Genomic DNA, 140,123 nt, shown 5'->3' with positions numbered 1-140,123 from the left:
AGCCCTGGCTGCCTTCCAGCCAGAGGAGGAATGCGGCAGAGGGGCCCCAGTTCGGATCCGGATGTATTCAGACCGTTGCTTTATCTGAGGAAACTTCCAGAAGGATCCAAGTCCCCCAGACCCATCACTGTCAAACCCTACTCCTAACGCTGATGCCAGAGTTCAGGCACTTGGTGTTCTTCAGGTTATTAGCTCACTATCTGCTAGGATGAACGAGGTTTGTGCTAGAAAAGCTTAGATTTGTTACTACTCCAGAAAATTAGCCTGCTTTTCCCGAATGCCAAAAAGCCTTAGGGAAGTACTCGGTGGCAATGAAGACTCAGCAGGACTTGGCCCTTCAGGTAAAGAGATGGAGAGTCTGATGGGGTGAGCTTTAAGGCAACGTGGTGGACTTCGCCAAGTCTAACCACTTACTGGAGGACAAAACTATTGTGTTCCCTTTCCTGAGTGTTTTTCCCATTTTTTACATAAGCCACGACCCGCTGAGCTGAGGATCCAGACAGTCAGCTGCTGATTACTGTTATTAAATTACAATCTTCTTCGGGAGATCTTAAATCCTGATTCAGCCCCTTGCAAAGCAAATGTAGATGACTTACAGACTCAGTCCCAGGGTAAGGCATTGTGGGAGCCTTGCACCGAGATCTTTCCCTGTCCCACGTCTGACTTGAGATGGTAGCAGGGGTTATCAGTTGCCGTTATAGGGATGATACCAGAGGGAGGGAGCAGCGATAGAGATGGATAAGGTTTCCCAACCAGTATCACTGCGGGAACTGGGAAGAAAAGACAAAAACAAACCCAGGTCATCCAAGCACCATCCCAGCAACTTGGTAACGAAGGCCAGCCTCCCCCTGAGCACCCTGTTGCCATCCTGTCCTCAGCCCTCAGCCACGGTAGGGAGCAGATGTTCCCCCTAGGCAGAGCAGCACGTCTACCTTGAAGAGGAAGACAATGAGGAGAGGAAGACAAAAAGCAGAGAGGGATCAGTAAAAACAAACATCCCCACAAACGGGGTGGTTTTGCAAACTGCGCTACGGATAGTTTAGGAGTTGCACAAAACCTCAGGGGCTCTCTCTCTCTCTCTCAGCCCTAATGAAAACCTTATGAAACCCAGCGAATTCCAGCACGCTTTGGTCAGGGTCATCAAGCAGAGCCTCTGCGATTTCCAGTGTCAGCTGAATCCAGCAGAAAGGAGACATTTGGCAGCACAGGCTGCGCGGGCAGGGGAGGCTCAGCCGCGCCAGCACTGGTTAATGGGTGTATGAGCCTGGCAAAGGTTGTCCCACAGCAGCCCGTGGGCAATGGAGTAACTCACTCGTGCCAAGGTGGTGACCCCCCCTGAGGTCCAGGCTCCTTGGGACTGACTGTCCTTTCATGGGAATCACACCATGAGCAAAGCGAGATGAGGGATTAATGTCCTGTTTTGATGCTGGAGCTCAAGCGGAGGGAGGTTATTTATGCTTTTTTGGCCAAGATTACATGGAACGTCCGCGCATGAACCAGAAAGTCAACTCAGGTCCCCAGCAGCTCACCCCCATTCTACAGGAGATGTGACCCAGGTTTGTCTCCTGTGGGCACAAGGCTGTTCCTTTAGCACCTGGTGAAACCAGCTGGTCCCAATGGATTTAGTGGGAGTTAAAGTCACTGGATGCTGAAAGGTGTAGTTGCAGGACATGCTGGCTTCAGTGACGAAGGCTGCTGGAGCTCTCACCCTCGCTATTTATTTATTTTTAGCATTCAGGCAGACAAGCAGCTTTCACAACTGTGGGAAACCTGATTGCTCAGGCTGGTGACCATACCTGAGTGCTCACAGAATAACTCCATCCTCCTTTGCAAACTTAATTTTTAACCCATCTCGTTTCAGTGACCCGGCAGCACGTCTGACTACACAAAGTCGCTCTGCTGAGGGCTGGGGTGGAGGATGAAATCCTGAAGCCCTGCCCTGCTGCCACCACACACGAGCCTCTCCCCCCAAAATTCGTGTCACAGAAGCTGCCAGGCTGTGGTGCCCAGATGTGGAAAGTGTGGAGGACGTCCATGCACCAGGTCAGATGGGAACTGTGTCCTGGGAGAGGATCTGGATTCTTCTCAGGGACTTTGGGGTTTGTTCCCCAAGTCTTTGCCTGAAAAAGAGCAAAAATTTCCCCAGGACAGACAGGTAGTCTGGTAGCTGAGATGGGTTTACCAATGCCTGTTGTTCGCACCTGCTAAACAGAGCTAACGAATTTCAAATTTTAGGAGGTGAAGGGGTGTGAGGACAAATCACGCAAGCTGCTGAGCCCGGGGACGTGCAGGCAGAGCCAGGATCGTGCCCGCAGGACTCGGGGTACAGCAGGTAGCCAGGGCTGGGGACGGCCTGGCGGCGAGCTATTGTTTGCAGGAATGCAGCCCTGCCTGTGCCAACCAGGAAGGAGCAAGAAATATCAATCGCCTTAAAGGCTGAGAAGTTGTCGTCCTGCTAAATGCTGCCCCTCCCTGTTTTTCAGGGTCCCCAAAGGGTGCAGAGCAGCGTCTGTGCCTGACGTGGGCGCTTGGTCCATTACCCCCACCCGTCAGACGCGCTGCCAAGAGCAGAAGGGCACCGATACTCATCGCCACCTCGGGTCAGCTGATGATGGAAGATCAGGCACTTTGCTGGGTGCTGTACGCGCTTCCTCACGTGGTCTTCAGCCTTCTGCATGTCATCTCCACCTACTTCTAGACCAGCCCAAGGATCACATGTAGGAGGTGGCATGGAGGGTGGGATGGCTCGGGCTGGGTCAGCTGGGACCCACAAAGCTTCTCTGAGGTGGGAAGATGAAGGACTATTTGAGGGAAACAACTTTTTTGTTGTTGTTGTTGTTGTTGTTGTTGTTATCACAGATATTTCAATGATTAAAGAATTCATGCAGCCACTTTTTTAGGCAACATCACAGTCTAAAGAGCTAAGTCGCCTTATCAGAAATGATTTTGAGAAAGTCAAAGCCAGAGCTGAAACCCAGCTGTCTTGTACCCCCTGTATTACCCACTGTCCCGTACATCACTAGCGTGTTGCATTTAGACCTAAAAAGCCAGCTATGGGTGCTGGCTTGGGTGCCAACAAGCAATGGTGACCTCCAGCTGCCATCAAGCTCTGCATGAGAGGCCGGTGAGGAACAGTGGTGCTCCCCAAAACCCTCTCATTTTCAGGAAAAATGTCACCCTGAGGCTGATACACCCAATTCCTCTCAAGAGCCTTTTTGGTGTGAACACCGACACTGCCCACCATCAATGGGTTGGAGCAATGACACCGGCGAGGAGCTCCCATGAGCCGAGAGCCTTTTTCCGGGCAGTTCTGGTTACTGTGTTTGAACACCAAACAAGAATCACAGAATCAGAATCATAGAATCAATGTGTTGGGTTGGAAGGGACCTCTAAAGGTCATCTAGTCCAACCCCCCTGCAGTAAGCAGGGACATATTCAACTAGAGCAGAAACCCGTGTTATTTCTGTGTGGGACAGGACTTTTTCTAATACAAGCAAGAAGTCATGCTTGGGGCACCCTTGTGCTGTTCCCCAACAGAATTTGGCCAGTTTAGTGTTTCTCCTTACTATGATTCCTGGCTTTTCCGAACAGCAGCACTTGCATAAAGAGCCCATCCTGCAAAGGGCACTATTATCTTAGCGTTTTTTAGCATGAAGGGAAAGCATCAGAAGTCACAGTGCTACACCCAGGGGCTTGGCTTATTTGGATTAAACATATTATCCAACAGAGCGAATGGACAACAGCTCTGCCTGTAGGCATCCGCACAACGCAAGGAGAAATTCCACTTCGTACCAAAACTGCTCGGAGACAGACGATAACAAGATGGCAGGGTTATCGTGCATTGCCGTGCGCTCACACGAGGGCTTTCTGGTCATGTTTGCAGGGGTTTTGTCTCACCCAGAGCCAGAAGCATCGCTCCCTTTGCAAACAGGGGGGAGGAGGAGGGTGATACTGAGACTCACCAGCCCTGGGAGGAGGAAAGGGCAGGGCACTCGCACCCCGAGCAGGAACCGAGTCCTGGCTCTGGGGGCGGATCTGCTGCACCCACCTTCGGTTTTAGGATGTTTCCTCTCCCGAGCGAAGATTTGGATGAGACCAGGACTTGAGGATCTGGATGAGACCGGGACTCCTCTTTGCTCAAAGATTTACTGGGGAGGACTTTTCCAGACCACATTCCTTCCATACAGAAATCCAGCTCCAGAAGAGTGTTTTGGGGGAGGACCGCAAAGGATGCCTCCAGGGTTGCATTCCTGGGCTGGTGGATGAATCATTTTCCAGACCCACAAGGGAAAAGCCCATCTTTAACGCAATGAAGAAGGCCAGGAACCGGGAGGGGATTAGAACAGGATGGACTGGTTTCCAAGTTTCGGGCGGTGGGAGTGGAGGAGAGCAGTTAGCACCGAGCAATGTGCGTGTTTGCACCTCTCTGCTGGTGGTGGCAGCTGCTGTCCTTGCCTGGTCCTTGCCCTCCCCGGGGAGGCCACCTGCAGCACGGGGACTCTGCTCCCATCACCCGCCTGGGGAGGAAAGGACCTGCCACTTTAACGGGACTGCACTTTGCACGTAGGAATTGCATGGTCCAGGGTTGCTTTTTTACATGAACAACTCACAATTTAGAATTTTCACAGGAACATTTTCCACTTTACCCAGAAAGTGATGATTATTCAATAAAAACCCACACCCCAGCTCTCAGCCACTTCAGCCAAATGCTTCAAACCTCCGATGATGCAGGCTTGAAGCTATTTCCTTCCATCCCCTTTCTCCTCTCCTAAACCAGCCTTCCCAGCAGGATTATGCTTCCCAAAGATGCCTCTAACGGTCCTTCACTGGGGTGCTTTGCATCTCAAGCTCCCCAAAAGCAAAGCAGCAGCAGGTCAGTGTCCTGCCTGGCCACTGGGAGCTTTCACAACACTTGCTTTTGAAGATGGGTCCAGATTCGTTCATGCCACAAAATCCCAGCTGCAGACGCCTGCCTACAGAAATGCCCAGTGCCTGGTGGTGCCAGCGGCTCTGGGGTGGGCAAGGGAAAGAAGCATCACCTGCAGCGTGGTGATGGTGGCAGGGTGCTCAACTTTGTTTGTCCAGATGAGGGGTGTCCCCACTTACACAAGGCAAATATGAAGTGTGAAAGACCCTGAAGAGGCCACACAGCTCATGCCTGGCCATGCTTGGAGTCTGCAGACTTGTACGTGGCCGAAGTCTGGTGGCTGGATTTGTTGTTTAATACCTCCAATAAAGGGAGTTCACAGCTCCTCCGGGTATCCTGCCTCAGTGTTCATATTTGACAGGAAGGGAAGGGAAGGGAAGGGAAGGGAAGGGAAGGGAAGGGAAGGGAAGGGAAGGGAAGGGAAGGGAAGGGAAGGGAAGGGAAGGGAAGGGAAGAGAAGAGAAGAGAAGAGAAGAGAAGAGAAGAGAAGAGAAGAGAAGAGAAGAGAAGAGAAGAGAAGAGAAGAGAAGAGAAGAGAAGAGAAGAGAAGAGAAGAGAAGAGAAGAGAAGAGAGAAGAGAAGAGAGAAGAGAAGAGAAGAGAAGAGAAGAGAAGAGAAGAGAAGAGAAGAGAAGAGAAGAGAAGAGAAGAGAAGAGAAGAGAAGGGAAGAGATTTCAGCTGGAAGGGATCCACAATGATCATCTTGTCCAATCACATCATGTGCCCTTAAGCTAGGAGGTAGCTGCATGGTAGTCATGATACATTGTTGAAATCATTTTGTTGTTGAAAATTAAGCTGTCTTCCAGACACGACACGAATCTGACATCCTGCTGAAAACCAGGCATTTATCCTGACAGCAACCTTCTCTCTCTCTTCGAGAAGGACCTCCCTGTGCGTGGCTTTCCTACGCGCCATGCTTTCCATACTCTCCCTTCTGTGGCTCTGCCAGCCCACTTTATCTACAATTTCTGCCATAGAGCAAGTTGGCACTGACCACAGCTCCCATCAAAGTCTCTCTGGCATCCAGTAGAGCAGCAGCAATTATTTCCCAGATTTTACATAACTCTCCTTTTGAATACATTCCTCGAATGAGAGTTGGTTTTTTTTTTTGTTGGTTTTTTTTTTTTTTTTTTTGGCAAGGGTTTGTTTTTATAAACTTGTGGTTGTTTTTTCTTCCGAAGCACGGCATAAGTGATCCAGACCTTGTCATCCACCGCGTCTCCTCACTCTCTTTCTGCAGCACGGCTCCCTACCATGCAGTCTGGTCTCTACTCATGTACTTGATCTGCTTGGATTTATCACGCAGGGATACCTCCCTGCTCGCATCTCTAATTTTAATCATCACCGGGAAAACGCACCTCTACTCCTCATGGTGTTTGAACCACAGGTCGCTTCTCCATGGCTTCAGAGACCCATCATCTGCACTGCTTCCTTGGTTTGGCTGGGAGATCATCAGTCAGGTGGGACTGTACCCACAGCCCCACTGACAACAATGTAATTTTGCATGGAGTTTCCCTAAAATAACGGCGGTGTTTAAAATAGTGCCTCTCTTGTCTTCCTCTAGCACAATAATTCGATTTGCTCAAGGCAGTAACCAAAACCATGCGGGAAAGGGTTCTCCCTGTGGGAAACTGCATTAGGAAATGATCTTTGGAAAGCCTCACCGAGCTTAAGTAGATAACTTTGAGACAGGGGGGTTTAGTTCTTTCCACGGGGCTTTGGGCATGACTAAAGCAATTTTTGCCCAAATTTCCTGTAAGCAATGCGCTTCGGATCAGGCTGGGGGAGCTGCAGGATGAACAAAGCCACGTTACGTACCTCTGGACAGGCAACTAATGGAGACAAACATTGGTAACAGCAGGAAAAACATCGACCTCAAGAGGATACAACGTTTTGGCCATTGACACCCAATGGCTTGGGCTAACCTGTGATGAGGAAGACTCCTCCCACGCCTGTTTTTCCCAGCAAAAAGCATCTGACATCATTTTTCCCAAGCCTGCATGTTTTCCAACTCAGAGAGCTAGTGTTTTGTTGCAGTGCTTTGAAGTTGCTGCCTCTGCTGTAGATCTGAAAGGAGCTCTGGTACCTGAGAGCTTGGGCTTCCCATCCTCCCATCTACCTTAGCCCCATCAAGCCATTCTCCCCTCCCACCTTGCCCCCGCGCAGTTTTAAAGAGAGCATCAGGGTAAGCTCCGAGCAGACATTTAGGAAAACAGGACGGTGCCTTCGCACAATTTATAGGCTTGGATTGGGACCGTTTAGAAATCGGCATCTGTCTCCACTTCTTTTCCTTGAATAGTGGTTTAGGCCAGCTACATGTTAAAATTTAATGTATGGAGGGCAAGCAGGGCTCCCCGGGACTGCAGCAGCCCTTGTTTTCCCATATCTGTGTTTCTTTCATTACAGTAGTGTAGCTTATTTATAACAGCCCTTAGATCAGGCTGTTAGAAGATAAAATTAATTAGGCCATAGCTGCAGCTCATTTAAGGCAAAAATGGGTAATAATAATCACAGAACTGTTTTGAACTTTGAAAACGCTATTAAAAAAATGTGATATTTTTTCATTGCTCTACAGCCGGCCATAAAACAGGAGAGGTAAGCGGGAAGTTCATAGGAATTGACAACTCTGTGGTTTGTTTTGCTAAAAGACTGGCGTTTAAAAAAGCAACTCGGAGCACTTCCACCCAGCTCTAATTGCCGTCGTTAGGGAAGAACCAGCTCTCCAGAGCAGGGAGTGCAGCACTGGGAGGACACAGCACAGAAAACCCTGCTCGGCGCCACACCTTTCCTGGCTGGGTTTCCCTGCAGTGCCACGGCAGGCGGGATCTCTTCGCCTACAGAGAAACCTCTGACGTCCCAGCATGAAGTTAGGAGTCTCTAGGAGCAAACACGCGTCCCTCCTCCACCAGAATGACCCGCTAGCGCTCACCACACACTTGTTAGTCCTCTCCTCTTGCCGGAGAGATGCTTCCCCACAGCAAGTTTCACCTTAACTACCATATTGAATCAAGACAATTTCCTAAGCCATAGCCAGTGCTCAACCATGACCTGAGTTTACTCCAGAGGCTGCACTGCCGCTCCAGATTGCCAACTTCTGCTGAAAATAATTCATCAAGAGAAGAGCAATACCCAACCACGAGGCAAGAGAGGGGCCACCTCGAGGTGATGTGCTGCATCTGGAGTCGGTGCCTGCGGGGAAGCAGAGACAGGAGATGGTTTGTGGTTTTATACCAGGGTGCAAAGAATTTATTTTCATCAGCGAACACAAATCGTCCAAGCACTTGGCTGGGTGAGCACAGCCTGGGTGACTCAGATCCAAACCAAAGCTGATGCAATGGCAGGATATAGACACAAGCAAGATTAGGCTTTTAAGACTACTCTTCCCTCTTCAGTCCTTCAGCATTAGCAAGGCAAAGGCCACTGCATTGGATGTGGTTTCTTGTAGCCAGTCTGGCCCCACACCACAGCAAACATTGCGGGGGCTGGAGAGGTGTGCCGCAGAGTCGAGAGGGTGATGATCTCCTATGGAGATGGAGAAGGGTTGGAGGTGTCCTTCCTCCCCCAGCCAGGGTGAGGTGGTTTGGGCTGCAAGCCTGTATGGACCAGTAAATGGTAGAATGGTTTGGGTTAGAAGGGACCTTAAAGACCACCTAGTTCCAACCACTCTGCCATGGGCAGGGACACCTCCCACTAGACCAGGCTGCTCAAAGCCCCATCCAGCCTGGCCTTGAACACCTCCAGGGATGGGGCATCAAATCAAACATGCCTCAGTCCAGTAAAAACTGACAGTATTTCATCACCAACAGCCCATGTAGCTGTGAGTACCTGGGTGGTGAACACGTGGGCTCACAAGGTACTTGGGGGAACAACGTTGTGAACCACGGAGTGAAACACACAGGACCCAGAGCCAACGTCCAAGCTCTGCCACAGGTCACTTATGTGATCTGGGATGGCCTCTCCTTTTCCTTCCTACACCTCCACTTCCCATCTGTAAAACGGGTACATGTCCCCTCAATGGAGCACTCCCCCTTCTGCCACCATGTTTCTTACAAAGCTGCTGAGGATCATGAAGCGGTGACTACTTTCTTCTGCTCGGAAGGCAGAGACACCTATAAACCACTTCGATTTCTCATCCCACCGACCATCTCGGCAGCTAACCAGTGTTTCACTTTGCCTCTGGGTTAAGTTTCATCAGATCCTGAACCTCTTCACTTGCTGGAGCGCTTCTATACATTTATCAAACCACTCGTCTCGCTGGAGGATGAGCTGCCATTCTCTTTAATTACAGAGGTTCATCATGATCTGATTTCTGCTTCGCTAACATCAAGCAATAGTTCTCGGGGGATATCTGCTCTAAAGCTGAAAAAGATATTAGGGAAGGGCACCTGCTATTATAACTAATTAGTCACTCTGCTCCAACACTTCTGTCTCCAGGATGGAGCTGATACTCGTTTTGGTGGTGAGATCCCTAAAAATGCGTGAGAGCATACGGAAGTGGTGACTCTGCAACCCAGCCCGTCAGAGAACACATAAATTCAGTGTTTAAAAAACATACCAAGAAAGCATCAGAGCTGACAACCTGGTTACAAAGAAGTTAAAAGACGAGCTTGATTTTTCTGAAAAGCTGAAATTTAGAAAATCTAAAGCAGCCAGAAAAACCGGTTCCCTTTGCTGCCCGTAGATGACTCACCACAGGCAGATGAAAAGCGTTTCTCCCCCGGCTCCCAAGGCATGGATTTTCAGGAGAGCCAGAGTGATACAGAATCAAATGAGACAAGGCTACAGCCTTTACAGAAGATATAAGAAAATATATTATTTGTGAATTGTTTTTTACCCCATAGACAATGGGAACTCAGACAATTTCCTTCCTTTCCATCGGAGTGAAGGCGAGAAGCGCCTGTACCCCAACAGCATCCAAGCAACTGAAACGATTCAAGGAGAAACAGGTTCTTGGAGAGATTGGAGCTGCATTTAACATCAAGTCATTCTCCGGAGCCTGACCTTTTCCCTGGCGTTTGGTATTGACTGGAAAGGTTGGGAGATGCCTCGCAAGGAATTTCTCTCCTTTTAATTTATATTCTCCATATTGGCTGGGTTGCGTTGATGAAGTTGCACCTTCCTTCTGCAACTCATGGGGAACACAGAATCACAGATAATCTGGTTTTTGGTGCGCAGAGGACATCACTGCTTTGCCAGCAGAGATGCAGGCATTATCGGCAGGAGCATCCCCTCACCTCCGGCACCCCAGGGCCCCGTGCTGCTGGAGGCTGCCCATGGCGGCAAAGATGTCACCTAGAAAAGACAGGAATTTGGCCCAGGCATGTATCCCACCCTGGGATTTAATTTTTCAAGGCAGCTTCCCCCTCAGCACGGGAAGGCAGGAAAACCTGCTTATTTAAATCCACAAGAATGACCTTTTCTGCTCTTTGCAGGGGCATCGATTAACAAACACACCCATTCGAGGCTAGAGCTGTGTCTTGTCGAAATATTCAAACAGCTCTACGGGGATGAATGAACCTTCACGTTAAACACAAGCGATTCACCCTGCGGTGCACCGTGTTCCCCAGTGAAGCCAGACGGGGTTCGCTTCTCCCGTACGCACCTGGAAACACCCATCGGCACCTCTTGGCGCCACGTTGTCTATTCGGTGATGCTCAGCTTCCCTTTTAGTAACACCGTTTCTCGAAATCAAACAACAATACATGCAAAATAATATTCTAAGAAGAGCAGCTTTGCTCCCCAGAGTTGACAAGGAGCAGGATGGAAAGGGTTTAGTGTGAACTTCCAATCCAGATGTTTTGCACTTGGAGAAGTAAAACAACCAACACTCAGGGAAATCTGTTCCTTCTTCTAAAAGAAGAAGGAACAACCAAGCCAGAAGCGAGCAGCGTGTCCAAGGTTATCTGGAAGGCTTGTAGCAGAGCTGGGGTGATACCCCCCATCAGATGAATCCTCATCTGCTGCTGAAGCCGCAGAGCTCTCCTCCTTCACCAGCAGAGGTGGCCACCCCGTTCCTGGGGACAGCCCAGTCGAGAGGTGGAAGAAGACACATGGGAATCATAAAATCACAGAACAGCCCAGGTTGGAAGGAACCTCAAAAGATCATCTGGTCCAACCTTTCATGGGAAGGGGAACCTAGATGAGGTTATCCAGCGCCCTGTTCAATGTCATCTCAAAAACCTCCAGCGATGGTGACCCTACCACGGAGTTGTTGGAGGGGACCTTGTTCCAGTGATTGACTGTTCTCACTGTAAAAAATGTCTCTTATGTCAAAGTAAAACTGCTCCCAGTGCAACTTGTACCCGTTGCCCCATGTCTTCTCCATGATTCCTTATGAAGAGAGCGCATCTGTCCTCTTTGTGGCCACCTTCTAAGGACTGGAATACTATGATGAGGTCCACTCCGAGCCTTGCCTTCTCCAGGGAGGAAAGACCCAACTCCTTCAGCCTTCCCTCATAGGCCAGGTTCTCCAGGTTCTTCCAGGTGGGAAGGAGCAGGCAACTGAAAATGCAAAGGGAGCAGAAAGCCAGAGAGATGGGCTGCAAGGGGGGCTTACCGGTTGCAAAACCACCTTCTTGCAGCAAACACGAGTCTTTGGCAGGTGAAACCAGACGCTACACCAACGGGGAGACACAGCCCTGCAAGCGTGGTCCATTCCTGGGCAGATGCTGCCTTTCTGGCCTGGCCTTGAACCGTCCCCTGGCCCGGCCACTGTCCCCCCTCGCCCCCGCGCTGGCTCGGGTCTCGGCCACACCGTGAGCATCCGCACTGGTGCCGGCGGGGAAGCGGAAGAGGCACAGGGAGCGATGCCTTGTTACACACCTGCCAGCTTGGCATTGGGTTGCTTTCTTCTTTTTTCCTCCCCCCTCCTGGAGACACAACATTTGTCCACAGTCCCAGTGACGTACTTCAGCCAAATGCCAAACAGTTTAAAATGACGTTGCTTTAAAAATAAAAGGAAAAGGTTAGCAGCGAAGCTTTGGGAGGAAAAAAGATTTACCAATACTAGGGAAGGTGTAACATCGTTTGGAACTCAATTATGGGAGAAATGGTGATTTCCCTCTTTGTTTTTCATGCACTGATCATACGATTCCGTGTTTTAATAGAAGAAGAAATAAATCAGTAACTAAAATTAACACCAATACTCACCTCTCCTGTGTTCAGTTGTGGAGACACCAGTTCCTTTTGCACAGGAAACCGAGCGTTCATTGGGCAAATGAAGACTGGAATGAAATTGCCTCTGAAATACTAAGAGGGATTTTTAACTGCAGGAAGACGTTATCTGTTGGTGGACCTGTGGAATGCAGCCCTGGCAGGAGATTCATCTGCCAAAGCTGTGGTGATGCTTTTACTTGAGATAAGGTCTTTTAAATTTCCTTTATGGCGCCTTTAAAAGCCAACGCTGCACAGCTGCACCATCTCGTGGTGCGACCAAGCCCTGCACAGCCCAAGCCTTTAAAACCCTCTTTGTTTTCCTAAAGACTTTGGCCATGGATGCGTAAAAGCCAAGTGCACCCATGGCCAGACCATGCTGCAGCTCGGCCCACCCCAGTCCAGTGCCGCAAAATCATAGAATCATAGAATCATTTATGTTGGAAAAGACCCTTGGGATCATCGAGTCCAACCATCAACTCCACTCTACAAAGTTCTCCCCTACGCCACATCCCCCAACACCACATCTAAACGAGCCTTAAACACATCCAGGGATGGTGACTCCACCACCTCCCTGGGCAGCCTATTCCAGTGTCTGACCACTCTTTCTGTGAAGAATTTTTTCCTAATGTCCGGCCTAAACCTACCCTGATGCAGCTTGAACCCATTCCCTCTTGTTCTATGGCTAATTACCTGTGAGAAGAGACCAGCACCAACCTCTCTACAGTATCCTTTCAAGTAGTTGTAGAGAGTGATTAGATCACCCCGGACCTCCCCCAGCTCCCATCCTCTCTGTCTCCTCATCCTCCTCTCTGGGATGCAACAGCCCAACTGTTTTCCGACCGCGACCATCATCATCCCAAATATTTGCTCACATCCCTCCAGTTATTATTTCGAGATCCATTCAGGCGAGGAGGGACCAGGGCTGGTGAGCTATTGATTCATCTGAACCTGCCTTAACTGCATGGCTAAGATGCGTTATGGAGGATTCAGATGAGATCAAGACTCTACGTATCATTTAGAGAAAATATCAAAAGGAAGATTAAGGATGACAGAGCTACATACCCCCGTGGTGCAGAACCGAAGACAGGACCTTGAATGCTCGGTCTTAGCCCTACTCTTACGCAGCACGCGGCCCCACTAAAGTAGAAATGGGCTCAGGTCTCGACAAATACCTTCCTCTCAACAAAATGGCCCAAGACACCAGGTATTATGGCCAAAACTTTCAGGTGCCTAAAAACACGCATAGACTTTACATTTATCTCTGGTTCTCAGCCTCTCATGGTATGACATTTGGTGACCAGATCATTAGGTAGAGATTAGAAAAAAATCCTAAAAACATTCACAAAAGGATTTTCCTATTAAAAACACACATGAAAATATGTCAGACTTCCATATTGCTGTGGGCTAATCTTCCCACACATGCTTCATTTACACCAAACTTCTTCAGCACGATACTTACTCACATGCTACCATCTGACTTAACTCGGGGACACGTGCCAGGTGAAACGCAGCTTCACACGGTCACCTTGAACCAAGTCAACTCAAGCAAAAGGCAGCTCTCCCAGTTCCCTCCAGTTTGCTTAGGGTATAAATGCCGTTTGACTGTAGACTGGTCGTCACTGGTTAACTCAAGACCCAATATCAGGTTGCCTGCTTGAAGGCACCACCGATGGATGTGTTCACGAGAGGCATTGCCAAGCGCTGGAGTGACGATGCCACCGTAGCCTGGAAGAAAATGGGGTGACTTGGCTCCAGATCCACACTCGGGCCGCCCCTGACCTGTGCAACCCCAGAGCAGGCAGGTGAGGGACCAACCTTCTGCTTCTCGGGGTGCCCTTCAACGCAATACGAGGGATGCTGCACGCAACACAAACGAGTTGTAGAGGAAGCCCCACCAGTCCACACCAGTTGGTTTCTCCTAGCACCTTCTTCCCTCCCCCCCCGCCCAGAATCCAGGATTTGCTTCTTTCTCATCTCCAGCTTACGTACAGGCTTTGATAGCAGCGAGATTGTTCAATTCAGATCTCAGCAGGTTAACGAAAGACAAGAGGAACTGAACCTGCCTGCCAAATACGCTGCTGGAGGAAGAAGCCCTTGATGTTTAGCACTCAAGGCTTTAATCTTTATTAAAGCCCATCAAGTCTAAAGAGTTGGGACAGGAACGAAACAAGAACTTTCTGCCCTAATTCTATCAAGTCTTTGTTTCCCCCTCCCCTTCCCCCCGATATTTCCCCCAAGGAGAAGGGAATGCAGAGGGGAGAAGGGGATTTCTGGAGGCGGACCTCAACTATATGCGTTATCAGACATGGAGAGAATGAAAAAAATAACAGAGATAGTTTATTGTCAAACATAATCAAAGCATGAAAAAAAAAATCATCACAAAGTTACACTGTAAAGAAATTTGGTTTTAATCACAAAAGCTCATTAAAATCTGATAAAGAAAACAACCCATTGTCAAGCCAGTAACTCCTCCAACAACCCTCAGACTCTTCAAGCGCAACGTTTATTGAAATGCTGGGAACTCACAGGTGGTGTACATGGCGTTTGTACCAACAACGCAGTCAGCCCTCATTCTCTAGAAGAAGAGTGGATCTCAGAGGGGGTGACAGGTTTCTGGCTTAACGGTGACTCCTCCATTCGCCTTCAAGTAGCAACAGCCTTCTCCTGGCTGGAGTCCAGCCCGCGACGATGGCCGAGGCTGACGGGGACCAGCTGCATTCCATTTCTTTGTCCAGCGTTTTCCTGCAATTTACATCCCGATCGAACGCGTCTACATGAGTAAATTAAAAGGCGGTTGCAAAATTAAACGATGGCAGTCGCACAGAGAAGAGCAGTGGGAGGGACGACAGCAGCACAGGGTCCACCCAGGTGAAACAGCCGTCACCCCAAGATTTCCCTTTGCTGCCGATTTAAGCAACGACCAAATCTAACCTTTTCAAGTTGCGGCGTGGGAAGGTAACTGCAGACACAGACCTACTTTACTGAGTCAAATCAATCTCTATTAAGTCCAAGATGTTCGTGTATGTCCTGTGCTTCAGAAATGCTGATTAAGGTGGCATGGGGCAATTAGAGGACAACCTGCTCCTCAGCGCAGCTCCTTTTAAATACCACTTGAGAAGGCTTTAAACAAAACGCGGCTGGAAGCTTTTCAAGTTTGAGTTTGCCAACCTGTCCAAACCAATTTATTACCCAAAGATCATTTCTTTTTTTCCAGTAGCTCCAGCAGAACCAACAGAGGAGAGTCCAGGAGAACATTGCCTGGTCTCCTGCCAGCAGAGCTGGGTTGGTTGGAAGTCTGTATGGGGAAGGTCGCTTGCCAGGACAACTGCTGGAGGTGGCCTGCCAGGACAACTGCTCTTCCCACCTGGAAGAGCCCTAACCCATCTTGCAGGGAATTTCGGAGCAGTTGATTTTCCTTCTGAGTCAGAATGCACAAAAAAAAAAAAAGGGCAAAATAAAATAATATTGGAAGGCGTATGCAGGGAGGTACATTTATAGACTGTGGTGGATTCAATTTTGCAAACACTTGCTCTCAATCAGCTCGGATGGAACAGTATCCTTCTCACCACTATAAACGAGCCGTTTTATGAATTTTGACATGCTTGTTTTACTGAGTGAAAGAAAGGCATCTTTATTCTAAGTAGCAGCTAAGGAGATTGGTAAAACTAAAAAGAAAACCACCAAAAACCCTAAAAAAAAATAAAATATGAAAAACCCGAACCCACCAGGACAAAGTAGAGGCAGTCTGGGTCATTCTAACTGATCACAGGAATAACTAAAAAATATTTTTAATTGCAACTAATGTGCTATCTTCCGCCAGCTGCATATTCGATCAGGCCTGAGGTTTTTTTCTGCTCGTAAAGCACTAATAATATGTGCCTTTTCCTAGAAAGGAAGGCCCTGCCGAAGTCTTACTGTGTCAGATGAAAAGTCCCAAAATAGACTTTCCAACCAAATAAAGTGTTTTATTCAGATATTCATTTGGATACGGCAGCGATGTTAAGAACAGCTATTCAAGTAGCTGCAGTAAAGCCCTTCAAAAAGGAGTCACACAGCTCTGAGCCTCGAACAAATTATTGTATGATCTCATCCACGAGATCTAAATAGCTGGAACATCTGCCAGAGCCCACCCTCCCGCCCCCCCAATTTATTTCGCCGAGTTCATCAGTAGTTCAGCAGCTCTGTTTGCACGAGCAGGTGCCAGGGCAGTCCACGAGGAGCCCTTCGCACGACTTCGCAGAGGAGAGGAAGAGGAGGGTGGAACAGAGATGGGTGATTTTACTATCACGGATGTGCGTTAGCAGGAATCAAGTCCCTGTCGAACTCAGGCAGTGACTGTTGCTGAAGGAGAAGTGCAGAAATTCTTTCTTTTCCCCCAGAGAAGTATTACATGCACGAGTAACTATATTGTTAAAGTTTTTGGTTTTTTTTTTTTTATTTGTGACAGTAAAGAAACCATTCAATACCTGATTGACAACACTTCTCTCTCCTGAAAACACTCATATGGTATCTGTAGTGTTTCTCAAGTATCGCTGGATTGTTCATTGCATTAAAGTGTAAACAACTCCATTATTAGAAAAGAAAAAAAAAAGAAAAAAGAAAAAGAAACATTTCCATCGCTTACTCCTCTGTTAAGAGCTTCCCAATAGATCTTTAACAAGAAACAAACAAAAAAAAAAAGTCAGCTGGATTTCTTACAATATGTGAAACAGAAAACTGACAGCTGGTTTTGCATAGTTAGCCCAGAGATTTTTTTTTTTTTTTTTTTTTTTTTTTTTTAAAGCAATTGCCCCACGCAAACCTCACCTGCCCTCCTGGCCCCACAAAGGCATAAATCACAGCACCTTGGAAATCAGAGGCACAAACTTGTTTTTGTTTTACAAATAGGGCTGTGCGGTACTGTGTTTTATTAGTTTAAAAAGAATCTGTAAAACATAGGATTACGTGTTTGTAAATTACATAGCTACAGATTATTATTATTATTTTTTTTTTTTTTACACTGAAATTTCAAAAGCTGCAACATCAGTACACACCAGTGTCATTTAGATACTTTATTGTCCCCAACCAGTCTAATCAAAACCATGCTGTGATAAAGTGATTGCGTACACCGACAACCAAATCTCTTCAGGTGTTGAGCTTCTTCCATGTATAACTTTGCTGCTTAAAGAAGATTAAAGGGCAAAACAAATAAGACAAATTATCCTTCCAAAGCTACCTCAATGAACACAGCAATATTGTACATTTGCTACCATCTTCCGTCCCAAACCTGCCACGCTTCCTGGTGGTGAACAAGGATTCTGCGCACAGCCCTAGTTTACAAATGGCAATTTAATCGTAACACTTCAGTTGAATTTCAAGAATCTAAGGCATTCTGCCTTACAGCTTTAATTTAAAAATACCTATACAGGCAAAAACCCTTTTTTAACCCGACATAAAAAGGACAACGGAACTTCAGGCCAGGCAGCGTTTCTTCAGCTGAACAGAATGACCGACTGGAAAAGGCTTTTTAATACTTCCATAATACCCAGAAATAGAATTGAAGCCCAGGGTTTATAACAGCCCTGGCGACCTGCATGCATTAACTGCACTTCAAAATACGCAAGAGATTTAGGAAACAAGTATTTCTTCCTATTGTAATTTTTAAAATCTTGTATTTAAAATACAATCAAATACCCGTATTGCAAATTTTACAAACATTCCACTCATTGTCTGACTTTATGGACAGAACTATATTGCTTTGTTAAAATCTAGAAACTCTAAATACACAGCGCCATGTATATCCACGCAAACTTGACACTTGAAATTTCAAGTACGATGACAGCGTCAAAATAAACAACTGGGATAGTTTGATCCCTTTGGCCAAATTTGAATACCCAGGGAAGTCCAAACCTGACCGCAGAGCACTCCAAGTTCTATTTCAATGGGAACGAGTTAAAAAAAAAAATAATAAAAAAATTCATCAGAAGTTACAGAAAATACTCTTAAGATACTAACAGAGATCAAAACCGTTGCTAAGTTTTTCACGTTTGTATTGTCAGCAAGCGTTGTTTTAATGCTGTACTAACTTAAAATAAGGTGGGTTTTTTTTTTTTTAATTTGTGGATATCAACAGCCAAAATAAACACTACGGAACAAGTACAGTTGTACAGAACATCATCAGAACCGTTCTTCCAGAGCCTGGTGCAGAAGTTCCGTTGTCCATTATATGTGGATTTTAAAACAATACAAGACACTTTAATAATCAACATTCATTCACAGACTTAAGGCAACTGGTTCATGAAATCGCTGCTCTCATAAACGCAAACTAATGACATGGTTCGTCTCACCTACAACAGGTCACAACCGCTAAATGGCAATGTCTCGGTGGGGTTACTTATTGTCTAATTGGAAGATTGTTTGGTCTAGTGCTAGCGAGAAAGTCTTTGAATATTTTCAGCCATTCCTATCATACCTGCACAACTAACTACAACCTGAATACTTCCCTGCAAACCGTGTTTGAAGCCCAGCAGCCACCAACACAGTTGAAAATACTGCTCAGAGAACAACTTTTTTGGCAGCTTACAGTTTCATTACTCTGAAGTCAGATACAAAAAAATTAAACAATCTTAAACTGAAAGTAAACGTTAATGGACTAACCAGAATCCATACGTCTTTTTTTTTTTTTTTTTTTTTAAAAACGATGTAGGTTGTATTTGTTTTTTTTTTTTTTTAATAAGTTTGACAGTTTTGTCTTTTGTTGTGGCACAGAATTATACAGTACTAAGGGTAATGCCAACCGGTAGGAAAACAAAACGGTGATGCCGTACAGACTCACGAGCGTGACGGGGCTGCCTCTGCCATCCCTCGCGACGAGACCGAGCTGCGCTGCAAGGGGGGGGGCACGTCCTCTCTCGGTTTGACACTGCCCCTCCGACAACCTACTCACTGCCTGCGTAGGCTGGCCTGCCCGTCTATGAATGAATTTGTTAAGCTGCTTCACCCGTGCTATAGACAAGGATGACAATATCCCAGTCCATCGCAAAAAAACTCCCCCCCCCCCAAAGTCATCAAGACTTGTCAAGAAAAACAGAGAAGGCCAAGGGGGATTTACCATTCAGAATTTAGCACTCGGCTAATTAGAAGCACCAACTACTCCATTTAGTTTCCTCTGATGACAGCCAAACATAGCTGCAATTTTTAACGTTTGTAGATTTCTGGTGTGGAAAATAATTAAAAGGTGACACTGGAAAGGAAACAAAATAAATAAGTAGGTGTGCCTTGTTCTTCAAAGGCTTAAAATATTTAAAAGTTATTCTTTAAAAAGGGCACCAGTGACACTACAGAAGATGCTAAGGAGGTTCTCAGATTCAGAGATGAGACTTACTCAACTCCAAAGCCAGAGGACCACTTTTAGTCTAGGCTGGCAACTTCTGCCCTTCCAGCAAGACTCGATAAAGCTGTGCCTTACGCCTTGAGGAGGAAGAAATATAAATCAGAGATGTGGGAAAAATACTGTTTTTGCATTTTTATATAGCAAAGAAAGGAAAGAGCTTCATCCCAGTATAAAAAACAAACCAAAACAAAAAAAAACCCAATAAAATTTCCTTTGCAGGTCACCTTTAACTGAGTTTTCTGGTATATCAGATACCGTAGGATTAATACATGGGGGTGGGTTATGAAGCCTGCCTTTTGTTTATTGCCCAAGTTTGCAGCTTACAGAAAATGTTTCATAGCACAGGCACAGTGGCAAAAACAGTATAACAGCCGATGGTCAACTCCATTTGGTGAGTATACAGTAGCAGCAATTAAAAGAAAAAAGTACTCCAAACAGCTCAATACAGATCCAGCTTACCCAGATGGGTTTGGGTTTTTTTTTTTTTGTGTGGTTTTTTTTGTTTGTGTGTTTTTTTTTTTTTTTTTTTTTTTTAAGAAAGGAATCTTAAACTAATAAATAGATCTCCTCCACATTCTCCCAAGATAATAACTGGTTTTCCAAAAAATGAGAGGCATGGCAGTTGTGCGTAAGCAGAGACAATAGAACTTAATCTGTCTAGAATAAAAGGTGCTTTAGATCTATTAGCCACCTTATTTTCTCAACGCCATCATTCCCTAATACTTCAACAACTGCAGATATGTTCAAAACCGTGCCCAAAATCATATCAGTGAAACAACCACGTAATTAACCCAAATCACCCCTCCCACAACCGCTTAAACCTTCTGAGCATGACAAAATGTAATACATCTTAATGTCACTGTGGAGACAGGAACCCAGCATCTTTGTTTCAACTTTTTCCTTTGTTATATATTACAGTGCTCTATAAAATTTTTCCTTTTTCCTTTTAAAGCATTTAGACAATACAAGACTAAAAGATGTCTGGAAATACGTCTTATACAAAAATGAATTTTTTATCTTAAAATAACATTCAAAAAGGCACTTCATTCTGTAAGAAAAAATTCAGAGTCAGGTCAACTGCTCTAAGCAGGGGGGTAAAATTGTCTGCATAGTGGGAGGGGAAGAAAGGGAGAGAAATTCAACTGCTGAAATACAAGCTTCTTTTTTTGGCATGTTTTAAGAAAAGCTGATCCAGTAAAAGATGTCCATTTATGAAATTCATTAAAAGAGTCCCATTTAAAATAGCTTCTTTTTTTTTTTTTTTTTTCCTTTAAAAAAGTAGTCTGAACACATGACCTTAGGAGTCAGGCTTCTGAAGGCTTAATAGCATCACTCGTGATTGTCCTTCGTGTCCAATGTAACAGGAAGATCAAGAGTAGCACTTCTGACAGGGGTGACCTCCCCAAAGCTTACATTTGAAAGAGCTGAAAAAGATGGAGACAGCCTCTAGCAACTGCAATCTAGTAGCAGAAGTCAGTCAAAGTTAAGGGCTACCTGTTGCAGAGTTTATGAAGCATACTGTAAACTTCTTCCTCTTTGCTTAGTCCTTCAAAGAAAGGAATAAGATCTAGCAGCTCTGTGTCTGTCATGTCATCAAACCAGGACTGCACAGGCACCTGAAACGAAGCAACCGATAAATATTAAGATGACTTCATGACGTGAAGAACGCGTGAGCCTATGTAGATGTCCTGTAATACTCTTTGCCATCACAGTAAGGCCAAGTGCTCGTCATTAGCATGATTAGCAGAGAACAAGGTTCAAAGTCCACGTTCTCTAGTATGCAACATGAACCCCAAATCCAACCATAAAACAGTTGACCTTCCAAATCCAACTGTAGAAGAGTTGACATGCAGCTTATCTTCTCCTACGTGTCCAGGTAACCTACATGACCCACCACTGGGCAGTTCAATTTGCTCTGCCTCCTTGATACTCAGAATAGACTGGAAGGAAGATACGAGTTATGAAGCTGTACTGACACTTTATTTACGGGCAAGTCGTCTTTTCCCCTCTAAGTATTATGAGCGTGAGTCACTAAACATGGGCATGCAGCAACAGCCCCTGCTGGCATGAGGTTGCGGAGGAAATATTTAAACAACGAGTACAGAACAGTTCTCTGATAAAAATGTAAGACCTTGAGAGCGGGTTCAAAAAATAATGCATATAACAACACTTCTTAAATATGTGGGCTTGATTTGGGGAAGGAGTTCTGTGTATCTTCACTATGGAAGTGCACTGAGGTCTTTTAAAGACTATTTTGGATCTTGTTACAAGCTCTGCTTTCTGCAGAGACTCAAATATCAGTTAGCTAACAGCACTTTTCTATACATGATTAAACCACACTGACAAGGCCCTTAATTTCATTTCCCAAATCTACAGCTCATTATTTTCTTGGCAGCGAATTCCGAGATACCAAATGACGATCTGGATCAGGTTTTTAATTTTAACCATGAACATAAATTAGAGCTACAGCTCCTGGTCATTATAAATAGCAACTTTAACCCATGTGTGGCACCAACCAGAAAAATGTTTTCACCCAGTCATTTAGGGCATCTCAGGATCAGCATCTGATCTTAAAAGCCGACTGCTGTGAGATAAATAGCTCACGTAAAAAAGAGAAAGCTATTCCAGAGAGGCGGGACCATGCAAAACAGCGTCCCTAATAAAAATTTCCTATGTTAACAGTTCACAAAAAAGGCAGCCTAAAACCACCAAAGAACACATTGCACAGCCTGGTTGTTCAAAAGTCAGTAGATCTGAGGGGAGTTCCAGCTTGCTATCCTGGCAGCTACAGAACAGATGTGAGCATCTGTACTGACTGCAGCAACGGACGGAGCCAGTGCCAGACCATCCCATCACAGCTCCTGGAGCGGACACGAGAACACGCCGTGAAAATGCGCGTTGCTCCTAATTATTCACCCTTGAAGTACTGTTGCCTGCCTTTTGTCCTTAGTCCTAAAGCTCACTGAACTGATTAACTAACATGTCTAATTATGAAGCCAGTTATCACAAGAACACTTAAAGCAGAACACAACAGGATCTTGATTTTTTTTTTTCCTTCCCCTTAGCTACAAATACAGAACTCAGATTGTAACCAGTAAAACATTAACTATCTTGTCTAATAAATATTTTTGTTCACACAATGAAAAAAGCTGGAGCACCAAAAGCAGTTCAAGTAAACCATCCTTTCCGTAATCCCCGCTCCAAAGAACAAAAACCATGCCGGAGGGCAGCTTCACTTTTTAGAGTTAGGTTATTCAGGTTCTCTACCGCTCGGTATTTCTCAGAACTACCGGACTTCGTGCCAAAAGCTAAAACTGAACGCAGATGAACAGTCACGACTACGACACACTGTCAAGATCAGTTTGCCCTAGTCCTTCGCCATTCGGCAGCGAATACTAGAACCTACCCACCTGCGGTCTAGGAAAATACAGAAACTCATACGGTTAGCATGCTGAAAGGCTACTTTCTGAATCAGAAAGTCTGGGCAAGGACCAGAAAGATAAAGTTACGCTCGAGTACTTCGAATACTAAGAATACTTACTGCATTTTCAGGATGGAAGATGTAAGATGCAGGAGAATTATCTACTATAATAACTTTACTCAGCTCACGTCCCAGTCGACTCAGATCCTTCACATAATTTCCTCGGTGGAAAACACAGGATTCTCTAAAGAGCCTTGCCCTGAACACACCCCAGCGATCCAGTAAGTCGGCTACTGGGTCTGCATACTTAAAAACAGAAGTTAGAAACATGAAGTTAGCAATGTGCAAATACGGCTAATTCACAGAACCATACAAAGAAGGGACACAAAATCACTTCACATAAAATGCCCTTTCTTCATTTTCTTCCTGCTCCTCGTTAATTAACTTACATGCCTGCAAACCTGAAGTGATTAATAGAGAGATAACGCAAAAGTAGGACGCTTATCTTTCTATGGAAGGCTAACTTGCCCTCTAATGTTTTCTGTGATTTATCAATTAGCTTTTATTCTTGGGGCCAACTTACAGTTACCCTAGAAGTTGATGGATCCGGCGATCTCACCTAACATTACCATAAACCCAACCAACGCTAACAGAAAATCTATAGAAAGCCATTTGCACAGCTGATTCATTTCCACGTGCCTCAGAAAATAAACTGCCATGAAGGCATCTGAGCTTGATGAAGCTTTTTCAAATGATGCCCATGGAGCCACCGGGTCAGTAGGAATCTTAAAATTACCAAATTGCACAATTGGGCCATAAAAGATCAAACAAAGCTGTTAGTAGGAAAAGCACCCATCTGCAATACTAGGAAATTCTCATTTTATATATGATACTTTAAGCAAAGAACAGCTTAGATTCCCACAATTGATACAAACTGTCTAAGGAAAAGTATCCAGAGAAATCAGAATGTGAAATAGGCACGTACTTGAAAATGGCTTAAGTTACAACTTATTTTTGCAGGACAGGAGTTACCATTACCTATATTTTAAACTGAGAAACAAAATTGATGTCAAAATCAATCATCTCTTGACTACGAAAACTGCTAGACATCTAACTGCAGTATGAAATTGGTCCATTATTTAGGATTTTCACAGCGTGACTGAACTGAACACGGTAAACGGAGTGCTGGGAAGGATTCTCCGCTAAGGCAGCACTACATCAGACCAAAGGGGGTCCTGTCCCCTTCCACCATCTCTACATTAGGTTGGAGTAAAAGCTTACTATGCTAGAGTACTATTTAGAAATAAACAATATAATTTTACAAACAAGACACCACAATTACAATACACCAAAAGAAGTGAAGAACTTAAGATGTCTACTACTGTAACATCTACCACAAAACTACCCACGAGGTACTACTGCTACTGGAGACCAGAGGGCACAAAATATTCCTGTTGACGTTTCAAGCTTTACAGAGCATCCGATTTTCTAACTCCAGATTGCAACTGCACCTTGACAGAACAAAAACGTCTTCCGAATTTCCCTACGCAGTAAATTTCTGAATCATCAGTTGATCGTGTAGATAGTGTTAAATACAGTGTCTTTTATTTCATGCCCAGCTTTAATACACTGCTTTACTTGCACGCTATTTGTTCTAATTTCTCACTATAACCATGGTAACTTGTAAGCCTTTCATATTGGCATTATGAGCAATGCATGGAGGCTACATTATGAGACAAGCCCATATGTGATGGTGTTACCATGGAAACACTTACCCACACACTAGCAGACAAAGTACACACTGTCAGACAAAGAAGCAGAAAAGAAGGGGAAAAATTAAGATAGTACCAACTGTGGAAATATTTATCCATAGAAAACCCAACCAAAAGTCCACTGACCAGCATCGTAAGGCATAACGAGATGAAGAGAGGAACAAACCTTGGCTAGACTGGCTGTGAAGAGTACACATTCAAAGAGCTCTCCCATCCTCTGAAGAAACTCATCCACGTGTGGTCGTTTCAATACATAAACCTGGAACGACAATGACTATTTAGGTCAAATGGTGCTGAAGGTAAAAGGAAAGGAAAAAAAAAAAAACCCCAACAAAACCCAAACACTCCTGTAATCCTAGCACTTGAAGAAACAAAAGTTAACATGGAAGCAGTTCAAATGAAATGCTGCAAGGGAAAAAGAAAAAGTATACAAGATAAAAGTAGACATCCAGTAATGAGAGATTTGAACGCGTGTGCTGCCAAGACTCATGCTGATTATGCAATTGCAAATACTGTGCATCATCTGGAGCGATGCTTCTTGAAAAATCTCATTAAAGGCAAAGACAGACAGTAGGGCTTCTCGAGAAGCCAGGATTCAGATCTCTCAACCGTAACGATTTTGGTGCTGGTGTCTTTAGTCCTGAAGAGCTTTACAGAAGGAATAAATCTGATGAAACCTCTATGATGACAGGAATTGCACAATAGGGAACTGTTTTCTTCCTGTGGCTAATTCTTTCATTTTTCAAATTCCAGGCGCTAAGTACCATATCTCACCAGGGATAGTTATCAGTCATCTGGCTCCGCAGAGAGCTTTCACCAAAAATTTTCATAGCACCATGCAGAATGTCTAGCAAATGGCTGCTTTCAAAACTTGGTGGCAAAGTCCACAGCATCTTCTGTCGTGACCTCGCCATAAAGACGGTAAACGCTCAGGATCTCTCTCCTCTCGAGCAGCTTGGTTTCAGCATCGCTATCGCGCCTTTTTGCACCGACAACCCTAGAGGCAGCTCGGCTGCCTACTGTCAGCAACCCGATTAATAGATACAAGAGCCTCCCTGCCTCTCTTTTCAGAGCAAGCAAGACGATTTGCCTTCACAGAGAACACCAAGATAAGATAACGGCTGCTCAGAAAGCTTACAAGTAGTTCAACAATCTACCGGGAAGCTGGAGAAGGGAGTCTGCTTGAAAAATATTTATCCATCTTGTTTGCAGTTAGATTACAAGTTTGAGAGAAAACACTGGCAGCACTTTATCTCCTTCGTTTGGCAAATAATCCTTAATACTGGAAATTTCAAGAGGAGAAGCCTGGCGTAGAACTGAGTTCAGGAAGAATTGCAAGACCGATGCCATTTCAGGAATTTCTTTCTTTGACATCGAGAAGTAGATTAACTGTATGTATTTTACTAGATTCATATTAATAGAGAGGTAAAAACATAAGGCATCCAGAGAAAAAAAGGCCGAAGGAGAAAAATATGGAAATGCCAGCTTGAACTGAAGTGGACCAATCAAAGCCTTTAGCAAAAGAAGACAAAAAAGTTGCATAATAGGGACTTGAAATGGAAAACCTAAACCTGAAAGCAAACTTTTATTAAAAACATATATGATGGAGCTGTACCTTAATGACTATGGAGCAGAAATGTTAATTACTTTTCCACTTTACGCAGCATATCGCTCATAGTAAGAAGACTTGCTCTGCTCTAAGTTACGCTATGAAGTTTACCTAAACTATTTCTGGCCCCTCAAATTCAAACAATACAGTCAAACTCTGATACAGATAACAATTTATAACCCAGATTATTTTTATTTTTTTTAAACAACCGCAGCAGCACCTAACCAATCAAATAAACGTGACATTTTATGAATTAGAGACAGTTAACAGATGCCCTTCAACGCCGCTCTCTTTCCAGATAATTACAGCAAAGTTTCCTGTATTTCATTAGGCACAAGCCAAGTAATTTCCTCTCCCGCAACAATGCAATTAATTTTGCACTTAAATACTACTCCACAAAGTTATGCTGTAGTATTTTCTTTCCAAAGTACATCTTCTATAAAGACACAGGTAGAAAGACAGTTGCAGTCCCTGTGTGTTTGGGTACCCAGAAAGAGCCTGACTTGCCAGTTTTAAGAGGAAAGACAGCAGGAAGCAAGTTACTCCTTAACTCTACAGTTCATTATGAAGTTTTTAATTCTTTAACCTTTAATTATATTCCTACACTTATTTTTGAGCGCACAAAAAGGACACCCCAGTGTCTTAAAGTCATTCTCGGACAGCAAGTGCTGGAATTTAGTATTAATTTTCCCTTTTAAAACCTAGTGTTTTCAGCCACAGCAAAAGAAGTCTCCTCTTCACTCTCCGTCCCTATCTACGCCCGTGTCGGTGAAGTATTTCCACTTGGAATGTAATTACAAACTCCAAGCCAAGGATACGTATGAACTTTGCTGCTTGCAACATAACCCACCTCCTCCATAAAGAGAGCATACAGTAAATCAACCCCGCAGCCACAGACCGAGAGCTCCTTAACCACAGGCTTGTGGACAGGAATGGGCTCAGAAATGCAAGTATTTGCAATATGCGCTCTTTTGGCAATTTCTAGGTCTCCTAATACTGCAACTAATCAGCATTAGCTGTAAATACACCGCGTTTTAAGTTGTATTGTCTCCCTTCTGCAGTTTAGATCTCCTGATCCACCACGAAGCACCCTCAGCCTCCTCTACTTGAGTTTTCTCTTGCTGTTTTGCCTCAAATCCTACCTACTGGGCTCTGGCCACCAGATTCGCTCCTCATGTTAAATGCCTTATTAATAATAAATGCGATCTCTTAGGATGAGGTCTCACCAAATGTTTCCCTTAATTCTTTCCATATCTAAACAATTCCTTCGCCTTTTTTTTTTTTTTTTTTAAAAGTTTTCTGTTTTTTTTTTTTTTTTTCTTTTTTTTTTTCAGAACAACATATCTCAGTACTCTGCACAGTTACTCCCCTTGAAGTTGTTGTTTTTTTGAGAAGTCCTACTTCGATCCTGGAAGCAACTGCAAGCGTACTGGTATCCTGGGCTACAAAATCTCTTTGGTTTACTTCACATAGAAAGCTTTCTTCAGCTGACAGCGCAGCTCTTTTCTCCTCTTTCTCCTCATTTGGAATTTTTTCCCCCTTTACTTTGTTAGCGGCTGGACTTGCATCTCAATGCCGCATGGTTATTTGTGGCTTGGCTTTTTCCTCCTTTCCCCGATGTCTTCAGTTTAAGTCTGTAGACTAACTGGCTCCTGGCATTTTTCTGAGATTTATATACTGTCTTCAGGGCATTAAAAAAACAACCCACCAATCCTCCAGTTTTTCTGAATTGTATGCTCACTAATTTCTTCCTTATCACTGTAAGAAATTAGGGGAATACAGTCATTTTTTATTTTTTTTTTTGATTTAAAATGAACCTTGCTCTTAAAATGTTAAGGCACAAATCAGGCACTAGACATGTTTTCACAAGATTCTGTACTTACAGCTGCTAATGGCACAACACAAGTAATTAACCTTAATTGTTTTCAAGAATCTGGTATTTCCACGTACATTTTCTATACCTCAAAGCAGTCTTAACCTAAAAAAGACTCAGTATTTGTAAACCAGAAGAGAAACCCAGCTCAATTTTAATCAACTAATTAGGACACACAGAATTGCCTTTCAAAATCAGCTTTACATTAATGAAATCTTCAAGCAATGACCAAGAAATGTGTCAACGACAACTCGAGCTCCTGTTATCTCCTGTTTTGTGGGCTGGGTGCTTCTTCATTACAGCAAGCAGAAAATAACACGCGTCCTTGAGCCTCGTCTCTCTGGTTCTTGCAGTTGTGGTCGCCTCCCAGTGCAAGTAACCAAGAATAGGCCAGCTAGAACGGATACAGCCTATCCTGGATTACTTGAACCAGGCCGCGGCCTGCTGCGGGAGAATTAAGGAATTCAGTCCTTTGTGGAAAGAAAGTTCATTATTCGAACAGCGTTTTCCCCCACCAATAAAAATAACATTTTGTACATTACATTCAAAGTATACATCTCAAACACTTCCTTAGCTTTCAACAACTAAAAATAAGCAACTATTAATTTAATTAAAAACAAAACAAAAACAAAACCAAACACTTAAAATCTTTTTTTCCCTCAACACACAAATTACATTCAAGAATGAAATTCCAAGTAACACCGAATCAAACTCTTCCTGGCCGCCCGCTTTACTCTTTGACACCGACAGCAAGGCACGAAGGCACTGCAAGTCGATTTGGATAAAAGACGAAAGACCACCATACCCTAAAAACCTTTACCCCTTGGGGATTCAAGCTATATTTAACGCACAGTTTCTAATCTTGTTAAATGGGAAACACGCTCCGAAAGAGAGGATGTGTTCTCGCAGAAGTTACGCCAAGGGTACCAAACAGGTTGAACAGCTTTTCTCCAGCCACTACTTCCATCCTCAATAAACTTCCTCCAAAGCGTGTTCTCAGCGGCAACGCATTTCACGGGACTTCCCCCAGTTTCTCACTTACAATTTGGTAGAGGAGGGGACCAGCTCTGCTTTCCTTTTATTCAGAGCAGCAGAGGGAAAGGAGAGAACCGGCCAGGAGAGTGTCAGCTTGCGTTAGAGCTGCCCTTTTGTGTCCGTGCCATCGTTGCCAACACAAAGCGGGGGATTCATCTCCCGTCACTTCAGCTGCCCTGTAGACGGGCACAGTCTCTGCAGGCATCTAAGACCCACAACAGAAGGAAAAGAGAGGAACCTCCACACGAGTTATTTCCTTGTAAAATAAAAATGACAGATTCTTTCTAAAGAGCAGATAAATTAAACCAGAGGAAGAAAGACGGGAGAGGGACAAGGGGTGTTCAGAAAAGCTATTTTTTAATCTAGGGAAGCTGGTTTACCCAAGCACCCTTTAAGATGATGATCCGAATTGTCCTCTCTGTAGAAGAACAAGAGTTTCTCTGACCTTTGGATTATAAATAACATAAGGGAAAACAAACTCCCCAAACCAAAGGCAGCCTTTTCTGAATACCTCTGTTGCACAACAAAAAATTGCAACATTTACCACAAACAAAACCCGTTAGATAAGTCGTCGGTCTCAAAACTCTTTCAAGCGTGCAGCAACTGAATTTGCCACAGCTTGTATTTGTGGTATACGAGATCTGACGCATCTCGTGTAATTTCAAATTTCTTTCTGAATGGGCACTTCTGAAATGGTGTTTTCCATCTGTTTTCCACGGGGTTCTGTCTAAGGCAGAGTTCAAGTACAACAATGCTCTGTCAAGACAATCTCCTGCTGGATAAGACACCAGGCTTACGGACAAAGCAGGCAGGGATACCAACATTTCACATGTCCTGCAATATTTTAAACAGGTGGAAGTGCTTCCCAATGCCAATAATTAATCTCTGAGTATATAAACTGCTTAAGAAAATGGACTGGCATTATGCACGTGACAAATCCTGACAGATAACAAACAGTTGTTATCTGCTCAAGTTCGTGCTCTAAGTGAATAAAAAAATTACAGGTCTGAAGTGGGAAGCGGTTGTCAAAGCTTTACAGCATGTGTGAACACTCAGACTACGCCAGAATGTCTGCTTTTGCCCTTCAGATTATCACAGTTAAATTATAAAGACTGGTGGACGACAGTACATTACTTTGCCTGCAGAAGCATTACAAACACAGGCACCCAAGACTGTGCCTGTTCTGCACAGCGTATAAATTACCTTTACTTCAAAGATTACAAATTCCTGACAATTAACTTCACTTCAACCACCCAGATCCGACTCAGATTTTTAGTTATTTTACAGATTGAGAACTTGAAATACAAAGAGATTAAGCAATTTCCTTGAAAATTATGCAGGAAGTCTCCAGCAAAGCACAGTCAGTCTCTGACTTCACTTGACCTTCTCTGTCAAGCGCAGCCTTCCTCCCATTCACGTTTAGGGTATGGACAAATCTGCGCCCTTTCACCACTTGTTTTTGTGTTTTTTTTTTTTTTTTTCTCCTTTTTTTTTCTCCCCCCATGCCTAACTGCATTACGTTTGGTGAAGAATCTCAAAGTCTGCAGCGGGGAACGGAAAAGCAACAGGCTTTTGAAGTGCTCGACTGTAAAACCCAAATAGTACTTTATTGGGTTTTGTTTCAGAATGTAAGTATATAATCTTGACAAGCTAAGCGATGGCAATCCTAAACCATTCAAAATTGTTAAGCAACCGATTTTACTCCCTTTCAAAAGCATTCTAGCAAGTTTTAGGAGAGCAAATGTCCGTGTTACAGCACCAAACCCAACTAAAACCCCATCAAAAGAGGGCAGACGATATCACAACATAAACCACCCCCAAAACTCTCACGTGTTTTAAGCACTCAGCTCTGGTGAACATTACAGGTTTAAGTACCCTAGGTATTGAATTTTGCTACACAAAACAGGCACAGTGTAGAAACTGTCAAACAATTATCACTTTAAAACACATTTCAGTCCACTGACATTATTTAGTAATCAGTTAAAAAGTGACAATCACGCGGACGGTTTTCATAAAAGGAAATCAAACAAAACTATGAACTAACTTTATGATCTATCAATTGTTCCAAGATCAAAATATGAAACTACTTCTCCAAGTAAAAGTAATCCATACAAAAGACAACATTTCAAAAATTAAAGTATTTAAAACCCCCATTAAATTACATCCAGGGAAGATCTGCAACTCAATAATTGTATTATCTTTAACTTACAACAACCAATGAAAAAACTTTCAAACAATTTGCAAGATTCGTACATCAGAAAGGTTCAACTTCACATTAACCAGTTAAACCCATCTCCAGCAAGAACTTTAATGTCTGTCTGAAGAGGAAAATTTACGGCGCTGTAATTTATTTCATTTAACGTTTTCAGAAACAACCACTGATTAACGGCGCTAAGATACATGAAGGGGACTGATTGTCAAATTATGGGTGGCTGGCATTCACTGAAAACCATTTCACAGAGTCTTAAGTGAAGCTCTTAAAGAATAAGAGATAAAAATTAAGTCTCCTTGCAATTTTGTCGAGACCTTTTAAAGATGCTGAAGCGTATAGAAAGTCCTATCAGAGGAACTTAAACTACTTGCCGAGAGAAGAGAGGACAGAACTTAAACACAGATTGCCACAAAAACTGAAGAAATGTCTGTACTTCCTTAATACTTTTCTAAAGCTTTGTGCATACGAACTACCAACAGACACTAAAGCCAACTTATGTCCTGTTTGTCTGTGGAGGGAATGAGAAATGCAATACTGAAGTAGATTTTTCTGGGCCCAGCAACCTTTGAAAACCCATGCTTAGGTCCCGTTTGAAAGCGTTTTAAAATTGACAAAGTGTCAAGTATTGAAGTCGTGGGAGAGAGATTCTAGAGAACTGAAAAAAGTTAAAACGGAGACTTAGGAGTTAGAAAGGACAAACCGGCTCAAACAGGGATGCCTGCCTGGATGATCCATTCCTGAGCACACGGCTTTTGTATTTTGCAAAAGGACAAGTTATCGAATGTAAAGCGGCAAATGGAGAAAGACAACGCTCTGGGACACTGAGGACAGTGCCACTACTAGAACAAGGAACGCCAGCGCTTACCTGATGTATGGTTCCATCAATCTCAACAGGAACGATGAAATCAGCGTTGCTAATTGGCTAGAAAGAACGACAAGGAAATAAATCAACATTAAAAATACTATCATTAGAGGGAAAGTTTCAGAGGCGTAACAGAGAAGAGTACTTACTTCTCAGGAACAACTTAATAAGCATTATTAATTACAGAAATCCACTCTGCGTGTGTGCCCTTTACACACACGTCAGAAGCCTTACACAGCCTTATTCACCGGGTATTGCATTTCCCTGTTCCCTCATCTTTTCCATCTTCATACAACGCAAAACGCTTTACTGCTTGAATAACCCCCACTACCAGGATAAAAATCTGTTTCGATAACTCTCTCATCAAGCCTGTGTGGATGATGACAAAGAAATTCAGCTATGTGCTTCGCATATTCTGCTCTGGGTCATCAATAAACAATTAATTAAAAATAGAGACAGTGGTAAAAGTAATACCTGAAGTTTATATTTGAATCAGGAGCTGCAACAAGACACAAGTCATATAGTTAAAGATGTGACACCTCAAAAGAACATGCTATACCAATCAAATTAATCATGTAAAACTGCATTTTAATTCAAAAGGGAAGAGCAGGAGCAGTCTGTCCAGGTCCTTGAATCCATTTTTCTAGCCTGTTGAACACAACTTGTTTCTCAAGAGTTCACCGAGAAAAACTGTTGGTCAGGTGCAATTATTTTGGCAAGCAGGAAAGTGTCCTTGGAGGCAGCTGAAGAGTACATAGTCTATATCTTGGCCAGGCAGCAGCGGTAGCTGGGGAACACGCTGCTAGCAGCGTTCACGAGTTCAAATGGACATCACACTTGGCAGAATCCTTTGGTACGGTCATGCATGACATCCGAGATGAAAAAAAATATAATGCAAACATGCCCAGCTGAAGTCTGTAACTCACCCAATGATCTGCAGCTTGGAAATGGCCGAAATACAGAGCTGCCAAATATAGTTTTAACAGGAGTGATGAGCAGACAACACGCTTCATGGCCAACAGCCTAAAACAAAGGCTGGGAGTAGTTTGGCCAGTAACCAGTATGGCGTTACTAAGGCTGGAAAACATCTTTGCTCAGCCCTGTCAGACTTGCACAGACCTTCCCACCTGGTTTTCTGCATCAGCCAACAGACTGATCTCAAGTACCACCAAGGAGGTGCCCCTGAAGAATCTGCAAGACTAGAAACAGTCTTCAAATCCTTTCGGGAGGATGAGGGGATGCCAAGGAAGCAGAGGAGCAGCCAAGGTAAAGAGACTGAGAAGCAGATCACAAACTGGTATGCCTGAAACAGGTGTTCCATGAAAATCAGTAGGAAAAAAGAATCCTGCAGGATGAACCTGACAGCACCACTTTGATCCCATTCCCTGGAAAAATGAGGTTCTAATTCCACTGTCAAACGACCTTCCTGCAAGGAGAGCAAAGTGACTGTATGAACTTATACAGGCAACAGCCTCCGAGTAGCGAAGAAATTAATAAGGGAGATGGTTTGGTCTGACGTCTGCAAGTCCTGTGTCAGAGAGCAAATGGGAAGCTACACTGAATCCACGGAAACCAAGCAGTACTGGCAACTAAACCTCCAGAGCAGCCAGTGCTGGAAAACTCAGAATCACAGAATCTTCATGGTTGGAAAGGACCCTTAAGATCATCGAGTCCAACGAAACAACCTACAATCTCTGCCACTAGGGCATGCCCTGAAGTGCCACATCTAGACATTTCTTAAACACCTCTAGGGATGGTGACTCAGCCCCCTCCCTGGGCAGGCTGTTCCAGTGCCCGACCACTCTGTCAGTAAAGTAATTCTTCCTAACTTCTAACCTAAACCTCCCCTGCCGCAGCTTCAGACCATTTCCTCTGGTCCTGTCATTATTCCCCTGGGAGAAGAGGCCAACACCCACCTCTCTCCAACCTCCTTTCAGGGAGTTGTAGAGGGCAATGAGGTCTCCCCTCAGCCTCCTCTTCTCCAAGCTAAACGTGCCCAGCTCCCTCAGCCTCTCCTCATATGACCTGGTCTCCAGACCCCTCACCAGCCTGGTCGCTCTCCTCTGGACACGCTCCAGCACCTCAACGTCCCTCTTGTACAGAGGGGCCCAGAACTGAACACAGTACTTGAGGCCTCACCAGTACCCAGTACAGGGGCACCATCACTTCCCTGCTCCTGCTGGCCACGCCATTCCTGATACAAGCCAGAATGCTGTTGGCCCTCTTGGCCACCTGGGCACACTGCTGGCTCATCATCATCAACTCCATCCTGCTGATGACCACTGTGCTAGCACGATCTAAAGAATTCCTCAAATGCCCGCAGATACAATCTAGATTTATTTTATTTTTTTTTAGCTGATATCAAGCAATTTCCAAGATATATCCCCCTGCTTCTGTAAAAGACAGAGGGAGGCTCCTATCTGTCACCTGCATGAAGCCCCTCGGACAGAAGATATACTGCAGCATCTCTAACAGCCACCGAACAGGTACACGGAAATGTTCTGAAGCTTCACCTTAAATGAAACCCAAATGAACTGTCAATAAGACTCAGCCACCAAAGTTTTCAACTGGGTGCCAGCGCCGTGCATGCTTTGAAGAGACTCGCACGCGCTTGAAGAACTTATATATGCATGACTCCCTTAAGCAAGGGAAATATCCTGTAGCAACAGAAAAAGAATAGGTCACTGCGAGTTGCAAAGGTTTTGAAGCCCACTGATAAAAACACAGCTACTACTGCACCTTCTTAACAGGAGCAACACCAACCGGATTCTGGTTGTCAGAGACCACCACATTCTGTTTAGACAACCTAATTTTTGCTAACAAGTAAAACTCACCCTTAGACTCTGTAACACTAACCAAGCTGCTCCTAACCACTTATTTACTTCCCCCGCTTGTACTTTAGGCGCTACGTAGTTTTCTCGTTGGTGCAAGCGATAAGGAAGAGAGCGTGGACCGGGGTTCTGTGCTTCATCATGATGGGAAGGCCGGAGAAAAGCCTGCAGCACTTTGCTGGATAAAGGCTTCGGGGGCTGCGCACGTGAAGCACGTACATGTCCCGAGTGGGAACCACAGAGAGAGCAGTCAAAGAAGTCAGTGTATTTCCATTGAAAATCTCCACTACGGTCAGAACTGTTTCTATTTAATAGAATGCTTCAGAGTTTTACATGTTCTAAAAAAGAGTTTCACAGCCAGTTTTGAATAGGACTACATTCCAGACTCGCATGTGGTTTAATTCATTTTATACAAAACCATGTTTACTTCTCTTTGATTTAATAATTTATGATTTTTGCTTCTATTATTGTTTTATGATGGGAATGATAACTATAATGTCTATCTATTCCTTTTTTACTCTTGCCAAAGCACCCCAAACTTTATTCCTTTAATATGCACTTAACATGAAAGACTAGTACCTCCTTAAAGCTTCACAAATATGCAGGGGCATAAAAAGATGAGAATTACCCTCCTTCAGATGTTGCTGCTTTCATGAAAGAGCACTTTAAATACTCTGCCTCGCTGGTTGTGTTAAAAGAAAAAAAAAAATTATCTGCATTTGAAATATGAAGCCTATTTCATAACAGAATTATGAATTCTAAAACATCACGTGTTTTAAATAAAGCCTTTTGTACTAAAAATCACAAATTTATGTATGCTTTTACAGCTTTTAAAGTAGTGCCTTGCCTGTTAAAGCACACATGTTTTAAAAGGAACAGCAAAAGTAACTTGATTATTCGGGCAAAGCACCGTGAATACAGGTGCTAAAAGCCCTGGTCTTCTGGAAACCCATCGTATTTTTGATGACCCCAACCGCCTTAGGGCAGCCGAAGTATCTGCTTTTGTGAAACAAAATCCAAAGGGCACCACTGGACAGTGCCAGGCACTAAAAACTACAGCCATTTCCTCGGCTGTCTCTTACATACTCCCATCACAAGGCTTCACCTTTAAATAACGCCATCGTAGCTGTAAGACTCCAATACTGCAGGAATTCCAACGTTCGCCTCACAGTATTTACTTCACAGAAAAAAGGACCAGTTTTCCCAACACAAAACGTTATTCAGCGTTCAAGACTAAGTAAAATAACCTTTTGATTTGTCTTAAATCTCTATTTAACACCATTTAAATACCCATTAAATGCCATTTCAATAAATGGCACGATTAAAACGAGCCCACTAAGAAAAGACTCTGCAATAAATGCAAACCTCAATCCTACAAGAAAGAATTTACACTATGTCAACCATTAAACGTGTATTCCTTGAAAATGGCTAAAAAAAAAAATTAATAACCACCTCAACTGAATCTCATTTTGTTTCAAAACCCAGAAAAAAATCACAGTACAAAGTTACCCTCAGCATTCAGAAAACAAACTTTCAGATAACACTAAGTCCGACAGTTTGTTATTTTTATGTAAATTTAACTTTCAAATTCAGCTTTCCCTTCCTATTTTTGACTTTTGTTTAATTAGGAAGGCACGGTCCCTCCCTTCCCAATCCAGCTGTTTCCAGTCCCCCTGAAAAATTCTCAAGTTCATTACGGATAGAGAAGACAAGGACCTGGCACTGAGGTTAAGAGGTTCCCGTACGCCACCACGAATTGTTATAAACCGTTAGGCACAATAAAGACAGAGCAGAATCTTAGTTTCAGTTTGAGGCACAGGAATATTTGTTCTAGCATCTCCATATAAGGTCTTCTTTAAGTCAACAAAGACAGGCCCTTGCCAAATTCTAACCACTACATGAATTATGGTTTGCATATTTAAATGCTGGCAACTAAATATTGCAGGATTAAAACGGTGAGTTTACGCTAGCAGTGAAAAATGGAGCGCTATCAAGACTGGAAGACCATAAAGTTGGTGGTATCTCTAGCTTGCTGCTAGTAAGGAAACACACCACTGATACTTATAAATTCTCCACTATCAAAAGTACAAAACTGGCTGATGCTTTATCACGTCTGACATTTGCTAAGCAGAAACACGACCAGTGCTCTGAGCCAATGTAGGTTATTTGTGTTTCTGAATTCTCCTATTCTAACTTTAGCCCTACTTAACAATAGAAAAATACCACTACTTCCACCACATGCTGAATTCTGAAGGGTTATAAAAGTTGCTTCTACAAGATGACTGACTCATCAGCAACTCCTAAATGCTATTTGCTTTCCTGTTGTGAAAGCTAAATGCTTAAAAATACCTACTGCGATCAGGACAGCAGCCTGACACGGAAAGTGATCTTCTCCGGCAACAGAGCACAGCAAACACTGGTGCCCCAAATCTACTGTTTTAAGGTACATCTACCCAGCATAAAGCTATGCTGAATTCCTAGGCTAACTACGGCATCATTTAAACATTAAAAATAAAACCATATTTTCAGAGCAACAAGTTTTGTTCCTGATGATATACAGGTTCTTGTTGGAATAATCACCATTTACAGCCTTAATTCAACCACCATTCCGGGCCTTGTCGCAGTCGGTGTGACTTTCTCAGAATCAAAAACCATAGCAGTTACTGTGTTACTCCTCTTACAGCTAAATTAGGATGAATAATCATAGGAGTAACACTGAGAACTAGCAGGCGGCCCTGGGAGAGCCTGTAAGACTGGTTGATGTGTTAAGAGGCTTAACAGTTCCTACAACACGCACTGACGGGTTCAAGCTGCAAGAGATGGCTTTTGAATTTACTTACCTTAAATGAACTGTGCACTAAAGTTTCATCTAAATCAATGACCACACACTTCTTCCCATAGTCTGATGCTGTCAGTTCTGGCAGGAGGTATTTAGCTGGTGGCTAAAAACAAGAAGAAAAGAGGAAGACAACAACAACAACAAAAAAAAAAGTAAAACTTCTATTGAAGGGGCAACTCTTCTGCCAACATTACTATTCTAGCAGTTACTGGTAACTAAAATACATGACTCGAAGTTGAATATTTTTCTGGGCTCATCGCAAGTACAGGTACGGAAATTAATGGCTCATGCAATACCCATATGGACTTCTCCCCCCCCCCCCCCCCCCCCCCCCCGCCTTTTCTAAATGAGAGACTTGTTCAGAACGATCTCTAAAGCATTGGAAATGAAAATGGTAAACCGCCACCACTAGCTAAAAAATAACAGAGGAAAATAGGACATTTGATACAACGGTATCTTTTCCAGCGAGCCTATTCCTAACGTCTCAGGTCTGGATGCTGTTTTTATCCTATTCGCAGTCAGCGCCAGTTCCAGACGTATCATACCGAGGGACATTTACACAAATCGTTATTTCTGCTTGCTACGAAAGACGCTGAAGTGGAGAAACAGACTCTGAGGGAAGACAGCGTTAATAATGTGATCTTCCAGGACATGTCTCCACTCTCATTTTTACCACTTTTGAGGGTGCTGGCCATGAGCTTTCATGTGAATTACGTTCCCAATCAAGGCAGTAAAACTGCAGTAGAGGAAGCCCTGCCAAAGCAGGCTCTCTACGTTACGCTGCCCTCCCTAAAAATGGTACCAATTACAGGAATTGACAATTTTTCTGGAAGCAATGCAGACAGTCACACAGTCGTCTGATTGCTCATTTATCACTTTAACATCCCAACCTTCAATACAGTTATGTTATGCCAGACTTCGGCACTGGCTACGTCCCGAAATATCAGAAATGGGAGAGAACGTTTCCATTTAGAGCTGAAACATTGCTGCCTCTCGCTTAAAAAAGGGGATTTTTTGATGAAGGAAATGGACTAGCTCTGTAGAAAAGTATCAATACGGAGAAGCTCGAGACTGAGAGGAAATTAAATTAATTAAGAATTGGATACAACACTCTAGCTTCATTCTGCCGCTATCTTTTTATCTGTTCAGACAACGTTGTTCTGGTGCGGATGCATCTATCACGGGTTTTGTTCTTTTCTATAGCGTTTTGCAGAGGCGCCTGCAGAGACCCCTCTGCAGCGGGGGGTGACAAACGAAGAGTCGGACCCCCCCGCACACCCTCCGGCAGCGGGGACAGATTCTTCATTAACCGCTGACTGATTTCGGACATCGTCTTAAGTTGATAGATACCGGTCAATGATGCCTAGTAAGTTCTCGTTTAAATGAAGTAACTAACAAATGAGATTCTGGACTGAAGTAAAAGTGTCTTTAGCTAAAGTATGAGTTATTGGGGAGTTTCAGGAGCGCTCAGAGTGATTTAGTTCCTTACAATTAACATTAACAGCAGCTTCCTCAGCTACCAAAATGGAAGCTGCCTTGCTTATAAGCCACTTGTCTTAATACACTGTCTCTCAGCACAAATCTAAATGACCTTTAAGGAAAAACTGCTTAATGCCTGTACATACACGTCTGTCAGAGGAACCTAAGCAGACTGAAATGTATAGGACACCCTTTCTAGGTTATAGCCCTATGTATGCATTGCTTCCACAACTGCTTGAGCTCTGCCTTTGCTTGTCTGCAACTAGGACCAGATCTACGGAATTTAGGTTTTCCCCTCCTATTTCACAACCTAAAAGATATGCAGGCGGCCCACCTCAATTGTTCATAGTAAGATCGATCCAGACTTGCAACCTAAATAGACTAAAAGCTTATTGAAAGGAAATCACATCCATTTAGAGACAATCTTCAGAACCCGCGTTCTGATACTGATTTCTTGTCTTTGAAGAGGAGGAAAAGGTAGGAACAACCCAAGAAACCTTAATTGCATTTTTTAAAGAGCAGTTCAGTTCATTTTTGTATTCTTAAGACTCTTAGTATTTAGTTTGAATTTTTGACTAAGTTAATCTGCATAAGCAGTTCAAAGCCAGCAATTTCTTCTGCTATATGAATCCTTTTTCAAACTGAAAATATCTATGTGTATGGAAAATATATGGAAATAGATCTTCCTTCATATCAAAATATGCATATGAAAAATATGAGCACTGTCACATCACGGGTATCTTTGGTTTTTACCTGGAAACTAGTACGCCTGTCATCAGGAGAAGGATGAACATATATACCCAAGGACTACAAAGTGTGAGTTCAACTCTGTGAACCCAAATTCCTTGTCCGCAGGTGAGGGCCAGCCTGTTCCCATCCTCCTCGCCCACCGCAGCTCTCTGATCTCTCAAACGCAGCGGCTGGGAGAGGAACAAGCTTACCCGCCCTATCTACACAGATGTGCTGGTGACCACATCTGTGGAGTTTCTCTCCCTTTTCAGTATTGCCTTAGGAGATAATTTGTAATTATTGACCTAACTTTACCTAACAAGACTACACCTCAAGATTTTTCCTGGGAAACGTCTCCCAGTAGGACACACCAACCTTCCTACAAGCTTTGGCTTCTTGAATTCAATCTGATCCTGTTTTCAAAGACATCTGGTCAACAGTCTGCACATTTGAAGGTTAGAAAAAATACATTTTTCCATTTAAAAACTTGTATCTCTGTTACTCTCGGCTTTGAAAACACATTTACCAGGGACAAGGAAACTATTCTGAAGCTGAAGGCACTACAAGTGGTGAGAGTGCTGAACATCTGGTGTAGGACTTTGGAGCAAGGATGACATTTTTGAGGCTTTAAGAACTTAAAGCATTTATACGACAGGTATCAGCCCATTTGTTTTGCCGTTCGAGCTTTCTGATGTAAGGCAATTTCCACATGCCAAGAGTGGCAAAGCTTTTAGGCAGAAACAAGCATTACTCAATATTGTATTTTAATTTCCTCACTAATGGAGACATACCCAAGAAGAGCTGTAATTACCAGATTTCCATCAGAGTTAACAGTGAATAGTTATGGATCTTCGATAATTCCTTTTTTTAAACATAGCAGCTTTAAAGATATCGAAGACGATTAAGAGTATTTAATTGCGGCTAACAGCAACTCATATTTACTATGTAATACTCTCCAAAAGACTGCAGACTTCCACAGAACTCAGCAGAAAAGTAACATGTGGCATCTCAGTACTGTACGTCCTAGCTTGGTCTTCAATTCCAACAAGAAATAAATTGTATACAAGTTAAAGCTTTTAAACTAGTCACTGTTTGGGATTTATGCATTCCAGCCAGGTCTCACGGCTGATCAGCTTAACAGACCTTGTAGTGAAACGACTGCTGCACTGCTTCAGTCCCGTGGAAATAGTATATTCCCTAAGACAAAAAAAAAAAGAAAAAAAAGGGGGTGGTGGTGGCAAGAAAACAGGACTTTTAGTTGAAGCATAAACAGCCGGTCAACACAAACCTTTCAGAAATTTACTGCATAAAACAACCATAACCTTTCTTCCCTGTAGGCCCGTATTTCCCACAGAGACAAGTATCGGAATTAATAAGCCCTTTCTTTGAACACTGGAAATGTTGTCTAGCGTAAGTGCGGCACATTAATTCACTCTTCATCGTCCCTTCAGGTCACACGTTGGGCTGCACTCCGCGTAGCTAACAGCTTCTCCCAGCAGTTATGCACAGAAACGCTCTAATAGAAGATAAATTATTCCCACTTAGCACACAGCTGCCAAAAGACACCAGCTCCTGTTATGAAACAGGCAGTTCACAAAATTTCTTCTAGAAAAAGCGATTACAAGAAATTGTCTAAACGTAGGTGAGGACAAGTGAAAACGCCATATCCCAGTGCCAAGATTTAACTTCTGCAGGGATGCTGCGGGCTGCTTTTGGTACCACGCCTCAGCACCGGGATTTGAAATGGAACAGAAGAAATGGACTCATTTAGGCAGGTGCATGAGCATGGCTTTGTACTTCCACCTACCTTTTCACCCAAAGGAATGAAAACAAGTGCTGAAGTCACTATGGGCCTACTTTGATTTCTAGATCACATTCCTTTCCATATTCCTGAGAAAAATCCAGGAAAGCATGGGCATTCTGAGCTACACTTACTGTATTTTTAAGTCAAATCTATCACAAAACTCCTCACGTCACTATTCTACTCAACTATCAGCTGCTATCGTTTGTTCTAGTTTTGCGTGTGTTTATTTCAGCCCTAAAACCAAATCATTTTGCAGTATTAGGAAAAAAAATCAATTACGCTGCTGTTTAATCTATGCCTTATCTGGAAACAGCTTCAGAATATGAGATACAAACAGGATGAAGTTCACCTTCAAAAAAACAAAGTCACACTGTTTCTATTTTCTGAAGAACCCAACTTGAAGCCGGAATGTTTTTTGCTGATCAGCTACCTCTATGAATATCGAAGTGAAAATTCATATTAACTCACATTTTTGAATTAAGTGCAATTAATACAGGAGAATTTTGACTCAGCAGAAGATGTACTTCACTGATACATAATCACAGAATGGTTTGGGTTGGAAGGGACCTTGAAGATCACCTAGTTCCAACCCCCTGCCCTGGGCAGGGACACCTCCCACTAGACCAGGTTGCTCAAAGCCCCGTCCAACCTGGCCTTGAACACCTCCAGGGATGGGGCACCCACAGCTCCTCTGGGCAACATATGTGCATAAAGCAATGGAAGTTTTCCAACAGGTGAAACCTCAGCAGGCTGCTAGATTTTATACACGTGTGATAAAGCTCCAGAAAAACCTCATATTTCAACCGGAGGCTTCAACTGGAAAGTTTAACGAGCAGGGAGCGGGCAGTGCTCTTCTCAGAGTCACTAAGGAATTCACTGAACACTTGAAGTGACTACATTTGCAGTGAGCCCCATAAAAAGTAAATGTCCAACTTGATTGTGACCGAGCTCATTCTGTTTAGAAGATTTTTCTCCTGGTATGTACAACCTACGCAGTTCAAACAGCCTGTTCCTCAGCCGTGACCCCATGAAGCAGAGCCTCAAGAACTTCTGCTTTAATGGGTCTTAAACACACGGTGAAGAGTTGTTGCAGCGTGAACCTCTGGGCTCCAGCCCCCAGGACAAACAGCCCTCATAAGATCGGCAAAAAAGACCGCTTTAATTTTAGGTATTTTTCAAATTTAATGCTGGCTTTGCATCTTCGTTCCTACCGCCTTCTCCACACGCAGCTCCCTTCTGTCTTTATTTAGAAGATTACGTACTAATGCTCGCCGGCTTCTACTGACACTGGGGCAGCAAATGTCACACAAGTGCCTGGGGGCCAGGGCTGCCTGACCCCCCCGTGCATGTCCCCATGGAAGACGGCATCAGATGGCACTGGAGAAGAGGAACGAGCGTGTTTAAGGTCACCCGCTCATTCAGAACTCTACATCATGACTGCAAAGTTAATTTTACTGCCTTAACAGAGCGCTGGGAATACAGGTCAGCAAAGTTAATAGTTGAGGTACCATTAAAAAAAAAAAATCCTGAAAAAAATATCCTCAAACCCTGATTCCTTTTCCTACCACTACCCAAACCTAACAGAGCACTGCTTTAACATCAGAAAGATGGTGTTCCAGCAAAGCATCTCATTCCGTGTTCGTACCTGTACTCTTTTGTCACGTCAAAATTTTGTTCTGTTTGAATTCTTATGTCATGAATACCTACACTCACTCTTAGGCAAAATTTTATTCCAGGTCAGAGCACAGCCAGAACATGTTTTACGTTCAAACAGCTACCAGTAGAGCAACTACAGTCACCAAACGAATCTGGCAGGTACGTGAAAGGAAAAGTAATTTAGGAATCAGTATTTTCACATGTTTCAAAGTTTCCTATGCCCAGACTTGCATATATACAACTTACATGCACGTACGTGTGTGTGTATACATACACACATGCACACAAACATGCATGAGCCATATTAGAAGTCATTTCCTATCAGAAATAATAGGTAAGCAATAAAGAGTAATTTCTAACAGTTCTTAAATCCAAGAAAAAGTGGTGAAGGAGGGCAGTGATCTGCACAGTTACAGCGATCTCCTCACACCACTGCACCGCAGCAGGGACAGGGTTCTTACAGGTCTTTGTAATGTTGGGCTACATGAGAAGGAAGGGAAAAAGTTAAAAAATGGTATTTCGGGGAATATTCTGGTCTTTAGGGGCTACCAAATTTCTCGAGAAAAAGAGGGCTGTGTCAGTAACTCCACACACCAGGCACTGCCATTTCCTGGAAAACTCTGCACTAATAAATCGTTATAAACAGCAAAGAGCTGGAAAATCACCGTATTTCCAGATTTTAAAAGTCTATGTCCTCATCCACATGAAAAACTAGCAGAAAAAGAGCAGCTTTTTAACCTGATTAAATTAAAAGCTTCAGTTTGAAGCGCTAGGTTTTTCTTTCTTCCTTTTATTTAGTTTTGCAAAATAACTCAGATGCCAAATGGCATTCCAAGTTTAATCCGGGCAGATAAGCAGAAATATTAAGGCCCATAAAACAGCAGCTGATACTGAGAGCATCATCTTGAACGAGTGCAGAAATGCAACTATGGTCTTTGTTTTCCTATAGCGGCTTGTTTCAAACAAATTATGCAGTTTCTAACTCTTCTCTTCGAACTGGAATATAGGGAAAAATTAGGTTTTTGTAACTGTGTCCCCCATCATGATGATGAGTCACCTTTTGTCTCTATTAAAGGAAGTAACTTCAACTTTCAGGCTACTTCACGCATTTTCAAAATGGTAAAAATTCAGAAACAAATTTAAGTGAGATGCAAGATGAAAACCATGTAAAACCCAAACCCTTCTTTTAGTCCTTGTACAACACGTGCAGTTCAGTTCATCTCTGAGTATACAACATTGCAGACAGAACATAAAATCCTTTTGTTAACATGCAACACAAAACAGACCTGTTAGACCGCAACATAAGATGAATCAAAGCAAAAGTTATGAAAATTATTAAAAGAAAAAGGGATAAAAATACATACACTTGGTATAGGCATGACCTGCATCTGGTCACCCTGGGGAAAAAGAAAAAAAAATAAATCACTGTAAGGGTAATGGCTTTTAAAGGGTAGAACAAAGGTCTGAAGCAGTAAACGTAGCACTCAAAACATTTTAAACCAAAAGTTTAAAGTATTCAAGAAACCAGGGTAAAAAAAAAAACCAAACCAAACAAAACCAGGATCTTGCATTTTAGTTGCTGAAATGATCTGTTAGTATATTGGCATTTATGACTTTTAGAAGACTGGACTGGTAAAATCCATGCTATGATTAATTAAGAGATGATAATAAGAAAGTACCTGTATTTACTGTAACTTTCTCAGCTTTAAGATCTACTAATGGGTATATTCGTCTATTTTCACTGCAGCAACAAGAGGCTCAGCCAGACCTTGGGAGCAGGGCAGAAGACCACTCCTTGAAGTTAACTCCACTTGAGACAACTGCCTCAGAAAACACAGTATTTTCGCTTTGGCAACAGCAAAAAAAGTCTGAGAAGAACACGATGATGATAAACCAACCCAAGGAATCCCGCTTGCTTCACTCAGACAGAGGCAACGCTATCAGTGATCTTCCCATGGTCTCCCTTTTGTATTGTACTTGGGAGAAGGGAAAACAGTCTTGGCCAACTTGACCTTTTCTTCTTCTCCATCCTGGGACGCGACACATGGAGACAAAGACACTTCCATTCGCAGCTTCCAAATGGAGAAGGCTGGTCACAGGGCCACCAACTCACCATGCAAGACATTTTGGGAAATAGGAACTCTTATTTTCTTATCTTTCTAATCTGTCAAAAACAAGGATTTGTTTTCTGGTGGGCACAGCACTTAAAAAAAAAAAAGGAAGCTGACCTTTCTAGTGTAGGTGTTGCTTAGGTACATGGTTTTATTCTTTAATTACTTGGACAACACAGGCTCTGACTACCAGCAGACCGACTGTCTATTGGAAGAGCTGTTTTCAACATTGGAATATCCTCTTCCAGCTGAAAAAGTCCTGTGCTCACTTGTTTTGGAGTCTAACATAGTGCTGACACATCACTCACAAACAAAAGTAACTCAATGTTATTTTTAAAGTCCTCTTTTTTTATTGCTGCGGCAGCAGAAATTTTTACTGAAGTTTGACCAAAATCCAGAGAAGCTGATGAAGGAACTAGAACGCAGCAACCACCGTGAACTATCAAGAAGTTTGACTTAGTAAAAAGTACCTGACCTCTATAAAAACAAAACACAGAAAAATTGGTAAGAATCCAAATTTTCCTCAAGATAATGGCAAAAAGAAAAAAAAAAAAAAGGACAAACAAACAAACAAAAAAAGTAATTCACCATGTCCTGTTAGTGTAATATCACCTGGAGTTTGTGGGCCATTTCAGGAAAGGGTGAATTTGAGTAGGTGCCAGTCGGATTTGCTGGCTTGAGATCAAATTGTTATCGAGGATACGGTTACGCGGGCGGAGCGCAGATTGCGAACCCGTGTTTTGTTTTGTTTTGAAAGGCATTTTCTGAATTCACTGGTAGAGAATAAAATACAACTGGAGCTTCTCTTCTGTCAACAGGTGAAAACAGTATATGAGAGGGAGAGGCATATCCACAGTTAGGGTACAAGATTATCTTACTCCTGGACACAAACATAGCCGTGTATCACATCAGGTTTTCCCACAGACTTCAAGAGGCACCACCGCGGCTTATCTTGCTTTCCATTGTGGCAATCTCTTGCAGCAAGAGCCGCAACTCTTAGGCCCGACTTTCATAGGAATCCAGAATCTAAGTTGCTAAAGGACATGCCTTACTGTTCGCTTTATTCTTCTTGTGGAATTCCTTAAATCAAAGAACAAGGGAAACACGCGAATTTCCTAAGAAGAACCCTGAAAATGCCTATGCAAAAATCAAAATGATAATGATGACAACTGGAAGAAGAAGCAGAAAGATAAATGCAAGAGTCTGCTGGTAAAGCGTATGTGTTCATGAACGGGCAAATACTTTTTAAAAACAAGGCTGCTATGGGAAACTTTTTAAAAGCGTCCTGCCTCATTTCCTGGTGCCTTGGAACAGGAAGGGATGTAGGTCATAACGCTATCGTTTGAAATAGATGACAGATGACTGCATTTGTTGAAGTAATTCCACAAACCCCTGATACTGGTAACAGGACAAAGCTGTTCCTAGAATGCCAAAATTTCCCCACTGTATGACTAAGATAACCCAGGAACCGATTTGTCCAGCCACTGAAATCAGTTTTTTTTCCACGGCACAATATATACAGATGAGACGATAAATCCTACCTTTTCCCTTAGCTACGTAATTCTAGTCTGAGAGACACAACGTTTTCAGTGCCGTGTCCGTTCATTAATGCTGTCTGTCTACGGTCGCGTATGGGATCAATGAGCATCAAGTGACAGACCACACTATTTTGCTTTTTTGAGAACAGTCTGTATTCAAAGATAAGGAGCCGTTTCATTGTAAAGAACAATCCCTTAAAAGAAACAGCTGATCAAAAGAACAGATTTATCACATTTGTTTCTTTAACAGAAAGCTGATACTAGATCGTGATAGGTTCTCTAAAAACAATAGAGTAGCTATTTGACTCTTTCATTGACTTGGATTCTCAAGCTCTGTCTCTTAATATAGAAGCCGTTTTGGGGAGGCCCAGGTCAGAATGAGTAGGCAGAGACAGAGGAACCAAACACTGCTGCGCAGAGGGTTTTTTTCTAAAAAGACCTACCATACCGCGTGCTGATGGTGACCAACAGAACCAAACACCAGAAACTGTCTTGCTCTGATCAGTAAAGGTTAAGCAGGAGAAGGAGCACTATTATTGACATTGATCTCCCTTATCTTCCTCCACACTGGGGAGCGAGACTGGCTTCCATGTCTATTTGGAAAACATGCTGTTAATAGACTCCCCATCAAAAGTCCACGTTCTTCTGGCTCCTCCAGGTCTCTTGGATGAAGGAGATGCTACTTTTGACCTCGAGAACGTGCTCCCTACAAGTTGTTTTTGTCACGCCGGTGAACCATCTTCTCGTCGGACAGATACTACCCCATCCCCTGCACTTTCAAGTGTGTGAGAAAGAGATCCCTGAAGCTGACAAAGGTGTTGGAGACATAACAATACGTCATCAAAACAGCTTTCCAGCTTCACCCTGGAAATCATAGCATCATGGGAGCAAAAAGCAGTGAGGAGAAGGAGACCTCACTTTTGTAGTGGTTAGGATGGATGAGGTGGAAACTCAAGGACTTGACCTTTCCGGCTTCATTCCTCTTAGAGGGAAAGCAGCGGGGGCAGCTGCTGCCCCCAGAATAAACCACCTTCTAATTCTGTCCTCTTCCCTGTTGAGCGTGGATCAAGACCTTCTCCTCTAATCCAAGAGGTGTAAAAAAAAAAAAAAGCCTTTCCTCATTCATGCTTCATCTTGTTGAACACGAGCCATCTGCCCGATTTGTATCTAACTGTGAAGCACAGGCAGAGATGACTCTGGTGGAAGTGGGCTGGAAGTGAAACGGCAAAGTGCCGATAGACTTGTCAGAGCTCCCTCACCCACCACAAATAAAGGCGAAAGGAAGAGAAAGCCAGTTTGCATCTAGCTTTTCTCACCTTTCTCTACCTAGATCCCTCCTTGGAGCCTGCAGATGAAACCTGTAGCTGCAAACACTTCAAAGCTCAAGTAACAAACTTACCCAGAAAAAAAAAAAAAACAAACCTTACACCCAGAAGCATGCCCAGAAAAATACACCAATTGAGTTAAGTTGCTCACTGAAGAACAGAAACTGACATTTGAATTTGTTTAGAAGAAAACAAAAAAACCCTCTTCCCTCTCCCAACACTCCGGCCTCTAAATAAAAACCCCCCAAAACTGGCTGGAAGGCCTCGGTGAGCTGCCTGCTGCTGAGGAGGCAGGAAAAAAATAGCAAGGATTTCAGGAGGCTGAACATTGTGTGCTCCCAATGACACATCTGGCTCGGCATCCAAGCTGCAGAGAGGCTGACATATACCCACTGTAATAGATATTACATCTTAGAATACATCTTTGTGCTGCATTAACAAGCTGTAGCATTTTAAGAAAAGCAAACACACAATAGTTTCAGTAAATACAAGTTATCATTGAAAAATGTTGTATTGAAACTTTAGAGACAGAACTACAGTCGTTACCAGTATTAGAGCCACACTTGGACAAGCAGCTGCTCTGTGAGTAGAAGGTTTAAAAGTGAACTCAATACTTTAAAGAAGTTTTTGGGCTTTTTCCCCCCCCCCAACGGAATAGAAATCAGTGCTGAAAAACCCCGTTTATTTAAAACCATGCTCAGTTTGGTGTTTCTTCCAATCCTATGAAGAAGTGACCTGACACTTGACTTGCCAAGAACAGTCAAGTCACGTCATTTGGTAAAATACTAAACGAAGCAGCGATTTCATCTGAAGCACTGATTTCATTTTTTCTAATACGGCAAAATAATAATGATAGAAAATTTAAAAATCACACAAGGCAATTACTCTGAGCAAAACTTCAGAACGGTGTTTTCATTTACTTTATCAAATGCTCTTCCTGCTCCCCCTCCCTTACAGCAGGTTAGGACTGAAAGAATCAAGACTCCTAACGAGAAGGAAGTCAGCGTGTCACCTCAACTGCAAGAACACGCCAGAAGCAACATAGGACACACACCGAATTCCTGTGAAACCAGCAGCAGCTTTCTCTGTTCCTGTCCTTCCCTCTGAAGTCTTTATCACCAGTTTTCATGTAACAACCCTACTGAACAGTACAGATGGAAGGGAAGTACATCCAAGCCATTTTATACTAGTTTCTAATAGTAACTATTTATCGTTATTGTGCAATTTTCTTTTTCAATTTTTGAAGGAAAGGGCCACAACACAGGAACTGACTGGGCCATGGTCAGGGGTCACCTGTGATTGTGCTAAATAATTAATACAACATACAAAAGAGAGCAGATATAAGCGAGCGACCATTTGAACAGCAGCTCAACAAAATTTAAGCTATTCTTAAGCTGGCTTTAATTAAACTGCAGAGGAGTTTAAGCAGAGTGTTGTCAGGCTTTCTCTCCTTTCCTAAAATGGGTAATTTTGTCATTCTTGGACATTTAATTTCACCAATTTAGAAACCGAGGCCCACTCTTAGATGTACTTTCCCCCAACTTACATATCCCTTCTGCATCTAGACAAGACGCTCAGCGTAACTCGGTCAAATCCAACCAGCCTGCGCGGTTCTAACACACAGCTCTCCTGGTAAAAAGCAAGTAGCCCGACAGCGCAACGATATTCACATCTATCCAAGTCTTCAATGCTGTTTTTCTTTCTTTAGAAGAATTTCCTACTTACACTAACCATAGTGGCACTGAAAATAAAAACAGCATATCAAAACACATACAAAGCTTATTCGTCTTCAATATTGCATTTCAAATAGAAATGTTAGAGACTTATTTGCACTCACTCTAGAACTACCCAAAAGCTTAGCCATACTTCATCTCTTCTACAAAGATCTCTGCACATCTTGAGTGCATTTTGTTCCGTTTTTTAAAAAAAATGCACTCTTTAATAGTTATTTTTAACATGTTCCTTGAACTCTGTCACTCAATTAAGCTATGGTCTTGGTAATGCCATGAGTTGTGGGATTTGTGTCTTCGGCTCACATACAACTTCAGAACTGCTCACTAAGGGAGCACGGAGCGAGGATGGCAACTCGTGTGCACCTACAGGCAATCACTCGCTCCAGGCAGAAGATATATTTAGAAAGTAATTAAGGGTTTTACAAAATGCCATCTGAAGACTACCGACTCCAGACCATTTAAACTCACCTTTTCTATAGGAAAAAAAACCCTTTTTGTTTTTCTTTCTAAAAAGAAGAAAAAAACCTTCTTTTTGTTTTTCTTTCTAATGAACTCCCATTTTCTCTCAGCTGCCATTTTGCCGGTAGCCTCACCTCTGCCTCCTTTACCAGCTTCCCATTCCCTTCGTTTCCCAGGGGAACGTGCGCACACATACTACGCGCTACTCAGCTTTCCCTTCGGCACTTCCAGCCTGGGTTTCCCTCATTTCAGTCAAAACGTACCTTGGCCAGCAAAAGACATCTAAAAATACACATACGATTTCTCCTCTTGGCAGAGGAATTTTCAGCGCGCTTCACCCCTGCGTGAGCAGTTTCAGCACCAACTGCTGCAGTTCAGACTCTACCCGCCCCCAATGTGTTCTTCGTCTCAGTCACTCCAATTTATTTCCCTTTCCTCTCTCTCACCGAGCAGCTCCTCTGCTCCTTCTCTTGAGCTGTTCATAATTCAGACGTAACCAGCGCATTTTAAAACAAAATAAAATGCACTGAACGTGGCAGGTAAGAAATCAGCTGCATCAAATGTGAAAAATTAGTGTGAAGAGTAGAATTTCTGCTATTCTTCCTCCATCACGGATACACCTATGCTTGCAATCCTTTAAAGTCCCGGAAAAACACGACGGGAATGGTGTTTCAATTAAGAGCGTAGCACTGGTGGAGTTTTTGAGAGTGCTGAAAAACAACACGGTACGGAAGGGGTAGTATCCCTGCGTTTGCTATATTGAACTGAAATCCTTCAGCAACATAATGCAAATCCTCTCAGTGTTGTCAGATTTGAAAAGAACATATAAAATTATGTGTGTTGTGATTTTACGAATATGGCAAACCAGTGTAATTACTAGACCTCAATGAAAGGAACACGCTGCTCTTACATACAACGCTTTGCAGTGCTAAAGGTTTTTATCAATTAATTTGACTTATTAGGTAAACAAAACTTAAATAACCTGGAAAAAGGTTATTAAGCTGATACCTCTGGACTCAGGGTGCATTAAATACAGGTGAAATGGTTAGAATAAAGGTACAAACAATTATAGTTCTCCCTCTTTTTGAACTGCGTTTACGTCACTGAAAACCCTTTCCACTGACATTCAAAACGGTTCCACTAGGCTCCCGTGGGCGCATTTTAACCTTCCTGTAGCTGGGAAAGACAACCAAAGCTAAAGACAACTCGTCGTTTGAAGTAGTATGACAAGTCCGTATTTTTTTAGTGTCTTACTCAGGTTTTAAATGTTGTTTGCTCATAAAATGTATAGTGCTAATACCCTTCAGGGAAAAGTTAGTTTTAAATTGCAGCTGAACAGATAGTATTGGCAATTCACCAGCAAAACAGTTCATTTTTTTCTGTAACTCTTAGACACGTTCCCCATGAGGGAAACCTATTAAGGCAAACCTTCAGAAGCGCACAGTTAAACTTTGGTTACAAAAGACCCATATGACAGCAAAATAAGATAAAAGCCTGACCTTCTGAAGTCCTCCATTCTCCTCCACCAAAGGAGGAAGAGCACTGGTGCTATTGGTAGATGGTGGTTCGACATTGTAGTCACGAAAGCAGCAGAATAAGGTGCTAAAGATACTTCGACTCCTCTGCTTCTTCAAGCTGATATTACATTGGGACACTAGGGGAAAAAAAACAGAGCAGAAAAATAAATTCATGTCGTACAGACCTAGTTTTCCAGACCACAATGACCGAATTTAAGATGGGCGGTTATTAGCTCAGAAGCCCTTCTCAAGTCTTAAGATAACCTCATGGAGGTTCATCATCATATTGAGACCCCCCTTTCCTTCCGTTTCAACGCATTTTTTTCCCTTGGCAAACTCCCACGGTGACATTAGCCTGTTGTTAACCAACCTGCATCTCCGCACTATCAAAGGTCTCGCCAGACTAAACCACTGCATTGAGAGTTTTCCTAGAAACATCCAAAGTAGACGCTGTGAATTACATGAAATAACTTGCTGCTAAAATACGTCTCCGTACTGATCTGAAATAGAAGAGACGCCATAAATGCCTACTGATGCCTGGGGATATTTTCTAGCCATTTAAACTCCTGCAAGGGTCAGAAAAATATCGGAGATGTTTCTGAGTTTCCTCCGCTACTGTCTGGCAGCGCTGCTGGAGGACAGGAGACACAGCGCAGGGGCAGCACTGGGAGATGCAACACCGGCTGCGGGAACAAGCCTGGAGAGGGTGTTACTAAGCGGAAAGAAGGGTCAGGACTCCCGTTTAACCTGCTTATTGGTCTAAAAGGATTCAAAAACACAAGAAAAACCAAAACAATCCCCCCCAAGAAAAACGAGTGAAAAATTACATACAGCTCAATGAAAGCCAGGGTAGTGTTTTTAGAGACTAAAAACTGTAGACAAGAGCAGCAGTTTGCAGAAAAGAAATGCACACCGGACGCCTAGTCATCTCCCTAAGATTCAAATTCCTGAAAATTAGATCTTGAACACGAAATTAAAAAAAAATACAATGTTTTAGAATATTTTAAGTAATACTCAATTTGATCACCGATTATTTTAACGATCTACCGTTAGCGAGAAGTGTTTGTTTCCTATTCCGGCATGCAATACCTGCGGGCTTAGCACTCTTCCAGGGCAGGGACAGGCACTCGCGCCCTTTTCGTCTTGTGCCTTTGGAGCAGAGCTTTTTCCCTGATGTTCATCTATAGCACCGCAACGTGTGGCACTGAACGCCATCGATACACAACTCGTTAACACCTCAGGGTACCACGATGAGACACGACCATGCCATGTGCCTCTGGTAAATAACTGCTCCACCACCACTATCCCTGTGAACACTGTACAAACCACCCCCCCGCCCCCGGAGCCCCCCCACTGCCCCACCTGCACCAGCACCGACCCCCCCTCTCCGTTTAGCAGAGGAGTATCTTTGACTAGAGGGATTCATGGCTTCCTTTTCAGCGCCAACAAGTGATTTCATTTAAAATACATGCAAACAAGCCCCAGCAAGTTATTTTTTTTGATTCTTTTTTCACGGCGATGCAGCAGCACATCTTAAAGTAGGAAACGATAAAAGGTGGATTACACTCAGAAAAAAAAGGATGCTGTGAAAGTTGCCGCACGAAGCAGATTAATAGCGATCTAGAAACCAGACAGTTTATTTGCACTCTGCATTAGAAGGAACAGAACAGTCCCCCAATTCAAAGTTAGAGGGCGGGTTAAATTCTTAGTAAGTTCCATTACACACATTAATACGTAATTCCTCATCTTTCTGTCTCTCAGATTATTAGGGAACAGCCACATACTTCTACCTTCCTCCTGATATTACAAATATATCAAGGCAACCGGCAACAGAAATACAAATAATACAATTGTTAATAGATAAAGAAAACTCCCCTGGAATAATTAAGGGATACCATCGTGCTCTGAGGTCGGAAGGCACGTGGGTACACACATGTGCTTTGACAAGAAAGCCTCGTGGTACAGATTTTGAGTGAATTTTCAGGCACTCTCTGAAAATATAAACAAAATCTTCTGATTTTCCTAGACTCAGCATAAGCTAGACATCAACATTTTCTCCTCTCAAAGCACTTCCAAGGTGTCCAACAGATCCAGCTGTAATACTCTGTTCTCCATGCAGCATGCATTTCCATATTTGCCAAAATATTTTCCCCCCTTAAGGGAGTCAGCAACGCTTGGGTGCAGTTATTAATTGCTATAAAGAGGAAAGTGTAGCGGTATCAAAACCTAAAGGGGTTTTATACAACTTCACCATTTAAAAAGTGCTCAGGTAAGAGAATAAAGTCAGAATTGTGCAGAGATTTGTGGGCATCTGTGTATTTAAGGAAGTGTTTCATTACTTTAAAGACACTTGTAAACTGAAACCCATCTAATCACTGCTTTTCAATACTCCAGTGAAACAGAAAACACATGCAATCCTCTAGCCATTGGTGGTACATGTTACAGTAAAAGGCTCATTCTCAAAATACCACATTCTGTTTGCAACAAATTTGCAGAAACAGGCGTTTAGAAACCCCCGAGTGATGCCTGTGCAGCCAGGAAGGACATTTTCAAACCAGTGCTCAAGAAAATCTGTATCGCAGGCACGAGCAAGTTTGTTGCAGTATCGCCCAGGCAAAGGCAAACTCCTTTCTGACCTGAAACACTGAAACACGCTGAAATTTGAAAGGAAGCACAACACTCTGTGTCCTGTTCCCTACAGCTACCACAACAGAAACCTTGCGAATAATTTGTATTTTGTTTTCAGTCTCCAGTTAAATACATGACCGCAATTAATCAAGTGTGAATGCTTAAAATAGAAATGCTCTTACACAGCATTTATCATAAGCTTTTGGTTTTTTCCTGGACTTCACAAGTACAAGCACAAGAACACTAAACTTCATTCTGCAAACAATTTTTATGTATAGAACAGTCCCCCAAAGCCAAGACTGCATTTTGTATAAGGTCTGGTCTACGCTGCAGGCTGGGACAGAGGTAGGTCTTCAAGAAAAGATCCATTTCTCTGAAGTTAACGAAAAGGAAGAGTGTTAAGCAAGAAAAACGAAATGTTTGCACCAGAAATGTTGCGGAGCACTGCTGAGCTTCGTCTTCAGGAGGTTAATGAATACAAACAGCACCCAAGGCAAAAATTTACCTAAACCACATCACGTTCGTCCCCAAACCTCGGAACGCTACAGGTCAGACCATGGATGGTCTGGACACACAACGTGCCGTATTAACAGGTTATAGAGGATGAAGTCCCAAATTTTCAAGAGGAATTCTGCCCAGTAACATCTACGGCGCTTAAGGGAGAGGAGCGAGAGCAGGGATGCTGCAGGGGCTCCCACCGCTCCGGCTTTATAAAGGCGCGTGTGTGGCCAGGAGATGCTGGGACTCCTCATCTCCAGCCATCCCTCCAATCAGTCTGGATCTCGCCGCTCGGAGCTGCTGTTCGGATCAAGCCTCTCAATCAGGTAGGAATTACAGAAGCATTTTTAACTTCCTAAATTCACAAGAGCCTCAGCTGCACAGCAGATCAACAGGAACAGCATAACCACCCAGGAACTGACGCTTCTGTCTTTTCTATGTACAGGACTGAAAGAGGCAGTAAACAGAGTAAACAGTCTAAATAAATATTAAAAAAAAAGTCTCAGACAAAAGCTAGCAACTTGTCCAAATCACTTAAGAATTCTTGATCAAATTATACATTTCAAATGGCCACTCCTTTTCGCTTAGTGAAATATTTGTTCTAGGCAAAAATATACCTTCATGTTGTTTTAAGCTTGGCAATTTTGCCATACATAATACAGCGGTGTTTCAAATAGGTCTTTCCACTAATTTAGCTATCATGTTAGAGACATCTGGGGTTTTTTTTTTTTTTTAATATGTTATTGAATCTCTACTGTGACTTAATAAATTATAATTTCAGATGCAGTAAGGAAGAGAAGTTCTCAAGTGCCACACAGCATTAACACATGCAGTTACGGCACACGCAGAACAGATTTGCAGCCCGTCTCCTTTGGAGCAACGACGACAGCGTCGTGCATCACAGAAACCAGCTTCTCCTTCCTTAGTTACACTGGACCAAGCGCAAGAGGTGTGCTGTTTGCTGGATTTGCTGATGCCAGCACATATAGGTAACAACTGTAACTCTGAAGATGTAAAGAAGCATTAATATTGAATCACCACTGTAAATTTAAGTATTCTGAACAAAGCCTGGTGTTCCTTAAAAGCCTACAGGCAAATCCAGGCAGTGAGGATGCTGGAGTGGTAAGCTGAATCATCCAAACTCCACATCTGAGCAGCATCCAGCATATGGAATTTAGAGGCCTTTTTTTTCCTCCCCTTCTTCTCTTAGGAGTTACAACCTTGATTTCTGGAACTGATTTCCTACGGCACCCACAGCAATATTATATTCATTACCCCTATCACCACTGAATGCTGAAGACAACTTTAAGCGACCTTTTACAATCTTAAAACACTGCGTACCAAAAAAGCCCAGGGAAACTAACTTCACAATACGAAAGCACGTTATCCATGAACGCAGAGAAGATTGCAACCAGCAGGTACCTGCAGAAAAGCTGCAGAAAGGAACCACACCAAGTCCAGAGTGATGCCTTCCCTTAACACCATCCCAGGTGTGTCGCAGCTGCAGTTTAAGGACTTCCTTACCTAAAGACATCAACTGCGTATGTAACAGTCCTCAATTAATTCCTCTTCCATGACTTCGTCCCCCATTTGGAAGCCACCCCAACTTTCAGTGCCAAAAGCGTCCTGGGGTAAGAAGGTCCACAGCTCGGCCAACAGCTTAGCTATGTTGTAACTCTGACCTTCCTTGGTTCTTATCTTTGTACCGTTTTTGAGCAGGACGAGGAGGAATTGAACCACCCACAATATCCGGGATGAAAGGAGAGCGCACCATGAATTTACACACCCACACAATGCTGTGTTCTCTTACTTTTCTAAACAATTCTCTTATTTGTGTTTTACAACAAGTGAGCATCGGGCTAATGCGATTTTTCAGAAGATCATCTTATAACATCAAGATCTCTTCATTAGTAGATATTTCAGGCATCACTGCAAATGCAAGTCAAGAACTCCTATCTCTTCCCATGAAGAAAATTTCACATGTATCTATGCTTAATTTCAGCTGCTCTTTTAGAGGCCAGCCATTCAAAATCATGTTGCTCTTCTACAACTCTTCACAGTTGTTTTAAATCTATATACAGATGCACTTATATCCGCACATGTTCATAAAGATGCACAAACAAATACGCACCCTTTTCCCTTACAATTTTTGTCGCTGAATTTCCTTTTCCATACAGCTTAAGACTACACTGAAGAGCAGACTGCACAGCTCCCTGTGTAACTTCTTCCCCAGGGATCCCACGGAGGTCTGCAAGAGCCTTCAGCAAAGCACTCTGACAAATTACCCGAGTTTCTACAAGATTATTTGCAGACAGGGTCAGAAACAGGAACACAGCTCTCCCTGCCAGAAGGGAAGTCCCTCTGATCCAGATTTCCCCCGATTTGAAAGTGCAAAGTCTCACCTATAATTTCCAGATGCTGGAAATCATCCTGCACTGTTTCTAAGGACAAGCCTCACCGTTCGTAACCTGTGTGCTACCTGCTGCCTGCCGGGAAGTTAATTCTTGAATTCCCTGCAAGTTTATGGAAGTCAAGGATCGTCCACAGAACCGTGCTTATCGAGGTCTTCTGGCAAGCCCTAACGAACCCACAGCATTACTAAGCCTGGGGAGGGATCCAACGAAAGATAAAGGCAAGTTTTGAAATAAATCCCTGCAATCACGTACGTTTAAACAGAAGACACCATACCAGGTGGTTATACAAAGAGAACAGCAAGGAAAAAATCCCCAAACCCCAACCCTAAACGTTGCAGACAAACGCTGTGGTAGAAAGTAATACAAGAGCATGCTGATAGACTCTACGGCATCTTCTCAAACCTCCTTTCACTCAAACCACCCTCTGGAGGCAGAAGGGTGGCGCTGCTGTTCTCCCACCGAGGTAGTTCCAACAGCAGCACGAGTTACACAGTAAAGAAAAAGCTTTTCCTTCCAGCACTGTATTCTAAAAGAGTTTAATTCAGGGCTTCTCCCATCAAGTTTTGCTGTAGCTGTGTGAAATTGCAGAAGTAGACTGTTGCACAGCTATCGCACAAGAAACCCCTCGCTGGGCAGACTGGAGGGCTCCTAATCCAGCCCATCCTTCTGCAGAGCATGAGTGAGCTAATTCCTGCTGAATTTTTCCTAATTAAATGAATGCAATAGCCAGTCCTCTCAAATAATATAAACTGGGTAATGAAGAGAGTTTCTGTGCGCCGACAGACGAACTTGCTAAATGCAATAAAACGAACATCTGTGTATTGTGAGCTCTCCGCTAACAAGTTTGTTTATAATACAAAATGGAAAGAGGCAAGTCAGGATAAAGTGATATTAAACAAAGCCTTTCTTCAAAAGGAAGCAGTTTCGAAATTCATACATGATTAGAGATGTGTAATTTCTCAGTCTTCTTAAGAGGCTGTATCTGATCTTATTAGGAAAATAAAATTTTACATCCTACACGACTCAAACCAGAAACAGTTAAGTAGCAGAAAACCATTAACTTTGCTTATACAGCTCCTATTTTTGTGATGTATTGACCAGGACAGAAATTATTTCAAAATACTTGGTGCCAAATCCACATGTGAGGCCCACATAACTTTGCTTTTAAATGCCAGTTCCAGTTTATCATTGAAAGGCTTAATCTTCCACGTAAGCTTTGCAGAAAATATAGCAGTAACAGCACTGTCACATACCTGAAACAACCGCCCACAACTGGTTTAACCTTCAAACATGTAGCAAATTGCCCTGTTCATATTCGGCATGATATACCCCAGAATTATCTTCATTTCAGCTGAAGCTGGCAAACCTCTCTCCTCCCAAAAAAACATAATTAAATAAACTTAAGGTTTTGGGTTTTCCATTGAAATTATTTCCTAGAAGGGAGGGATCCCAGATCAGTTTAGTGAAATAAAACAAAACAAAACAAACTTTCCAAAACATTTAACTACCCCCCACCTGCCAAAGCGTTTCCCACCCGCTGCCTTGGCAGTCTGCTCTGGATGGAGCTGATCGCGTGGCTGGGGGCCAAGAAATAAAAGCTTAAACACGTAAGACAGGTGAGGACATGGGAGGAAAAATAACCGAGTCACTTATTTTTTCTTTTGAGATAATCTTTATCTTACACTTTAATCTATCTGAAGTAGGCCACTGCACTTGGATCTGAAAAAAAGGTCAATATAATTTATGAACTTTTAGGAGTTTTAGGAAAAATTGAACATTACTCTTATTCACCCATTCCATGATGTTTTGGAAAACAAGCTCCAAAGTTGCGCCTGTACGCTAAGATCAAACGGTTACACACGAACAGCTTATCTCATTCAAAGAGAAGTTATCTAGTGTTTGCTTTCCATACCTGCGAAAGTCCTACAAAAATACACTTTCACACAGCGCCTAGGACAAAAGGAGAAAAATCACTGGGATGAATGTTAATTCAAGACAGCTAAAGCTGTACGAAGAAAAAAGACCTCTACCTAACCAAACAAAGCTTTGGGAACATTTTTGTTGCGGCAGCTTACAGCAAAAAACTTCTTTTGCCCTATGTAAGTTATTTATTGCAGTCCTCAAATCTGGGTGAATGAAATACCTGCCATTGTCGTTGGATGCTCATTTTTTAAGGATCAAAAATAGTGACATTCTGAAGGCACTTTTTAAATACACGACTGAGAACTTGGCACTGCTGTCTCTGTACAAGGCTGTGATGCACCATGAGATACAGCCAGTAAATGTTAAAACCAGCAACTGCACATGGAAGCCTCTTAACTGACAAGGAGGGATAAGAAACTGTGAAAAGGCTCAAAGCAGCATATAAACCTGACGGATCCCAAGGGAAATTCCAAAACCATAAAGGAGCTGGTTCAGTTCAGTCTGCACACTGAGGTTTTGTTGGATAGACAGACACACGATGGTATAACCTTCATATCACATGAATCAGTTTCTCGTCTAAGCCATGATTTAAAAACCCATGGTGTCTTGCAGTGTTGCAGCATTCAAAAAATTAGAAGGGTTGTTCCTAGGAAATGCTACGGTAAAGGACATGAATCTGTCAAAATCCAGCTCCTCACATTTATTCAGCTCAAAGACTCACGGCAGATCCACTGCTTCAGGGGCATCCACATTTCGTAATGAAGCTGAAAAGTTAAAAACTATTTTAACAATCTAATTAGCCGCTGAACTATGCTCTGAGTGAAATACCTTCAAGTTCAAATTAAACAGCACAGATTTTGGCCAGCTCCTTTCCCACTCCAGTGCTCGACAAGCTCGAGAGGGCTGCACTGAGACCACTTCCAATTCTGAGAAGCGGCACACGCAGATCTGTATCTCCAAAGGGTTGAAAAGTAGGTCTCCTTGTGATCCAGGAAGGAACTAATTAACACTCAGAATTTTCTTTTTTGCGCCTGTATTGCTTGCCACTGGAACAGCCAGGGACAGAAGATGGATGAGAATATGAAAGAGAAGTTAGGAGACGTCCACCGCCAGTGACGCTCCAGTAACTCCTCCAGCAAGGAGCTGCTGTTCCTTTGCCTTCTGTGTACAGAGCTGGAGAGTGTTTAAACAGGAGCTGAACGTGCCCATCCAGCCTTCCCTGGGTTCTCCTCCGAGCTAGAGGAAAGCCCGAGCCGTGCTCGGTACCTGTCCTGTGCTGGCATCCATCCGCCTGCCCAGCACGTCGCACCCTCGAGAGAGCATCAAGGACCGAGGGCGCAAAATGGGGTGCCCTCGTCTTCAGAGGCTGACCTGGGCTCACTCGCTTCCTTCTCACCTAGGACTAAGTAGCTGCTGAACACTCTAGAAAACGTGCTACAAGGATATACAACATTTTTTTAATGCCTATATGCATATACGCACATACACACAGTTCACAGTAGAACTTTTTCCTAGTATTTGCTTTTTTAGAGAAGAGCCACAGCACTTGATGTGTTCCAGAGGAGCCTATGGATACAAATTCTCAAAACATACCTCTGCTTAAAAAAATAAATACAATTAGTAAATACAATAAATAACTAGCCACACCCCACAGTCACTCTTCCATCAGTAGCCTGGGGGTCCGAAACAGTAACAGAGCTGCCACATGTACAAAGCACCAGAAAAAAAGAAAAAAAAAAATAAAAAATTACAAGAAATAAACCCTCATATCTCACTTTCATACCACACGCAAGGCAAGGTTGCAGCACTGGCGTTCAGTGTTTGCTGGCAGAAGTGACCAAACTCAAGTTTTTTTTTTTTTCTGCTTTTGTTGTAAGAAAATATTTTACTTCCGAAGTAAAATTCATGCAGTGCAAAAGCGATGCTTCAGAACAGTTTACGGGCAAATAAAATAGAGCAAATAATGCAAAAGTAGCTCCAGTGCCAAAAGATTACTACTGTTTTTAACTGGATGGAAAATGAAACTAAGTGAACCACGCAGGCAATGTTATGGAGATGTATTATGCTACAAAATAAACATAACTTTTTTTGCAGTGACATTATGGAGGCATCTCTCTGTACCTATAGCTCACCTATAGGCTTCATTAAGTCTAACGTTTTGTGTCAGGCACAGTAATCTGTACGTCGTGCAGAAGCACTATCCATAGAATCTGATACATCTAATGCACCACGAAGATTCACTTTAAAAAAAATAAAAAAATAAAAAAGGAAGCATTTCAGGAGCTGCAGCATTTCTTTGTTGTTTGAGCCGGGCCCGAGCTGCTCGATCTGGAGTTTTTCCCAGTGCCGAGGTTTGGAGCAGCAGGGGAAGAGGAAATACTGCGCGGTCTGTGCATGCATCGCATTCCTGGCCCAACAAACCGCCCTTTCTTCTAGTAAAAAGAGAGGAGGGGAAAAAAAAAAAATAGAAAAGGCAGACTGCACAAAGTTCACCAGCAGATGCAGCCCCCGAATCCAAACCGGCCTTTTCTGCTGATAAAAAGAATTCAACGCATTTGTGCAGTGGCGGTGGAACGTCACGGTTTTGTGAAGCTGGATCAGCAGAGCCCTGCAAGTTCAAAAGATGGAAAAACGTGCGACGCTGAGCAGCGAGCAGTCCCTGCGCGTATGTCAGGGGGTTTATTTTAAGAAGGTTTCGCCAGATATTAGTAGCAACTTCCAATCAAGCTGCAGCAGTTGATCAGAACTGACCCTTGTACAGCAAAAGAAGACCTATTTGCAGAAAAGGGGATTGTTTTATTTCCATTTTATGGGCAGCACTGAAGAACAAGGACTCAGCATTTCAACCCTAAAGCAGCAAATAGAAATTAGTAACTAGAAGATACGCGCGTGTATCTCGACTCTTTTGAATTGCTCCCGGTTTGGCCTCTTCAATCTTGGAAGATATTTAATAAGAATTTGTTAAATATTTGGGAGGGAAAGCAAAGGAGAAACAAGCAAATGGAAACACGAGCAGCCCACGGGGTCAAAACAGCAGCACCTCGGGGTGTGCTCCTCCCGGCCCGTGCCCTCTGGCATCGGAAGAGGGTTCGAGTCAAAACGGCAATGAAGCAAATGTAAACAAGCATGTGTTTACAGAGCAAAAGTATGTACAGCATTCGATCTGCTCCGCCTCGGATTGTGCTTACACGGAATGTGGTGGGAAAGGCAGAAAAGAACGACTCGCCCAACGCTGAGCAGCGAAAACTCGGGAAAAGCAGATAAAAGGGGCATCTGATGCCGTCATGCAGCCAAGGCAGCGCAGTTCTCCCCAAACATGAATTTAATTCAAAGCTAATAAAATAAAGAGTCATCGTATCAATGCTGATTAAAAGGAAAAGTGTGAAAAACAAGCTGAACAACAGCACTTTGCAGAGCACGTCTTCTTATCACCCATGGTCTGCCTGCACAGATGGACAGACGGACACCTCAGGCCACCTGTTCCTTGAGGACTTGCGCCATGAAACTGGTATGAAGTTACCAAAGGGACCTTCACAAGTCCCTTTTTCTGTGCTCCACGGGCACCACGCAGCGAGTGATGCACCAGGTTACCCATCTACCCCACAGATTTTACCAAATCAATTAACTTTTTCCAGTCCAAGCGTGACCCAAACCTAGAGAATAGAGCCGGGCACCATAGCTATGGGCGGCTCATTTCCTTATCAAGTTTGTTGAGTTCAATAAATAGATGTTTGCTTCGTTTTTTTTTTTTTTTTTTTTTTTTTTTTTTCCCCCCTCCCCACCAACCAAATTCACAACTTGAGGTCTGGCTCCAACACAGGTGGACTCAAAGACAGGTGACAGGTTCTGGCACTCTTTTTTTGACTTGCAAAATGAGACAAGTGATTCACCACAATAAAACGCAGAAGAAATTCTTCTACTCTGTCTCCCCTCAAAAACACTACCACACCTCCAACCACAGCCATACCAAAACCTTGCTCATTTGAAGAGAATAAGCTTAATTTACTTTTCCTAAATATAGCCGTAAGATGTTCCCATAGAGACAGCGACATTCCCAACTGTACTTTTTGCAGCAAATACTTCGGTAAGACATCAAATCTAAAGTTATCAGTCTATTTTTGCAAGCTTTCTTATCTTTTTCCTAGGAACAGCGCTTCTCCACCAGATTCACCTTGCAAGAATGCTGTTAAAGGGTGCTCCATTGCAAGGAAAAAGTTTTGTTTCTCCATTTCGCCTTATGAATTTTTCCGTAACTCCCCGGAGTTCTCCTTCCTGCTGGGAAATCACTCATCTGAAGTTTGCTCCCCGAACGATACATCATTAATAGTAAAAATCAAAGCAGGATGCTGTTGGTTTTTTTTTTTTTTTTTTAGCTCTTTGGCTGCCTATTTCCAATGTCCACTTCTTTTTCCCGACCTGTGGCTGTTTTGTGGATATTAAAAGCTGTTCTCATAAAACACCCACTCTGTGAGAAAATGCACATTTAAAACGTTTCTGGTAACATTCTATAGAACCAAAGCCATTTTAATCACGCGATTTCTGGAAAAGACTCTGTCTTAATGGAGTAAGGAACATGCCTGACTACTTATGAAACATTTACCATCTTTCTTTTGAAGAAAAAAAAAAACAAAACAAAAAAGGAGTTACATGACTTCAAAAAGACTTTGACTTTACCAGACCAATTACTGTTTTTCCCTGTTCCTCCCTGTCGTCCCCCCCATTTCTCTGTATCGTGAAATCCAGACCCAAAGGAAGAAAGAGGAACCCCGCTCCTTTGGAAAACAAAACTTTCTCTAAATCACTGTATCATCATTATCTATAAGTAACTGCTGTTTCTAACAACTAAAAACGTTCTGGAAATCAAGTTATAGCTAGCGCACAGCTAGTAGCACTTTAACAGGTTACTTGAATCCAGTGCTTCTGGGAGCAAAATTAAAACATCAGATATTGATTACAAACTTTATTCCTGCCTCATGAGTTGCAGGGATTTCTCCAGAAGCAGTCTGAGAGACACTTCTGTGTATCTGCTCGGACAGAATCTGACTTAGAGGAATTGTTGCCAAAGTAATTTCTTCTCCAGCTTTAGCTTCCATGAAGTAGATTTCACCCAAACTCAGATTACCCCACATAAATTCATATTTTCGAAGTACTTAAGTATTTAGGGACACGTAATACAAGCGCATATTACAGAAAGGAAAATGTTTGCCATCTTATTTGCTACTTTTTTTCTTCAAATTATTGCATCCACCCTCACCAGTCAAGCTACGAAGAATTCTGATGGACTTGTTTTCAGTAGGTTCTACACATACTCAGTAATTATTATTAAATCTAAAGCAATTACAACATCGACTGCCGCGGGTTTTCAATCCCGTGGAAGTATCACCTGCAGAACAGCCGCACTGCCAGGTATCTCTGACAAAAATTGTAAGCTGTAGTTTGTCTCCCTGTAACAGAGCATCTATCGTTATACTGCTAAGTAAAGAGGTAAGTAAAAAACAAAACAAAACAAAAAAAACACGGACAAAGGTGTATAGCAAATTCTCATTAATAATTTGCTAAAAAACCTAGCATTGGTGAAGCACGAGCCCTCTCCCCTTGGCTTTCAAACTCCTCTTCCCTGCGGTGTATTTAAAAAGGACAGTAGGATACACGCTGTCATTTTTGAAAGCCAAGAGTAACGTGCTCATATTAAATTTAAAATATCTAAATGTTTATCTGAATCCTGATCAACTAGGAAAAAAAACCAAACCAACCGAACTGCAGAGGAAGGAACAGGCAAAACCAATATACACCTGACATTATTTTAAAATGTTTAGGAGTCTGATGCTGAGGTTTTTTATTTCCTTACTGGCTGGGTATGTATGTTGTACCAAAACACGAAGCTGAACTAAATATCAACAATCACCTTTAAGGAAACGTTCACCTTACCTCATTCAGCAAGTCTGTAATTTATATTAAAAAAAAAAAAAAATAAATGTAATATTTCACATTAAAGATTAAAAAGCCTGAAATGGTAATTATCATGGGTCTACAAGGTAATTCAGCCAATGCCAGCGATGGCTGTGACAGCACAGACTGCAAGTACTGCTAAATATTGAGTGTATTTTCAACTGATCCCAAGAAATCAATTGGAAAAATACTCATCCCTAGCTCTCCTGACATTGTACTTTGGACTCAAGACTATTTTACCCGTTCAGCGTTCCCAAACCATTAAAAGCTGCACATTCCCACCTGGAAATACGATATTCAGCAAGCTAAAACTAGACTAAGAAAGAAACACAAGACACAGGAAACTGCAAGCTTTGTATGAGAAAGTTACTACAGTTCTGACAAAAAAAAACAACAGTGAAACTTGCCCAACTTCCAGCAATTCCTTTCTAGAACAATGCCACGTTTTATTGCCTGTTTAGAAAGTCAGATAATAAAAAATGAAAATAAATTAATTTTTCTTTTTCCATTAAGCTTAACAGGAGGGGATTTTTAATAAGCATTTTGGTGCCTTAAACAAGTACTTCGATGTCTGCACCAAGCTGGCAGTTCAGCTGCAGGCTGGAACAGCTGCAGACTCGTTTAATTGCTTCTCCAAATACCCAGAACATCAAGGACTTTTGACCTATTTGAAATATCCTAAGCTTTGTTCTACAAGGAACGCGCAAAATTTAATACCCATGCTTTAACTTCTAACAATCCCGTAAAGCAGAAAGCTGGCCGCTTGCTGTTTTACATATAAGTCATGAGAAAGCATGAATAACTAACTGCTGTATAATAACTGACATGTTAAATAACCAGTGTCTTCAAGACTACAAGTTTGGAGAAGTTAAAAATAAACTATTTCCTTAATTCTACCAGGAAAAAAAAAATATCAAAAAAACCCAAACACAGAACAGTACAGTAACTTTTTGTTGTTTGCTGGAGCAAAAACAATGACATTTGTTAATTCTGTGGATATCTTCTACAAAATCCACTTCTGTCATCCCCAAACAAAGGCCATATGCTGGTGTTATCAAAGGCAGAATAGAAGACAGTAAAAATAGCACCTGCGCCCATTAACAAAGTTAAAACTCTTTCCTAGCTTATTTCTTTGGGATGTGCCTTTGTGCTAATTTTAAGGGATAACCAAGGCACGATGCAACAGAGATGACTCTAATTTTACAGCCTGCCCAGGTCCCAGCCTGTCCCAGCCTCTCCCAGCCTACGTTTCTTGCCCAAGCTGTTTCTGCAGGACACCTCCCGTTCATCTGGGCTCTGCCCAATCTGGAGAGGGGAGGAAAAAAAAAAAAAAAAGAAAAAAAAAAAAGCTGTTTTCCTTCATCACGGATGCAGTGGTGAGGGTGAGTAGCTTATTTAGTACATAACGACAAAATACTATCCCCACTGCTCTGCATCCTTTTCTTTCTTGGGATAAAAGCGCCAGACTTTTACCATTTACATTAAACAGACCTTACTGTCCTGTTGTCCTCGGCGCTAAAGAAAGCCAAGTCTTGCAGAGCACTTACTTGTCATCTCGTAGGGAGGTAGGATCCTTGTCTTATTACCAGCGCTTCTAACAGCGGCAGTCCCAATTAGGCTCGGGGGAGAGAAGCAGTTGATGATCTCATGCGGGAGCCCAGACCAGATGACCAATGCAGTACATTTACTGCACTTAGCTTAGATGGAAAATCCCAAGCATATGGACCCATAAATGTTAAATCACGTTAAGTCTATACCTACATATGTACTCAAGCACTTAGAAGGCCATCTTTAGGATTTACCCCAAAATAAGCAGCTCTGTCCTTACCGAGCCCCAATCCGCACTGATGCTGGGCATCGCTCCTCCCCAGTTACCTCCCGCTCCCAGTGCGGGAGGTACGGACTCCCAAGATGCCGGCATCAGCTCTGCAAGCGGGTGTTCACACAACGAACCCCTGTGAGAACTCCAGCTGGGACGGAAAAAGGGGACGGCAACCCCAATTTCTAACCGAAATGGGGACGGGTGCTGCTGGGACCCCGTCTGCAGGCAGCAAAACCTGCAGGGAGAAAAGCCGAGCCTGGGACCATCACGCCTGTGTGCCCTGTTTATCCCAACAGATTTAAAAACCCCAAATAATAAGTATTATGTGCCGTAGTGTAACACAGCACACGCAATTTTAAAAGCTTTCTTCTGGCTGCTGGTGGAGCGCTATCAGTTTGGGCAAAGGCTCTCCCTCGGCCCAGCCCCAGCACTTTCAATCAATTAAATGCAGGAGTCTGTTTAGATTTTATTGAGTTAACGTCCCGAAGCTCAGGCAGAGAAGCGTTGTATGCCATCGCACGCCTGCTGCAGAACACCATCAATACCTGGCAGCTCTCCCACTCCTACAGACCCCCCACAAATAGCTGCGTACCGGTGTCACTACCGCCTTGCTTACACAGCCATAGTTTTCTTGGGGATGCGGGAAAACGACAACGTGACCAAACATGGTTTTCCCAGCTCAAAACTTAACAAAGATGCACAGTACAAATCTGGAGCTAACTCTTGCAATGCCAGGGAGACATTCTCCTTTCTGCTGCAGAACTCCACCCCAGTAGCGGGCACTGGTCCCCTCCCACCGTCCCAGCACCGACAAGGAACTCCAGCCCTATGCAACAGACACAGCAAGGTCCCCTGTGTTTAAGCCACCCGCTGCCAAAGTTCTCCTGCCAAGCCCCAGGAAGCTGGTGGTGGGAAGCTCCTAGATGGTAATGGGTCTGCACCTTGAAGAGAACTATTTTTTGGTTTTTTTTGTTTTAATGACACCATTATAGCTCTGAAGTAATTTCTGCGGATATTCTCCTTAACCTCCTGGTGGCTCAGCCATCGGCCCAAGTGACCACAGGCAGCGTTCACAAAGCCAAGCCGATAAGGTGCTTGTAGGGCATAATTCATCTCATTTGTCTACACTAGAACCCATGCGAAAAACGTCAATTTTTTTTCCCTTCTCTCCACTGAGAGCTGCTGATGAATACAGCTCAGCTGTTTATATCGCAAACATTTACAGTTAGGGGAAAGATCACCAGCCCCCACATCCCGGCTTTAGTCCTTCCTGTAAGTCAGCAGAGTTGGCCAAGACCAGAAATAATCCATCCAGTTCGCTCATCCTAAAAATGCTGCAAAATAACCCCTTCGTTTAATCCTTCTGCTACTCTCTACCCATATCAATGCAACTATTTGCTAACCGCTCCAAACTATTAACCCGTATACCCAAAATACAAACGGAGAATCTTGTTCATATGAAAAACAAAACGCAACACAAGTCTAGGGCTTAACCTGAGGTTCCTCACGAAGGCTGAATCAGGAACGCTGGACACCAAACGCTACCTCCTACACCCCCAATGAGCTGCTGAACGTCCCCTGGGGTCTCCAGTGAATTCTCCATGCTATGTCGCAAGAAAAATGCCACGGTACAGAAAAGTCTGATGACAGAACATTTCATGGAAGATTATTTGCTCAGAGTATTGTGTGTACTCAGAGACCTCAACACAATTCACAAGGGAGCGAGCTTACACAAACAGGGCAAAGCTGCTGGATGGGCTTTCACAGCAGTTTTTTCTCTGCTCTTCCTTCCTCCTTTTGCCAAGGGTGAAAGTGGAAAGTTTTTTCATACAGAAGATGCCTTGGATACGGAGTTACGCAGTACTTAAGCAAGCACGTTACCCACAAAACTTGGGGGTTCTTCTCTCATTTGAGAAAATCTGATTATTCAAAGATCTTATTTCATCAGCTAGCGCATGTTTATAGGTGAGCCCAAGCCTTGAAGAGGCTTTTTCATCCCTTCCTTTAATGAAGGTTAAGCACAATTTCCAAATACCTTCGGCGAGCCACATGTTAGAACATGTTTCACCACCACTCGATAACAATGCGAGGTAATTACAACGCTCATGCAATGTTTGTGCCTGCTTTCTGGCCACAGGTTTCAAGTTTCCCACCACTACCTTAAGTCTTCTTTTCAATCCCAAAGACAGATGTATTTTCATGAATAACATTAAAAAAAAAAAAGCAAGTTCTACTAATCTGCGACATTCCTCCTGTTCTTCCGCTTGTGGTACAAACATCTGGATCAGCACCAGTTTGTGTTTTACGTCACTGGAAAATTCATAGCAAACATGAAGGAATGCAGCTGGAAGTGAGTAGGCAAAAAAAGATCTGGAAATACACAGTTTCTCTTGCAACCGTAAATTTTGGATGCTGCCATTAAAAGGGAAGACAACACAAAGATTCAAGTAGTGCCAGGAGGTACCAACTGCTCCAAGTGACAACTGGGGACATCAAGTTGAGGTTTCCTTAAAACTTTGGATCAAGTGACAAAAGACAATACTGGATTGTACTGAACAGGATACGTACTGCAAAGCAAAGAGGAAAAAAGCTCAACCCCACCAATTAAGACAACCACAGTTAAACTCTAAAGAGAACTGGATTCACTTTTCTGCTCCACTCTGAATTTCCACTTCTTTTGGAAAAGCGGCTTCGTATGTTTTGTGCCATGGTTCCTTGTCTACAGAACAACTTTTTACACCGAAGGTACAAAAACACCTACAAAATACTTCCTGCTTCGTTTTCATTCTTAGGTAAGGCACGCACACAGCCTTTCACTTGGAGCTTGGGGCTGAATATATATTAAAAATTGAGAGGTGCTCATATAATTTAATAGTAAGGTCTAGAGGAGTACTGAGCTTCTAACATCCCAACTTTATTCTCTTTTCCCAGGTGGCATAAATTCCTGCAGTGGTACCACGCACTGTTTCATCCAACACACTCTAGAAGCAACATTAACCGTACGTAGGAAATATGGCTAGATGAGGTCCTTAAGATTTAATTAACAACTTAAGTTATGCCTTCCACAAAATATAATTGTGGTGTTTGGTTATTACTAATTACAGATACTTTTCCTATTAATAAACTAATTGTTACAGAAGATTTGAGTAAGGCAATGGAAAAACGTATCTTAAGAGCTCTTGTCTGAACGTGCAACTTGGTATTTCTTTTCCTTGAGTCATTTCAGGCAACTAAACCAAGCATCGTCTAGGAATGAGAAAGTACATTAAAAAGTACAAACATAAATGTTCACTAAAGATGATGTCACTTGGCTTACACTTCTTGTTTATAGCGATAGGACAGCAGAAGATATAATCACAAACATAAGCTTGCACCAGGTTTAAAACATTCCATATTGAAGGAATCTATTGCATTACATAATGACAAATAGCTTTAAATGTTTTTCCAAATTCCATTCGCATGCCAGAGACAGAAAACCCTCACGCGCTTTCTGCCCGCCTTAATAAACCAACAGTATGTACATGTACGCATGAATGCACCGCATGCATATGCACACATCTGGAAAAGCGAGCTTGAAAGTGGTGTAAGTAATAAAAATATGCAGCCCAGCCCTGTATCCAAACCAGAGAGGTAATAATTCTTATACGTGGAGTTTAAAGCAACTTCAATAAACAGCCACTCTGTCATTCTAAAAAGCATATTCTAACTAGAATTACCCTGGCTTTTTTTTTTTTGCCCCCCCCCCCCTTTTTTTTTTTTTTTTTTTTTTTTTTAGGAATCACATTCCAATGACATTGTACAAATTATTCAATGATCCTATCAGCTTGTTTTCAACAAAATTCTGGTTCCTTTTCCTTGAGGAAATTCGAATAGTACTTGCATGCACCACTCCCGTATTAGGAAGAGTTAGAGTCCTTTACATTTTTTTTTTTTTTTTTTCCTATACAGAAAATGTATTCTTCAAGTTCACTTCTACTGACGGGAGAAAAAAGCTTTCAGCTTTGCTTTCCTCATGAATAATACATTAAAAATTTAATATTAGAGAACAAATCTTCTTTTTAAGCCTCCAGAAACAGTAGTATATTTGCCCTACTAGTTTGAAAAGATTCATGTACACATTTGAATAAATGTAAACCATAAGCTCCTGTTTTCCATAATTAAGCTGTAACAACATATTTCACCATTTATCAGACCAATTCTAAAACAGTACTGTATAGCTTTATGACTGCCATCAAAAAAGATAATCACTTACGGTATCCACAATAAGGAGTACAATACATTTTGGATCATAACTCAGTGCTACAATCTGAAGCAGAACAGATTTTTTCAGCCTTTCATGAAAACGGGTTGGTTTGCATGAAGGAGCCGAAAGAATCCCAATTCCGAGTAGGCATCTATAATCCACGTTACTAATAGACTATGTAAATAAAACCGAATCCCACAAGCAAAACCATTTACAGAAGCAAAAAATTATGTAAGGGAGCAAAATAGCTGCCTGTTAAAAAGGATGAAGACTTCTAGGAAGAGCAGAGTCCTTCTAAGAATGGCCCCATCGATCTCATGCTGCTTGTTTGAGCCTCGACTCCGCAGTCTGATGGCTCCGCCTCGGCCTTCTTATCCTTCCTTAGGCTTTTATAAAAATAAACAAACCGTGGAATATGAACCCAGATGTTTCAGAAATCAGAAAGCACGAGCCCAATTGTTCTGCCACCTTAGAAGTGTTTGTGAGTGTTTGCGTCTGGCAAGCCTGTGTTAGAAGGCAGTATCACCGAGTTCAATTCCCTGGAGTCTTCAAGTATCTTTTCCAGGAAGCCACCAGCACGTTAACGACACTTAAGGAACTGGACAAGGTGTCCTTTGAGAAAGGAGCACACACACACACACTGCAATCTGCAGAACACACACAACAAACAAACTTTCTTGTCTTCAGCTCTACGCATTGCCTCTGCTGGAAGGATTAGTAGAGTGAAGGAGTGATGCCAAGGGCAAAAGAGTAATTTTTAAGGTGATTGGAAGAAATGTTATGGACTCAACTGTATGGCTGCAACTACAGGTTTAAGTCAACTTTCAGCCCCGTTATCCTTTAAAGGTATCTTTTGATTTCCCTTTTTTAAGCTATTGTGTTCCACACGAGCTCAGATACTCTGCTCACTACTGCAGCAAGAGCGCAGGAAATGGAAAGTGTTGGCCTTTACCTAATTTACTACAAATCCTTTGAAAATTATTGTGAAGCTATTGGCAAAGATTTTAGTTCGGGTTGGATTTTCAGGTGGCTCTTCACATTCCCTACAGAAAGAGCAACCCAAGGTGCAAGACACAGGAAGCACCAGCTCTCTAGCGCCTGGTTTGCTTTGAACTGGCTCGTAACCACCGTTCGATCGCCAGTTCCCAGATCGGAGACTGGGGCAGTGAGCTGTAAACCCTATCAAAACCACATTTCTAACTGAGCTTTCGAAGGGCTGGGAGGTCCCAGCAAGGATTTGGAGACAGCATTTCTGAGTCACTCAGTTTCGCCATGTCCAAGAGACGGGCTGGGAGCTGCCTCCTCCAAACCTCCACCAAAGAGCGATGAATTCCTTGTGTTATTTTTCCCAAGAACTTGGATTTTCTTCCTTCTCAAGAAAGCCTTAAATAATACAACTCCTATGAGGAGCTCTTTTACCTAACCCCTCCCAGAAATAAAACCCTATTGCTTTCTGAACTGCTAAAACCACGAGAAACTGCCAGACTGCCCTTATCCAGCTCCTGCATTCAGCAAGACTTTGCGTAGCCAGTGGCTGCCCCAAACGTCACTTGTGTCCCACCTCAGGAAGCCTCCCCGCCCCATCAGAAGCTGGCACGCAGCACGGCAAACCCTACCGTCTCCGTTTGTCCATCACCCTTTTCCTTTTGGCCGCCGGCTTGGGCTCGTGAGCTCCTCTCCCCTTATACAGGAAACTGGGGCCCCGAGCTTAATCCTGCACATTCAGTTCTCTTCCAGCTACCGCTACGAAACGTATTCTCCCGGGGGGGGGGGGGCGGGGAAAGGGTGGGGAAAGGATCCGAATCTCAAAGGTACAAACCAACCTCGTGACGTCACTACAACCAACTAACCGTGAATTTTATGCTACTTGTATCTGCAGCCCCTTTTTCGTGTGAGCCATCCGCAGCCGAGCACTGTCACTGTGCGGGAAGCGGCAGCGAGAGCGGCTTGCGGGAGATGGGCAGGGAGATGGGGAAGATGTGGTTGCCAGAATTGCTTGGCTACAGCAGCCTGGGAACCCACTGCGGCAGATCAAAGGGGTGACGGGAGGAAGGAGGAGCCCACAACTCTGATTTCTCTTCTTTTAGCCTGAAAGCAGCTGAGTTTCTCTGCACTGAGGCATCTATCACAGAATCACAGAACTTCAGAGTTGGAAGGGACCTCTAGAGATCATCCAGTCCAACTCCCCCGCTAAAGCAGCATTGCCCAGAGCACGTTACTCAGGACTGCATCCAGGCGGGTCTTGAAAATCTCCAGAGGAGGGGACTCCACAGCCCCCCTGGGCAGCCTGTTCCAGTGCTCTGTCACCCTCACCGTAAAGAAGTTTTTCCGTGTATTTGAACGGAACTTCCTATGTTCCAACTTGTGCCCCATTGCCCCTCATCCTGTCGCTGGGAACCATTGAAAAGAGTCTGGCACCATCCTCCTTCAACCCACCCTTTAGATACTTGTATGCCATAATAAGGTCTCCCCCAGCCTTCTCTTCTCCAGGCTAAAGAGTCCCAGCTCTCTCAGCCTTTCCTCCTAAGGGAGATGTTCCAGTCCCTCAGTCATCTTTGTTGCCCTACGCTGGACCCGCTATACTCCAGCAGCTCCCTGTCCCTCTTGAACTGGGGACCCCAAAACTGGATGCAGTATTCCAGTTGTGGCCTCACCAGTGCAGAGTAGAGGGGGAGAATGACCTCCTTCGACCTACTGGCCACACTCTTCCCTATGCAGCCCAGGATTCCATTGGCCTTTTTGGCAACAAGGGCACATTGTTGGCTCATGGATAATTTACTGTCTACCAGGACCCCCAGATCCTTCTCCTCAGAACCACTTCCCAGCAGGTCCACCCCTAACCTATACTGGTGCTTCTATCTCCTATCTATCTCCATCTATCTCCTCTACTGCTCTGCCTGCTCGCTCCACACCACTCTCTGGGCTCTACCGTCAGCCCCTTCCACCCTCAGAACCTTCTCCATACTTCTTAGCCTAAGAGGGTGAAGCTCCTTGTCCTCTCTCTTGGCCATTACAACATCACCAGGACCACCCCAGTCTATTCCAGGGGTAAAAAACCCAAACAAACAAGCATCCATTTTCTGTATCTTGAAATGCAGTGTTTTGTAACATTATTTGTGTGTGTGTGTCCCCCTCCCAGAAGCTTCCTCAATTCCTTCTTCCTGAACTTCATGGCCTAAAATAGAGTAAAAACCCCTTCCTGTCCCCTTTCCCAATTATTTCGGCACTTCCTCAATTACTGACTCTATGTAAAACTACTATACTATACATAATGACATCTGCAATTTGCTTAATTGTATACATGGCACTTAAGACGAGCAGGATTGCCCAGACTCGCCATCCCTTCAGTTGCTGACTAAGATCAGCAGCCAACTCCACTACAGTTTTTACTGGATTTAATCTAAATAATTTTATAGCATTTAAGATGCAGACAGCACAGCAGCAAATGACTGTTAACTTAAGCACCGACTGTCTTATCGAGGGGCTCATCAAAAGGAGCTGATGGATCTTCTAACGCCTGCGGTCTGCTGAGTAACTCCAGCTACTCACCGAAAGTACCGCAGGACGCGCGAAGGGCACCGCCACACGAGAGGATGCGTTAGAGAACCCTCCCCACCATCAATCCCTCAGGATACTCTGCAAAAAGCATTTGATATGGCTGAGAGAAAAGGTACTTTCTCAAAAAGGGCTACTGCTCTGAGTGACAAATGAATTTATTTCTTTCAGGTTGTTTGACTTGCTGATTCAAGGCGCTTCCAGTGGCGTGAGTCAACCTGATGCTTTTAAACGCTCATCCTGGATTTCTCATTCAACTACAGAGACCCCACAGCCATCTGCATGTAATGTTTAATACTGTAATAGCAAGGAGAGGTGGGAAGAAAGGAAAAGTGACTATACACGGATTAACTACATGCAGAATTAACCACACCTTTTCTGTACTAAGAAATGTACGCCAATAGCAGCACTATTGTGATTTCTGTTGGCAAACTAACTATCGAAATGCTGCAGTCACATCAGTCCCAGAAACTATGGACAGATATATAAAGGAATAAATAAAATTCAGGATTCCCGCACCCAGGACAAAAAAAGTTCTTAATTTGTTCAGCCTTTCACTGCAGGTCAGCTTTTCTAGTCTGGTTTTCTCTCTCCTTGCTCCTTGGAAGGCTCTCAAATCCAAATCCAGAGCTCAACGCTTTACACAGCAGTTCAGAAGTTGTCTTTCCAAAACAGGGTACAGCAGGATGACTCCACTGTTCTTACAAATCAGCTGTCACATTGGAATGTGTAAACAGAAATATTTTTTATTTTTTTTTTTCTTACTGCTGCATGTCAAATCTGACTACTACAAATATCTCCATATTTTTTATGGACTAGCAACACAACTAGTTGTCTTTTCTTCTGTGGGTTATTCCACAAAAATCTTGAAACAGTCTGATGAAGTAACACACAAAGCACAGGACATACATTTAGCTCATCCAGACCCTTTCCATTTTTAGTGGAAACACCTGCTCTGTCTTTTATTTCCCTACCTGCAGATTCAATACATTCTCCATTGCATCATCCAGGTGGTTGAAGACTGACCAGACCCAGAACAGACCATTGCACAGTCCCTCCTGCCGTACCCCTCTGAAGGCCCTCAACTATTCAGACACTATGGCAAAGATTTCTGCACCCATTTGATAGCCGTTTATATGCAAACCACATTTTTCTGGTTTAAAGTCTGAAAAGCTTCACTTCAACTCATGGTAATCTACTAGTTTTTCCATTCCTTGTTACCAAGTTACAGAAATAAGCTCAGTTTCTTTGACGTGGTTTGGTTTCGAAAAGAAAAATCTGCTGGATATTACCAGTTTCCTTGGTTTCTTGCAACATTTCTTATGTTTCTGTGTTCCTTTCTGAAAACTGAAATTAGAAACGATGAATAAGGCAGCTTCAGTATTACGTTCATTTTTCTTTTTTTTTTTTTTAAGCTTATTTACTCTTCCCAAGGTGTCAAAGGTAGCAGCTCCCAGCCCTGAAGTTGTATAGTTTCACACCAGCCACTAAGCATCCAGCGATTTATAATTTGCCATCTGCTCTCAATTCAAATCTTAGCCTAAGACTGATACAAGCTTCCCTTCCCCCATTTTAATAAAACATTTTAGTGTCTGAAGTTGGTAGCTTCCTCTTCCTGCTGAGCGACAGACCGAATCCTTTGTTTTCCTTTCATTGCTACAATACTCGCTGATTCTGCGTATTCCCCACAGCCGCTGCTAGGTGCGTGTGTTCTGGCAAGCACAAGGCACAAGCCATAAAAAAATAATTTAAAAAAAAATGAAAAACAACAACAAAAAATATCAGAGAAGCAAAAATATTCTTTTATACTCATCCCTGCTCAAATCACCTCTACTGGAAACTAGGTCAGACTTTCTGCAAGCTTCCTTCCTTCCTTCTTGTGCTGGAGAAGCCTATCAAGTGAGTGAGTTACTACATTTTCCATCCTTCATTTAAACTGGGACAGTCCGTGCTTGTCTCCATAATAAAAAATTCTGTTAAACTGCCACCTCATCTTAAGTCCTCTTTTTCTTTCAGGTTTGCATCTGCAAGAAGTCTCTGAGTCATCTCTCCCACTTCTCAGAGCTTTTTGAGGTTTGCCATCTTGTAGCTCACTGATTTTAATGTTCTTGCTCTCTTACCTCTCTCTGCCCTCCTTGAATCCCCTGATGGACGCCACCACTTCAGTCACCCTTTCCAAGCCACCTTCCACTTCTGTGCTCTCAGTACCCCCTTACCCATGATCCAGCGTCACACCTTTAAGGATCTCTCCCAGCTGCCCTTCCTACACCAAAGCCTGTTTGAAGACCAGGAGGATGTTCTGGACAACGTCTCCTGCCGTTCTCCTTCCCCAAGTGTCTACTTGCAAAAATCACTTCACCACCATCACCTGTGGTTTGACTCACTCCGTGAGTCTCCTCCGGCATATACGGCACATGCTAATTGCAAGATGCTATCAGGTACTTGAGGGAAAGCACAGAAAGGATAGAAAGACTTCCAAGAAAAAACATCTACCAAAACATGACTGTAGTGACATCATCAGTAGCGCTCACTTTTACAACCTAATACATTAAGAGGAAACGTGTTTTCATGAAACCAGCTTTCTGGTGCTACCATTCTACAGTGAGTTTTATTATTTCTAATATTTCATCTCAGTCTTTCTTGATAACTCCATAACTGAAGTTCAAATATTTAATTACTATGCGCTAAAGACCCATCACAGCACTGCTGGGTGCTTCACCACGGAACAGGCAGCGCTCCTGAAGCAGATTCTGTTGATCCACACAGGTACTGAGCAAGGACAGTGCCGAAGGTCCATCGTTAGGACGTACCATCGTACAGCGCAGCAGTCTTCAAACGCCAAATGCAAACATTATTTATGCGTCCTGTATCATCTCCACCACTCCTGTTCACACAAATACATCTTAGGTCTGTGAACACAGACCACAGACTGCCTCTTCCTCCACCTTCCAGCATCTCCAAAGTTCTGATGTGGGTTAAAGAGGTGCCACCCGTCACAGGTGAAGGGCCCTGCCCAAGCCGACATCCCCTCCTACGACAGCCCCCACATTTCCCTGCCCTTTGCAGACCCCTCCTTTCACAGCCCCAGCTTTTGCCACAGCTGCCCCAACACGTCCATCACACCGACCCTTCTTCACAAACCCATCTCAAGACCTTTTTAAAAAAAATAACTGCTGTAACAACAAATCTTCCCGTCGAGATGAAACATGAAAGTTATTTTGAGAGAGGTGCACATTAATCCTTAAGGCAGGTGTGTTACTTTCTTACCAAGACAATTCCAGGTTGTATATTCAGAGATTAAGAAGTGCCAGAGAGGCACTAACCACCCTTGAGATCTGTACTTCTGCTCAAATCCCCATCTAAGCACCTCTCAAGAGACATGTTTCCCCTTTTGACTGAACGAGGACCTGACCTCAGCGTTTTCTGCCTGAGTGGCAAAGCTGCCCGGCTCCCTTTAAGAAAGCTGTCACCAAGACCAGTGTTTCCCCTCCGTGACCAACCACAACGAAATAAAAGTATTTTTGTTTGGTGGGGTCTTTTTCAGTGCCCTTTTGTTTGTTTGTTTGTTTGAAGCTTTTTTCCTAAATTAATTCTGAACTCAAGTGCCTGGGAGAGAGGATAAAAAACAAAAACAAAACAAAAAACCCAACAAAAGAAACCAAGAAACTTTGTGTAATTTTGTACTGTTTCTAAATTAATCTTTGAAGACAGTATGGAGTGTTGGTAACACACACAAGTCCACAGGCTCAGCAGTCAGTGAAAGACCAATGTATTTCCTTAAAGTTTTTCTTACAGGTACAATATAAACCGACCACCAATACTTTAAATCAGTATTAAGCATCCTCACAAGAACAGATAAAAATGAGACTGTCGGTGTCCCGGAGTTGATTTTTTTTTTTTCTTTTAAACACGCTACTTCTGAACAGCATTGTTATATGTCCAAATGCTCAGTGTAATAAGAACCTTAAACATTAAGAAATACGAATAACTGCAGAACTCAAGGAATTCAAATAAGAGAGGAAACGGAACGTTCAAGACCAAGGATGCTCACAGCTCAGACACCAACAGGTTCCCATCACATTTCCAGCCATAACCATCATCTCCACGCGGCAGAGCTAAGAGAGGAGGTCTCCAGACTTACAACCATCTCTTAAAAACACATGTTTCTACCACCGTGCTCAATCTAGACTCTCGTTTGACACACGGGCGTGCTTAGATCTGCTCAGCCATCCTGCATACATACGCATGCCAAGCAGATAATGAGAATCCCATTCGTAGCGATGAATGAAACGACTCCAGGCACATTTGTCATGTTTCATGTCAAGGGTGACATGTTCATCTATCACGTTTTCAACATGTACAACCACCTTTCCATCATGAGATGTCCTATTATAGACGCCAGTAAAAGCAACCGCAACAATTAACACTCCATTTGGCACATCTGTCTCTCCAGATAGCTCATGAATTCAGAAAGAGAGTGGGAAGGATGAATCCTAAGGAAAATCAGGGTCGTTTATGAAGACAACAGCAAGAGGACAGACTCCATATCCTTCCAGTAGGGACCTGGTGGTCCCTTTTTTTAAGGAATAGGGCTGTTTTATTAAAAAGTAGGTGCACATTAAGAACACAGTTTTATTTTATGGGCAGCAATGTAAGAAATAAACATTAACCACATTCCAAACATCCCATTTGTCTTAGGAATGGAGAAGCCAATCGATTCCCAGTGACAGACCAGGGTGGACAACTGCTGGGACCACATCCCATGTCTCCCTCCTAAGAGGGACCCTGGGGTGGTTCAAGGACTTTTGAAGCAACTTTTCTGAAAAATTTCCCAGCACAGGATTTCCAAACGCTCTTACACTAAGCCTTATGTGGAGCTCTGCTAGTAGATAACCTGGTGTCCTACACGTTTTGGGTACTAGTCAAGATCATAACTGAAGAGCATACGCCACTGATGAAAGGCCAGAAGAGAAACAACCACCACCTACTCCACATGAAAGCACGTTTTAAAGGCAAACCACACAACCTTCCTTCCACCCAACACAACCTCTGTTTAATCTTATATCCAAAAAGGGAGCCAAACGCACACGAGGAAACAGAGAAGACGAGGCGTCACAGCATGCCGGAGAGATTTTTTTTTTTATTTTACTTTATAAATCTATTTTCCATTTGAGTTAAGCACTTAACTCCATGGATAAAACACCCATTGATTAGCTGCTATTTTGGATTCCACGGGGCTATCATTGACAGCAGTTTTGCTGAAAAGAGCCCCACAACAAACACCGAAAATAGCAGCAGAGCTCGCATACAAAATGGTTTTCAGTAACACATCAAAAATATGCTGTCAAAGATTAACTTCTTGCTCCAAAAGCAAAGACACTCTTTTAACTGTTAATCTGCCAAACTCCAGTTGTTAAAGAGACCTCTAGTCATCCATACCAGAGACATACCACACAATCTATTATAAAAGGAGACCAAATACTGCTGGTAAATCAGAGACTTGTCCCCAAATTATGCAAAAAAAACCAGCTACATGGATTATTTTGGTACTAACATTCAGTGTTTTGCAACATTTGGCAAAAATGGAAAAATAATCCACCTCCGCAAACATGAGTTTTACTGTAAATGCTTCAGTTTTGGCCTTGCTATCCCATAGCAGAGAGTGCCAAGGAATTGGCTAATCCACTTTCAGAGATTTTTTTTTTTTTTTTTTTTTACTTCCTTTCAATAAACTGCAAAACTACGCCCTGCTTTCCCTTGCCATTTCACTGCCTGAGAATAAAGACATTATTACACTGCTTAATGATATGTTAATCTTAAAGCGAAACACTGAAGTGGAACATCAATATTGTCACCAAAACAAACCAACAAACAATGAGAAAATGTGCTATCGAGCGTGACATTTGTACGCCCAAATAATGTGAGAAACCAAAGCCGTAATTAGCACAAATTGTTTTATTTGAGAAAATTAGCAGAATATAAGCGACCTGCTATCATGACACAGTTTTAAAAAAGGGAGAGAGTTGGCTTCTTATGGACGAGTTGGTATTGTGGCAATAAAACAACCGACACCGCAAATGGGAAAGCTGAAGCTAAAGAAAGGATATGTCAGAATTTTACTGGGAGACACAAAAGGAATTTAATACAATTTTTTTTTTCTTTGAAGACAGGCCTCAGAAGGATTTTTTAAATGAGGTACAGATTTTCTACAGGAATATCTACCCTGTATTTTTTTTTTTTAATCTTCCGTACAGAAAATTAATGTTCATGGTATTCTGATGAAATGCTAAAATAAAAAAATATATGCATTCTTCCTGAGGCTGTGTGAACAGCAGGTTGTACGAAGCACTAAACTATTTCACCTCTGCAGGTTCTGGGCCAAAACAAGAAGTGAGGGCAAAAAGCAGTACCTAAACTACTGTCGTCCCACATGTCCTGGGAAAGTTAAACTCAGGCAGCAGAGAAAGATTATCCTACCCACAACAGTTAAAAAAAAAAAAAATACAAAGTACCCCCAGCACTAATACCACCAAAAAAAATCCCTAGTTAGTCTTAACAGTTGTTTGCTGTAACCTCAGGAGAGCATTTTGCAAGGGGCAAGTTCTCCCTTGTTGCAATCTTTAACCCCTGCTCCTCCCGCAGCCTCGTGCGGACGCGACTGAGGCTCATTTCTAACAGGGAGGAAAATGAGGGAAGCACAGAACTAAAGACAGGACTTACGTCAGCTGCAAATACTACAGTTTATTGCAGTAAAGATGAATATTTTGAAGGACAGATACTCCAGGCTGACGTTCACGTTTCTCTTGTGATCTACAGAACTTCCTGGTAGAGCAAGACGTAATTGGCACAGAAAATGAGAACAGGCAGAGTGAAAGAAACGTTGAAAAAGCACCTCAAACCACCAAGGTCTGCAACACTGCTGTTGTGTCAAAACCCAACCTTCTACTTCTCTACGTGAAGTCAACGCACGTATCACCTTACGCTGTAATCTCAAAATCTATTTTAAATCATTATACATTTGGGGAAAAAAGAACTAACGCAGAAAAAAAAAGTAAAAAGCTGTTGGATGGCAATTTATTTAAAATTAATCCAATTATTTAAGCTTCTTGTTCAGGAACACTGAGCTGTTTATGCACCATCGTGCCATTTCTGGAAGGAGACAGTAACTACCTGGTACCATTGAAGTCCTCAGTCTAATTTTCGGCAGAGCAGTGACACTAGCGCCCAAAGTTTCCTCACGTTCACACTATAGTATATAAGAGCCATTATCATAACTCCTACTCACTGAGATTATACAGGCTCAGATTCTGTGCATTCTACAGAAAATACATCAAACTGCCAGCAAAATTGCTGCAGGACATTATGAACTACCCAGATTTTAATGCAGAGAAAGTTGAATTTTAAAGGCAAAGGATCTGAATTTTAAATCCAGACAAACTTAATTGATGTCAAGATTGAGTATGAATATACAAGTGCGTAACAACAGCAAACTGCTCAGGAGCAAGACCACTATGTAGTTAGGACCATGACTGTCAAGGAGTGAAAAAACACATAAAATTTAATAACAACAACAACAACTCATTACTTACATTCCCATCTTTGAACAGGTGAGCTGACAGCACCTTTGCATAAATACATACCCAGAAAAAATAGTTTGTCTACAACCATGGCTACACACCTCTCTAGGGTGGCCTCAAATGAAGTGGATTAAAAAGCCACTAAGGTTTTTGGGTTTTTCCTTTTCCCTTCTTCATTTTTGGGGAGTTTTGCTTGGTTTTGAAGAAAGCAGATGTTGTTGCTCTATTTGAAACAGGAACCAATGCAACATTTTTATTAACAACATCTCTTGAGCTTACCTGGTTTTAGTTTTCCAGAGAGACCGTGCTTTCTAACTGTTTTGGCTTTTACTGTAACGAGCAGCTAGAAGCACTGTAACACTGTAAAAGCACGACAGATATAAGCACTCCAACACTGTAAAAGCGTGCTGCACATCGACTTCTATGCCGTCGCTATCACCCTAACACACAGCAGTCCCTACCCTATAACACGTTCAAGATGTAAACCCACAATTACACCCTGCTACAACTGGCACAACTCTTTGCCGCTGACCAGCCCTTCCCATCTCCTCTCGTGGGAGAAAATTAACCCAATTAAAAGGCGCGTGTGTGGGAGGGGGGTGTTAACTATAGTTCAGACAAACACTGTTCAACACAAGCATAAAAGCACTAGTGTTTGCCAGCCTGAGTCTGCCTTTGTCTTCACCCTTATCCAAATAATTTTTCTGGATATGTCACTGGGCAATTAAAAAAAGACTTCCTGGATTAACAGTATGTATTTACTGAAACACTCAGTACCTTGGGAGCAGCGTCTCAAGAACCAGCATGTCAAATCCTTGACGAGAGAGTGCTGGAAAAGAGGAGTATCCCTTTCAGATGTACTCAGCTTCCATTTTCCTAAGTGACTTAACGATTTTGAGGGTTTTTTGACACACAGTATGACTTCGCTGAAAGTAGGATTTTGGTTATTCTAGAAAATTTCAAAAGCTGTGCATGCACAGCAGGGTAGGTACTTTCAACAGGTGATTATGCCAGTCCAAAAAATGGCTTAGAGGAGTATATGAGAGCGTGACAAAAATTCTATTATTCCATGAAGTGAGGAACCTATAGCTACGCTATCCTTCCCACCTTCAGGAAAAAAACATGACCAAGGCAAGTGGGAGAACAGAATGAAGCACTGGTTTTAAACTGAAAATCGCTAAAACACAATGGAAGAAAAAGCTCTTTGCAGATTAATTATCTGCAAGTGAACAGAGAACTGCTTGAGGAAGAGGGAAACATCGGACAAACGAGCGCTTCTTTTATTCCTGTGTACGTTTAGATTAATACTTTAAGCAGATACAACTACCTAGGGGGAGGTGACAAAGAAGATGGAGTGAGACCCTTGGGAGGTAACACAGGAACAGTAGAAAAGGCAACGGATCCAAGCTGCAGCAGGATAAATCCCTCCTACATATTCAGAATTACAGTGGTCAAACACTAGAAGAGGGCCCCAGACAGGCTGTGAAGTCACTGACCTTGGAGATACTCAAAACCTGACAATGCTCAGAGCATCCTCAGCCCCGCTCTGAGCGGGGACCTGTAGATGTCCCCGCAGATGTCCCTTCTGACCTGAATTACTGAGCGGTGCTACGGGCCTGGAAAACACCCACCACACCAACACACCCTGGTACCTGTAGGTGAAGAACAGGTAGTTACGTATAGCTTGGGCTCACTTATACATAGGTAACACCTCACTCTCAGTTATTTAGAGAATTATACACAACTATTTACAATGTCTGAAATACCACTAATGGGTTAAAAAAAAATACTACTTAAAAAAAAATACATCCTTTTCTAACATCAGTTTGCCAGCCTTGTATGAACAATAAGCCTTTTCTTTTAAATTCTTTTATGTAGCAGAAAATTAAAGCTTAGTATTTTTATCCTGAATAACTATATTGCCAAATAAGAAAACCTAAAAAGGGTATGTGTGACATATGAAAGGTAGTTCTTTTTTTGAACTGACATTTACATCACGCTGAATTCTTTAAAAGCTTTCATCCATTATCCCTCCAGTTTTATGTTAGCTACCTTATCCTCCTTTTTCTGTTTACCCCAGAAATATCACTCTATCTTCCTTTTTCCACATCCTTACTATTAAGGCATCCTTATTCCCTTAAATTATTTCCTGGGACATGATAAGTAGAGGGAGAGGAAGCAATACCAGAGCCTGCCAGTGGAAATAAAATATCACCTTGCTAATCACCCATCACAGAAAAAGGGTGAAAAGCATCAGCATCTCACTAATTGCCTTGTAAATATTTACTGAATTGCAAACTTTCATCATTAATCTTACCAAGTCAAGCTCCAGCAGGGAGCTAAATTTTATCCTCAGTATCACGGACCAGCACCATTGAAATCATACTACTAAGCATACAGCTGAGCTTACGGAATGATTTAAACCGGTCCCAAAGTACAATTTCAGAACAGAAGTTTAAAGTTGGCTGTAAATTCAACCCCCATAACCCAAAACACACAGCAAGTACCTGCGTCAAAACGACTCCCCTCACCCTAGAGCTTAAGCTCGCACAAACAAGGTCCTGCACAGGTGCCAAGCCACACATACCTGCGGGATGAGACAGGATTCCAAAATATTACAGCTTTAAAGTTCACAAAAGGAGGAAGATGGGTACTGGGAAGAGGGAAGCCCTGCGAGCAGAGCACTGGTCAGATCCCCTATCCCCAGCACAGCCACATAGCTCTGGGAAAGCTCCTCCATCACTCTCCTCCTCCCCTCCGCTGATGAGAGTGTCCCACAGCCCAGACCCAAACCACGGAAAGTAGAAGTCAAAGGAAATTTATTTAAAAAATACAAACAGTTCTAAAAAGCTATGAACATCTAATTTTGCTATCGGTGCAGTAAATTGATCTTTCCTGAATACAAACGTTAAAAGAGATGTATATCAAGTTTCTTAATGGGATGCAGACTGTGGACTTTCCCTTGGCAGTACCTCGGACTATCAATAAGTCTATGGGATGAATCCAGCCAGAATCCCACTCAAAATACTCATGTACATGTGATCTCTCCCCTTCCTTCCACAACAGTATCCCATTTCCTTCTATAGCCAGCATTAGTGATCATCCCAGACGAATCCCCTTGCCTTCCCATAACCAAGTATTGATTTCCGTTCAACGCTGCGGACTTCAGAAGAGCGGGGAATTAAATGTTTCTTACAAAGACTTTCAGTAAGTAACTATGCAAAGGATCACGACCTTGCAAGTATACTTATTTAATTCAGAAACAGACAATTAAAACAGATGTTGTGGAAACGCTGAAGGGTAAGCATGTAAAAACGCTGGTGGTACTCACTCAGGAAGCCAGCTGACAGAATCCATCAGAGAAGGAATTAGAAGTAGTGATATTTTATCAAATTCAGTTGCAGCTTTTTGCAGTGGGAGATTTGTTAACATCCTATAGGAACTGTGAAAACTGTCAGAAAGGCCCCTGGAATAATGCAGCCTTTCCATAACCCTCTATATTGTTCTCCTGGCTGCGTAACAGACAGAAGAAGTTTCTCTACAGTGGCAGAACAACAAGCCCCTGCTGATGCTGAGATCAGGTTTGCCTCTATGGAGGAAAGCGACAGGACTTCAGTGTGACACAGAGCTTCCACAAACCGGAATTTAAATACGCTGCCTGAAGTTTATCGGCGAGCAAGCTACGCAATCCTGGTCTGCAACACGGGAAGTTTTTAAAAATCTCTTCCATTTTTACTGAATTACTGATTAAGTTCTGCCAGGTAGTTCGGCAGCTGCCGCCCAGGGGGACTTCCAGCGCGCTGGAGCACCGCATTACCTAACGCTGCTCAGAACAGAGGGCTCCAAAACCCAAGAGCCCGTTTTAACAACCACCCCCAACACTGCTAAACTTAGAGAAGCAGAACACCACCAACAACTGCTGAAAATTATTTTTTTTTGCCAAGTTTTCCCTCTTCTCCTCTGAAGAGAGGCTAAAGATAAATGGTGGGACTCTGCAACTCCGTCTCCCTGGTGACAGCTCAGTGCGGCACGTACAGCGCGCGGGGCTGGTGACAAAACTGTTAAATTAGGATTCTGAACTCCATTCTGCCTATTTTTGCACGCAGCCAAGCACGAAGGTCAGAGGAAAACTGTGCACGCTTCCCTCACTGTTAACGGAGCCTCCAGGACTCGATTCACGTCATCCCAAAGCAGACAACTACACCACTGCAATCAGTTACCAGCGGACGAGTTTCCTCCACCAATTATTAAAACAAACACGCCTTATTTACAGGTACACACAACAAAGCCACACTTTGATACAGAGTATCAAAGATTATTTAAAAAACAAAAAAGAAAAAATATTCAAACACATTGAACAAAATGGGAGACGCCTTGACCTCTTAACTTTATCAACCAAAGCAAGGAAAATTACCCTGTTTCTGACCACCTGGCAAGGTGCAGCAACACGTACATTTTTCAGACACGAAAACATTTCCAGCACAGCTAGCAACAGCTCGAGTATTTGACTGAAAAAGTTCTACCAGCATTATTTAGGAGTCCTGCAAGCGCAAGCAGCTCTCTCAGTCTCGCATCCTCAGCTGAGGGACAACTGAACATCTGGCTCAACTTTTCCTCAAAAAAGGATCGAAATGCTGAAATCAACACAGAGGCGGTGTTTGTGAATAAACATAGCAAAAAAAATTAAATATATCAGCCAGCGGGGAGGGGAGTTAGCGATGGGCAGTGAGGGCAGGGGCCCTGGGACATCTCCTGGCACCTCCTGACTCCGCGCAGGGCAAGAATAATTATATGTGGTCCTCCCAGTAAGCACGGAAAGTGGTATATTTGGCCAAAAAGGCAGGTCATGGTTTAGAAGCACATTGGTATTATTTCCTGTGACTGTTCCAAGGGCTGCATTTAACCTCTGGGAAGTGATATGAATAGACGGGATGTTTTCCAGAGGGAAGGGTGCTAGGGGTCACTTTTACCCAAACATCGGCAAAGAAGAATCTTCAGGTTAAGCATCAGAGTCCTCCACTCAGTTGACATATTTTAGTTTTATTTCTGGAAGAATTAAAAAGTGACTTCTCTAGTTAATACTGGCTGCTGCCTTTCACTAGGACACAAACCAAGAATTTAACACGTTCATATTCCACTCTCTTGCTTAACACATCTTTGCTATTATTTAACATGCAAGACAACTGTTTTCAGAGAAGTTAACCAGCAAACCCACAAGAATTTATAGGTGTTTTGCCACTTAGTAAACTTGAGATTTATTTTTAAAAAGCGTTTCTGAATGCTGGGTCCAAGCAGTAACCTTATCAGGTATGGAAAAATATCCAGTGTTTCTTTTGTTACAGCACAAGACCATCAAACCTCAAGAAATGTTTGGTTGCTTCGTACGATAAAACAGAAAGAAAAGCCAAAACTGCTTTCAAAGACATCTGCCTGCTGGACTGGGTCGTCATTTCCACAACTGCAACATTTTATCAGCTGTTTAACTGAAAATACAGGATACAGATTCCCAGACAATCACAGCTGCCATATGCATATGGTCATAATTAAAACAAGAAAGCCTGTTTACTCCTGTAAAATACTTCCGAACAGCTAGCTAGCTATCACCTAATCAGCTATTAAAAAGGTGAAAATTGTGAACCTGTTTTCCAGTCAGAATTCTTAACCATTCAAAACTGTGCCATTATTATCTAAACCAGAAATCTTTACTCACCTTATTAGCCAAAGAGAAGATAAAGCCATTTGTTACTTGAAGGCTATCATACAAAGACCACCTACAGTGCGACTTAAGAAATCACCTTCACAATAAAAAAATGCCTTTTTTTTTTTCCCCCCCAAAGGAGCAGCGGGTATTGGGCTGACAATTACTTGAAAACAGTTCAAAAACACCACCGTAAATATTTTGGTTTTGTTTTCCCGCCTTGACTCCAAGTGGTAATTGAAAGTCACCAACAGAAACACTCCACTTCAACCTTGCACCATTAGCAAAGGAAAAAAAAAAACAATAATCAAGCATTGTGCTAAGTTGTAGGTGCATTAGCGTTTGCTGAAAAATACAATGAATTTTTACCTATGGACTTCTAAAATTATTTAAAGTGAATTCCAACATCCCCCATCCACAGCACTGAGGATAAACAAAGCCAAAACTAACTAGATATTACCCTTACCACGTTGAATTTAGGACTATCTCAGCCTATTCTGCAATGAGACAGCCCAGCCCTATTCTACTCCTCTTGCTTTAGTACTCATTGAAGACGTTTCCAAAACAAAACCAGTGTTACTTCTATGTTTTAGTACAAACACTACTCAAAGAAATGCATACCCTTGTACACTAACGTGCCGCTTTCTCAAGGGGTGGGAGTGTGTTTTGTACAGACTGAGTGCCAGGTGACCTTGCTAATAAATAAATAAATAAATAAGTAAATCACACTGCCATGCCCTTCTGGTCATCACCACATGGTTGCCTCCTGAGATTTGTTTTTTATGATTAGTTTCCTTTTCAGAACTTATATCCCTGCTAATATTGCTGGGATTCTTTTGTTCATTTGCTTGGTTTTGGCTTGGTTGATTTTTTTGTGTATGTGTGTGTTTTTTGGTTTTCTTGCTTTTAGAAGCACAGGAGAATTATTTTTTACGTTGCAAAGCTCCAATAAACATTTTTAGCTATACAACTTAGGAAGATTGCAAGTGTTACTTGAACAGAGTTTGGCGAAAGAAATACTTGTGGGGGGAAGAATCAGAACCATCTGGTGCAACTGGAATTCACAACCACTGTGGAAATCGCGTTTGAACAGAACCACAAGGTCAGCCTTAAGTTTTGCACTTCAGGGCTTAATCTAGCATATCACACAGGGCAAAATGAAATGGCATAGTTTCATTCTTTCTATTTTGGACGTTTCCGGAAAGGACACTTTGAAAGAAATTATAAAGCGAAACCTCCTTCTGATCTCATCTTCTCTTGAGGTGTGGTGCTGCAGTTACCAAGTGCTCCTCTGCATCTCATGGACCTGGTACACTACTGATGGATCCAGAGGCACCCGGTCCTTAGGAATCTATCACTTGTTTCTCGAATCTGGGGCGGGTTTTGTCTGAAAGCCCATTTTTCTCCTTTTAATACTACTAGTGTTTTTATAACATGAGATAGTAACACTATTTAGTTATTACGTTGAAGATAAACAACCGTTTGATTTAAAGGTATTGAAAACAACCCATCACTACCAAGACAAGTGACATTTTTAAAAACACTCTGCTCTCAGAGCTCGCTTGCCTGCCAGAACGATGTTAAACAGGTAATTTATAATAAAGCACGGCAGTAATAGTACAAGTAAATACAGGAATGAGACCTGAACAGATTCATGTTTCAAAACTGCCAAGTTTGATTTCCAGTTTTGTTCAAATTTTTCATCCTTTTTCCTGTCATGACACGTTTACAAAAGAAAAAGTGGCAGCAACTGTAACACGTTGGGCACCAACAAGTCTGACAGACATAGAAAAAAACACCCTAAACTATAATACAAACAGTGAATTGGAGTAATAGTCGTTAGTGTGCCTAAGTTGTTAGCATCCTTACCAATACAGACAGGAAGAATTTGCTGGAGTGTTCCAAATTTCTTATGGGGTAGGAAAAAAAAAAAAAAAAAGGCATTTGAATTTCAGGGCACAGACTGCACTAAATTCTCAGTTTTATCATGATAATCTGGAGCCTGAAACATTCAAGTCATCAATCCTCTCTAAAATTAAAACGGACGTTTTTGGGGTTTTTTTTAGGTTTCACTTTCATTCTCCATTAAACTTCACCAGAGATGCTTCCTTGACATCTTTAATCTCAACACAAGAGGGAATCTTCCAGAAAGACTTTGAAACGTGAGGAAAAAGGAGTCCCACAACTATGTACTCACGATAAACCCGATTAAACAAATCCACTTAAAATCTCATTCCTTTGTGGATAAGCACAGACCTCTATACAGATGCAAATTGTTTTACAGTTATGTTGTAAACCCCTTCCTTCTGGGACTTTTCAATTTATGTCAATGTGTAATTAGCAAATGAATTGCACTGTAGATTACATTCAGTACTCTTTTCCTTTTCTTTTTTTTTTTTAATTCCCCAACTAACATAACCTCCCTCCCCGCCTCGCTTCCAAAACTCTCAAATCATTTTCAACTTACTGATCCTCAACAAAAATCAGCTTCGTATCATAAAAAGTCATGAGAATTGGCAGCTGGCTGTCAAACGACTGGGCAGAGGGAATCATCCTCCAGCACGCATAACCCAACGCAGGAAAACTGCCGGTGAGAGATGATGATAAATGTTAAGTACAGATACTTGACGTGTTCAGCTGGTCACTATGGAAAGGTATTTTCCCCTTCCTTCCCCTACTGACCGATGATACGGAATTCATATGCTGAAATACCATCAGTACCTTCATAATATTATTTTTCAGTACCTTCATAAAATTACTTTTATTATAATATATGCAAACTGCTGTCAGTTAATCCTGTTTAGGAACTGCCAGATAAACTATTTTGGCAACCATATCTTCAAGGATTACGCAGGTCACCCGTACGATGCACGAGCAAACGCTTTCTTTAACCTAAATGGGATATTCTGCCTTCAATTCAGGAGCCATGCTATATACTTATTCTATTTTATTGGTTATTTTTCATGCCCCTCCTCCCTTTAAAAGCAGCACAACATTCACTCAAGGTTTTTAACCAATTGTTATGAAGAAGAAATAAACATCTTGGGTTTAGGAACCAAAGCTGCCATACATCAGTGGTGATCCTGCATCAAGGCATCTGCCTCGAATTTAATAGGGAGGTAAGAAACATAGAGAACGTCTCTCCTAAAAAGACAGCTCCGATGCCACTATGGCCAACTTGCCAGTGGCCAGTCTGTCCATGCAGTATGGTCCAGTGTTCGTCATCCCTGCACCGTCCCACTCCCCAAACATCTACTAGAGCTTCTGCTACCATCACTACCCCTGGACACAGTCACCAGTGCCAAACACCTCTCAGCCCCTTAAAATTCAGCATCACCAGAGCACGAGGAGGCAGCTGTTGCAATCCAGAACCTCGTGATGACAAGAGAAACAGGCAAGAAAGCAAAGTACAGCAAGGGAGAGAATTTAAAAAACACCAAAGGTCAAAGCTTCACTCCAAATATCCCTGTAAAATACATGCTTAAATTGTTTTTCCTGAAATGCTATGCTCTACTCTACATTCATCAAATTGTTAATGTGTACCTGTAACAAATTTAATTTCCGTTTACAAGAAGTCCCATAAGCCTATTTCTTTTAAATTTGTAAGGCTTTTGTGAACGTTTATTGAGATCTTTAATAATCTTAAAAGTTCCTTTCTCCCCAGGTGGTAAATATTACATCTTTCAATGAGCTTGGCTGAAGCAAGTATAAATTATTAAGTATCTTCTAAGTATGTGTCACTATTGACCACTCCTTCGCAGAGTGCTTCTAGCTGAACCATCACCAGGAAAAATTGCCAGTGTCACAGTTCAAGCAAACCTTAGACTGCAAAACAACTTCAAAACCCACATCCACCATGCTGAACCGCACCAAAGCTCTCAGATAATTAGATCTCCAGTAATCACATTTATGTGCATTCAGGGGTAACCAGTGCAAGTATGTAAATATTCAGGCATGTATATAGAAAACAGCTTTTGTGGAGAAAAATAAAGCAGCACTGCAAACAAATTGTTAGATGTATGGTTCGAACAACTTTGTACAAAATTCCTACCTTTAAAAAAGTATCCTTTACTAAGTCCCAGAAGCCAGAAGGAATGCTGTACACCCAGGAAACGACCAAGCTTTGCAAATCATCAAGTAAACAAGAAAGTTTAAAATTTTACTGCTGACCACAGCAGACAAGGAAAGAGCAGGATTAGTTTTACAGCTAATTCTGCTGGGAATCCTGGAGGACAAGTCGGGAAGCACGAGAGCCGTGGGGGTGGGGGAAGAGCATGGCAGTGAATAAAAATCAATATATCACTTTCTACCAAGAACACAGGGAGGCCCTGCAACAGCAGCAGAAACGGCCGACAGAACTGAGTGACCGGTTACTCACAAGAGATGGCTTGACTTTAAACAAAAGCATCTATATATATACTGTAACTTTAGACTGACGTTCCCCCCCTCCTGAATTTGTTCCCTACTAAATTGTCACGAATTTTTATAGACATTTTAAAAAGTTACATACACAGTAGGTTTTGACAGACCAGACGTCCTTCATTTGGAGTTGCTCTTCTGTACAAAATACAGCCCGCAGTATCTTATTTGCCTCTGTCTGTCAGGCTTTAAATACACTAATAAACATTCAGAAGGGAGTAATAGTTCTTCCTTGAAAAAAGAAATGAGAAAAAAAATCTCTTTTAAAAAACCCCGACATCCTCAGAAGCTAAGTCTACCATATACATATTCAGATTTAACTCACAATAAATTTTCTAGGTAATAGAATTCTAGTACAACCAATCACTTCTAATAATGTTTTGGTTTTTTTTTTTTCTTTTTTTACAAATCATACTTTATTATCTTGTAGAAAAAAAACCCCAAGAATGGTACTTTTATGCAAGTGATCATTTTGACAACACACCGAATAAAGCCTACAAACTTTACGTAGGCTCAACACCATGTGCAGAACTTTCTCTGATAATTTTTCTAAAGCTGGTATTTTACTGCTAATATCTATGCTTCACAGGAGTAGCTGGTACTGAAAGGACTGGACTATACAGGACTCACTTTGGGTTTTTTTTGTCTTATAACAAGCATTCTAGAAATACAAAAAAGGCCAAAATTATACCACAGTAGACCACGCAGAACATATTTTTACTCTGATCTATTTAGATGCTGCTTACGCCTTCCCTGTTTGTCATATCTACGTCCCTTTTACGCCTTAACCTCTTCAAGTAAAAATAAAGGAAGCTCCTGTTAAACTCTGGCAAAAGTAGAATTCATAGAAGATTAACATTTCCAACATGAAACTCCTAAAAAACATCTCTGGCTACATTTCAGCACAAAAGGCACCCTTCCTCTGTCCTTCCCTACAGCTCCTTACAAAAAGCTCTGGAAGTTCAGCAAAGAATTTAAACCCACTGACACCATCTCATCCCGTTTGAGCCTACTGCCCAGGAAGATGAGCACTAAAAATACAGCTTATATCAATATCTTTCAATAGAAGAGACACATGAAGACTTCAGAGATGCTGCTGAGCAGTTTTGTGAGATTTTCCAGCCAGGTCTCCACTGCTGAGAGGAATCAAACGGTATACAACCCTCACCAGCAATCCGCGTGAGGTCTTGGAACATCTAATAGGTTTTTGAGGTCTCGGGTGGATATTAGGAAAATTTTTTTCATCAAAAGCGTTATCAAGCATTGGAACAGGCTGGCCAGGGAAGTGGTGGAATCACCATCCCTGGAGGTATATAAAAGGAGAGCAGACGTGGTGGACTTGGCAGTGTTAGGTTGATGATTGGCCTTGATGATCTGAAAGGTCCTTCTAACCTAGACTATTCTATGAATAGGCTGCTCATTAGGTCTATCAGCCATTCTCTTATTTCAGCTTGGAAGACCCCTGCCCCTTTCTGGATTCACTTCTTAACTGGGCTAAGGCAACACGTGCCAATGACCCAACTGGGTGGACAGAGACCCACCAACCTCATCGTGAGAGCAGCCACTGCCCGTAGAAGAACGTAAACCTATTCCCTCTCCCACTGTCAGTCCCGGTATGAGCTCAGCAGCTCTCAAGAGCCAGGATCTCATCATCCCCTGCGCTCTGTCCCTCAAAGAGGCTGGAGCACGTGGGCAGGTCTCTTCTCCTTCCTGGTCCTACATACATCCACACGCCTGGCTTCTCTCGCAGCAAGATATATCCCCCGGACAGGGAGGAGGAGGAGGAGTGATGAGCCACATCTTCCCTGGCTGACCCACACAGTGGGTAAAAAAATAAGGAAAAATGTGGAGAGTTAGACCTACCTTTGCTTTTCCTATTTTTAAAAAAATAGAAAATCTTAAATCTTGCAGACAGAAACACTTCAAATATAATTCAAAGTAAACCATCCAAAATTCTCCATCCAGTAGGGCTGAGTAAGGGACAAATTCACCCCTTGAGTTAACATTTCCATATCCAGGATTGCCTGAAAATGGCTTTTTAACAGGAAATGTAATACTGAACACCAACCACGGTGGTCACGGCCAACAACTCTTCCAACTCAAAATTTAGCAGAAAACAAAGGCGCACTTACTTATAGAGTGAATATTTAAGATTCGACATATATAAAAATTGTGGCCTAGAATTAATTTGCAACCATTTTCACGCTTGAATGATGACTTTTACAAGATAGTAAACCCTGTAAATTATGTGTTCCATGACAGAAAAATAAGCTTAAACCTATCTACCAGGCAAACGGGAACGTCTTTCACCAACACTGACCAAATAAGTGAGTTCCATTTCTCTTTGCTTTCTCAGCATTTTAGTTTGGTATCCCTTTAAAGAAACAAACCTGGACTCGCTATCCAGAGGCTTATTTGTAATGTTCAGATTAAATTCTGAAAGATGAAGTGTAGCATCGATCACACCACATTTCACTGATTACGTCAGAAAATGCTATTTGCATTTCTGAATACTGAATTGACAAAATGTAGGTCAACTTCAGTTTTTTAAAGGCATTTTAAACTTCTGAACACTTTAGTTAAATCGCCGCATTGAAACATGTATGACTTTAAGATGACACGCGCTATGAAGAAATGATAATGCTGCAGCTTAAAGACACGGACTAAATATTAGATATTCACGCAAATTATCATTCACGTTACTGCCAGTACACCGCAGCTTGTTAACTGCTACCCTAAATCAAATCTTGGGTTACTACAGGTTACTACAGTCTCCCTGGAACACAAACCCCACTATATGGTTACTCTGGTTTCATATAACAACTATGTCATTAGTTAATGATTTAAAATTTTACCCTCTGCGAGCAATTCACATTCCAGTGCAGTGCTGGAGTGGTTTCCACATCCCCCCCCCCGCCTTGTTTTTTTTAAATGCTACTTTAAACTTAAAATCTGTAGTTAATATTATAAACATTTCTTGAGACAATGTCTCAGGAACATTAACATATGTTCAAGTGTTTGAGTACTCTGAAACCTGATGATGTAATGGCGAAAAAGAATATTCAAAATATTTCCACATATTTTCAAAATGCTTTAGACTAAAGACAGAATTAAAGATACCTCCTTTGGCTTTTAACTCGAGATCTTAAGAACTTGTTGTTTTAAATGAAAAATTAATACTGGTCTCATTGCTGTTTTATCCAATTTTATTTGAAATAAGGGAAGGCAAAAAAGTTTGCCTGTTTGTGAAGACATCCTTGGGAAATTAAACTGTTCATTAAAACAAAACCCAAAGGTTTAGGTTCCACTGTGAACCTTTTTAAAATAATTTATTGCAGAAAAAAATACACTTCTGTAGGGACACTAAAACATGCAGTTACTCTAAATAACTGAAAATGGATGTTACAGAAGTCAGGAAAGACGTACACGAAGAGAGAAAACACAACAACCCGGCCCAAAGGATTTGTTACTTGAAGGAGGACTGGGCTATTATTATGCTACTACTTAACTTGGCACATGGAAACTGCCAAGAATTTGCATCATTTATGAGGATCAAATTAAAACATGTAGGTAAAAAAAAGAAAAAAGGGAAATTCACATCTTTGGACTGTCTGCCTATTACCCATCCGTGATCACACTCTCGAAGTTACACTCCGCGCAAAGACCCATCAGCATTGCACTGTCTCCTATAGATTTAACTGTATAGATTTCACATTAGAGGTCACTGTTCAACTAATTAATACGCATAAATACTTTCCTTATAAAATAAACAGTTGATTTTATCTATAGAACTGATTCTACAGAGATTCAGATTTTCAGTTCTTCTTTGTAGTTTTTATTTATATTTTTTCTTAGTTGCTCACATTTATCACTGATACAACAAACCTCTTTTCACACACTTGTGTCTCCCATTTTAATTTGAAGTCTTGTTAATGCTTCCAATTTCCAGAAGTGCCAAACGGCCACAACATAAAATATTTCTGCAAAGCAGAACTGTTTTCATTACTTAAAAGAAAAAAAAAATAACAGGGAATTAAAATTCTCCATGAATTTAGAGTTCAAAATATTTTTTAATCACCTCTATATCACTTCCCATTGGGAGAACATTAAGTTTTATTTCCCAGAACTCATTTAATGACATAGATAGGGACAAAAATTCTCCAGGAGCACCAACACCACAGGCATTTCAGAGCAAACATTACAATAACAATAAAACATGATCGTAGCAACTTTCCATGCTCAGCTTTCATTTTGACAGACAACTAAATACAGTGCACCACCATGTGGCAACATATTAGGCAACGGTTCATGTACCAAGAGCTGTTTTTTTCCACCTTCAAAATGTTTTACTATTTGTTAAAAGTTAACAATTCCATCTTGGTATTAATAAGCTCCTCTTTAACAAGTTGTCACAGCTTCACTTATCTCAAAAGCTCATTTTTAATACATCCGGATTAGCAAGAAAATATTCTGGCATTTTTATTTGTAAAGCACAATATTTACCTAAAAACATAACTGCCCCACGACCAGAGAACAGCTCTGTTTCTTGCCAATCGCACTCCCTTGCACAAGAGAAATTTGGCATAAGCATATACAGCACATCAAGCTCCTTTTAAAATATAAATACATTTAAAAAAAAAATAAATCAAGCTAAATGCTGGACTCACAGCTGATTAAAAGCTTCAAAAAATCTTGGAAAAAAATCAAACACTTGAAGGTATACGCATGCATTATTTAGCAGTTGCTCAGCTACTGTAAAACTGCTTCTCTCCAGCTTAACAACAAGAAATCTATTTTTTCCACGAGAAACACCAACAGAAGGTCCCAAAATCCCTAAAAAAACCCTAACTCCCAAAGCCACTACATGCCAGTTAGTACCCTGGAACATATTTTTGCAGCCAAAGGCTAAACGCAGAGGAAAACGCAGGTTTTCATGAAAGTGGACAGCCCTCGCTCACGCAGTACAGTTCTGTTCTAATTCACGTAATTCACTGTGTTACAAGATTTCAGAAGACAGGCTTGGGTGATTCTTGTGTTTGTTAAATAAAGAGTTAATTCACTATGCCTTAACGTGTTTGTTAGCCATTTTGTATCAACACATTCAGTTCAATCTGCATTAGCAGCGAGGACTCACTCAAACACCAGTCTCCCACCAGGAACCTGTCTGTATTCACCATTGCAGCTTCGGGCTCTCTCGTGGCTCGCCGGACCTAAAGGTTTTGCTAGAACTGTTAAGAAATCTAACAGAAAATTGGGTGACGTGATACGCAGACACACAAGGAAGGCAGGTAGCGCAATGGGTTTTCGCAAGCTCCGTACCTCCAGCAGCGGGCAATGCCGTGGTGGAAGAGGTAGGAGCAAGCTTGGTAAAAAAAAAAGGGAGCCCAGGAGGGACAAACCTGCAACCCTCCTTCTGCAAAAGTTGCTCTGGCGTTATTTGAGAGTCTCACCACAGAGTCAACCCAAAGCATGCACTTTAACCACATTAAAAAAAAAAAAAATACAGAAAAAAGCATTAATCCACCTCCTGTATTAAGATCACGCTGAAGTTTCTTCTGGTCTCGAACTCCAACTACCCTCCGTCCGCTCTCCCCCAGCCCGCCCTCGCTCACACGCAGCCCGCAGAGCCCCTGCGACGCCAATTAAGACCATCGTGATTTTCTGCCGAAGACAAACCAACAGCAGGAACACAATGCATATTATGCAAGTTACTGCATAGTTATGCAAGTTATATGCATATTTTTGCTACGCAGCGTAGCTCCCCGTACTGAGGACTCTAAAGACACTTGTTTGATGTGGATGCTCGCTCTTGTTTTGAGCTGTCAAATCCTCCTCTGCTTGTCTCAACTGGCTTTTTTTTTTTTTTTTTACACTGAAATTTCAACCAGCTGCTAACAGTATTGACGAAGCACTTCCAGTACGTACAATAATATGGGCTGTTAAGACCACAACAACGTCTGAGCACAGTATCACATTAAATCTCCTCCAGACCACGTCTTAGGAGAGACGGTAGGCAGAGCACCAGCACCTCGTTTACTGTAGCTGCCCCACGCTCCACATTGCCAAAACGGAGCAAAACGACAGAAATCTCTCGAGACAAACAAGGCCTCATGGTGGAAGTATCACTTCACAAGGCATAGGAATTGGGGAGTTATGTAAGCACTCCTGTACCCAATAAAAATATCATTTTTTACTCAAACCCCCAACCTGAGGGTGGTTTGTTTTTTTTTTTAAATCTACCTCCATGCTTCTTCTGCAGCCAGCATTGGTGAGATGAGCAGACCGGGATTTCCACGTACAGACTTTCATTCCAAAAGTAACAGGGAGCAACTTCCCCAATGCCACGGGACCCCTCACTCGTTCCAAGATGAGCCACACAAAAATGGCAGCTTTCTGGATACTAAAAGCATCAATTTTAGGGGGAGATGCATCATCAATCTACCATTTTTAGAAGACCGCTCGGAGATCTATTACCACACCAACATCTCCACACACTCTACTTCTAATTTCTGTCCTCTCTCCCCCTTTTTACCAGCGTTGCCTGTAACAAGGCATAAACTCAACATCCAAATAACTCCCCAAATCCAGGAGCGATCACACACAACTCCCCAGAACTCGAACCCTTCCACTTACCCGTACTTTCTTCATCAATAGCCGCAAGGACACAACCACTTACAGCCCAAAAACCCCTCCCAGCTTCCAAAAGGAAACGAGGTTAAGGTCAATCATCAACGTCTAGACTTTTGAGGAGAAGCAGCACCTCTGGCCAGGCTGGATTCATCTTATTAAAACGCAGGCTAAGTGCGATGCCTTACGCAAGCAACAACTATTTATCGGCAGAGTAAATAGAGCCCGCTTTGAAAAGGAACCCATGTTTCTTCCCGAGAAGCTCAAGTCTCCTCCAACAACAAACCTGAAAGCTGCACGGATTCTTAAATGCCAGGGAGGGAGAAACACGGGAAAGCAGAGAGAAATCAGGAAACCCTTTTTTTCCAAGAAATTGGGGGGGGTGGGGTGTGTAGTGTAATAATTAATATCTTTACAGCTGAGATTTCAAAACCTTCCAACACATGCAGCACAGGTATCTTTCCCCTGAAGCTGGGCACCAACCGTAAAGTGACCACCTTCCAAAGTTACCTCGCTGACCCTCACAGAACAAGACCATTTTATTTAAATAACTCATTCCACGCAGTATTTAAACACTGTAACAAGTTCCCAGCCGTATCCAGCACGCAGTTTCAGAGACCTTCATGCAAATATCTTCATCCCACATTAAAAAAAAAGAAAAACCAAAAAAAAAAAAACCCAACCCCAACAAGCCCTCCTCTATTCCCAGCAGCCTGGAGAGGATTATAGGGTTGCTGAAGAATGCGAGTTGTTACTACATGCGTTTTTAAGAGGAGAATTCCAGAAAAAAATATATATAATAAAATAAATAAATAAAAAGCAAACCATGGAGAAAAGAGAGAAGGCAGCTCACCTTTATCCTGAGCGCAGGACAGGATCTCCTCCTCTTTGGGGTTAGTCACCTGGGTGATAATGGACGGGTTGTCCATGGAAACAGAGTGAGATTTCACCTGGCTATTTCCCTCCCAGAGGCAGGCTTGCGTGCGACGGGGGGGTTTGGGGGGGTGTTGTTTGTTTGTTTAAAAATCAATATGCAGATTTGTATTCAAAAAAAAAAAAGAAGAAAAGAAAAACAACAACAACAAAAAAACCCCAACTCCTCCAGGAGCGAAGCCAAGCTGGGAGGGGGGGGGAGGGAAGGGGGGGGAGCACCGCGCTGCCGCCTCCCGGCGCCAATTCTCCACAGAGAAGGAGGCGGGGGGGGGGGGGAAGGGGGGGGGGAGGCGAATCAACCCCCCCCCCTTAAAAATAATTAATAATAATAATATTTACTCCCAATTCACCCTTCCGCCGCGCTCCCCCCGAGCCGCCGCCGCCTCCCGAGGCGGGGGAAGTGCCGCCGGCCCCTCCGCGCCTCCCCCCGCGGCCCGGCCCCCGCCTCAGGCCGCCCCCCGCATCCACCGGGCCTACCCCGACCGCGTCCCCCCCCCGGCACAGCACCCCGGAGCCCTACATACCCCCCCCCGCCACCGCCGCCGCCACCGCCGCCCTCCTCCTCATCCCCGCGCCCCCCCCCGCTTCTCCTCCTCCTCACACCCCCGCCCCGGCCCTCCCTCCCCGCGGGCTCGGCGGAGCGACGCCGGGCCGCCCCCTCCTCCCCCTCCTCCCCCTCCTCCCCCTCCCCCCTTTCCCGGGTCACGGGCCGCCGCCGTGCGCGGAGGGAAGCGCGGTGCGAGGGGAGGAAGGGAGGGGAAAGGGGCCGAGCCCAGCCGCCTCTGCGCTCCCCGCGCTGCGCCACAACCGCCCGCCGCCGTCGTCCCCGTCCCCGCCGCGCTCGCTGCCCGTCAGCCCGCCCCGCCCCGCCCCCGCGCCGCGGGGCGCTCCAACATGGAGGCGGGGAGCGGGGCAGCGCCCGCCGCCCGCCGCGCGGTAAACAAGGAGGCGGGGCTACGGCGCCCGAGGGGGCGGGGCTTATCCGGGGCGGGGCTACGGGGAGGGGTGTTTCTATTGCGCACAAAGGGCTTGTCTCGCAGATGAAGGGGCGTGGCTTCGCTTGAGGGGCGGAGCTTAGTCCGGGGGCGGGGCCTCGTCTGGGGGCGGGGCCTCGCCTGAGGGACCTCCGGCCTCGCCTGAGGGGGTCCTCGGAGTCGTGAGGGTTTCGGCAGGCGGGAAGCGGGTTGTCCCACGTTTGCTGGGCTAAGCAGGGGCTGATTTCCTTCGGGAATGGGTATAAATCGCCTGAGAAGGGGATGTGGGTGGGGGGAGTGGGATATTTTTGCGGGTGGCTGTGAGGTGTTTCTTATTTGGAAGCAACTGTGTAACTAGAAGGTACCGAAGGCCATCTTGGCAGTTTCTCTGAGAGAAAACCTCTTTTTTTTTTTTTTTTCCTTCCTAGAGCATCTTAAAATGCATGTCTGACTCTCCAGGAATTCCTAGTGCTGCTGTTTGCTGGTGGCTAGGGGGGTTTGTCAGGAGATGTGACTGCGCTGCTCCTCCTGCCCTCCGCAGGGATCTGCTGTTAGCCAAGGCCTCGGGCGCATGGTGGGGAAGGTGGGTGGGGGAGCCCACCTGGAATAATGGCTCCTTTATGGGGCTGTCAGGGGGTAAAGTTGCAAGAGAAAACCTTTGAGAAAGCGTGTTGGTGTATGTAATGTAAATAAGGAATTGCAGCCTTCTTTCTCTCCTGAAAATAAAAAGTACTTCTAAATGTATTTACAAGGCTCTGTTGCAACCTTGCTACAAAAAGGACAGAGATCATTTTAAATTCCATTAGCTAAATGGGGAAAATCCTTCTGCAACTGGCATAGACCCAGGCAATGTGAATTTTAGTAATATTGGTTACAAGTATAATTTTTTTTTGTCCCTAAAAGAGAACGGCACAGTGAAAAGCACACAGTGTGTGTCTTTTTATATATATAAAAATATGTAAGTAGCTCTGAACAGTTTTACTTAACATTATCAAAAATACGGCATTTCAACTATCAAGCTAGGTTGCAGAAATGACCATAGTGTTTAATTCCAGCAACAGCAAGCAGCTGTTCTCGTTGCAGTGCTTTACCATGAAGGGAGACCATGGGCCCAGCCTCGAGGAATTTCTACTCTGTGCTAGCACCACATCTAGTTTCTGGGGAAAATTACTTAAAGCTCTGGGGCCTTGTTTCCCTCTCAGTGAGTGTATTCCTACAGTCAACACATTTAAACATTTTGTTGTGAGTCTTCAAAATTGCTGCATTTGTTTAATGCAGAAAAAGTCATTCAAAACCTAGCTGTGTTTTCTCTCACAAAGTTAGCACTCCCTAAGCAGCAGTGCATGCAGAGATACCAGTATGGCAAGTTTCTGGGACTTGAATTTTAGGTTTGCCCGTCCTACTCCCATGACAAACACTTGCACAGGGAATGAGTGCAATGCCACTGCTTGTGCTGCATCCAATTGTGCAAGTTCCAACCTGCTGTTCAGCTTTGGCGTCTCGAGACAAGAGTGTTGCAGTTGCCAACAGTCACTTACAGGTTAGATCTGGCACAGATGGATAGGAGTTAGTACATGTTGGCTGGTGGAATTAGTCTTGCTACCTGTAAAGGTCGAGAGCTGCTGCTCCTAAGTTATTATGAAGCTTTATCACACCACTCGCTATGTTGTAATCCAGCAAGTGCTTGATCTTTTACCCGCCCAGGCACTGGAGGCATTTTTAATTATCCGAGGGTTAATTTGCATAGAAGCTTTTGCTGAAACAATAAATTCAAACCTCTGTTATTATTGGGTATGAGTTTCTATATCAACATTTCTATTTGGATAAAACCAAAGCAGCTTCCTACTAGCATTAAGACAAAGGGGTTGCTTCAGAGCAACTTTGAGAGTCATCCAGCACTAAAAACATCTTCCACTGCTTTGCAGGGAAAGGGCAATTATAACGTGTGGTAGGAGAACATGTGCTGTAATGCCTCTTTTCTATGCAGGAATGAGGAGATGTCAACGTCTTTGTCTGATGAAAAGCACGTTTTGCAAGGCTTGACAAATATGATATTTACCTTGAGCCACTGTGTTATGTGTGTTTTAAATGTCGGTAAGATGGTTTTTGCAATTTGCGTTGTAAAACTCCAGTCAAACAGCTACCTGTTTATTCGTCTTATTAAGGAATTTGGTTTAGAGGGGGAACTGCTATTTATGGTGATACGTAAAGTGTAAGTAGGGTGAGAGAACATGCCAGAGGGGATATCTCTCCCTGTACTCATCCCTTTGCTACTGTCTTGCAGCCTCGCTCACCCCTCCAGTCTAAGGGGGAGAGCAGAAAAGTCAGATACTGACAGCACATGAGGAGCTGGAGAAAGTCCACGGGCAGAGCAGTGGGAAGCAGAATGGAAGTTTAGGAAGCTCAGCTGGACTTGTACTGGCAGCGCGGCTGTAACGTAGGAAACTTGTCCCTTCCTCTACACAGGGCTGTTGGGCCTCTCCCACCCCACTCACTCCCATTCCTGCACCGTTTAGGAGACAGGTTGTAACAGAATCAAGAGCAATCCACGTTGTTTCTTTTCTGCTTTTACTTCAGAGGCACTATGAAGCACGTACAGTGTCTTCTATCTATGTTTCTTTATATGCCGCATGAACTAAATCCTAAATAATCCCATGGAACAAGTGAATGGTTTCATTTCCATGTTACAGATAGGATGTTACAGACAAAACAGTGCTTTGCAGGAAATTGCAGTACAAGCCAGTGGGAGATCCAGATTTTCATCATGACTCCTGACATTTGTCCTTGCCTCTAAAACGTGTCCCCCTTTCAATGCCATAGGATGTTTTATAATGGGGGGGGGGGGGGAATGTTTTTTAGCAGAACTGTTCTGCATTAAAAGGAAGCATTTATTTTTATTGGTATCAGCTCAGTGAAGGCTTGACCCTGGGCCCACAATGGGAGTTTTATCCTTGACTTTAATGGGAGAACAATCAAGGCCTCATGATATTACATCCTAAAGAAAGGAAAATACTGCAGTGTGTATCAATAAGATAAATGTCTCGTAGTTAGTGCAAGCCACTATATTCTTGTAATAAATGGTTTATTAGATTGATTAAATGTCTTAACTTCACTTCAGCTATTAATCAGTTTTGGCAGCTGTTTATTGCTTTGTATACTTCGAAGTAATGGAGATTATCCCTTAATTATCTCATTGCAGTTCATTCATTGTTTCCTAAATAGTGCCATTACAATGGTAAATTGCAACAGTAAAACAGTGTCAATACAAAGTTATGGAGTTCCCATTTTATGATGCATTCATAAAGTTAAAGCAATCTACTTAAAACATAGCTGTGATTTCAGCGCAGTGACCTATTTGATATGGCATAAGAGATTTTGATGAGGAAACAGTAGAGCATTAAGTGTGCTGGGACTCTGCTTTCACCAAAGTAAAACATACTGTATTCCCTGTTGGAATATATGTGCATATCGGAATTTATTACAGTAGTATGTATTTGATCACTTTCAGTTTCACCGAATGGTGTGAATTCCAAAGACTTTGTGCCTTTGAACAGAATGGATTTATTTCTTTTTGTCTATGCACAAAGAAATGAGAAAACTCCAAGCAATATTATCATTTAGAGGATACTATTGTCATTCCGCAGAAGGATAAGAGAGTTCCAAATCAATCAGAAGAAAATGGCTGCTTTTAGTATTATCTTCAGATCTGGCAGCAATTCATAAAGTAGCAGTTGCATAACAATTTCCATTCTAACTCCCTTTTTCAGTCAACTGTAACTATACCTAACTTTAACATTATGAGTTGTCTGTTTCAGGCTGAGTTGTTGGGGAGGAATCAGTATTACTGTCAAGCTGAGAAAGATTCATGAAACCCGCTTTCAGAAAGTGTAACATAAATTGTCTCCCTTCTTGCTCCCCAATAAAAGTGGGGCTTTTTTGGGAAAAAAAAAAGACCCCAAACACTGCAAATTTTGAGTTCTTGTTTGGTTTTTTTTTTATTCTCCTTTTCAATGAACATACGATAGCAGAAAATGTGGGTCCTTATCTTGGGTTAAATTAGTGCTGATGATAAGGTGAATGTGTTTTTTGCTGACATAAACAATTTATGTTCAACCCCAAATTCCTATGGACTCCTAATCCAGAAACTTTGATTAAGGAACACAACTAAGATGACACCCACATGAGAAACGATTCCTGAAAAGCTCTAAACCCAGTGTGAAGCAAACATATAATTAAAATGCCTTTTGGTAATTTTGGTGCTGGGTTAAATTCAACTGGTGACCAACAGGTGGAAGGCTCCGTAGAGCTTGTCACCTGGTGACCTACAAGTGGCATATCGAGTCTGCCTTAATTGCGAATGATCTGCCTTTGCAAGAGAACCTGCTTTTTGGAGCAAGGAACCAAGACCGGTTCCAGCCTTTTCAAAGGCTGGTGAGGTCTCCCATTCACTGGGTGTGCTCGTTGCATCTGCTGCTTCATATGGTCAAGTTTAAACAGTCTCCTACTGCCCTAAGGTGCCCATGAACATCTGGGAGCTGGAGGTGAGCTGCCACCGCAATTCAGCTGGCAGAGACGTTCAGAAGAAAGCTCCCACTTAGTCAAAACTGACTCAAGGCAACGATTAAAATTCTTTAACCTATATAATTTGGCCTAAACCAGATCAGGGCTTACTCTGGATCTTTCAAAGTACAGAAGGAATACCACCGGGCCAGAAACAACCATTTAGGAGGCAACAGCAACTTCAAGTAGCATAATTGCTAGTCTGTCTGCAGCCTCAGAACGTACCCATGCTATTACTTTCTGCTGTTGGACAGAGAAGAGAGGTGGGAATTCTGTGTCATCAAGGGACCACAGTGGAGAAATGATAACAGTAGCAGGACTTCACTTTTGATTCTACTTCTGTTTCACTTGAGCACAGCAGTGGAATAAGATAAAAGTTGGCTTTGCCCTTATCTGGTTACCCATTGTGAGCACTCTGTTCTCCCGTATCCTGCTGTAGCATTCCTGCCCATACGGCTGTAGAGGCTTGGTTTCCATTTCAGTTTTACTGGTTGTCAGATAGTTTATCTGTGAAACAGATATAATAACAGCTAATCTTGTGTTATGGTTCCGTGGCTGTTTATAACTCCTATTAATAGTAGCTGTGGAAAGCCTGGGAGCAGATTTTATAGGGCACTGGGGTAACCAGTTACTGCACATTCCCCTGAGGCTACGTAGCATCCAGTGTAGCAGCTTGTCCTTTCCAGACTAGGTCATGATCATCTTAACTCTGGCATCCCCTATCTTTTGGGGATTTGACTTTGCACTCTCGGTATTCTTTCTGAGACGCGATTGGTAAGCAATTGATTTTGCTCCGTGATTTGTACTTGCGAATGTCCCAACCGATTTCCAAGAAGAGGCTCCATAACTGGGCTCTGTCTTGCGCACCAGCTCAGGTGGGAATCTTCACAGCGCTTAAAAGTGATCTGCTGAATTGGCTGGACTTTCACGGGAGGGAAATAGGATAGGTACACGATGTTTTGCTACCTCTTAGAGGTTCATACTTTTAAATGCTTCTAATTGTTCTGAATTCTCATTTCAACTGCTGATTCCCATTCTTAAAAATGTGTATTTTATCCCCCAAATGTGGGAAATATTAATGTAGTACCTGATTCAGTGAGGCATTGGCCAACACAACTATTGTCGCATATAAAACTTGCCTCCTTGAAACAGGACGACAAATACCATTCTTACTGATAGACACATGATTGGATTGCTAAATTAACAAGAGCGACGGTAGATGCATGCCACGTTAGTGACGCGGTTCTGCTTCCCCAGTAAGCACAGTAAAGATGGGAAGGTATTTGTCTACCAATTCTGGAGGAACCAGCTGACGAGCTGTGAGAAAGTCCTGGCTTTGCGGATGATGAAACAGAATAAGAAAGGCATGAGAAAGGCCTGAAGCAGCCCTCAGCAAGGACTTCAGGTCATCTTGGCACACTGAAGTGGTAATTTATTCCAGGAGTCGCTACTGAAATCATCAGTGCGAGCTATGAAATAAAGCAATGGTATGAATAAAGGCCGTAGAGTTTGGCCTAATTGAGAAACAGAAGGAGGAGCGAGGAACACGACAGGTCTTGTAAGTGCAATGTCCTGTCGTTTGAGTCAACTGATAGTCACGGTAAGTAGCCATCTGATTTTTTTTTAAAAGGACTTCTCAGAAGAAAAACCTGCTGACTGTTGGAAAAATAAAGGCAAAACGATTAAGAATTGCAATGAGAAATTCTAGTCAGCGCCTAATTTTATGCCATTCATTTCAAATTGCATAAATGGTAACTTAGCTTTTGGCCTTGTGCCTGGAAGAGCACCTGAGAACACATCATTGCATCATCATTGAGAGTCTATTGGCCTTCTTTTTTAATTATGGGCTGGCCGTGGAAAGTGAAGTGGCTCGATGGGTTACGGCTGATACTAGACCTAACTAGCAGTGAGTGACTACCACAAGAAATGCTAGCATGGAAACCACAAGCTCTCTTTGAAGTCTCTGGAGCTGTGCTTACTCGCCACTCTGACCATTTGTTTGACTGCAGTTTTGTTCACACGGCTGTTAGTGGAACACGAGAGTGTCAAGAATGCACAAGAACATTTCTCGTGTGGCAGGGTGGTCCGTGTGGCTGGAAGTGAAGAAATCGGAGTCCGAGTGGGAAGGCTGGAGTGAGGAAAAGAGGAGAGAGTATCTGTAGATGTAACAAAAGGGAGCCTTAGGCATTTCTGAATTCTGTACTCAAGCTACGAGGGGGAAGGGTAGATGGAGGGAATGGTGAGGCAGAGGAAAAGAAAATGAACCACAGAAAGGGTAGGAAATGGGAAATCCTTAAAGATAAGCTCCTAACAGCTCTCAGCATTTCAATCCTGGTGGATTTCCCCTGGAGAATTTCCTGGCAGGGCATTCCAAACGCGGGGTGACCTTCGGCACCTGGTTGCTGGAGAGCTGCAAAGAAACCTGGTGGCATTTGTTGGGGAAAGGAGCTTTTGATACTGGAAAAGCAGACATAATTTAAAGCAGTTATGTGGCTGTTCTTTGGAATAGTATTGTTCTCTTCTCCAGTTCTGCTGCCTGTGTAATGAAAAGGAGCCCAGTGGACACATAACTTCGCTCTCCTGAATATGCAAAGCTATGGAGGTGCTGCTGCTTGACTGGTTCCTGGCGACTCCCAAAGCTGGAGGCACTGGCCATCCCCAAGTAGTTTGGAGTAACAACCTACACTTTTCACTGTAGAATTTGTATTCCAGTAAAAGGGCCATGAATCAGATTCTCTGATAAATATCTACAAGTAGCAGAAGGGTCTAAGCATCAGGAAGATGCACTTATGTAGAACGACCAGGATGAAATTGAGGTTAATAAAAATATCTCCTGGTGTGATCAAAATAACTCAATAATCTTGTCAAAATTACTCTCATTTTGTTGTATTTTGTACAAAAAGTAGTAGGAAGTGACCCATAGCCTAAAAACTTACAGTTTAAGTGTAAAAGGAAATATAATTTCATGTGGAAAACTGAAGCATAGAATGAGATTATGTGGGCAATTTCTGTCAGGGTTGGAACTACCTAATCTTCTGCCTCTCCCGGCTGAGATTGAAGCTATCCTTTAAGATCTTGAAAATCAATCTTTAAGATCTTGAAAAAGACGCAGGAAGGAATATAGTGTGATAAGTTGTGTACTACTCCTGGAAGATAGGCAAAGTCCATCATTCCCAGTCCTACCAGCCACCCATCAGAAACAGAAGCACCAAGTGGCCCGCTGGGATGGAGGAACCAAGTGTAAAAATGGAACCGACGCTGGGTCAGTGGGAAGCTTCTGCTTGTTTATTTTTGGAGCTGCCATCCCAGCGGGATATCACTGAACTGAGGTTCTTACATAAGTCATTCCCAACTTGAAGCCTGTCTGAAGCCACCAACGTAATGAGTGCCATTGCTGTCATTTACAGCTAGCAAAGAGATGGCTGTAAATGGAAGCAAATAGATTGTCGCGCTATTAGCTGAAGACGTGTGGGCAGGCCTGCCACAGCAACAGACTTCACACTGTTGCAAAGTGTTGAGTGCTCCGGAGACTGATATGCCATGTTAATTCAATTAATTGGTTCTTCAGTTTGGTTGAAAGACCAACCTGTGAAGTATAAATATCTCAAGCCAAACAATTTTTTTCTGGCCTGTCGTGGGTAAAACGTTCCGCACGTGATTGTCTGTTGAATGTTCAGATGCAACGTGTGCATCTCAATGTTCTCAGGTGATGTTCTCCAAGCTTCACTTGACAGCTATTCTACATTTCATTTCCCCTTGGGCCAGTAAATGAAACATTTTCCTTGCATTCCTGCATTACGTTCAGTTGGGGAGATATATGTATGACTGGCTACAAGCGAAACTGGTGTTTACACACTATGATAAAACTGGAGAACAGTATCGCAGTCTCTTGGTCCACGCATCGTTCGCAATGCTTTGCCCCTGGCTGGTCATCCTGCAGCTCCATGTAGCCGAAGCATTCTCTGTTCCATTTGCATGCGGAGAAGACTTTGAACTGCCCGGTGTTTTGCCTGAAATTTCCCCTTGGCCAAAGGCCCTATGCAAGATCCATGCACCATTTAAGTTCTTTATGCATTAGCTTTTACCAGAATAGTTAAATAATTAAGACAGCCTGTTGGCCAATATCTTGATAAATGAATTACTTGGCTTCCACTGGCTGCTATTTATGTGACCGTGCGCGTTATTGCTTGCAAGTATTCATGCAGCTCCCACTACAAGTGGAAGTGCCTGGCTCATGGAGGGATAGTACTTTTGGGGAGAGTTGCGGTTTGACCTCACGGGGAACTCCCCAGCGCTCTCCTGAAGAAGGAATTTGTGGCCGATGGGTCGGGTTGTATTTGCAGACTGCCTGGGCTGCAGACAAACCCAACAAGCAGCTCTAGGACACCTGCCTGACCTGAACTGCTTTGATTTAGGGAAATTAAACTCAACCCCATAGAGAAAGAGCTGAAATCCTGCTGCTTTTGGGAATGTTATTTCAATGTACTTGCTCGGTGAGTTGGCCTGGGAGTTTACAATTCAGAAACCCTAGAGCAGTTGTGAATTGTGAGGGAAGTACACTATTCATTATCTGCTGTCAGGCATTCATCATTCCGGTGTAAGCTTCAATCCTCTCATCAGGATGCAGAACATTACTTATGACCAGTCACAGGCCATGAATAATGGCTTAGCGAAATGAACAGTTCTCTAACAGTTCAGACTCAGGTTTGTTAATCAAAACTATTCAGAGCGAGATTCTGGCATCCCCTCACACACGCTGAATAACACCTATCCCCAGTGCAGTCTCTTTGGGTTTAATTGCATTTATGGCTTAACGAACTAATTTATGTTGTTTTTTTTTTTTTTTAAATCTGGCTGACCTCACCTAACTAGCTCACAGGAAAAGCTGGAGTTTGCCTCCACCAAAATAAGTAGTTCTTGTCTTGTTCTGCATTAGCACTTGCTGTACAAAACTGCTTTGGCAGTGATGACAAATCTGCATGTCTTTTCCTTAGCTCCGTCAGATGTGATATCCACACCGGTCAGCAGCTAAGCGCTGCCTGGAGCTAAGCAGTTATTTAAACGTATTTTTTATTCTTTATGTGGGAAAAGTAAGTCAAGTGACACATTCTTTATGGGACCTTATGCACAGCAATGAAGTAGCACGACCACATTCATCCATGTGTAGGAGCACTGTTCTAGTCAGCCTCCCAGCTGAGGTTTTGCACCAACAGCAGTTCTCTCCTCTATGTTGCCAAACATACTTCAGGCTCCGGGAAAGGGGAATATATTGCTGTATTTGCAACCCAGTCCCCAAGTATTCCTCTACAAATGTTCAAAGCAGCTGGTAGCTCTAGCTCTCTTCCCTAGTCGTAGGAGGCTTCTTACATTTTTTGCTATTCTGAACCGTGCCAAGGAAGCTGGTACTGCATTTCCAGAAGCAGGGATTGATTAAGTTGGAACGTTTCATTTACGGAGAGCTTTCTGGGTAGCAGTGGTAAGGTAAAGCCCTGGAAATACTCAGCTGAATCTTTTATCTTTAATACTATCTTTGCATTGGAAAGCACAGCCTTGGCTGTCATTGCACATATTGGGTAAGATCTCCAAGAGTGGTTCTCCAGCGCTATGTTTGGGCATGGGACTACTAGCAGATGTGGAGGTGGTGGGATATGTCCAGGATCCTGGGTGCATTCCTGCTCCCTCTGGTATTCTCAGGCTGAGACTCCCAGTGGAGACTCTCAGGGATGTAGTCACCAACTTCCATTGTGGTCAGACTCCTCTCTGTGTTTGAACAGAACTCGGCATTTTGGTTTACATATTCATTTGTAAAATCATTTTCAGTGCATTGACTTCCACAACCAGTTCTTCTTCCTTGGGATCATATTTTGGGAAACAGTCACAGCAGTTTCACCCCTGGAATGTATTTCCCCATATGATTAAATGTCAGTACATTCGTATGGGTAAATCAGTGCTCAAAAAGAGGAAGAAAAAACCCTCTAGATTCATGTCAGAGGATCTCTCTATCGGCAACGGCTGGTGCAGGGGAGGCACAGCTTGCTCTGGGGTTTTTTCCAGCAGATTACGGGCTGAGGCACTAGCTGCAATGAGTGGGAAGGGAGGAACAGGGAAAAGAGGGAGAAAAAGGAAAAGACCCTAATTTAGAGAGAAGCCAGGAGCGCTTTTCTCTCCCTCTCCCTCCTCTGCCTTGCATTCACTGCTACCAGCTCTTCATCATCTCTTTCTGCCCTCAGGGCTATAAATGTAGGCATCCGGAGGGGAGAATAACCTGATAGATGGTTTTGTCTCCTCTTGGAAGTTTTCAGCAAATTTTCATTTTGGTCATTTCTTTTCTTCAGGCATTGTAAGTTCTTTATTAGAGAAAAGAAAGGAAAAATGCAACCCAAACAACATTTCAGCTTCTCCAGCAAAGTTTCTATTTTGATTTATTGAAAACTTGTCCAACCAGTTATTTATATTTTATCTGTGAAAGACTCAAAAAATTTCATCTGAAACAGATATTTCCATGGAAACGTCCATCTTTGATGAGATGTCGTTCCTCAGATGTTTCAGCTGAAGAATTTTGTCAGTTCTGGCAGGAAAAAAAAAAAAAAAAAAAGGGGTGGGGGGCAGAACAAACAAAGACCAAGCTCACAGGAAAACACGCAATGCTTCAAGTTAATGGGCTAAAATGTCAGCTGGTAAACTGCCATAAAGCTGGAGAAGTCAACCAGTCAACCCGAGTCAATGGAGCTATGCTAATTTACACGGAGGATCTGGCCTTAGATTTTAATAGAACCAGCCTAGCAAGCTGTTTCTCCGCTTACCCATCCTCCTCCCTTTTTAATAAGCTCTCAGTCATACTTGGCCTAGCCTTTAATAATTCACCCTTCTCTCTTCGCGATCCTTCTTCCTCCTCTGGAGATAATGGGATGGGATTTTCTGCTTGCAGCCTTCACAGAAATATCACGGGCAGGTTAAACTCTGCCCAGCTGGCTCCTGGCTTCTAACGCATCCCTCGTGTCTCTTTCTGGACGCTAATATCCATCTTCTGTTCGGTCTTAACTTAGCCGCTGCCAGCTGCCTTCAATGCTATTTGCTATATATTATGATATAGCGTATTGCATTGTAATCTATAGATCCTGGGATATTGAAGTATGAAGCTCACAGAGCAATCAATTACTTTAATGGGAGTTGTGTGTGTCTGGCTGCAATTCTGGAAAGCAGATCTATGAGATAGCTCTAGGACACAATCCAGCTTCTGGACCAAGAGACTGCTCTACCGCAGAAGTTACTATTTCTTTCTTGCTCAGGGCCAAATAGGTATTTTAAACACAATCGGCAAGATGCACATTACGGTATGCTTTTTTTTTGTTCTTATGTGTAACTACAGCATGAATGACCGGGTGTAACTGCTCAGTCCTGTGTAACATGTAGCTGTATGCAATAAATGCTTGATGATATCCAGTTCCAGAGCTGCAGGTTTCCTGTCCTATTCACTTGAAGCCAAGATCCAAAGCTCTGAATTTTGTAAGACCCACCAGGCTACTTTTCTTAATCTGGTTCTAGTTTCTTGGTGACTGTATCCTTCCCTCTCAGCTACCTTGACTAAACAGAATAGGGAAGTGTTGGTGCAGAAAAACTCCTTTGCAGACCTTAAAAGGCTCGTACATCTGGGCTTTTTTTGGAAGATCCTCATTGAAAAAGGAACGACACCTGTCTCCTGTAGTTTTGAGTCCCCAGAGAATGTGAGCCCCTCTTTTCAGTGGTGTATTTCAAATGCTTCGGTTCGTTGTACCTGACCTTGTTCACGTGGAGGAGCGAAGACGCCGTGCAAAGTCTGAGATGTCATCTCTGTTGATTTCTCAGAGCACATTACATGGAGCACACCTTTTGCACACCTTTTTTCCAGAGTAGCTGAGATGCTGTTTGGTTGCCCCAGGTACAGAGCTGGTGACTGCATCTTCCCGAGAAACAAAAAGTAATGTGTGTGAATGGTTCCCTCACTGAAACCCTGGGGACTTTGTGTTGATTAAATCAACCCTTTGGAACAACAGAAGTATGACTGATGTTGTTTGAATTTCAGCTCAGAATCTTGATTTGCATTCTTGTTTAATGACTTTTCCTTATTTGTTAAATTTAATTGATGATTATTGCATTTATTTCTAAAGAACATTGCTTTAATTAAAAAAAAAATCTGCTCTACAGAAATTAATATTCACCATCTATATGGCACAAAAGGGTATGTGGTGAACATAGAGAATAATTAGTAGCTGTAGGAGGAGAACTTATGAGAAGATGATTATGAATATGTAATAGAGGAAATAGACTACAAGGAAATTAAACCAAGAAATTTATGAGTGAATAATTGACCTCTGAGTAAATACGAGCATTCTCTCAACTGCCACTTGATGTGTTGTTAACCACTCAGTATTTCAGAACATTAACCAGCCTTTTAACTAACCAGTTCTTTGCTATTGGCAACGACTCTGGAGCTGCTTTCCTATTTTACAGGGCGATTGCTTACTGTATGCATGATGCTACAAGCACGTGTGGTGCCAAAGCTTTGGAGAAGGTGGGAGAAAGGTCATAATCTGCTACATATGTGTAAATCTATCTTTAGCCAAAGGAAATGGTCATAGGGACTAACTAAATCTTCTTCCAGAATTATGCTGTGATAAAGGAGAGCAAAATTATATCACTAGTACCAAATGAATACAGATCTCTTTTCACCAGGAGAGCATCAGTCCAAAGTTGAGATTTTCAGAACCGATGGTGAAGCTTCTAAAGTCGATTTTCAAAGTTTTTGTAGTTTCTGTTTTCCCTTAGATTTGGTGACAAATTAGGAATTGTGACTTTCAAGGCTGTAGGCTAGAGACTTCAGCCTGTTCCCAAGAAAGTCACGATACGTTCCAAGTGAGAGGCCTGATAGTTATGAGCAGATATGTCAGCCAGAAAAGTGAAGCTGATAGCAGTTGTATTTGAGAGGTAGTTCCCAAGAAACATGGAGCACCCATGAGTAAGGGCTAAGCCTCTAACCTGAATTGTATAATGGAGTGAATGAAGTCAAAGCTCCCTGAAGGGAGACTAGGCTCATGTTTTGATGATTCAGAAATCATAATGATAAAAAATAAGGTGATGAAGTTTGTTCATTGGGAAACTTTTGCATTACAATGCTGCATGGACAATGAGTTATATTGGCTGTATATTGAGCGTAAAGATTATGTTTTCATTCTAGAGAGACGAGTTATTGCTGCTGATTATGGACTAAACACATTTCTAAATTATTGCTAGTTTCACACCAATGAAATTGATAACAAAAATGTGATATCAGTGGAGATTTGGCTTCTCTCCTCCTTCCCATTTAATGCTGGTTAGTGCACCAAACACTTTTTACATCACAGAATGGAGGGCAAGTAGTTATCTAGAAAATGTAATGATCAACTACAATACGTGACTGATTGAATCAGGTGAGTAGTGTGAAAGATGAGGTTCACTTGCTGGCCTTGGCCTCTTTGTTTGGCCAGGAGAGATAAGAAGACAAAGCTCAGTTTTATTAGAAGTTAATAAATGACTGAGTAGATGGGAATCTCAGATCAGCTCTTTATTTCATTGTGATCCAAGTAATTAACGGAGTATACTTGGAGGTGGTGAAGGACCAAACGTAGTTCCCTAGCTATCCTCCCCTTCATCTCTGCTGGAGCAGAGAGTGGTCCTGTTGGGAGGTACCGTCTGTATCAGTGGAGACCAGGTAGAGCCTTTGGGTTCAAAGGGAGCTGGGCACTTAGTTCTTTAGCCTCCTTGGAAAGGAAATCTACAAAGCTGTAGTCTACGTGAGTCCATACTTACCAAGTCCCACCTTTGGCTAACTTGCTGGAAGCCAAGAAGTTTGGGGAACTAAGGTTGTGAGCCATAGGAATGAAATCATAATCTTACCCCAAAAGGAAAGACATGAATGTTCTCCACTTCAGCCCAGCTTTTGTCAGCAGTGAACATTTTTTTTTTCTTTCTGGGAAAAGGAGAACAACCTGTAAGCTAAAAGCAAGGAGTCCAGAAAAACCTGATAAATTTATTTTTTTTTTGGTGATGATAGGAAGGTTTTAAAGGATACATCTACAATAGCGAAACAAACAGTGTTGACCCTGTAGAATTTGCCTTCTGTTTCTTTCAGGTTATTAGAATGATCCCTGGCATAATTTTTTGGCCCAGGCCACCTAGCACTGGGCCAAACAATCTCCAGACACTGTTTGGAAGTTTACATGGATGAGGGACCTTTCCCCATAGGCAGTTTGGATGAGGTCACCCTTTTCTGGAGGCTGGAGGCCTGTGGTGGTGTGGACACAGCCAGACTGTGGTAGTTGGCCTCTGGTCCATAAAATGCTCCCTGGCACAGTTTAGTCCACTGGAAGAGGTGTAGCTGAAACTTGTTAGGCTATGTTAAAATATTCAGGGGAGATCCTTCCTCAGTTACCTCTTCAGCTAAGAATAGCTGAGACAAGTTGTAAGAGAAAGAGGGAATATATGAGATCTTTTACACAAATCACATTAAAAATGACAAGACTGTTCGGAAGACCTGACACCACTTGAATTGCAGTTTGGTACTTTCTGGAGCATTCTGCTTTTTTGGAGGTTTTCGGTGTTTGTGGAAAATAGAGGGCACGATGGAGAATTTGGATACAAGAATGGAGGGTATATTTTGAGCCTCTGTGGCCGTGCCCTGTTTCAAAACAAACAAACAGCAGCAAGACAAGAAGGCCAAGTTCAAACTGGGGACTAAGACTGAGATGCAAATGTGCAGACTCCAAGAAAGCATCCTTACGCACCTCTTCGTACAGATAAACACTTACATATTGGTCTGAATGGGCGAACATGGACTTACATGCTTTCTAGAGACGAGGACGGTGTCGTGCAGCACGAGGAATCTGATGCTGGTTGAGTTTGATTCTGAAATTTCCGAGAAGGGACTTCTGGGGAGGTGGATTTAGCTGTATGGGCAGGGAAGTTAGAAACTATGTGGTTACAGAAATCAAAAGATGCAAAGAGATTAGCCATAGGAAGAGATCTGAAGAAGTAAAGGTTAGCCTTGTTTAATCAGGGTTAACATTTACTAAGTGTTTAGATACTGTCTAAAATATTCTGCATTCTAAAGCAATGTTAAACATAGTGGGCCCATTTCATTTTTACTGGCACAAATGAGAAATAAACTTCTCCACTCACTTGAGCTTCTACTGCATGCGAGATCAAAATCAGAGCCAGAGGCATTTGGAGTTTGAAAGAAATGTTTTTGGTTTTGATGTCTATTTTTGCTGCCTCTATTTAGAGCAAACATAGCCAGGGCTGGAAGTGAATACAGTGTCTCTGAAGAGGTGAGTTATTCCCAGACAAGCTGTAGTGGCAGAAGAGTGTGGTACCTTATGGGCTTGAAATAGACCATCCTCATTAACCACACGTTGGGCCAAACTCCATTAATTTCTACAGCCCCTCAGGGCTGAATTTAGCCCATTATAACAAAGTGATAATATCGTTGGAAGCTATTTTTGTACCCTGTGCTGTAAGTTGGATGCTACAACACAGTATAAACTAGGTAAAGCCAGGATATTTTAGGCTTTTTGGCATTAAGTAGTTTCTCAGTATTTGTCCATACTTTTCTCAAGAGTTCCTCAAAGTACTAATTAATGTACATTAAAGATGGATGAAATTTAGTGTGTTGGGGGTACTTGTGGTGTCTTCAGAGCCGCCATGTCCTTTTAAAGGTGTTTGAAGAGAGCTGTGTGATGTGGTGGTATGTTGGCCAGCAATTGGTGGGACTTTACTAGCAGTAGTGATTGTAGGAGCGCCAGTGATATGGGGTGAAGGAAAACTAGGCAAGACTCTAGGCAAGTTTTCTACTGAAATCTCTAGCGCGGCCCAACTAGAGCTGTTGAGTTGCATGTTGACTCGTGTACATCTCCCCTTCTGGTCTAGGTTATGTGGAGACCTCTCAGGCTTCGCTGGTGTTGAGGCAGCTGTGTGATTAAGGCTTTCAGTTGAGAAAAGAGTGGAGGTGGCAAGGTTGCCCAGGCTGACATCATGAGTCCATCCTGAGACCAAAACAGATGGCCAGACCCCTTCCTACAAGGGACAGAGGGAAGCTAAGAAGCAGTTGACATATCTGGTCTACATGCTACTTCTTAAGCCCTCCCCTCAATTTATCTTTCCATTGGTCACTTGTCTTGTGGCTTTTGGCCATTTTAAGATTCTGGTACATGTCTCATGAGCTCAGGAGTATCAGTCACTGCTGGGGTTTAGCAGCACAAATAGGGGTCATCGAGTTCATATGAAAACTTCTCCCAAACGCACACAGTGTCTCCAAATCACGGTCCCCTTCTCCAGCAGAGGGGAAGCAGGTGAAGGTGGATGCCTGGCTGACATGTGACAGTTTGCCTCGATGTTACGTGATGCTCTTCCCCTTTGTTGTTATTCCCGTGGCAACGACAACAATGATTTGACACATCATCCTGCCTGACGCATGCCTGAGCCGCGCCGGGCTGGCATTAGCCGGCTTTACACCTGCTGAATAATTGCGCTCTCGCTAGCTTCAAGATCGGGCAAGTGGGCTTCAGCCATTCTGAGAACAGCTTCACTGGAGCAAAAAATCCAGTTAAAGGGAGAAACACAGCAGGCAGGGAGCTGCTGAGTCATCACACAGCCCTCCTCGGTTAGCCTTACACCAACGCAGAGGATCAAAGGTGAGGTGACCTTGTGCATCGGAGGTGAGGCAAAGTCCTCTGCACGGGCTGGAATGTGCATTAGCTCTGGAATGCAGACAGGCAAACACGGCCTCGGTTAGCAGCTGTAGGCACGGGTCTAAGATCATCTGCGTCTAAGGGGAAGAAGCTCCGCGTGCGTCCAAAATCCAGAGAAGTCAGTGGAAAAACTCCCATCAGTTGTGAATCAGGCGCTCAGAGAGAGTGTTCTTAGACCTGTTCTTCTGACCAGGACTGTGATTACTCTGAGTGATGTTTAGTTTTGGTCCACTCTGTTTTGAAGCTGGCTGAAGCTCCTAGAAAGCTTAGAAAGCTCTCTTTAATTTGCTAAATAGGAAACTTACGTCTCATCCTGTAATTTCACAATTCGCATTATAATCTCCAAAGAAACATTAAAATGGGTCGTGTTTTAAAGACTACTATAACTCGTCCCATCTCCAGCCCACTCTCTTTATTTCAGTCGTCTAAATATCAAGATTGTTATTTCTGGGTATGTGTGAATCAGAGCTTCTGCACTTGCTGATTTCTGTACCACCTTCTGGCCTGGGTAATTAAACTAAGCGCCCTTTTGACTACTTTTGGAGGGATTGTCTGGCCAGTCCTGTTTCACTGCCTTGTCGTATGGATCCAAAGCAACAAAGAACCCAGTGGTGTTTGCCAGATCTCCTCCACTGCCCTGAAAGATGTAGGGCAGAGAACACCAAGGTGTTGGTCAAGATGAAAGCAGGACTCTTGTTTTCTGTTTAGATCCCTTGCTCTTTTTCGGGCTCACAGGTGCTGCTACAAGATACAGACTGCTAAGATTCAGCTCTCTTAACTTTCGACATCTGCAATGTGGCCATTTAGTTCTGAGTAGTCATCCTGGACCCGCTTTACAGTCCAGCAATTTACCTCATCCTAAAGTAGATGTTTGCAAGACATGCCCTACTGGGTTATGCCCTAAAAGACCCTGGTTGTCTTCATGGACCTTAATGGGGTCTAGGCAATAAGCTCAGAGACAGACGTCTACAGCTGATGTATCCAGATCTAGTTAGAGAGCCTCAGATTTACAGCCTAGTTTTCACTGGATCTCAGGGATTTAAAATCAAACCTCTGTTCAGTCTATTTTCACTTCAGTCAGTCATTTCTGGGGACGGATTTGCCCTCTTTCCAAGATACGATGTGAATTTGGTCCCTAAGCCATCTGCACATAGGTCCCTTTGCAGAAATCGTGCTTTCATGAGTTTCTTGGCCTGGGGCACACCTCTCTTTCAAACCTTCCTCTAGGAAGTATTTTGTAACAGAGGAATCTGAACGGGATAGTTGTGCTTCTTTCCATTACTTACTTGGGAAACCACCACTGACCAGAACACCCACGAGTGAAAAAGCCGCCAAGGCAGAAAGCCCAGAGGGACTCCCCCTGGACAAAGCCCATCGTGACGTCCTCCTGAGCCAACCTACTTGCAGAACAGGAGACCTGCATCCAGATAATGCCTTGTAACACGCCGTGGGATCCTTAGGATGAAAGAAGCTATATAAACACAAAATATCTCTATTGATTATAAGTGACAGTGAAAGGGAAATGCGTGATTTAAAGCAGCGCCAGCTCTGGTCTAATAGCAGATAAACAGCACCGGTGCTGTTGGTCCAGTGGTGCTCTCCACTCTACACCACTCACATTCAGACAAGCTGCAGAGGAAGGACATTTCTTTTCTATCATCAACCCCACAAAGATCTGCGTGTTCCTATATGTCTTTCCGACAGAGATAAAGACATGGACACTGCTGACATGTTACATTCCTCTTATCTGGGGCGATTGTGCAATCCCACTGGTGTAAATCTCCTGCTTCCTAACCTGACGCAAGCACGCTCCGCCGCTGCAAAGAGGGAGGGCAGTCTGGCATGGTGCTGCCCCCCCTGAGCAGGAGGTGTGACCTGTCAGCAGGAAAATCACGGAAGCGATTATACGGAAGGTGACAAAAGGTCGGAAGTTAATGCAGGGACCTTCCAAGAAGGCACCATGCAGTCTCCACGGCAATTCCTCCTCTCGCCGTGTGTCTTACATGAGGTAACGAGAGACTGACTTACTGGGCTGGGGAACCTCCTGAAGATCCGGGCAGGGCTGTCACGCTGCAGGCTGCCGTTACGTGATCCGTCTTTGGAAATACCGTCCCATCAGCAGCGCTTCCAAATTGTCCGTTTCCAAGTCCTACCCTCCTGAGGACTCTGGGAATGATTTTTGTCTCATGCAACTTCAGGGGAATGAATCAGGCATCAAGCACCGCTTTAGATGCCCCACATTATCAGAGACACCTGCATGAGGCTGGCAGAGAGGAGACAGGACCTGTGTGAGACCTGTGCCCTTCTTGAGTGGCAACTGGAAGCCAGGTGAGATACACCAGGGCATCTCAAAGGCATGTGGTTAGGCACCTGCATTGCTTCCTGAACATCTACACCCTGAGTGTCTCCGTCAGAGCTGGTCACCCTGGGCTGTTTTTGCAGTTGGCGCAGAGACATAAGTGTTTTTGAGGTGTGGTTTGGCCAAACTGTTTTAGACACCTGTTTCAGGAGGAGGCGAGTTGTTCCCTAGACACCACAGACTGTCGTAACTAGATTTCTGTGACTGCAAAGGGAACTCAAATATAGACATTTTACAAGCAATCAGGTGAACCTCATCCCAGATCTGGTCTGTCTCACGTTGGCATTAGCTTAATACCAAGAAAACAGCAATCCACAGACCTGATTTTACTTGTAATTACAGCAGCGTTGATGAGATTAGATTCAGAACCACCATTTGGCAGTTGTCCCCCAAAGTAAGCTCTGACAGATATTCATTATGGTAATGTTTTCATGGCTCCTTGTGTAAAAACAAGAGTTTCAGTTAAGAGTTATTTGTTTGGCTTCAAGCCAATTGCAAACGGCTTCAATTTTAACGGGGTGTCCCACGATGCTTTCAATTACAACGAGGTGAGTGAGAGATGTTTTGGTTTGCTGGAAATGCTGAAAGATAATTACACACATCTATATTGTTCCTGATCTAATAAAAAAAAAAGTTTCACTCGATCCCAGAGAAAACATTTCAGTTCGCTTTTAAGCATTTTTCGCGTTAAGAAGAAAAACAGAGTGAAAGGAAATCTCTGAACAAAGAGACATTTCATAGTGAAATCCATCTTAAGCAACTTATGTTTTTTAATTCTGAGCGAATTCGTTTGGCAAGACTGACAGAAGTTCACAGTGTTGCTGCTTTTTTTTTTTTTCTTTTTTTTCCTCCTGCCAGAAAGAGCATTTAGCCCCCCAAAATTACGCCCACGCTGTTGCAGCTGCAGCGTTCAACAATCCACAGGGGTTTGGACCCTGGCTGGCAGGGTGGGAGGGACCGGGGACGGTCCCTGCAGGTTGGTGACAGCAGGTTAACAAAGGGCTCTTGGAAACCTTCCCTCCACGATATTTCCACAAGGTAAATGTTCTCGGCATTATTTGCAACACAGTCATATGTCACAGCAAATGCCAGGTACAATAAGACCCAGACAGCAAAACTGCGTATAAATAGATGAGGGAATTCCTGGCATTAGCTCTGGAGTAGTTTGGGATTGGAACGAGTGAAAAATACAATTTCTCTAAAAGGGAAGTTTCCTGTAAGTAAAAGAAAATTTCCCCCATTGCTCCCCCTTCTTCTTTCCCCAGATTCCAGTTTTTCACTGGGGAGAATCCAGCTGTTTCGAGTGAATTCAACCAGAATTTCATTTTGCTGAACTGGCCTGATTTGGGATGCAAACTGACCTCTGAAATGCTGAAATTTCCCGTGGGAGCAGAAATTTTCTGCGTTTTGCTCATCTCTAGTTACTCCTTGCACAGAAATGGCCTAAAGCAAACAAACAGGCTGCAGATAGGAGAGCCGCCTGGTAAGTAGGTTAATTTGGATGGGGTTCCCCGGTGGCAGCTCCTCTTCCTCTCTTCTGCCTGGGGAAACCTGTGCAGCGATCAGCTCTGCAGGCAGGGCAGTGACAACCTTCCCTTCAAGGCAAAAATCAGCGTACACGTGTATAAACTCAGAGGTCCTTCCCTACAGGGGTCATTTACACCCCAGGGCAGGTTGGGGTGGCCTGACACAGCCCCACTGACCTCAACAGAGCACCCCAGCAAAAGGACCACCTCGTTCCATATGTGGAAATAGTCAATTTTCCAGCAAAGCTGAGGCCCTAAAGGATTTTTTTTGGTAGGCTCCACAAAGCAGCTGATAGCCCAGATGGGACTTCGTAGCTGTGGCTGGATGCTGAGAGGCTGCCAGCTGGTGACGCATCCCTGTTGGTGAGGTATCAGCACGTTACCGGTGAGGATCAGCCAACGTGCCAAAGCTGGCAGCCTGCGGGGATGTGAGACACACGTGTGCGAGTGGCTCTGGATGGAGGCAGCTGGTTCCTTCTCATCGCCTCTGTCTCCATAACACAACGGCAAGGAGCCATCAACCTCCTGCCCTGGGGCAAGGCAGCCTTGGGGCAGCTGATGGGGGCAGCTTCTTCTGGGGTGCAGAACACTGCTGGTTTTCTCTGCCCTGCACATTGCTATCTGCATGTGCAGGGCACGGGATGCAGGGCTGAGAGGTTCTGCCTCCTTGCAGCAAAGACAGAGGTGCCCTCCGAGCGCTGCAGGCTCGGTCCTGAACTATTCATGGCTTCCCATGCTGAGCTTCAACCTTTCTCCAGCTATGGTATAGGAACAGTCCTTTACCTCTCGTCCAAGGAGAGCAAAGTGCCCTGCAAACAATTAAGTCTCACAATCCCCCAGCGAGCTGGGGAAGAATTATCTCCTCATTTTTACCTGTCTGGAAAATGACACAGGAATTAATTGACTTCTTCAAGGTCACTCAAAGAGTCAGTGGGAGATCTGAAAATGGGACCCAGGAGTCCTGACTGCGGGTCCTTTCTAACCACCAGATACCTAACACCAATTGCTGGAGAACCTGCTCTTAGGCTTTACAATTTTGATTAAAGATTCAAAAACTATTGGAGATTCAAAGGAAAAAAATAATTCACTACAACTTTACCAAGCGATGCGTGACCGGGCACAGCCCCTCTGGGAATACAAGCGCTATTTAAGAAGAGCCGATGGGCTGTATGCTCTGCATACGCATGAGGTCTCGGGCTCGATGCCAACTGACACGGGCAGCAGGTCTGGCTCCTGCCATCGCGGGCAGCTCAGGTGGCTGGCAGGGCTTTGCATGGCCAGAAGATGAGGTCCTGAACTGAAGAAGCAGCAAGCTGTGTTTTCTTACACCTCACGCTGGGCTTCTGTTGCGTTATGTGCTCAAAAGCCTGTAATTGAGCTGCTAAATACAAGCGACCTGGGCTTTGAGAATAACACGCGGAGTTTGGTGGATGCACCTCCTGCTCCACGTGTAGAAGCGGAGCAGTAAGTTGACTCTTTGCCCAAAATCACCCTGTGCGTGGGGCAGAAAGTGCCTTCCACTGGGCTCCTCATCCCCTTCCCTGGACTCCTGCCCCACAGCCCTGTACGAAGCTCAGCGACCCATTTCTGATGCCACCTCATTTCTTCTCCCACCAGCGCACAGGGACACCCTCCCAGCACACCAGCTGCTCTCTCCTCGGTGCAGCCCAGCCCCAACCTGCCCCTTCATTCGCTCTTGCCTGCTCTTCATCACTTCCAACCCCGCCATCTCCACCAGCAAGACCTGTCCCAGCCATGTGGCTCCAGCAGCTGACTCACTGTTACCCTCTAGTGCTGGACCAGGCGGGTGACAGGCATCTCCCCGGAGAAAGCCGGTGCCTCAGGCAGCACTAGGTTGTCCTCTCCACTCCCGGCCACCCCAAACTCAAGTCCTGGCCCCAGCGACTCATCATAGGGTGCTGGATTTCACCCCCTGGGTGGTTTGCTGAGACACTTGCTCTGCCCTTCGCACCACAGCCAGGAAGATTTGTCAACCGATAGTGTGACAAGCATTTTGGTTCGCTTGATTATGCGCCTGACACAGCTTTTTTTTAAATTTTTTTTTATTTCCTTCCTTCCTTTTTAATTAAGGCTCTCCCTGTCATCTCGAGTTTTGTTCTCCAGACCTCGTTTGCTGTGGTTTTAGTGGAGGGACCGGTAGCCAGTTTGCCCATGGAGAGGCTGATGGTGAAACGCCTGCCAGGGATGATTAGGGAAAACTCGTTCTGTTGGAAACTCCTATTTTTATAGGGAAAGCGCTGCTGGAGAGACGGGCCAGAGTTTGCTCCCAGTCTGCACCAGTAAGGGCTTGGACACAAGAAGATGGGGAAAAAGCCCTCTTCTTTCCCTGCAGTCTGTTGAGTATATTGCCATTGGTTTCCAAAGAGCCAGGATTTTCCCTCTCTACTGGGAAAGGAGGGGTTGAACATCTTAAGAGCAGCCTTTATGGATGAGGCTGAAGACAGTGGGGCTGGGAGCAGAGTGCTGGGCTCTGGCCAGGCTGGAGTGAGGAGCTCGAAAGGGGGATGGTCTTTCTGGGGAGGGTGGAGAAAGGGAATCCCTTGCAGCGACGGAGCTGTAACCCTCCTTTACCCTCTGCTTCCATGGGAAGAGGGTTAGCATTTTTCACTAGTAGCACACGTCAGTGTTGGGTACCCAAATTAGATGCCTTCTCACCCTAGCCCGGCCACAGCCCTAAATGCCAATGATTCAACACTGGAAACACTTGTAAAGCTACTTTCTTTTTCATGTTTTTCTATTTCTTTTCTTTCTTAACAAGTGCTGCCAATTCCTTATTTCACACAAGCCAACATGGATTATAACTTGCTCGTCCGAAAAGAGTCTAATAGTCATATTGGCTACAGACTCAAAGCTGTGTAATCAAGAGATTGCTTTGGCCCCCCTACCCATTTGGACCTGTTTTGCTGATAAGCTTATCTTGTTTATGGACATGCATGAAATGCAACTTGTGGTTTTCTGTCCCAGTGCATCTTGTTTGACTATATTTTAACTTCACTGAGCGTTCCCATTGATAGAATAAACATCGGTATTCATATAAATCACTTACACTTTGAGATCCTGCGATAAAGCACGGTAAAAGTGTCTTGCCCACACCAATGAACTGAGCAAAGCAAACATCCTGTAAGATAGGTAAGGAGCATTTAGAAACTTTATGGCCAGAAACACTATTTGAACTTTGAGACTCAGCACTTGTACACACACGCCATAAAAATTCACCCACGTATTTCTGCACTGTGTCCAGCAATGCATTCCTGAGTAATGCGTCTGTTCCTGGAAAACATACAGGGAACTGTTCAGTTGCTTAAATGGAGGTGTGCGGGATTTTTTTTGAGATGCTGTGGGAATCTGAGGCATTCACACGGGTCTGGTAGGAAACGATGCAGGCCTACAGGCTCCCTCCCTCTTGGAGCAGCTGCTGGAAGTTGGGCAAGATACCCCCAAGACCCTCAAGAGGTGTGAGGTATCTACATTGTCAACAGACTTGAGGTCCCTGCATGATATGAAGGGTAGGGTTCAGCCGACAGACAGAGACACCTAAATTCAAGTGTCTGCAGAATGGTGTCCACATGAGCATGGAGCGTCTGAGTCACAGCCAGTGGAGATCTTGTCCATCTAGTCAATGGATCCCAGAGAGTGATTGATTTGGTCAGATGAATAACTCTGTTGGCTGTATGAGGAGGGACTCAGTTTTCTAAGCATTGGCACCTTTTGCTATGTGAGATGCTCTGGATTATCCCAGACAGCTGATACCCAGGATACCTATGGCATCTGCAGTGGCAGACATGACAAAGGATTAAAGGAGACACAAGCCTGGATGACATCAAATTCCAGAGAGGTGCAGGTCTCCATAGGTCTCTGTATCTGCCAACAGATACATGTGCAGATACCTAACCTGTCCAAAGAGCGCTAGACAAGCCTGTTTGGAAACTGAACTGAGCACCAAAATTGGAGCTCTTCTCTCCTAACTAGATGTTCATAATATAGACAGCTATATCTAATATGGCTGCTCCTGGCTCCCTTTACCATAGGTGGTAGGAAATGTGCACTCCAAGGGCATGATTCATCTGCCCAATTTTAGATATCTTCTCTAGGAAGACAAGAATAACCCTTTGGTTCTCCTGACCACATAGACTAGATCTCTAGAGGGTCTAAAAAGTGCGTAGCAAGATAGGAGTCAGCGTTGGCTTTTCCCTGTGGATACAGTTATTTAATCGGAAGAGTTGCATCTTCAGGAGATAGGCAGTCCACCAATTCCTTTGATAGATTTTCCCTGTGACTGGTAATCGTCTCATTTGAATTTGCCTGGTTTGAACTTCTAGCTTCAGTTTATGTCCTGCTTCTCTTTAGTAGATTGAAGGATCCTTTAGCACTGCAGTGAGTTGTATGTTCTCATCATCCCATTGATAAAACAAAGAGCTGGAGCTGCTCAAGGCCTTGCAAGTTTGCTTAAAATTCCTAAGAACTGAGATAACATATGGCTGAACACATTGTTTCTGTCAGTGAGGACAAATGGAGAAAATTATTAAGTAATTCCGTGTTACGAGATAGGTGACTTAATAACATCATCGTGATACAGCCATCTGCGACAAATCTGAGTAAAGCTATGTGCAAGTCACATATGAATGGGAGAGTTTAACTGTGTATCAAAGTGCCTATGTCCAAAGAGAGTCAGAAAGACCAGAAAACTGTAGAGAGAATATCCAATGGACGTAGTCACAGGAACGCTGAGAAGATGGAGGGAAGGAGAACGATAATACATTTGACTTTCTTGTCTTGAGTTATCTGGAAAATGGATTGGAGCTGTGAACTGAAAAAAAACCTTTCAGTGCTTTTCCACCATTTCTAGAGAAAAAAAAGGACTTTCTCAATGAACAAGATTGGACTGCGGAGGCCTTGATCCTACAATAATTTCTCCTGGTGGAAGCAACTCTGAATTTTGACAGCTGCTTCAGCATAACCCAGAATAGATGCCTTTCTTGAGGCGTTCTGGCTATTTTCTTCAGAATGCCTCCTTTTATCCCAGATTTTGGAACAGGATGTTGAGTCTTCTCTGTCTCACTCCTCGAAACTGCACAACAGCTTAGAAGAGGCAATGGGAAAAGTTCAGAGGAGGGAAGGCTGAATGTAATTGCGTCACTAGCAGGTGGTCTCGTCTCCTTCAGAATGGGTCCCGGCACTGCGACTAACTTCACTGCTCATGATCTTGGCCTCATATCCCATGGGAGAGATGCTAAGAAGATAGGTATATAGGGTACTTGAAACCAGTAGGATTCAAGGCTGAGTGAGAGAGAAGTCCCTTGATGCTGGGTATTGTACTTCAAGCAAGAGAAAAACCTGAACGACAACCCAGAAGAGTGTTAAGGCACCCACTACTCGCTCTCACCTAGTGCCTCTGATCGCAGGTGGAACCTCTGGGCACGGATACCATTATTTCATCACTCTCACTGCAGGTAGTGTAGAAGAGGAGGTGGGTGCCATTCCAGATGACGTGAACAAGGTGAGCAGGTCTCTGTTATGACCCCTTGTTACGACTGCGTGCACTGGAAAGGCACATGGAGTCGCTGTGCCTCAGTTTCTCCATCGGCGCAGTGGAGCTGGCAGGACAAATCTACCGTGTATCTCCCGAGCTGTGTAGCTCTAGCTGGTCTAACTCAGACCCTCTGATGGCGTACATCAGTTCCTGTGGGGATTTCTGACAGGGATTCTGGCCTGGAGCTTGCAAAGCAGCCAGAGATTTACATGCAACATGTGAATCCCATGCCTGGGGCAAAACCCACTGCCAAATCTGGGAGCAGGAGAGGGATTTCGGTGCCAGAAACATCACAGTGTTACCCAGGGGAGTGAAAAAGAAAAGACCATGTGCCGTCCTCTTTCCAGCCAGAGTTTAGTTGAATTTTAAACAGCTTCACTCAAACCTCCCCCCATGACAGCAAATGTCACTTGTAAAGTATGTAATTTGGGCCTGCCGGCTTGTGTCACCCAGGTCACAGGCAGACGTGTACTCCCTGCTGTTTCCTTCTCCGCTTTGAAAGGATGCGGTTTCGGCGTCGCCTGGCATCCCAATGAGGTGCCCGCAGAGCTGGGGCCTCGCCGTAGCGTGTGTGGGCTGCTGGGCTCGGAGAGGAACGAATGTCCCTGCTGCCGCGGTGGCCACCTCTGTGCGTGGCTCGGGGCACTGCCGGCACTGGGTGTCTGCACCGTCCAAATCGCCAGCTGTTAGAGGCTGGGAGCCCGCAGGGTCTCCTGGGGGAGAGGTTTCTTGACACTTCTTGGGCAGATATCCCTGCTTCTGGCCGTGGGCTCGTGTTCTTCCCTGCTGATAGACCGCTTCTCGCTCCCTTGGCATCGCTGCGTTCACAACACAGATGGTGCCGGCAGCACCCTGCCCTCCCAGCCTGACCTTGCAGCAGCCTCTTCTCCTCTAACTAGAAAGTTGACTCTGCCGGTCGCTCTGCATCCTACAAACCCAGCCCTGCGAGACCCTTGGGAAGCCCTTGGCACATCCATGTTGTGACCTATTACTGGAGACCCTCTGCAGGTCTTCAGGGCTGTGTCGGCCACACAACGGTGGTGTCAGGGTGGGCGGCTGCGATGCTCACTGTGCTGCACAGTCCTGTGCATGCCCTGATTCATCTCAGCGTTAGGCAAGTGCTTCTTCTGTTGGAATTATTTACATTTAAATGCCAAAAAAGCCCTGATCATACTAGACCTCAACTATTTTGTCTTTTCTCATAGTGAAACCTTGGCAGGGTTAAATAACTTCACTGTACCATCCAACCAAAGGAGGGCTAAACAAGTGCTTCATCGTTTTGGGAAGTGAAACTTGAGCTTCCCCAGCTTGCCAGCCCAGCAGACGCCTTCTGAAGCTTGTTTGTAAACTAAGCGGGCGCATGGCTCTCCTGGAGGTCCGGGAGACATGTCTGTGAAAGCGCTCTGATGAATGAGAGTCATGAACCACCAGTGGCCCTCAGCCCTGGGTGATCCTACAAGGCAATTCAGTTGCTTACTGGGTTTCAAAGACAGCACTGGATGAAAGGCACTGCGGTAGTCTCTAGACACTCCTGCAAGGGTTAAGGACCCATTTCCCAATCAAGAATAATGAAGTTTTGCGCCTTTTAGAAAGCACTTCAAGATCTGCTTGTGCTAAGTGCCTTAGGGAAGCCAAATATTGCTATTATTATTTATTCCAATGTCAGAAATGTGTCCACACCTAGTAGTACATGGATGCCACCATAAAGACCTGACAATCCCATCAGCCAAGCGATGACAGAAAGGGAGTATCCATCCCTCCCTAGCTGTTCAATGTGCATCTGGGGGAGGTTAAGTGACTCACTCAAGGCTATGCAGGGATGCGTGGAAGAGGTGGGACTGATTTCAGTGCCACGTCGCTTGAGGCTGCGCCTTCAGTAAAGATGGTTAGCAGAGCAAAGCAGTCCTTACAGAGAAGGGCCCTGGTCTCTCCTGGTCTCCATGCAGAGCTATGGTCGTGCTGGGCCGTGAGCCTGTGGCGAGTCAGCTTCCTTCTGTATGACTCGTAACAATATTTGGTTGCTTCTTCAGCCCACTCATAAGCACTCATAATTGAATCCCTGCTGGGACCCAGCACATTCATGTAAATACCTGGGATAGAGAGAAAGTTTCCCCTAAAATATTTTCGGGGGTCTGAAAACTGGGTTCTTCTATACCCCCATCTTTTAGGTGAAATGTACACTTGGAACTTCTGTTGGGAAAGGAAGAAAACATTTCAGTTTGAAAGCCTGAAAGTAGGTGAGGGACATTGGAGTTGCCCAGCCAGATAGTGTGTGAACAGAACAGGAACCCGATCCCCGTCAGATCTAACACCTGACCTTAATGAGGCACGCTTTAATCTGTGGTGATTAAGTAAATTAGGGCTCGGTAGGAACAGGAAGGTGCTCAGCACCTTGGTGAGTCATCTCCCTGGTGGCTCCACTGTCAGTGCCAGCCCAAGGACGGGAGGAGGAGATGCTCCTGTGTGCAGTCCTTGGGGGCAGCACCGAGACGACCTGATGGAGCAGTCTAGAAAACCTTGTCCTGTTGAGAGTTTGGTGAGAGATCAAGAGAGGACCTCAATTTTCAAACACATCAACCTCATGCTTTCTATGAAGGGCAACGAAAATAAGTTTCACGTCCCAGGGCTCTGCTCTGTGGTCCCATTGCTGAGCTCAGGTTCACCAAACCTTGCAAATTCCCTGATGGGTCCGCTCCTGCTCCCACTGGAGACCTTTTACACCAGCTCAACTGAGAACAAACCTAGAATAGTAAAGAGAAAGCAAGGTGGGTTTTCTGGGGGGAGGAAGTATTTTTCCTAGAGATTTTTTTTCGAGTAATTTGTATTTTGTTATTGCATTGCTGAAGCCTTTCTTTAAAAACAGAATAGAATCATAGAATAGTTTGGGTTGGAAGGGACCTTTACAGTCATCTAGTCCAATCCCCTGCCACGGGTAGGGACATCTTCAACTAGATCAGGTTACTCAGAGCCCCGTCCAACCTGACCTCGAATGTTTCCAGGGATGGAACATCTAAAACCTCTCTGGGCAACCTGGGCCAGTGTCTCACCGCCCTCATTGTAAGAACAGACCTACGATCTAAGCAGGGATCCTCTTTGCAATGCTTTTTTCTCTTCCTCTTTTGCCCCACTTTGTGCCATAGAACTGCTCCTCAATGGGTGCCATTAATAAATAAATGCTTCCTTTTTCCCCTCCTCCTTCAAGCCAACCCAAGGGAATGAGACAGCACTTTAACAAGTCATTATTAAAGTGATGGTAAATATAAACCCTTGATGGAGAGCTGTGGTGTAGGAACAGATTGCCCAATTTTCTTAGAGCGATGGAGACGTGCGTGTCATTAATAAAACATCTTGTTATATGGTTTTTAATTATTTTTCTCATCTCAGTTAAGATCGTTACCTCTGCTTACATGAAAAAGCAGATAACTGGATGAAGGTTCTTGTAATAAGCATTGTTGGAGCCATCATCTGCCAGAGTATCTTGGTAATTAATGGTTTGTTTAAATTCCAGTGCATAATTGTCTTTGCATTCTTGACTCTGACTGTTGCTTAAATCCTAATGGGGCATTTGTAGAGAAAACAGGAGGGCAGTGGGAGTTTAATTCATCACAAATGCTCATCAGCCAGGTGTGCTTCAGTGGTGTCACGTCCCAATGGTGCCACTTTGAGAATGGCTGTCATCACACAAGGAAACAGCATCTCTTTGCTGGGCATCTGGGCTGGTATTTCCTAGCAATTTACAGTGCCTGACGCTGACACGTGGATTTGTGAATAGGACTAAGCACCTTATGAGCTAAGATCGGTGGGATTTTTTTTCGGCTGGCTCCTCTGAGCTCTGAGCACCATCTTTTGCGATGGCATAAGGTGTCTGTACAGGAAGGACCAGGAGATCTGACACTGCTGTGTCTTTTCTGGACCAACTGGCATCTTGCCCTTTCAGGTCCCAGTCTCTTGGGTTGGGGGCCCAAACCGCTGCACTCATTGGGCTCTTTTCCCTCTACAGCATGGCACGAGAAGTCCTTTCTCCCTGCCCTTGCTGCAGCCCTGCAGCTTATTTGTGCTGCTGTCTCACCGGATTTTATTGTGAGGCCTGAAATACCTGGTCCTTGCGTTCCCCACCCCCAAACTCAGTGCTGCTTCTGATGCTCAGTGAAGTAAATAAGTGCAGACATAAAAAAGGGCTTCTGAGCCTTGTAAATATGGAAGAAATTTTGAAAACATGTGCAGCTCTGAAATTCTCAGAAAACATAAAAAAGAAGTATCCTGTTAAAAAAAAAAGAATTATTGTGACATATATCTCAGTAGATGCAAATCCTGAGGAGACGAAGGGACTGAGGGGTCTGCTCACAGTGCTTCGAAGCCAATGGGTCATGGCATTAACTTCGTCGGGGCTGTCATTTTTCAACCAGTAAAGCATTTAGTAAAATTGCAATTTGACAAGTCCTAAAGTGCAAAGCTAATTTCAGTCAATGACATCCCTCTGAGACTGGTAAATGAGTGCGCATCCTCACTGAAGAGGTTAACACTCTCAGTGGAACAAGGAATAAAAACATCACCAAAAACATCTCCCCCTCCATGCCTTGAGAATAAGCAGTGAGAAACTCCTCCTTGGAGGGCGTCTGCCTGTGCCACAGGAGGCAACGACTGGAGCTGGGATCTCAAACAGTAGATAGAGATTTTTATACCTCGGTGACTTTATGACTCGTAATAGCTTTCACGGTTCTCTGCTCTAATCAGATCTCATGCTTCAGGACAGAAAGCATCCTGGCATCGGGAAGGAATCTGTCCTCCACGCACTGCAGATGCCCACGGGTGACCAATGACATGGTGCATCGCGTAAAACTCCCCTCTGAAACACCCACTAACAATGCCTGCTGGTACCATTTTTCAGCCAAAACATTGAGTCGCGGCTGATTACAAGATGACAAGTGAGCGGCTCATAATCGTATTGTTGATTATTTTTGGGAAGCCCCCTGTTACTGTGGTGACAGCCTAGAAGGAGAGAGCGCGCAATGTTAGGTGCCTTTGGGCACTTTAATTTGTGGAAATGTGCCGTGTCCCGGCTCCCCTGGCATCAGCTGGAAGGGCTGCTGCCTTCCAGCGGCGGCACTGAGCCAGCAGAGCAGCACAAAATGGTTACGAGCGATGACAGAGAAAAGGGAGAGCAGTCCCCTGGGCCTGGCTGACCAATGGCGACGGTGGGTGAAAGTCTCACCTGTCAGGAGAGAATCACAGAATCATAGAATCATCTAGGTTGGAAGGGATCTTTAAGATCACCAAGTCCAACCATTAACCTAACACTGCCAAAACCACCACTAAACCGTGTCCCTCAGCACCACGTCTACCCATCTTTTAATTACTTCCAGGGATGGCGACTCAACCACTTCCCTGGGCAGCCTGTTCCAATGCTTGACAACCCTTTCTGTGAAAAAATTTTTCCTAATATCCAATCTAAACCTCCCCTGATGCAACTTGAGGCTGTTTCCTCTTGTCCTATCACCTGTTACTTGGGAGAAGAGATCGACCCCCACCTCTCTACACCCTCCTTTCAGGTAGTTGTAGAGAGCAATAAGGTCTCCCCTCAGCCTCCTGTTCTCCAGGCTGAACACCCCCAGCTCCCTCAGCCGCTCCTCATGAGACTTGTGCTCCAGACCCATCACCGTCTTTGTTGTCCTTCTCTGGACTCACTCCAGCACCTCAATGTCTCTCTTGTCATGAGGGGCCCAAAACTGAACACGGTATTCGAGGTGTGGCTTCACCAGTGCCGACTACAGCACAACCAACTTGTGGATGTTCCCAGGGAAATTGGAGCTCCAGACATGTTGGGATGGTAGGAACCCGGAGAGGTTCTTTCTTCCCAAGGTCTTGTCCTTTGACAGATGATCAAGCAAGAATCCCTTTGCAAGTTACCATGGGTGGGAGTCAGCTTGCAGAATAAGGCCTAAATTTAGCTGTTGTGTTGATGTCTTCATGTGAGCCAGGAGCCCAAGCCTCCATCTACAGGAGGGACTCGGTTCCCTGAACCTGGTGCCTGCAACTGCAGCATCGATCTTGGACCTTTAGCTTGGACTAGAGGGTCTGGAGAGCGGTAGAAGATGCTTGGTGCAAGGCAAACCTGAGCAGCATGGCTGGAACTGTCCTGGTTTCTGCCAAAATGGTGAGGAACGGCAGTATCTCTCTCCCCCTCTCTCCCTTTCAAGCACTCATGGCTTTTCTCTTGTGTTAACTGTCATCCTCCTCCTAATTCTGCAAATGCTGTAATTCAAAAATAGAAAAAGCAGAAGAATGAAACAACTGCTTAAAAAGCCCCGTAAAAAAAAAAAAAAAAAGGGGAACCTAAGATATAATTATGCCTCATGGATGATATTTTCCCCTGATAACACTGGAAAAATACTAAACATGTCCATGTGATATTCTAGTGTGCGAGTATCTGTAGCACGTCTCCCTCCTGCTCGCTCTCTCTCTCTCTCTCTTGCTCTCGGTTTCAGGAACCGCCAGCATTTAATGTAAATATACCTAGAGACAGCTCAGATGTGGACCTGCAGCACTGCCACGCTCTGATTTAAGCATCAGTCCATAGACCCCACACAACACACCATCACGGCATTTGACCCCAGAAAAAAATTTGCATTTTGAACCCTCTTCTCACCATAATTTGGGTCTCCCAACTCATTTCTGGGTACCTTTGAAGGAACGGAGGAATTAAAGGGCTTGGTGATGTCGGGCCATCCCTGCTCCCATCACAGCCCCGTTTCTCCGCTACAGCAGGCAGATGCCAGGAGCTCGCCGAGCAAGGCAGGAGCGGTTCCCTGTGGGCTGGTGGACGGACACCAGCGGTGGCAGCGATGCACCGACCCGGGAGCTGAAGTCGGGGGACACGGCATCACGATTTAAGTGAGGTCTAAGCGAATATAAGCTCTAGAGGCTTTTGCAGCTCAGCAGCACGTGAGCCAACAAATAATCCCCCCCCACTCCCCCGGCTACTTCTGCTCCCGCTCTCCTTCCCTGCCCGATCAAGCCCCGCTGCTAATTGCGCTGCCAAAGCTCTGCGGGAAATTCCCGCTGCCTTTGTACGGAGGCTTCTCCTGACACACTCCTGGGGTTAGAGGATCCCGGGCTTAATTTATTCACTGTTTTCAGACTCAGGTCCAAATAAGGACCTGCGTTTTCCCTTTCACCTCTCCCCTGAGGTCTGCAGTAGCTGAAACCCAAACCCTGCTGCAGATCAGCATGTTTTGCACTAATTTAACACGAAGCTTCAGGTACTTAAACATTTTTGCAGCCTTTTGAGCACAAAAGTGGCCTTTTTTTGCCTTTGCCTCCATCCCCTCTGTTATTCAAACACTGTTCCAAAAAAAAATGCGAGGAATGAGCCGTGCTGCTTATTTCTTCCTGGCACATTTCACGTTTTTAAGAGCAGTTTTTTCCACCATGTTGCAGGAAGGCTCACTGCTGGGCACGGCTCTTAGCAGGCTCTTGAAAACCCAAGCTAGATTTAACGCTGGTGAGAAAAACCTGAAAGCGGACCCGTGTCCCGAAGCCCAGAGTTTGAGAGTCGGATATTCGCATATATCGGCGCGGGGCACCCGACCACGGCTCTGGCGATGCCCCGTGGAGTGACACCTCGGCAAAGCAGGCTCGAGTCCTCCCCATGGGGTCGATGACCCCATAAGCACGTGGCGTGTGTATAAAGCTTTAGTCTGTTAAAAACTGAAGACTCGCATCTACCATGGCACTTCTTACGTAGCATTTTCTTTTAGATAACTCTTAACTTGTCAGAAAAGGGTAGACAAGGGTAGACAATCTACCCCTGGAAGAGGGTAGATTTAGGTTGGATATTAGGAAGAAATTTTTCACTGTGAGGGTGGTGAGACACTGGCCCAGGTTGCCCAGAGAAGCTGTGGCTGCCCCATCCCTGGAGGTGTTCAAGGCCAGGCTGGATGGGGCTTGGAGCAGCCTGGTCTGGTGGGAGGTGTCCCTGCCCATGGCAGAGGGTTGGAACTAGGTGATCTTTAAGGTCCCTTCCAAGCCGAACCATTCTACGATTCTATGAAAAGGAGATGAAGAAAAAGCAGACCTTACACCAAATAGGGTGCAGTTCAGTGAAAAGTTAGAGCTGAAAAAAAAACGAAGACGCCAAGAAAAAACAGGAAAATTAATATTTTCATCTTTATAAAATCATTTTTTTGGACTTGTTGTTTTGAAAAGGCGCTTAAAATCAACCAAAAATCCTTCTTTCTAGCTGCGAAGGTGTCGTCCTAAATTCAACCTCCCATGAAAATTCAAGCTGCCTTGTCCTCGTCGGGGTTTTAAATTGAATTAGTTAACTGAATTAGGAATGCTTTTTGCTTTTCTGTGTTTGGTAGTGGCTGATAAGCCTGCAGCCGCAGAGAAACATGGGTTTGACTCAAGCTGCCGCCTGGACCTGCGCGTGGAATCGGTTAACCATGTGCAGGAGAGCTTTCCCGAGCCAGACCCATATTTCCTGCATAAACGATACTTGTGACAAATACCCGGTGTCATTGATATTCCATTAGTTTCCTTCCCTGAAAGATCAGACAGCTTTAAAAAGCCAATAAATTCCCCCAGATTGTCTCTGAAAGGGAGAAAAAAAAGATTCCTTGGCAGGCCACACACCATTAAGCCCAAGAAGTGAGCAGTTTTTTATGGTTAGTAGAGCTGAGGTCACTACTTTTGGACGGGTGCAATTAAGATTCACTGAAGCTACCAAAAAACCACTACTTCTTCAGGTGCTGGGGCGGAGACACCTTGTTCAGGCAGCAACAGCCTTAGCTCAGGGCACCGCTGCGATTCCGGGCTATGCCACCATACCCCAGCGTTCAGAGACACAAGCTAGCATGGATCCCACTGAAAAAAAAGCTTTATGAAGATCCAGGGAAATGTCTTTGAAGCCAGAGCACCTGCTTGCCGTGGAGACAAGAGGCCATACGTATTAACCCATTTCTAAAAGGGGTTTTGGAGCGATGTTAAATTTCTGCAGCTGACAACGTGCCCGCTTTGTGGTCACCACCTCTCTGTCGCTCGAGAAAATTTCTGAAGCCACGTGGCTTTCTTTTTTTGTGTATGCAGACGATCAGTATTTGTGGTATGAAATTGCAGCAGCTTCCTCATTGCCCGGCGTGCTCAGGAAATCTGGATGCTGTCAGTTTTTGGGTGCCATTTCCTGACGTTTGGGTCTCCTTACATCCATCTAGCTGTTGAAATGATTTTCGCCAGAGCTTGATCTAGCTGTAATCTTTCGGGAAGTCCTTTGTTCCCACTGTTCTGCTTATGGCTAAAAAATCATGTTATTTACTCCCAGATATATCTTTCAGCCATTTGCACCCAGATTTTTAATTTTAATAAACCGCAGTTGTGGTTTTTTGTGTTGTTTTTTTGTGTTTTTTTTTTTTTTTAAATCGTTTGGTACAGGTAAAACAGATCTTTTTAGCTAGTACAAGAGCAAATGAATATGCAGAATTTTTTTTTTTCTGAAGGTCTCGAGCACAAACGCTTGCTTTGATGAATGACTCATTCCCTTTGTTATAGTAGCATTGTTGAAGCTCTGGTGTTTTCAGGCTATGAGCAAGGCAAGGTTGGGAGGAGTTATTGTCTTTTATTAGACTAGATGATACAGTTGGAGAAAGTCAGGCAGGATTTCAGGCACACGATCCTTTTCTTCAGGTTTGGAGCTGCTTTTTCTGCCTTCGAACTGATTACAAGTTAAGAACAGCCGTTGAATACTTGATTGAGTTCAGCCAAACTCAGCGCGGTTGTCCTCCGCTTTTCCTCCTGAACTGGAAAAAGAGCCCTGGAGCTCTCTGCCAGCATCACCCTGAACTCAACCTCACGCTAAATCTCCGTATCATTTCATCCGTTAAATGATAGCAGCCCCTTTGAACATACTTGCCCACACGTCTGTTTAGCTTCCTGTTGCTCTTTTATACCTGATAAATAAAAGCAATTGGAGGTAATTAATGACATTTTTGCCTTCTTCCTCCTTACGGGTGAAAACTCAACATTCAGGTAATTCCAGTCCTGTACAACTGCACAGGGAGAAAAAGAGGGAGCGGGGAGACAACTGGTGTAATTTAAAACGTCTGTCTAAAATAACTGTGGGGGAAAAAAAAAAAATAAATCCCCAAATTGACAAACCGATGAATAAACTTACTCTGTTTCAGAGCAGACCTTGGAGCCAGAAGACTTTTCCTTCTGCTCCAGCCCCGACACAGGCAGGAGCTGGGGAGGGGACGGCCCAGCGAGGGGTGACCCCCGGCTCGGGGGTGGTGGGAAGCCGACTGGTTTGCACATCCCTGGCTGCCGGGAGGAAAACTTCCAGCCCCCATCGTGATACCACCCCTAACGCGAGGCTGTGGGTGATGCTGCCTCCAGGCAAGGGGCTGCCCGGGTTGGATTTGAGGGGGGGTAACCAAGGGACCCCCAACTCCCGAAGGGTTTGCTCGGGCACTTGTGTTTTTCAGGTGAGATTTCTGCTCTCGGCCAAGGCAAGTCCCCCACGCTCTCCAGCCTGTTTATTTCAGCCTGGCTGGATGCGGGAAATCTCTCCTCCTCCTCTCCCGCTGCATCTGACTCAGAAAATGTTTGAAAATCCCAGGTTTCTGCCATCTCCCGCCTCTCCCCCTCTGGGTAACAGGAGGTTGAAGGAGAAGCAAACAAAGGCGTCCTTATGCTCGGGAGAGCTGACGGGTCGTGGAGCAGCGACTCCTCCTCTCCTCCTGCTGCCCTCCCGGGGATCTGGCCTCCCCATTGTCTGCAGAAGCTCCGGACATGTTAAAGGCTCCTTTGGCCTGGCTTTCACATCCGCGCAAGGGCTGGGGCTGATAGGGAAGCTGTTGATATTAATTATCCAAATTGTGGTATGCGCTTGAGTCCTTTGCTGCGCCGTTGTGTTTGCTGTGGTTGATGGGCGAGGAGGTGATAAAGCTGGGGGAAAAGGCACAGCAGGAATCCTGTTACCCCAGTCATCTGCTTTGGTGTACAGGCTGAGAGAGCTGCGGTTGTTCAGCCTGGAGAAGAGAAGGCTCCGGGGAGACCTTAGAGCCCCTTCCAGTCCCTAAAGGGGGCTACAGGAGAGATGGGGAGGGACTCTGGATCAGGGAGTGGAGCGATAGGATGAGGGTCATGGTTTTAAGCCAAAAAAGGGCAGATTTAGATTGGATATCAGGAAGAAATTCTTTCCTGTGAGGGTGATGAGACACTGGCACAGGTTGCCCAGAGAAGCTGTGGCTGCCCCATCCCTGGAGGTGTTCAAGGCCAGGCTGGATGGGGCTTTGAGCAACCTGGTCTAGTGGGAGGTGTCCCTGCCCAGGGCAGGGGGTTGGAACTAAGTGATCTTTGAGGTCCCTTCCAACCCAAATCATTCTGTGATTCTATGATTCTTCTGTCTTAAAATTATCTTGCAAGTTTGTTGGAGCCAGATTTTCCCTTTCTTATGTTTGTATAGCAGTGAGCACCGCAGGACCCTTCTCCACGCTCAGGGAGCATCATTTTAACTGAAACAGTGCCATTTTACAGCTGTGAATCTGACAGCAAGAGGATGGCAGTGATTCGTTTCCAAAGTCCGTTGGAAAAACAGAGACCAGACCTGGATAGCTCAAGTGTGGATCTACACAGCCTCGTACAGTCACTGGTGGGACTGGGAGGTTGGGCTGGCGTGGGGGAGCTGGGCTGTCTGCTAAACACCGCCCTGCAAACAGCAGCCAAGACGTTCTCCAGCCGGAGCTGGTCACAGCAGCGTACGACTGCAGGAGCGGTGACACCAAATAGTGAGGAAATAAACACCGCACCTCGATGCGATGAGATTTGATTTAAACAAAGAGGAGGACAGCT

The 140,123-nt window shown here is 43.7% G+C and overlaps 1 protein-coding gene across 3 annotated transcripts; it reads right to left on the bottom strand.

The window, feature by feature from the left end:
* Positions 1–19,730: 19,730 nt before the first annotated feature.
* Positions 19,731–100,836, bottom strand: CTDSPL (CTD small phosphatase like). Of its 3 annotated transcripts, XM_074574005.1 has the most exons (9): positions 100,466–100,832; positions 52,242–52,396; positions 44,941–44,973; positions 41,260–41,313; positions 37,910–38,011; positions 32,242–32,298; positions 24,814–24,906; positions 22,996–23,181; positions 19,731–21,070 (listed from the first exon to the last, which is right to left on the bottom strand). In XM_074574005.1, exons 1-9 carry the CDS (start codon positions 100,539–100,541, stop codon positions 20,945–20,947), a joined length of 882 nt encoding a protein of 293 aa, XP_074430106.1. In that variant the 5' UTR covers positions 100,542–100,832; the 3' UTR covers positions 19,731–20,944. The 3 variants fall into 3 exon arrangements, with proteins under 3 accessions (XP_074430106.1, XP_074430107.1, XP_074430108.1); XM_074574006.1 differs by lacking the exon at positions 41,260–41,313 and having other exon boundaries at positions 100,466–100,836; XM_074574007.1 differs by lacking the exons at positions 41,260–41,313; positions 44,941–44,973 and having other exon boundaries at positions 100,466–100,823.
* Positions 100,837–140,123: the final 39,287 nt, after the last annotated feature.

Source organism: Larus michahellis, chromosome 2, assembly GCF_964199755.1.
Source record: "Larus michahellis chromosome 2, bLarMic1.1, whole genome shotgun sequence".
NCBI lineage: Eukaryota > Metazoa > Chordata > Aves > Charadriiformes > Laridae > Larus > Larus michahellis.
The sequence above is the reverse complement of the archived record's forward strand: the minus strand, read 5'-3'. Positions and strand labels throughout refer to the sequence as shown.

Excerpts from the sequence above, each read along its gene's own strand:
- CTDSPL (XM_074574005.1), bottom strand. The coding sequence starts at position 100,541 with ATGGACAACCCGTCCATTATCACCCAGGTGACTAACCCCAAAGAGGAG. Across the intron at positions 52,397-100,465 it reads GTCCTGCGCTCAGGATAAAG|TGTCCCAATGTAATATCAGC; the intron begins GTGAGCTGCCTT and ends TTTTTCCCCTAG. Across the intron at positions 24,907-32,241 it reads TTGATGGAACCATACATCAG|GTTTATGTATTGAAACGACC; the intron begins GTAAGCGCTGGC and ends TTGTCGTTCCAG.